Here is a 144,179-nt window from a genome sequence, read left to right as displayed (position 1 = left end):
CTCAAGTTCCTTTTCCAAGTAATCTCTGACACTAAAAAGTACCCCTCTTAACTTGTATTTAATGGGTATAGCACTATCTTCAGTTCTCATTTTAGGACTGAAGGCTTTTACTCTCCCAAGTTCACCTGAGAAAACATTAGGATACAGGTTCAGTAGTTCCTCAACTACCACCTGTTCTCTTACTCCAAGCATAATACCATACTGAATAGACCTTGGTAAAGCCACCCATGTATGTTTAACCTTTTCACTGCAACTTAGAACTTCCCTTGTACCTCCCAATAAACATTATGATGTCTTCAAATTACTCCTGTAGCTCAATGTTTCACCTCTCATAAGAAACTGGGAATCTGTCTGGTGTCAACAACAGTCAGTCCCAGGTTTGTTGAAAAAGCTCTTGTGTGATCATGGTGATACTACCACCAGAATCAACCAACAGTCTTAGCACTTTGTCCCCAATGTGAATATTAGCATAGGGATCTACACAGTCTTCCAGATCACCATGTCACACATCACACTCGCTTACAACAAGAACCGTGTCTTGAACTTCACTGATCAAATTATCCCCCTCATTTTTTTATCATTCCCTAAATTTGCTACATGGTCTACAGTGTACATTTTTTGCTGGGCATGGTTTTCCCTTTTTGTGTGAGACTGGCTCTCACATCAGAAACATATTTAAGGCTACTTAAAAACTATATTGTGTTGAGCAGAGTAATTTGTTGAAGAATACTTTTTTCCTTTTCAACCATCTTCCTTGCATTGGACAGGATTTATGTTTTCATTGGCTCTGTCATCCAGTTCTGTTGCACATTTGATGGATGTCTCAATGTTTTTGCAATATGGATAGTATAAGGAAGGATTACCCATGGAAAGAAGCTTCTGACTCATTGTACTGTTCTTCCAGTGACAATTGAACTGATCACATATCAGTTGTTCACTGAACTTTTTCAAATTGTCATTCCAGCACTAGCTTGCCTAACAGGGATATGTATGTGTCAACATCCTAATGTATTCTCTGAAGTCTCTTAAAAATGTTTTTGTCTCAAAACTACCAGAGTTGGAGGTAAATCAAACCTGTTAAGTTTTTTTACAGCCTACTGAAATTTGTCCAATTCCTCACCATCAATTATTTCAACTTCATGCAAGTGCCTAACATGGATCTTTCTTCGAACCAAAGAGGGTGAAGGAGTAAATGTTTTCCATTCTGCTCTGAACTTAGAAGTGCCAATAGTACCTAAATACATTTCAAAAGTGCAGAACCACTGTCTCAAAGGAATAGGTGGCTCTTCCAGAGTATCCAGGAAAGGTGCTGGCAGGTTATCCAACTGCATGTTGGAGTCCAATGCACAATTTAAGTAATAAATGAAAGAAAACTGATTCAGTTACAAAATGAACAGATTATGTTGATGATGAAAGAAACTATACATAACCTTGATAACATCTACAGAAGACACAACTTGGAACTCAAGACTGACAGCAATGGAATCAGTACCCCTTCAATGGTATGCCTGTGAGAAAAGCCAGTTAAGTTTTCAGAGAAACACAAAAGTGCACATGAAGGCATAATTACACAAGGAAGGAAGTTGCTTACAAATGGTTGCAGGTGTGCCTATCACTGTGAAAGACACACATTTGCTGAGAACAGACCCTTACTGGTGTGCTTGTTACTGGAGAATTACACTGAATAAGCTTGACTGAAAACAGTGGAAGCTGGTTAGGTGACACAATGTACACTATGCCAAATTGTAAAAAATACAGGCATCAGTGTGTAGTATGTGTGATGAAATCTGTGGGCAAAACCAAATGTAAAACACAAGACAATGCCTCAAATGGCCCACAAAGGGGTACCCAGCAAGGCAACTGTCAAACGTTTATAGAGAATTGTTTGTGGCACCCACAATCTGTCCCTTGTCAGTCAGGTGCCGGTGGTGCTTCAAACTTCAGCAGGCTCCGCACTTGCCCGAGCCACACAGTGTTGGCTGATCGCAGCAGGGAACTCCACAGGTCCACACCTGGGTTCTTGTTATACAGGGTGGTTCTGCTCCATTCGTCACCACTTATAATGATGAAGTAAGACAGTGGTGTGGAGTGAAAACATAGTTTATTTGGAAAATACAAAAGAAGCTGAACTACCCCAGGCTGCTCACAGGCACATTGTCACCAACTGTCTCAAGTCCCCTTGACACTCACCCTTGCCAACATACTAAAGAATGTCAGCACATCAGGAATCCAAACCAGGAACCCAATGTGCTGGCAACATGTTCTAGAGTGAACACTACAAAAATGCTCCCTCCTGAGGATGGTAAATTCATTGACTCCTTTATTCTCATGTGATTCCTTGCCACATAATTTCTAGTCATGTTGTACTAGTTAAAGTAACCAAATATTTGCTACACTCATCCTGCTTTTAGGGGTGGGTGTGTGAGGACATTTTTCACTTATCCTGTCCTTGATTTACATGTTCTCTTTGTGTGTATTGGGGCTCACACCAGTAGATCCTCTCCTCATTCAGCAGGCCAGGTGTGTGATATGGAAGTCTCCCTGGTCCCAATGGTTAGCACCTAATTCTTCCTGTGGGCCAGTTGCAGCTTACTTACAACAGTAGGGACATCAATGAAGCCATTCTAAAGGCATCCTGGAAAGGTATTACAAGAAAGATGACTTAAATGCCTTTACTTTGGACATTCAACTGTCTTCATGTTTCTCAATTGCTCTGGTATTTGTCCTCTTTTAAATACTAGTCTTGGAAAAAGTCACATCACTCGACATATAGAAATATTTCTGCATTTATTTCACTTCGATCCCACTCTACAAATTAAAACAACGACCCATTTATTTGTACACTTGTTCAACTTTTCATGCATTTACTCCTTCATCTTTCTATCCATGAATCACTCAGACACCCATTGATCTACCGATTAACTCCTTCTTGCATGGACCCACTAACCCCTTCCACATTAAAACGCACATGCACAAAATATTTTTTCCTGGATGAACTCAATCACGGGTCATTAACATGTTTAGAAGCTATTTATTAAAATAGGTTGACAAACCTTAGCTCCATTAAATATGTTTTTAATCTCAGAGATTACTGCAGTAGGCAAGGGTTTTGGTGTTAATCATCCCCAAGCAAACTTTGGTGGTTGAAGATTTTTACAGTGACCGTCTTTTTTGAGGGCCAGTTGATAGAATTAGTATTATTATTTGAGAAGTTGTGTCGGATGCCATAGGTCTGGTCTGTTTATTATAAAAAGTTTCAGTAGTAGCTCTGATCTATTCATTTTAAAATGCATATGTTAATGCCAATAGGCCTTTAAGGGTGGATTATTAATTCATCATGTTAAAGCTTGCAAACAAGTATTTTGGTACATGGAATCTTACAGATTACCTTTGTCAGCAAGGATTTTGTTTTTGATTACCCCTTTTGACAAACCCAAAACAGAAGATCTGCACTGTAATATTTCTTGCCAGAATCTTTTTTGAATGCCTCACACGATTAAGACTAAATTAAAATTTGGAGGATGAGTTACTCTGTAAGAAACATGATGGCTAGCTTGTTTGCCTTCTAACAAGCCCATTAAATCATTTGGCAAATGCAATAAGGAAGATAGGGTATCTGTCACATTAGTGATAGAGTATTTCATCTGCCTAATTGAAATCAGGCCATTGTTGTCTGCCAGGCTATGGCACATAAAAAATAAATTAAACAAATTGAGTAAACCATCTTCTGCCAATGGTACGGTATGTATGAGACACCTTAATGGGTCAGCTGATTTCAGCCATCAGCTTTATTGTCCTGTGGGTGACAGCATTTGTCTCATCCCCAAACCCTCCACCTGAAAATGAGTGCAATTCAGTGCCAGAGTGGGGGAACAGCCCTTTAGTTTTCTATTTTGTTATTTTATAGGTCTAATTAAACTTTTTCCTTCTCCTCCTTTAATTGTTTTTTGAGAGCCTGCCACTACTCCTCAGATGGTAATAGGCCATGTGTTTGGAATTTGTTTCTTCGGTAGTGTATTAACTTAAGCATGGCCACTGCATTTAAACCATGTGACCAGCATGGAATGGTACTGTTCACACTATTCCAAGATGGCCAATGCATTGATCTTAAATGCTGAGGCCATCCTGGAACTTTAAAACAAGAATGCACTATATTCAATACCATTGCTTAATGGATGTCCACTGCTATGTTTAATTTTATTTGTTACTGTAAGAATATATGCCCACAATTTTTAGGTGGCAGCATGTTTCACCCTACTTTTATTATTTTCATTTAGCTTGCATATGTTGTTGAGTGTGTGTGGTAAAAGAATGAGTGAGCAAGTGCATGTATGATGACTTATTCAGTGCCAAATATTATCAATTACTGAGGAGGCATTTCCATTTACAAGGCAGACCTAGTGACATTGTCAGCATTTCACCTTGGTAGCTATGGCATAGAACAGGCAGGTTTACCTTAAAAACATTGTAAAGCATGTAGACAAACCAAGCAGTTACAAATGTGAAAATACAACACAATAAAAATTGCACTCCGATTTATAACAGCAGACAATGATACAATGAACATAATTACACCAACAAAAAAAAAAAAATCTAATAAGAGGTCTTGGGTATAGTATTTTTTAAATGTAAGCCTGATCACGATGGTCCAAGGGTCAGATACAAAAAACAGGTTTGACCTAGTCAGAAATTTGACCTTCTTACTTATGGGCTCATTGCGAGTTTGGCAGTCCGACCGTAAGATCGCCAAACCCCTGGGTGTGAGGCTGCTGTCACACCATTGGCCTCTCTCCCATCATATTACGATGGTGGAAACATCGTATTATGACGGTTCCACTGATCAGCCTGGCGGAAACAGTGCCACAGCCTAGGCCTCAGCTCCCTTAAGGGAGCTGAGGCCAATGCTGTCACACAACAGCACCTTTGGGATGCACTCTGTCTGCAGACCAGGCAGTGCACATTCCGAGGGTGCTGGCAGGGGGACCCCTGCACTGCCCATGCCATGGACTCCCCTGTGACTCCCAGCACTGGCTTTCTGCCAGCCTTGTCATGGAAAGGCTGGTGAAATGTGGAACCGTGATCAGCACAGTGGTGCTGCCATGCGCACCGGCATGGCTGACCATGACTCTGAGTGCCACCACTCATTCGGGATCCTTGATCCTGGCAGAGGTCCCCTGGTGGTCCGACCACAATTGTTGTAATCTGGTGGATGAACCCCCAGGAGTGCAGCAGTCCAACCACCACCTCAAGTTATCTGGTCTTAAAACCGCCAAACTTGTAATGAGGCCCTTGAAGTAAAAAATCCTCAGAGGTGTAAGGTAGAAGGCTGTAGCTCAGAAGGGCTCCATGAGGCCGAATTGCTGCTGAATGACATCCTGATGAAGTATTTGAATTTGGTGGAAAAGCTTTCAGCAAAAGAAATTCAAAATTCACTTTTTGCATCTTCACGGGTCACATTTCTACATTCTTACTTAGTCACTTTTTAGGAACGTGTATTCCTTAGGCGGGACAAAGCTGACAGCTGCAGGTGAACATGGCTCTATTACGCTGAATACGTTCTCTGCGACATCATGCTGAAACTGTTTACTGCTGTGGAAAAGCCTTGAGTGGGAGCACCATGAAACTTTGGCCTAGCAGAAACACACCTTCATCGGATTGACTTTGCAGCCCTGCCCTGGTACTACAGAGGTCTTTTGAGCCAAAAAGTTTCAAAATTTCAGGTTTCTCAGGATATTAGGAGGAATAGACTTTGACACAGCCAAGGATTCTGGGACCGACTGGCATAGCACTTGGTGGTCAAGATTCATAATCTTTAACCCTCTTAACCAACAGTGAAAAAGTTCCAGAAGGAAACACTACCTACCTTTGCAGCTCTTGTGTGCCTGCTGCAAACAAACTCACAACACCCTTCCCTACCTAAAGCTAAGATAGCAGAACCTTTCCTCCCCTGTTCAGAGCTCCTGTGCCCACCACAGAGGTGTGGCCAGGGACATGAACATCCCCTCCTTAGTGATCACTTTAAACAAATTCTGCGGGCAGGTCCTCTACCACTGGTATTGGTGTCTGCCAGACTAGGTGTCAGCTAACATTTGACTGTGACTTTATAGGTCTCTTTGATGTTAATTAAATTCATGGGCACAGCCCAGATGGTCATCATGTCAGAATAACAGAACACGTCCAAGGCCTTTGTCTCTCTCTAGGAGCAAAATCACACCTCATCAAGTGGCCTATTCAGCCTTGAGGGACAGTTGAAAACTTATGCAAATGGGCTTCTGGAGTCTTTAGAAAGGGAAAACATAACTTTCTACAAGTACCTTTTCTAACATGTTTATTACACATCCAAATTTACTGGTGAATTAGACTTATAAAAATATTTTTAAAAGTCCGTGAATTATTTTTCTAGCTGTTTCTTAGCTAAAGATAACATTATTATGCGTAATGTTGTATCCCAGTGCCCTCCTATGGAATAACTAACACTGCTACAGGGAAAATAGCTTTTGTGACCTTGCCATGGTTAGGAGAAATGTTGACCATTAATCCTTCACAAGTCCTACTTTTAAATGCCATGCACCCTGCCTTATGGGCATTAAGGTTTACGTAGGTATAGATTTTTAATATTTAAAAGGAAGCTTTAGATCAGTCAAGAGGTATCATGACAGTTCAAATTTGCAGTTTTAAAACTGCCAAGACAGGTTACTGTTGCAGTCATGTTTGTACAGTCGCTGTAGTTGGTGGCACATTCGGTACTGCAGTCTTCTAGTGACATTTAACTTTAAGGCCCTGGTTTCACTTTGTACTATATAGTAAGTGTTAGACCTGGCCCTTTTACAGGGTCATTCCCCAGACCTTTTGCCTTTTTCCTCCTTATTTGTCTGACCTTTGTTGGCTGATGTTATGACTCTGAGAAAGTTTTCACTGCTAACCAGTGCTAAAGTGCATGTGCTCTCCCTTGTCAAATTGGTATGATTGGCTTACACCTAATTGGCATATTTAATTTACCTATAAGTCAATTGTAAAGTGGTATCCCTATACCCAGGGTCTGTAAATTAAGTGCTACTAGTGGGCCTGCAGCGCTGCTTGCGCCACCCACTGAAGTAGCCTCTCAAACCTATCTCAGGCCTGCTAGTGCAGGGCATGTGTGCACAGTTTTCTGACACAGGGACCTGACATCTAAATTTACTTGCCAGGCCCAGAACTCCCCTTTTACTTCATGTAAGTCACCCCTAAGGTACGCTGTAGCTAGCCTTGTGGGCAGGGTGCCATGTATGTAGAAGGCAGAACATGTGCCAGGGTGCGTGGCCTGTCCTGGTAGTGGCAAACTGCCTAACTTGGTGTCTCACTGCTGTGAGTGCTGCTTTCTTATAGGATTGCATTAGAAATGCCCTGCCTTATGTGTAAGGGGTATTGTCTGATTTATGAGGGGTAGCGTAGGCATGTTTGGTATGTTTGTAATGGTGGTGAGAAATGCTACTTACTGGTGTGGGTGTATTTTTTATTACTATTACAGAAATGCCACTTCCAGAAAGTGAGCATTTCTTTGTGCTTATGACTCTGGTGTTTTGCAGTTTGACTCCAATCCACGTCTGGGCAGACTGACAGTTGGGGCTTTGTGCATACTTTTCAGACAGCCTGTACACAGGGAGGGTGGAAGCGTCACAGAGGTGCATCTACATTTTGTATGGTCTTCCTGGGCTGAGAGAAGGGGTGAGGCGGGGCACACCTGTAAATGTAAAGGAGGTGCCCAGGCCTCGCACAATAGGATTGGTTACCCCCCTGATATTTGGAGCCTGTGCTGGAGGAGAGAAGGGGCACTCCCAGAACCAGTTGTAACTGGTTGAAACCCCCTCTCCTACTCATTGTAAGAGACACTGCAAACTGAGTATAAGTACAGGGGAATTTTCCCCACAATTTGGACATTCTTGAATCTTGAAGAGACTTACCTGAAAAGGGCAGAAGAGCGGCTTGCTTACCGTGTCGGGTGCGGCCACGGAGGAGCAGGAGAGAGGCCTCATTGGAGGCCCCTACTCCACCTTACCTTTGTTTGGGCAGCCGCACCAAGGACGCTTGCGGCTTCCTGCACGACGTAGGGTACGGGGGCGGAAAGGGAGTTCCTTTTGCCCCTGCCACTGCCTAAGAGGCGAGATCGCCCCAGTAACTTACTCTTGGCATTTTTGGTGGCCCCCTCCTTGGTGGTAGGGCCAATGGAGGCCCTGGAGGGCCCCGCAGAGATGGCGGGCCCCAGGAGGGCCATGTTAGGTGCAACAGCGAGGGTGCTGACCGCCTCTCTCCCCCAGGAGCCAAACATAGCCGCCGTTGAGCGCACAGGAGCACCGGGGGCCCTACCTTACTCTTCCAATCACTGGGAGTGCCTTTTTCTCAGGAACCAGGTACTTTTGGGGACACTGGGAGGGTGATATGCTCGAGGCTTATTTTGCTAATGCGATATATATTTGTTACATGTTCCTGTTATGGGCATGACATTCTGATATATGTTTTTCATGACTTGCCATATCATTTTATAAGGTTCCTGATATAGGCCTTTATTATATTTTTTATGACAAGTGCATTTATGTATTTACTGTGATTCCTGACTACTGCTTATGTTGCAGAATTCTGAGTGCTTACGTGTTCTAATGTGACAACTGCTTATTCTTGCAGAGTATTAGTAACTTGTGTAACATTCTGACAACTGCTACGGTAGAAGGATATTACCGACGTGCAATGTTTGGTCTAATTATGTTTTGTGCAATACAGTTTATTTTTACATAGCCTAGTGTTGTGTTTACTTTGTGGTGTACATGTTGCTTCACATGTGTTGTGTGTTGTGCAAACGCTTTACACATTGCTTCTGGTTTCGGCCTGACTTCTCGTGCCAAGCTACCAAGGGGGTGAGCAGGGGTCATCTTGGAGGTGTAACTCCCTTGCCCTGACTAGAGTGGGTGGGTTCTGCCTGGCTTAGGTGCACATCCTTGCCAACCAGAAACCCCATTTCTAACAATAGGTAATTTACGTTTGCCAATTTTGTGTAGGATATATCTTTAGTGACTATTGAACAATTTGATCACATTTGTCTCGCATTTTGTACTGTAACTTCACAAAAACACTGTGAGAACCTTTCACTATGCTCAATAAGTAGTTTTGTATGTCCAGTACTTTTTTCTACATTTTTTTATTTTCATGTTAAATTTCATATTACATTTAAAATGATATGGTCATTAAAGGTAGGCTATTTTCAAAAAATTTGCAATGTGCACCTTGTGGATAAAACCCAGGTAATGTGTCTTCTAATCTTTGGCATTTATTTCCCCATTGTTTTTATGGCCAATTTTCTATATTTTTACATAATCATTTGACTAAAGTTAGAAAAGAATATGTTGGTTCTCTGATTCAATGGCAAACTCAACACACATTAAAATTGCCATTAATGAGCCATCTTCTCAATATTGATGCCATTGGTATAGACATGAGCCATGGCTACTGCCTGTTTTATATTTGTTATTCTTCATTTTGCTTCCTTCTCTTTTCCATTACATTAATGTATAAATAAGGCATTCTGGCTCCCAGAAGGCTTATGAAGCCCCTCACTTCAGTTTTCCTTAGATCCCGTTCCTAAATGGATGGTATCCATCTTCGGCCCCTCCCATTCTGGAGTCTATGCTGTAGAAGAGGACTCACTCAGGAACATCCTTCAACATAGACAAGCCTTACCTGGCTCCTCTAGCGCCCAGTGTAGAAGGACAAGAACTCAGGAATTTAAAGAGTGAGAGATTAGAGAGTGTAATTGAGTAAAAAATGTAATCAAGTTATTGGAGTAAAAAATGTAATCAAGTTATTTCCCCCCTTCTTTTACTTGCTAAGTTCAAGAAAATTAGGATCTATCCAATCCTCCAACCTGAACAAGGACATGGAAGCAGAAGGAAGCACAGCACAAGAAGTAACAACACCATGAAGCACAGACCAACAAGGCAAAAGTGATAGAAAAAGGAACACCAATCTGCACATCACTCCATCAGAAAGGCAGCCCTAAATCAGCAATGAAAAATGAAAGAAATATAAATAAAGAAGAAAGGCCCATACAGCAAACCAAAACACAACTTGTATGAAACTTCACCATCTGAAACCAAGGAAGATGTCAAATCAGTCATTGGAATGACCGCCGTTAAAAAGAGCATTCAGCACACTGAAGAAGCAGAAGCAAAGAGAGACCAAAACCAGGGCACAGAGAGTGGAAAATGAACCTGAAGCACAAAACCAGTGGAATTGCAGGTTCTTAACATATCAACAATTGGTGAAAGTAGGAGGGAAGCAGCACCAATTGAAGAAGCAGCAAAAAAAAAAAAACACCTGCAAAGCAGGTATCAAAGAGTTCAAAGAAGGACACACTACAGGCTGGCCAACAAAGGAAGAAGCAAAGTACCACCATTTTTCTGCAAGGAGATCAGAACAGATATGAAGTCCAACCTATAATGCCAAGCTGCCTCTAGATAAATGGCTCATCAGAAACTTTCAGAGAATGCAGGCTGTAGGAGCCAGTGGTACCCCCTAATGCAGGCAAAAGAAATAAACAATGAGTCCAAAGACAAGGAGTTTAGGTGTCAGTAGGTAACACAGTAAAAACCAAAGTCAGACAGCTGAGGACACAGACATCAGATTCACCAGGCAGCAACATGTCCAAGTCATCAGAAATACCACAGGAATACATAGCAGAAAGGCTGAGAAGATCAGGGAACAGGACCAGCAAGAAGTTGAGAACCTGTAACTGACAGAACAAAAACTAAGACTTCAAATCCAGAATGCCACTTGAATGGAAGGGCCACCCTAGGAAGTCTGGAATAGCTATGGAGACCTACTGTGCTGAGCATGCAACCTGGGGTTCCTGCAACCCCAGAAATGCCCATAGAGAAATCACCAGTCAGGGATAGTACTCCAAATAGAAAGAGCACAACTGGATGAAAATCCTGAAAGAAGATTCCATAGACTGGACCACAACAAAAGGCCTGTCAGGACAGTGGAACGGCAACACTAGGCACAAGAGCTCTACAGCAAGCAGGTGACAGAGCCAAAGGAGGAAAGACATGTCCTAAAGGATAGGACAGAATACCAAACCCCCCTCCACATATGCTGAATGACCCTGAGAGCTGAGTCTCAAATTATCCCTCAAGCCCCCTTGAAAAAACAAAGACTGACAATTACCCGAGTCCCAGAGGGGTCCAGACACTCAAGAGGAAAATGTGAACCCTGCCCACAGTTCACAGTAGCGAACTGAGGGAACTCAGTGCCAAAACAGACTTCCAGAAATGACCCCAACTAATAGAAGGATAACTAGTCTATCCACTGCAGACCTCAGGCACAAAGAAACTCTCCAACTAACAACCCTGTGATGGACAACTGCACAGCACAGATGAGAAAAGAACCTGTGCCAAGACAAATATGAGAACGTAAGTAACTAGGAACACAAATCCCCAATCAGCCATACACAGGCACCCAAACTATCTGAGAGGAAGACACAAACCAAAAATATGCAACACAGTAACGACCTTTGCAGAAGGCTAGAAAGCGTAGCCCAAGATGTCAGATGGGAGGAACATGGGGTGAACCCAGCAAGCAAGACAGCCTTGAATCAGGGACAAGAACTGAAGCAAAATTCACCAACAGTCCACACACAAATGAGACAACAGGAAAAAACAATACAATGTTGTGACAAATTGGGTTGTTGGTCGAGGGGGGTGATAACCCAACTCAAGCATCAACTACAGTCCCTTGTCAGGGTGAACCACAGAAGTCACCAAATTAACCCGTACTTAACCCTCTGGTAGTTTGGCACAAAGTTGATCAGGTTCAACTTAGTTACAATGTGTAAAGTATATATGTAGCACACAAACCATAATAAAGTGAAAACACAACACAGGAAAAATCCCATACCAATTTAGAAAAAAAAGACTACATTTTAGTAATGTATTTGATACCAAGACAACAAAAATCCACTTACTGGAACCAGAGTTAATAATTTTTAAAGTTTAAGCTAAAATCTAGTACCTGGAAGATTAAAGCACGAACAGTGGACATCTAGTCACAAAATAAAGAAGAAAGACCCATACAGCAAGCCAAAACACAACTTGTATGGAACGTCATCATCTGAAACCAAGGGAACTGCCAAAACAGTTATTGGAATGAACTCTATTAAAAAAGGCAATCAACACAATGAAGAAGCACAACCAAAAAGAGCCCATATCCAGGGCACAGAAGATGGAAAAGGAACCTGAAGAACAAAACCAGTGTGAAATTGCAGGTTCTTAACCTATCAACAATTTGTGAAATTCAACTGGGTAGCTCTAGAGTGCGGCTTAAGCAGCACCAATTTTGGAAACAGCAAAAAAAAAACACACCTTCAACGTACAAGACTAGGTCAAAGTAGAAATATATGGCTGACCTTGATGGAGTGCAATTCTAATACAAGAAGTGGAGTGGACCCAATCGGCACTTACCTTTGGGTTTAGAAGAAATTTCAGCAAACATTTGCCTGAGAAGGTAAAGTTCAGGAGGGCAAGGTTTCAGGCGTTGTCCGAGGAGGAGGAAGTATCGTAATCGAACGTTCAGACTTAGGGCCATATTTAGATGTTAGCTGTAACAGTCCCGCTGTCGATTTTTTGACTGGAAACCCATTGGCTGCTGTGACTGTCTGCCCGCCATATTTAAATGTCAGCTGGAGCATAGGCAAGCCGCAGCCTGACTTCCTGAGAGGAATCAACGTGGTGCCTGCAATGCGGTAGAAATTTCCACGCAACGCCCACCGGATCTACGTAGCCCTTGTGACTTCATCCTGTCAGCACCGGAAATCCACACCCGGGGCATCCGAAAACTGCTTCAGGTGATACTTTCGAGATTTTGGGGAGATTATTGCACACACCTGAGGGGAAACATTTCTATTTGTGATTCTTGAGACTTTTTGTGTAGATGTCCATTTCCATGAAGGTAGTCTGTACCAGATTGGGGAGTGCTACTTATATCTCTAGGTCTGTTCTGATACATTTTTTTACTACAGCATTGCGCAGCATTATGGTGGTGCTTGCTCACATTATTGACATTTGCACAAGTACAGTATTATTGTGATTCTACAATACTGAGGGTAACAGGAAAACCCATGACTTACCTTCTGTTCCAGCAATGGCAGGGTTGATTTTCATCTTGGACCCACCCCAAGAGCAATGGGAGGAGGACTGGTAGCAGTGGGTTCATGGCAAGAGAATACGTAGAAAGTGTTAAAAAGGTGTGTTTTGTCCTTATGTAGCTCCCAATCCACCAACTCAGGTGTGGATGTTTGCATCGGCGGGACTGCACATCGTGATTAGCTCAGTAGTAAAAGGGGCTGTTGTCCTGCAACCAGCCACTTTTGTCTTAGGTGCCATCAACACAGGTGGAGATTCAGGTGGTGATGGTGGGCTTTGGATATGTGTCAACCTCAATGTTGACAGCATTCAAAATACCTGGAAAGTACAGAGGTCGAAACACAATAATTTCTACGGACAAAAACTTATGCCCTTGTTGCTGCTGTTGGCCCTCAACTGTCCATCAAGCTCAAGGGAAGCCACTGTAAGGATGTGGGCCATTAGAGGGGTCAGGTTGCAGCGCACCCACCTGGATCACTGGGAGGACTCCCCGACTTGGTTCTCCACATATTTGTTTGTAGAGTGATGCAGGTCCTCTCACCTCTTCCGACAGTGCGAACTACACCACTTGTGGACCTCCAGGGTCTGCACCTTCTTTGCGATGGCCTTCAAGATCTCCTTCTTCTGATGGACATTGACCTGTATGGATGCCAAAAAAAAACAAGAATAGAAAATACAGTGTTTCTGTTTGGAAGACCATTACATTTTGGATAGTCACAGGTACGTTCACCAAACAGTTACTAGATTATTTACCAGCAAAATGTTACACGAAATACTGATTTAAGGTGATCTCATGTGCACTATGAATACCTGCTAGCTTCTCATGTTACCTAATCAGGCCTACAATATCATCTTGGGCAGAGGTATGCAAGCTATCCTGTTGTGAGAGCGACCCCTGATTACCCACAATCATTGTAAACCATGAAAAGGCTGGCGGAAAGGGGAGTCGCGTGGCCCCCTGCCACAGTCCCATGGAGCTTTTCACTGTCTGCATAGAACACAGTGAAAAGCGCAACGGGTGCAACTGCACCCGTCGCACCACTGCAACACTGCGGCTCCATTTGGAGCCGGCTCCCGTGTTGCGTCTGCCATCCGCCCGCTGACCCAGCGGGGATCTTGTAATGGCCACCGCGGGTGTGCGGCGACATTGGCGGCCGCACGGCGGTTACAACTTGGCGGGCGGCAAATGTTGTAATGAGGGCCATGGTCTGCATCAAATATGGAGACTAAGGGCATGATAGAAGGGCTGCTATGTGTCAGTGAGAGCAGGGATTTGTAGGTTATATGAACAAGCATGTGTTGGAATGGGATCGACTGGGATGGATAATTGTGAGCCAGTGTAATCTGAACTTGCTCCACATAAACTAACTTTACCTATACAGTATGTGGCTCCATGACAAGTTTAAAGCATACAGAACAACATGCAACACATTATGTGCTGGAATCCCATGTCACAGTACAGCATCTGACAACTCCAGGAACTTTACATTTTGAACTCAGCATCAACATTATTCCAACATTGGATGCATGTTGTCAGTCATGCTACTGTTACACTGTCTACTGGCCATTGGTAGTCTTTTGTCTGCTGTTTGTGTGATAAAATAGGATTTCAGTGTTACAGGGACCACTTTACAGTTTCTACATTCAGGTGACTTAACATTGCCATGTACAGACATTTCAGACTGGCAAAAAGCAATCTGTCCTAGCTATGTCATTCTGTCAACTCTGATCACAACACTACCCCCAATACCAAAAATGAACAAAATAGCCTTTGTATCAGAAAGAAAGAGGTGACTCGGTCAGACATTCCCCGATCAGACATGTACCTGTTCCTCCGGGGTCCCATAGAGCTGGCTGTACAGGGACAGAGCTCCAGCTCCTCCATGCTGAAGCAGGGGCCTTTGTACCTGCTTTGCCCGGCATCCTGACTCCCCAAGGACAGTAACAGCAGCAAAAAATTGAGGAAGTCTTGATGGCTGCTATGTTAGGAGGCAAGTGAGTGTTTTTTCACAACACGGTGTACAAGTATACAGAGGATGCGATCAGTGAAAGAGACAGGCACAGCCATTGACTTTCCTGCATAGCAGTCACACATGTTAGCCTATGGCAGGACCCATCGTGGAGGCTACCACCTATTACATAGTCATCTTCTGCTGATGGCCATCGGGTAGCCAATATCCTGACAGCAAGGTCAGACAGCTACCATTTTAGGGTGTGAAGCTGCGCATTTTTCAATTGTTAGTGTGTCACCAGCACTCAAAATGAAGGCTAGTGTATTTCTAAATGTCATAGCCGAACAGCACCTTTCTTGGCAAGATATGACACAATAAAATGTGAACCTCCGGCTGGAGATGGAACGCGGCGCTGCTGCCTACAGCAGAGTCTGTTACCAAAACACCGCCAAGCCGTATCATGGAACATGATACGGTAGGTGGTGTTTTGCTGGTGTGGTGCTGCTGCTGGCAGCAGCACCTCCTTACCGCCGTCTGCAGCCATGACCATAGACGGAATTCTGCCAGCCTTCTGGCGGAATTCCATCTACGGTCATAATGACATGGACGGTCGGTAGCCAGGATGATGGTATGTTGGCGGCCGTCGCCGTGGCGGTAAGCTGCTTTTGCCGCCAAGGTCCTAATGAGGGCCTCAGTGTGATTTTTCATCAGAAGGCCATTGAGCCTTTCCCGTTTTTCTGAAGAGTGAGTTTTTATTTTGAAAACTTTTTGGGGTACTCACCCTTTGCTAATTCAGACCAAACATTTCTTTATTTTTGAGTAATGGTCAATTTTGGTTTGTTTAGAACTAGCGTGTATTTGAAAGTTTACCAACTCTTGATCATCTCCCAGTTCGATTTCTCAAATAAAAGGGGGTAAGTAGTATCCGGGCACTATTTATTTATTTTTGAGAGGTTTATTTTGTCTTGGAGATTGATTTACACTAATAATATATATGTTTCTATTTGAAAGAGGTAGTATATAGCTTCCCCTTGTGAGCACAAGTACATTTACTTTGTCCTGATGAGACCTCACATTAAATAGAGGGTTGAAACGTCGTTGACTAAGCCTCACTAAACTCAAATTGCCCTGCTTTTTCATGGCAAAAATGGACATTGCTGATTGCTTTTAGTGGAGTCGTTTATTGTCATTTGTCTGAAACCTTTTTTTTAGTTTTTTTTTTTTTAGGTGTCTTGGGTGGGACCCCGATGATGAAGCATGCCACCAACTTAGTTGGTGGGTGACGGGTCTTTTTAACATAACCTAAGTGCGTTTCTTTTCACAATTTTAGTGTTTGGAACATCACATAAGTATGTGGACACACCAAAATGATCTATTGCAAAACTACCTGTGTTTGGGTGGGGGGGCACCTATGTTTTTGGTCCCGGGCGCAACCTTCATCTAGGGAAACCTACCAAATCCAGACATGTTTTAAAAATAGACACCCCAAGGAGTCCAAGGAGGTGTGGCTTGCCTGGATCCCCAACATTTTCTTACCCAGACTCCTCGGCAAACCTCAAAATTTGCATAAGAAATCATATTTTCCTCACTTTTCTTTGTAGGATCACCGCTGTGGCACACATTTCCTACCACCTGGCGTTCCCCTCAGTCCCCCAAGTAAAATGATACCTCACTTGCATGGGTCCCCAAAGCAGAGTCAGCCTAAAAGATGTATAAAAGAAAAATATGTGTTTATCAACTTGCTGTGCTATCCCCTCAATTTCTACAAGTATTTGGACTTTTTCTGTTGCACCTGGCACCTGGCCCACCCACACAAGTGAGGTACCATTTTTATAGGGAGACTTGGGAGAACGCTGGGTGGAAGGAAATTTGTGGCTCCTCCCAGATTCCAGAACTTTCTGTCACCGAAATGAGAGGAAAAAGTGTTTTTTTGGCCACATTTTGAGGTTTGCACAGGATTCTGGGTAACAGAACCTGGTCAGAGCCCCACAAGTCACCCCATCTTGGATTCCCCTAGGTGTCTAGTTTAAAAAAATGCACAGGTTTGCTAGGTTTCCCTAGGTGCCGGCTGAGCTAGAGGCCAAAATCCACAGCTAGGCACTTTGCAAAAAACAGCTCTGTTTTCTTTGTGAAAATGTGATGTGTCCACATTGTGTTTTGGGGCTTTTCCTGTCACGGGCGCTAGGCCTATCCACGCAAGGGAGGTACCATTTTTATTGGGAGACATGGGGGAAGACAGAATAGCAAAACAAGTGTTATTGCCCCTTGTCTTTCTCTACATTTTTCCCTTCCAAACGTAAGACAATGTGTAAAAAACATGTCTATTTGAGAAATGCCCTCTAATTCACATGGCAGTATGGGCACCCCGGAATTCAGAGATGTGCAAATAACCAGTGCTTCTCAACACCTTATCCTGTGACCATTTTGGAAATACAAAGGCTTTCTTGATACCTATTTTTCACTTTTTATATTTCAGCCAATGAATTGCTGTATATCCGGTATAGAATGAAAATCCATTGCAAGGTGCAGCTCATTTATTGGCTCTGGGTACCTAAGATTCTTGATGAACCTACAAGCCCTATATATCCCCGCAACCAGAAGAGTCCAGCTGACCTAACGGTATATTGCTTTAAAAAATATGACATCGCAGGAAAAAGTTACACAGCAAAACGTGGAGAAAAATGGCTGTTTTATTTCACCTCAATTTCAATATTTTTTTATTTCAGCTGTTATTTTCTGTAGGAAACACTTGTAGGATATACACAAATGACCCCTTGATGAATTCGGAATTCTGTCTACCTTTCAGAAATGTTAAGCATTGGTTTCTCAGCCATTGTTGTCACTAACTGGAAGGAGGCTGAAAGCACAAAAAATAGTAAAAATGGGGCATGTCCCAGTAAAATATCAAAATTGTGTTGAAAAATGGGGTTTTCTAATTCAAGTCTGCCTGTTCCTGAAAGCTGGGAAGACGGTGATCTTACCATCGCAAACCCTTTGTTGATGCCATTTTCAGGGAAAAAAACATGATCCTTCTTCTGCAGCCCTTTTATCCCATTTAAAAAATAAAATTAAAAAATAATTCACAGTATTTTGGTCCTTCAGGAGAACCCACAAAGTCTGTGTACCACTAGAATCCCTAGGATGTTGGGAAAAAAAGGATGCAAATTGGTGTGGGTAGCTTATGTGAGCAAAACGTTATGAGGGCCTAAGCGCGAACTGCACAAAATAGCCAAAAAAAGGCTCGGCACAGGAGGGGAAAAGGCCTGGCAGCAAAGGGGTTAAGAACAAAGGAATTGTATCTCTCAACTGTGATGTAGACATTCCCTTTTTCATTGATTAATATTTGTATAATTGACTGTTGAGCATTTCATATGCATAATGGTTATTGTTCTACTTATTCTTTTTTTACTTACCTTTTCTCCTCCTCTTTTTTCTTTTTTCTCTCCTTTTTCTTTTCCTTCTTTTTTGTTTTTCTTTTTCTCTATTTTTCCTATATCTTTTTCCTTCTTTCCCCGTTGTTCTTATGTTTTTCCTTTTCTTCTTTGACTTTCGTTCCTTGTTTTCTTTTCTTTTTGGTTCCTTTTATTCTGTATTCTTAATTATTTTTTAAGAAATTCTTTGTCTTCATTTATTCTCTTTCTTGCTCCCTTTTCTCTCATTTTCTTTTCTCCTTTATTGGTTGGTATGGTACCATTTTAGTAATGCAAGTATGCAGTCTAGTTGTTGTATTGTTGGCTCATCTGGAGGAAATCAGCATTTAGATCCTTGCTCCAGTCCCATTGTGGATCCTGACATCTTTATCAGGGCGGGAATAGCGCCCCTTCCTCTGTTGAATGGTGAGAGCATCACTCTAGAGTGTTTCGTTAACCAGGCGGTTGTGGCCTATTGTATGATCCCGTAGATGTCAGGAATCCCCAAGGTGCCTCCTTCGTTATCTGTCAGCATCCCCAGGGATAGGGGTTAAATCATATCTCTGTTCTTGGTTAAACCTTCATGTTTCTAAGCAAACATAATGTGCTGTGTTACACAATTGGTTTTGTCAATGCTCATTTTACCAATGCTTGTTTGCTAATGTGAGCAGGTGTAGACATGTGCTTCTAATTGGGTGTGGTGTAGACATGTGCTTCTAATTGGGTGTGCTCACTCATCCACATGGGGAAACTCAACTGCTTTCCTGATTGGCTATAAATAGCAGAGTGAAGTACGCCTTCCTGCTTGGCTTTGTTTTGCTTCCTGATCTCAGCATCTGATTTGGCAGTCCAGCCCCTGCTGTCATCCTTCTATTCAGGACTTTTGAGGCAATTCGTTTCTTCATTCCTGTACCAGCTGACACCAGGCATTCCTTCAGCACTCTGGAAAAGACTGCAGCTAAGTGACTAGTATTCTCCACGGAGTTTGTTCTTTGTGTGCCGCGCTTTCCTAGAACAGCTGGTGTATTTCAGACCTTGTATTTTGGCAGAGTGCTTACCTTGAAGAGACAAATGCATTTCTGAATATTCTACATTATTATTGTAGTTACTTGCCTAAATGTGCTTCAGGAAATCTGCTTTAACTCAAGTACTACAAAAAGTGACAGTGCAATTTTAAAAGAGCATTTACATGACTTTTCTTTCTCTAGTAGCATAACTCTTGGATTTAAATTGTGTCATTCATGCCTGTGTTTCAGGTTTGAGGAATTTGCTATTGAAGGGTTTTTCACACACACAGTGAAACCCAACCAAACTGTGCCACCCTAACTGTTTAAACCCAGAGTGGACATTTGTATTTCTTGGATTGCTTTTGTTCCTTTAGTTTAACCCTACGCCTGCGGGAAAGTTATACGTGATATAATTAATGCCCTTGTTTGTCTTTCTTGTGCATGATAAGTGCAACCACAGTTCTAATTGTAGTGTGCAACAGTGAATCTCTGTGAAGCCAACCCTAGTGTTGCAGTACTTATTGTTATGGTACTCAGTTTGGGTTTTTTGTAATGCAGTGTTAGTAATTGTGCCAACAGTTAATATTATCCTAGAAAAGTGCCGGAGCATCCCGGTGTTCTTCTACCGCTCCCGTGCCCATATCAGAAAGAGAGATTCAGTTTCAAGGAAGTTGAGTGCACTAATTCTACTATCACTCTGTCAACAACGACCTGCCCCACGAAGATACAGGGTGCCTGGCTGGATCGGCAAGACGTGGCAGTGTTTTTTGTCTCTTTCTCTTCACTCCCCCTTTCCTTTTGGGACACCTGCCAGGGTTTCTGTGTCCACCAGGAAGTGCCGAGAGGTGTTCCAGGAGGTTGGGGGGCATAGCATCGCCCCTGCATACATCCTGCTTTTCAGGTGAGTGGCCCCATACCGACATGAACCGACAGTGGAAGTAGTGGGTCACGAATACCAACGTGGGGGTGTGACTGGACACTCAGGGCCTCATTCTGACTTCGGCGGTCTTCTGGTGAGACAGCCGAAGTTGTAGCTGCCAGAGGACCGCCAGTGCTGGTGGTCCTCCGACTGCCATATTCTGAGTACTGAAGGACTTCCACCACAATGTGGGCTGAAATCCTCCAGTATTAGTGGTGGCCCACTGCTGGCCCCACCCCACCAAAATGACTCCACCCGTTGTATTACGACCTGTAATACGGCCTGGCAGTGTCGTGATGGTGGTGAGGGGCCAGCGGTGGGAGAGCCGAGTCCCGTCCCCTCAGGGAGGAGCATCTCATCGGTCGATGTAAGTGTCCTCCGCAAGGGGAGAGGGAGGGTGTGTGAATGGGTGTGTGTGAGTGTGTGAATGCATGTAATGAATGGGGGGTGGGAGGGGAGTGTTTGTGTGTGCATGTTTGTGTGTCTGTGTGTAATTGTGGTGATGCGTGTGTGTGTGCGTGCGTTCTAAGGATTTTGTGAGTGTGTGTGTCAGGGTGTGCATGTGTGCTTTTGGGGGCGGGTGCAGTATTGGGATTAGGGGGTCTCTACTGGGGGGGCAGGAGCTGGGAGTGTCACTACTGGGATGGGGGAGTCATCTACCGGCAATAGGAATGCAAATTCCTGTTGCCAGTAGCCTTTCTGCCAGGGATTTCACTGCAGTGCTCCTGCCACGGAATCCCTTGCAAAACGGGGACTCGGAATACCGCCGGTGGTATTGGGTGGCCTGCCGGGTCAGAGATGGTCGTCTCCGGACCGGCAGGTCCAGCCGCTCTGGCAGTAGCAACGGGAATATGGCGGTTTGGCACGGGCCAAAATGCCACACTCGCTATTTGGTGGTCTGCAACTGCACCCTGGCGGTGGTTAAAAGACCGCCACCGGCATGGCCGTTCAGGTTCTGCCAAAGTCGAAATGAGGGCCTCAGTATGATTTTTCATTACAAGACCATTGAGCCTTTCCCTTTTCGCATGTCTTTTTGAAGTTTTTCTGAAGGGTGACTTTTTATTTTGAAAACTTTTTGGGGTACTCACGGTTTGCTAATTCACATTTAAATGTTCTTTATTTTTGAGTAACGGTCAATTTTAGTTTTGTTTAGAAATAGCATGTATTTGAAAGTTTACCAACTCTTGTTCATCTCCCACTTCAATTTTTTCAAACATTAGGGGGTAAGTAGTATCCAGGCACTATTTTTTTTTTTTTTGAGGTTTGTTTTGTCCTGGAGACTGATTTACACTAATAATATATATGTTTCTATTTAATAGAGGCAGTATATAGCTTCCCGTTGTGAGTACAATTACAATTATCAACCTTATTGACACTTTGGGATATGCACCTGGTGAATGTCCGTTTTCACTTTCGGAAAGGTGTCCCTGAACCAATCACTTTACCCTGATGAGACTCCACATTATATAGAGGGTCAAAACCTTGTTGACTAAGCCACAACAAACTCAAATTTCCCTTTGTTTCATGGCAAAAATGGACATGGCTTATTGCGTTTTGTGGAGTTGTTTATGGCCATTTGTCTAAAACCTGTTTTTTTGTTCTTTATATTGTTATATGGATGTCGCTATATGTTGCAGGTTCATGCTTGTAAGACTCCTTTTTGTTGTATTTAAATATGGGTTTGGATATGTATCTTATTAAATTATTCTGTGCGATTCAGTGAGAGAGAAGCCCCTCTATATGTAGATTCTGTTGTAATATTTTTCAATGCTATTGTGTGTTTTCTAATCATAATAATCAAATATTATAGAGAATAACCTATGTGTTGGATATAGCTAATAGGGCAGCCTTTGTGGTATTTTGCTAGTAATTGGTATGACACAATATATGTTGTGTAGTCAAAACTATCTATATCTGTTTTGCTAAGGTGTTGCAGCATTATAACTGTTTAAATTAAGGACATGACTACTTTAGCGATTAGTGAGACATATATTGGCGTAACTTACCAGTCTCCACTCTGTGAGGGATTCCTATCAAGCCCTCAGGATGGAAGATTTGCAAGATCTTTTCCTTCCAGGGAAAGAGTTGTAATGGGGACTGTAGAGCCACGACCATTCCACTGGGCCTCTAGGTGACACATGAAGACAAGTGAACAAACTTTCTCCCACATGTCATTCCACCTCTTCCTACTCTCCTCCTGTGTGTGCAGATTGTTAGCTACAACATTCATTCTGTAAATTTTTCTGGACCACATTTTCCTCTTTTAGGATATGAGAGTATTTTGGCTCCAAACAAATATCGCTCTACTCTAATGATTTCATCCACCATGACTGACAACTCCCCCTCTGAAAAATGGTGATTTCTCATTCCTGCCATTGTGAAAAAGTGAACATTTCAAGAGTGAGCAGATAGGGGTGGAAAAAAATAAGTGTACAAAAAAACAGAGGGAGAGCAACACAGAATGGAAAGAAACTGTGCCCTTGTTGTGAGACTCAGCTTCAAAATGCTGTGCTGTAGTGGAATGGCAAAGGATCATGGTCTGAAATTTAGTGTGCTTCATAGTGTGTTTTGCAGTTGTTTACAATTGTCCAATATAGAACAGGGGTGGTCTGCTAGCATCCAGCCATTGGCTACAGCAATATTGCTATGCTGAATGGGTTCCACAATGGACTCCAGCCATCATGGGCCCAGCACTGACACACCACCAGCACAACTGTGTGAACTAAATAGGCTTGGTAAGATGCTGCTGTCAAGACAGCGACGGAGGGCCTACTCTTTGGCAACAGAGTCTGCTGCATCGGCTGCTGGATGCAGCTAGCGTGACGGAGTACACACCATCATGGTGATCTTTGGCTTAGCTGCAATACTTCTAAATACAGCAGGTAGGAGACCGCCAACGTGACCGCCTTTTCAGGCCCACTGCTGATGCAGCTTGGTGGTAATAATGCCAAGATCTAAATCAGAACCTTACTCTCTTTTTTGGAAGTCGAAAATCTCCTGCGGTACAAGTCTGCAGTCGGTAACCAACAAGAGTTCCATGCTGAATAGGATTTGCTGCTGTGGAGAAGAAAAAAGTGGGAGCTGCTGTGAAATCAGGCCAACTGGCAATGAACTTTGGGCAGAAGTATAAGCAGGTTGGTCCCAGTCTCATCTCTGTTATCGAAACAGTTTTTAGCCAACAATTTTCTAAGTCCCAAGTTTGGGATTTTGGATATCTGGGCACCTTTAGCTCCATCTCCAAGGGTCCAGGGAACCACTTGGGGGTGGTGAAGGGTTAGGCCTCACTCAGGCTCGGTCCTAGTGTGGGCTGTAGATAGTTGGGGCGTTTTCTGTCCCTGAGGCTGTGATCAGTTGGCCAGCCAACTAGCCCTTAGTGTCACTCTGGTAGTGCTGAGTTCAAACAGTGGAACAGGGCTCAAGCAGGAGGGCAAGGTTCTGAGGGTTTAAGACAGGCTTCAGGGAGCAGAGCAAAGCAGTCCTCTGAAGTACACAGTAGGCCACAGCAGCAGGCGGTCCTCTGAGAGTCCTTCCACAGGCCCTGAAAGTGAAATGAAGAGTTAATCTGAGAGTCCCATTTAAATACCTGGTGTCTTCTTTGAGGTAGAAGAAGTTTCTAAAGAATTACCTTTGAAGTTGGAGTTTCCTATCTCCCCTGCCCTGGCTCCAGGCTCTCTGTATGAATAATGCAGGGGTGGGAAGTCCTTTGAGGCAGGCAGTGGGTTATTTCTACTGGGCAGGTTTGTGCTGCCATCCAGCATGTGCTTTGACCATGCTATTTGTTGCTTACCCATGGAATGTGACACAGGTCGTTTCTGCCTCACTATCACTGAATTTGAAAATGTCTTTGAATGAAAACACTGGTAGCCAGAAAGCTGGCTATCTCTAGTTCTCTAGGATTTCTGGCATAATCCTGTCATGCTGGACTTGTCAATCCATGAGTACGTCAACAGTCTCTGTACAAAGAAAAACTTTGTGAGGTAGTCTTGAGTTTGGGATTTTTGGGTTTGTTTCTCTAATTGATTCAGATCGCAGAGATGCTACTGCAGCCTTTCATCCTTCTATAGTAATTCACTCAGCTATTTCTCTTCATGTTTTCTGCTCCACACGAATATTAGGGCAATTGGACCATGAGTGACTGTCTTGGTCATGTTTTAGTTCTTCCAAGTCATGCTCCTTGCAAGGCTGTTATTATTATTATCTAATAGAAGGGTAGGGTGAAGTCAGAGCATCCTAATTCAAACAACTTCTCAAGAGTTGTGGAAGGGCATTCTAAAGCTAAGGGCCCAGGTAAGTGAAGGACCGGCCTCCCATGCAAGTATGTTTGACTCTCAAAACAGTGAATAAGGAAAGACCAATGGAACATAGGGAGCTAGCCGGCTGATAAGATCTCAACAATCCATGGGGGTTTTGGGGGCCAGCTCCTGATCTATCTCTGTGCACAAAGCAAGATGGCAGTATTACGTAGTACCAGAGCTGGAGTATAAACAGACAGCACCAGGAAGAAAAAGCCAAATGGGCCAATCAGCTAAATTGAGATCATAACTGTCCAAACAGTGGGGAGCCAACCAGGAGAAGCCACGGACAAAGCGAAAGATCACAGAGAGCAAATCAATGGACCATAAGACACAGCAGAAGGGAACAGTGCAGCAGTCCCATTCAGGGTATGAACCTCATGTATCTGTGGAGAACGGGTAGGGGACCAAGATTGACCAACACAGCCCTGTTTCCCCACTTTTGCAGACATGCAGATATTCTCAAATATGGCTGAGACCACAAAATGTATTGAACCAGAGATCGGATAAAGATGTACAGGAGACACAGTAGTTGCTTGCTACACCAGTTAAGATTTACCTTAGAGGAAGAGGCCTGAACACACGCATGCATAGATCCAGATACCCACAAAAAATATTAAGGCAACCGAACAGCTGTGCAAGGATACTTGCATTTCAGAATCGAAGAAATACTGCCCTTCTAACCAAGCACTGCAAAATAAGTCACTACTGGGTCCTTCCTAAGGTATGTAGACCTGACAAAATGTCCATAAACATCAAACAGATATCTTAGCCACATCTCTATTGCCTCTGAACCCTTGCTAGATCAGACTATCAGGAAAAGCCAGAACACCAGTGAACATCAACCTTGAAAGCCCCCAATGGGCAGTAGCAGAAATGGGAACTTTTTAAAGCTGCATCCTTGAGCCCGGCCACAGGAGAATGGACTTCCTGTAGGTAGTCTTAATGCTTAGTGAAAAACTTCCACGGACTGTCCACCAGACAACCAGAGTTACACACCATGGGGCCAGATGTAGCAAAACTTGGTTTTGCGACTCGGAAATTGCGACTCCGAGCGACTCGCAATTTCCGAGTCGCAAAACCATATGCAGAAAGGTGTCTCAGACACCTTCTGCGAGTCGCTATGGGGTCGCAAAGACCCACCTCATTAATATTAATGAGGTGGGTCGCAAATTGCGGCCCCATAGCGACTATGGGCACTCACTGATATGGAGGCCTGCTGTAGTCAGCAGAACTCCATGTCTGTGACTGCTTGTAAATAAAGCAGTTTTTTTTTTTCAAGTGTAGCCCGTTTTCCTTAAACGAAAACGAGCTGCACTTAAAAAAAAATCCGAAACCTTTTGTTTCACAATTTTTTCAGGGCAGGTAGTGGTCCCTTGGACCACTACCTGCCCTGAAAAAATAATATGGGGTCCAGTCACAAAGGGGAAGGGGTCCCATGGGGACCCCTTCCCATTTGCGAGTGGGTTACCATCCACTTCAAGTGGATGGTAACTGCGACTCCATTTGCGACCGCGTACGCGGTCGCAAATGGAGTTGCATACCACTGCGACTCGCAAATAGGAAGGGAACACCCCTTCCTATTTGCGACTCTGAAATGCATTTTGCGAGTCGGTCCCGACTCGCAAAATGCATTTCTGAATAGCAAACTCCGGTTTGCGACTCGCAAACGGCGATTTTTGCCGTTTGCGAGTCGCAAACTGGTTGCTACATCTGGCCCCATGTATTAGCAAGAGTCAACCTCTCTTAGGACCTCCAGTATGAGAGATGCATGAAGTGGGAGGCCACCCAGGCAGGAAGAGGACCAAGGGAAAACTAAAGAGAGCGTCTTCCTACATCTATCTGGAAGCAGAATGCCTCATTTAAATATGAATTGAATGAGGAAGAGGAGAGGCGTTATTTATCTTCCTGAGTCTCACCCAGTGATCCATCTTTCTTTGAGGAAAGAACCCCATACAAAAGTACACACATCATTGTCTGACTCTGTTCATTAACAATATTTCACTAGAGCCTCTCCTGCACCAACAGTATGGCTCTGAGCATACGTTTTATCACTTCTGTAAAGACTGTTATTTTTTCCTTGGCTTTTTAAAGATTTTTTCTACCCTAATGTTTCGTTCTCATTATTATGCTGCCTGGTCCTTTGTATATCACTGTGTTTTTTGAACTTTTTTAATTTGTGTATTCCCCTTGTTTTGGGCACTGCCTACGATGTCACTTTTACCAAGCAATCTTAAAAAAAAGACTGCCTTGTTTTCCAGATCCATTAACCTATAGTCTTTCTTTTACTTCGCAAACAAATCCCTTTGAGTTGGACGATGTCCCTTCATGTTGAAATGCGTCTGTTTTTGTACCCAGTAGAAGTCTCCGTTGAAACTCTAGGTGCATTCCTGCTACATAAATAATTACCGGAAACAGCTGGTCACCGATAGTATTAAACTGTCCTTATGGTTTCCCTCTAAACGCTATAGATGCTCCATTTGTGAAATTATCTTCCCGTTATAAATCTTCTTATGATAGACTCCTTACAGTTAAACTCTTCAAAATTTAGCAAGTTCGATGAGTACTTTTAATTTCTCAAAGGTAAGCTTTTACATTTACTTAATTAGCACTTGTCTGGGCATTCGACTGCAACGAAAACCTCTCAGCAGCTTTTGCAGCAAACTAGCCCGTAGTCCCGTAGTTACATTAAAGGAAATATAAACATATACAACCACATGGGGAGACCATCTTTATCGAAAAGCAGTTTCATAAATCGTATAAACTTCACATCCTGTGTGGAAGACATCTGTCTAATGTTGAATTTTTCTGAGCATGTTTGGTTAGAATGATACTTAAATCAAACAACACTAGATTTGAAGTCAGTGTAACACCAGCAGGCATTCTGCTTCACAACTCAAAAATAAACCTTATTTTTTCCTGCGTCAGATGTAGAGATATAAACTATTATTTTTTATAGTGTGTGGAAAAGTAGAAACTTCCATTATGACTTTCAATATTTTCAGTTTTACGTTTGAAAGCTTTAAGAGTTTGTCAGCCTACTTGTTTTAAAACATAGAACACTGCACCGCTTCCCACAAGCTCCAAGCCCCTAAATTGTGGCAGCAAACGGGTGTGAGAAAACCCTGAAAATCTCCAGAATACACTCCTTCCCACATAAAAGGAAAATATGTGCACCTCCTGGCTTGGCAGTTTGCGCTGGACTGTTCCCATGAGGAACAGGGTGAAGACTGATTTGCATATGTCTGGGTCCAACCTGGGGTGGAGTGGTGAGCAAAATAGCAATGGATTAAACCCAGATCTTTGTGACTGGGGGTGAATGTTTGATTTGCTCTGCATTCCATCCATCATGTGTTCTTTTTGCACTTGTCACCTGAAGTGCGAAGGGTATGCCAAGATGTGGCTCCCATGCTCACTGCTCCACTGGACTCAAGCTAGCCTAGCTGAGGAAGGGTGATACCCTGAAACCGGTCCTAGGATGCTTCTTTCCGGTCCGGGGAGGACCTGGCTTGGCAGTTCGGGCTGAACTGTTCCCATGAGGATCAGGGTCAAGACTTATTTGCTAATGGCTGGGTCCAACCTGGGGTGGAGTGGTGAGCAAAAAAACAATGGATTAAACCCAGATCTTTGTGACTGGGGGTGAATGTTTGATTTTCTCTGCATTCTGTCCATCATCTGTTCTTTTTGCATTTGTCGCCCCAAGTGGGAAGGGTATGCCCAGACGTGGGTCCCGTGCTCACTGCACCACTGGATTCAAGCTCGTCTAGCTTATGAAGGGTGATACCGTGAAACCAGTCCTGGATGCTTGTTTCCGGTCCAGAGTGGACCTGGCTTGGCAGTTCGGGCTGGACTGTTCCCCTGAGAAACAGGGTCAAGACTGATTTGCATATGGCTGGGTCCAACCTCGGGTGGCGTGGTGAGCAAAAAAACGATGGATTAAACCCAGATCTTTGTGACTGGGGACGAATGTTTGATTTGTTCAGCATTCTGCCCATCATCTGTTCTTTTTCCATTTGTCGCCCCAGGTGGGAAGGGTATGCCCAGACGTGGGTCCCGTGCTCACTGCACCACTGGATTCAAGCTAGCCTAGCTGAGGAAGTGTGATACTCTGATTCCGGTCCAGGGAGGACCTGGCTTGGCAGTTCTGGCTGGACTGTTCCAATGAGGAACAGGGTCAAGACTGATTTGCATATGGCTGTGTCCAACCTGGGGTGGCGTGGTGAGCAAATAAATGATGGATTAAACCCAGACCTTTGTGACTAGGGTAAATGTTCGATTTGCTCTGCATTCCATCGATCATATGTTCTTTTTGCATTTGTTGCCCCACAGGGGACGGGTATGCCCAGACGTGGGTCCTGTGCTCACTGTGCCACTGGATTCAAGCTAGGCTAGCTGACAAAGGGTGATACCCTGAAACTGGTCCTAGGATGCTTGATTCCAGTCCAGGGAGGACCTGGCTTGGCAGTTCGGGCTGTACTGTTCCCATGAGGAACAGGGTCAAGACTGATTTGCATATGGCTGGGTCCAACCTGGGGTGGCGTGGTGAGCAAAAAAACAATGGATTAAACCCAGATCTTTGTGACTGGGGGTGAATGTTTGATTTTCTCTGCATTCTGTCCATCACCTGTTCTTTTTGCATTTGTCACCCCAAGTGGGAAGGGTATGCCCAGACGTGGGTCCCATGCTCACTGAGCCACTAGATTCAAGCTAGTCTAGCTGACGAAGGGTGATACCTGAAAATGGTCCTAGGATGCTTGTTTCCAATCCAGGGAGAACCTGGCTTGGCAGTTCGGGCTCGACTGTTCCCATGAGGAACAGGGTCAAGACTGATTTGCATATGGCTGGGTACAACCTGGGGTGGTGTGGTGAGCAAAAAAACAATGGATTAAACCCAATTTTTTGTGATTGGGGTTGAATGTTTGATTTGCTCTGCATTCCGTCCATCTTCTGTTCTTTTTGCATTTATTGCTCCAAGTGGAAAGGGCATGTCCAGACATGGGTCCTGTGCTCACTGCGCCACTGGATTCAAGCTAGCCTAGCTGATGAAGGGTGATACTCTGAAACCAGTCCTAGGATGCTTGTTTCCGGTCCAGGGTGGACCTGGCTTGGCAGTTCAGGCTGGACTGTTCCCATGAGGATCAGGGTCAAGACTGATTTGCATATGGCTGTGTCCAACCTCGGGTGGTGTGGTGAGCACAAAAATGATTGATTAAACCCAGATCTTTGTGACTGGGGTGAATGTTTGATTTGCTCTGCATTCTGTCCATCATATGTCCTTTTTGCATTTGTCGCCCCATGGGGGACAGGTATGCTCAGAAGTGGGTCCTGTGCTCACTGTGCCACTGGATTCAAGCTAGGCTAGCTGATAAAGGGTGATACCCTGAAATCGGTCCTCGGATGATTGTTTCCAGTCCAGTGAGTACCTGGCGTGGCAGTTCTGGCTGGACTGTTCCCATGAGGAACAGGGTCAAGACTGATTTGCATATGGCTGGGTCCAACCTGGGGTGGCATGGTGAGCAAAACAATGATGGATTAAACCTGAATCTTTGTGACTGGGGGGTGAATGTTTGATTTTCTCTGCATTCTGTCCATCATCTGTTCTTTTTGCATTTGTCGCCCCAAGTGGGAAGGGTATGCCCAGACGTGGGTCCCATGCTCACTGAGCCACTAGATTCAAGCTAGTCTAGCTGACGAAGGGTGATACCTGAAAATGGTCCTAGGATGCTTGTTTCCAGTCCAGGGAGAACCTGGCTTGGCAGTTCGGGCTCGACTGTTCCCATGAGGAACAGGGTCAAGACTGATTTGCATATGGCTGGGTCCAACCTGGGGTGGTGTGGTGAGCAAATAAACAATGGATTAAACCCAATTTTTTGTGATTGGGGTTGAATGTTTGATTTGCTCTGCATTCCGTCCATCTTCTGTTCTTTTTGCATTTATTGCTCCAAGTGGAAAGGGCATGTCCAGACATGGGTCCTGTGCTCACTGCGCCACTGGATTCAAGCTAGCCTAGCTGATGAAGGGTGATACTCTGAAACCAGTCCTAGGATGCTTGTTTCCGGTCCAGGGTGGACCTGGCTTGGCAGTTCGGGCTGGACTGTTCCCATGAGGATCAGGGTCAAGACTGATTTGCATATGGCTGTGTCCAACCTCGGGTGGTGTGGTGAGCACAAAAATGATTGATTAAACCCAGATCTTTGTGACTGGGGTGAATGTTTGATTTGCCCTGCATTCTGTCCATCATATGTCCTTTTTGCATTTGTCGCCCCACGGGGGACAGGTATGCTCAGAAGTGGGTCCCGTGCTCACTGTGCCACTGGATTCAAGCTAGGCTAGCTGATAAAGGGTGATACCCTGAAATCGGTCCTCGGATGATTGTTTCCAGTCCAGTGAGTACCTGGCGTGGCAGTTCTGGCTGGACTGTTCCCATGAGGAACAGGGTCAAGACTGATTTGCATATGGCTGGGTCCATCCTGGGGTGGCATGGTGAGCAAAACAATGATGGATTAAACCTGAATCTTTGTGACTGGGGGGTGAATATTTGATTTGCTCTGCATTCCGTCCATCATCTGTTCTTCATACATATATACAACACAATGTAACAACACCATTGTATCAAGACATACAATCACAGAGCCATGCAACGAGGCACATGTTTGTTACACACACACACACACACACACACACACGCACTCCAAATCACAACAGCCAATAAAATCAATCCACACAAAGCAATCTAATTGTATGTCCCACACACATACATGCACAGCACACCATACCCAGCCATCATTGCGGGAGAAATGCAAAGTACACACCCACACATGCAGCTCAGACACAACAGGCAGCACAACCTCCACCCATACATGACACACTCACACACAATATGAAGTAGGCAGAACCATAACAGCCATGAGGAGTGAAAGGCAGTACAAAGATGTTAACGTTGGAACCAACAACTGGCTGGCCCAGATGTATGTATAATTAAGGTTAAAAAAAATTAGATGGCATTATTTACAAATGTAAAGGCCATAGGCCAGTCCTGAAGTCCAAAAAGCAACATGCACAGCTGACATGCCAGACTGCCCCAACTTGACTCCTGACTGCTAAATTACCTCCACTGGTAGGGGCATGAAGGGGGCAGGCAGTTACCTCGGGGATTGGCGGTGGGGTAGTGGTGGGGGTTTGGGCCTAGGTTTGGGAGGGGGGATCTTTGGGCTTGGGCTTGGGAGCTGGGTGCTTTGGATGTGGCTTAGGGGAGGGCTGAAAACACTTAGGAGGGGTCGACTTCTTGGAAGGGGCATGGGAACTTGCAGGGGGCAGGGGAGGACTTGGAGGTGGTAGGGCTAGACTTGGGGAGGGAAAAGGATCTTTTGTGGGTCACATGGGGTGGGAGAGGAGTAGGGAAAAGGTTTAACTCAGAGAGAAAAAACGTCTTAGACCCACGGGGATGGTCATATCAAAAAGATTTGGGAGTGCAGGGAGAGGAAGTGCCTGTGGGTGCAGGTGTGTGTGCGAGGAATGTTTGTGTGTGTTGGGTGTCTGTTGGGTGGGTAAGTGTGGCTATTTATGTGTCTTGGTAGGAGTGGGGTGGACAAGCTGAGAGATACCATGCTGCATGGGTGACTATCTGTTGGGGTGGTAACTGCAGGTATAGTGGATGTGCTGCATGTGGGTGTGTTGGTGGTTGTGGTGGCTGCATATGTGGTGACTGGGGTAGATGTCTGAGGGTCTGCTATTGTGCTGACTGTGGGTAGGGTTTATGTTGTGGTTGGATCTGTGAATGTTGGTGTGGTGTCTGCTGGTGTGTCAGCTGTAGTGTCTGTGAAGGTGGAGGTGGTGGGGGAGTCTGTGCAGGTAGTGGCTGTTGGAGTGTCTGCAGATGGGTGTTGTCTATGTGCATGCCGGTGGTATGTCTTGTGGTGCTTGTGTTTGACTGTGCTATCCTTGTCTGTTGAGGTAGCTGCATGCTTGTCTGTCTGTGTGCTCTGGCTGATCAGAGAAGAGGGGTGTGGGATGGGGTAGAGGAAGATGGAGGGGGGACAGAAGACAATGGTGACTGGCTTCCCCCATTGCAGAGGCCAGAGCCTGAAAGGATCTCCGTAGGCCAGCCAGTGCACTGTGAATGCCCTCCAAGAACACATTGCTCTGTTGGACTTGAGCTGCAAGGCCCTTGATGGCATTTACGCTGGTCGACTGACCCACAGAGATTGACCTCAGGAGGTCAATAGCACCTCACTGAGGGCAGCAGGGCTGACTGGGGCAGGTGCAGAGGTCCCTGCAGCGAAGGAAATGCCCGCCCTCCTGAGTTAGTGGGCACGGACAACTCGATGGGGGGCTACAGGGAGGGCAAGGTAGTAAGAGGAGTGGTGGACAAAGATGGTGCTGGGGTGGTCCCAGATGGGTCCTCCACCACAAGGGAATGTCCACTGGGGAGGATTTCGAGGATGATGATGTTCCAGTCACCTCCGTGGCACTCTCCTTGCCCTGTGGGCCACGGGGTCCCTCGCTGTCGCTAGTCGCAGCACTCCAGGTCCCTTGGCCAGCAGCATTCCCACTCGCATGTGCCCCATCTTCATCACCTGCCAATGCTGATGCACACAAATAGAGAGAGAGAGAGAGAGAGAGAGAGAGAGGGAGGGAGAGACAGAGAGGGAGAGAAAGGGTTATCATACTCATTACATACACACATATATACAGGCACAATTTTAGGTAAACATCTTTAGGCTAGGCTATCTCTGTTGGCATTACACTTATCCTACATCATGGCACATCATGTTAATACTATCCAACCCTTCAGGTCATCCCTCTCACCCACATCAAATTTTGAGTAAGTTAACACAACTGGATTATTTGATCTGTACACCTGTAGGGCCATGTCTACATGCTACTCATGCCCTTGCAGAAGTAGATATATCATGCATATTCCAGAACCTGTCTCCCCTTACTCCTGTCATCAATTGAATGAGCAGGTGAGTGATCCCAACACATCATGCATGTCCAGAAACTACACCTGACCAGTCCATCTCAAATACTAATGTTCCTTGAAAGTGTATACTACCCAAGTCACATCCCATACAGCACATGCCATACATATCACATTGCTGACTGACCCCAGTACATGTATGCCAACAGGGGTACCTGAACTAATCAAGCCACAACACGTGGCATTCCCATTAATGTGACAAAGGATTTGTAGAAAACATGTCTGGAGAACAGCCATGGCATGACATTTACACAAGCACAGAGGAATATCAGCACACACCAAACACAGATACACCACATCTCTTCATTATTGTTTGTCCAGCTACAATGGACTACATATCACCCTTTACACATTCATTGCCAATCACAGAGTGTAGTGTACAAAAACTACACAACAGGCAGCCACTATAGACATCATAGGCCATATACCATTCCACCTGGCAAGCAGTGAAAGTTCCTGGACTTGGCAACATGACATGTGATTATGTGTACCTAACTCCATACTGCACAAATGTCACATGAAATTGACATGTGCACATGATATACACATGGCCCATCTCGACTGCCAGTGCATTAAATACGTTTTCCATTACAACACTGTTAGACTTGGCATCCTTGGCGTGGTCTCCTCTAACTTTTTGCCTCTGCTTTCAAGGTTGTTGATGTGTGCTGGACTCTAAATGCATGTGTAATCCCTTCGCTGCCAGGCCTTTTCCCCTTCCTGTGCCAAACATTTTTTTGGCTATTTGGGGCAGTTCGCACTTAGGCCCTCATAACTTTTTGTTCACATAAGCTACCCACGCCACATTTGTGTCCTTTTTTTTCAACATCCTAGGGATTCTAGAGGTACCCAGACTTTGTGGGTTCCCCTGAAGGAGACCAAGAAATTAGCCAAAATACAGTGAAAATGTTGTTTTTTAAAACAAAATAGGAAAAAAGGGCTGTAGAAGGCAGCTCGTGTTTTTTCCCTGAAAATGGCATCAACAAAGGGTTTGCGGTGGCAAGATCACCATCTTCCCAGCTTTCAGGAACAAGCAGACTTGAATTGGAAAACCCAATTTTTCAATACAATTTTAACATTTTACTGGGACATACCCCATTTTTACTATTTTTTGTGCTTTGAGCCTCCTTCCAGTTAGTGACCAAAATGGGTGAGAAACCAATGCTGGATCTAATGGATCTAAAGCTAAACATTTCTGAAAAGTAGACAAAAATTCAGAATTTAGCAAGGGGTAATTTGTGTACATTCTACAAGTGTTTTCTACAGAAAATAACAGCTGGAATAAAAAAATATTGAAATTGAGGTGAGAAAACAGCCATTTTTCTCCACATTTTACTCTGTAACGTTTTCCTGCGATGCCAGATTTTTTAAAGCAATATACCGTTACATCAGCTGGACTCTTCTGGTTGCGGGGATATATAGGGCTTGTAGGTTCATCAAGAACTCTAGGTACCCAGGGCCAATATATGGGCTGCACCTTGCAATGGGTTTTTATTCCATACCGGGTACACAGCAATTAATTTGCTGAAATATAAAAAGTGAAAAACAGGTAGCAAGAAAACCTTTGTATTTCCAAAATGGCCACAAGATAAGGTGTTGAGAAGCAGTGGTTATTTACACATCTGTGAATTCCGGGGTGCCCATACTAGCATGTGATTTACAGGGCATTTCTCAAATAGACGTATTTTTACACACTGCCTTACATTTGGAAGGAAAAAATGTAGAGAAAGACAAGGGGCAATAACACTTGTTTTGCTGTGCTGTGTTCCCCCAAGTCTCCCGTTAAATATGGTACCTCACTTGTGTGGGTAGGCCTAGCGCCCACGAAAGGAAATGGCTCCAAACAAAACGTGGACACATCCCATTTTTTCACAGAAAACAGAGGTGTTTTTTGCAAAGTGCCTACCTGTGGATTTTGGCCTCTAGCTCAGCCGGCACCTGGGGAAACCTAGCAAACCAGCGCATTTTGAAAACTAGACACCTGGGGAATCCAAGATGGGGTGACTTGTGGGGCTCTGACCAGTTTCTGATACCCAGAATCCTTGGAAACCTCAACATTTTACAAAAAAAACACTTTTTCCTCACATTTCGGTGGCAGAAAGTTCTGGAATCTGAGAGGAGCCACAAATTTCCTTCCACCCAGCGTCCCCCCAAGTCTCCCGATAAAAATGGTACCTCACTGGTGTGGGTAGGCCTAGCTCCCACAAAAGGAAATGGCCCAAAACACAACGTGGACACATCACATTTTTTCACAGAAAACAGAGATGTTTTTTACAAAGTGCCTACTTGTGGATTTTGGCCTCTAGCTCAGCCAGCACCTGGGGAAACCTAGCAAACCAGTGCATTTTTGAAAACTAGACACCTAGGGGAATCCAAGATGGGGTGACTTGTGGGGCTCTGACCAGGTTCTGTTACCCAGAATCCTTTGCAAACCTCAAAATTTGACCAAAAAAACACTTTTTCCTCTCATTTCGGTGACAGAAAGTTCTGGAATCTAAGAGGAGCCACAAATGTCCTTCCACCCAGCGTTCCCCCAAGTCTCCTGATAAAAATGATACCTCACTTGTGTGGTAGGCCTAGTGCCCACAAAAGGAAATGGCCCAAAACACAACGTGGACACATCACATTTTTTCACAGAAAACAGAGGTGTTTTTTGCAAAGTGCCTACCTGTGAATTTTGGCTTCTAGCTCAGCCGGCCCCAGGGGGGCAGAAATGGCCTAAAATAAATTTGCACCCCAACCCCCCCTGGGGAGCGACCCTTGCCTACGGGGTCGCTCCCTCGACGTGACATTGGCGAAATAAAAAGATCCCCGGTGCCTAGTTGTTTCTGCCCCCCTTGGGGGCAGATTGTCCTAAAATCGGCCGATCAGCCCCCAAGGGGGGCAAAAATTGTCTAAATACAATTTGCCCCGCAGGGGAGCGACCCTTGCCTAATGGGTCGCTCCCCATCTAAAAAAAAATAAAAAACAAAGAAAAAAAAAACACATAAAAAAATTAGCACTGGCGCCTAGAGGTTTCTGCCTCCCCTGGGGGCAGATTGGCCAAATAACAATAGGCCGATATGCCCCCAGTGGGGGAAGAAATGGCCTAAAATAAATTCCCCCCCCACCACCCCCAAATCCCCCGGGGAACGACCTTTGCCTACGGGGTCGCTCCCCTTGCGTGACATTGGCGCAAAAAAAAAGATCCCCAGTGCCTACTTGTTCCTGCCCCCGTGGGGGCAGATTGACCTAAAATCGGCTGATCTGCCCCCAAGGGGGGCAGAAATGGTCTAAATACAATTTGCCCCCCAGTGGAGCGACCCTTGCCTAATGGGTCGCTCCCCATCTCTAAAAAAATAAACAAACAAATAAAAAAACACAAAAAAAAAAATCTCCCTGTCGCCTAGAGGTTTTTGCCCCCCTGGGGGCAGATCGGCTTAATAACAATAGTCCGATCTACCCCCAGGGGAGGCAGAAATGGCCTAAAATAAATTTGCCCCCCCAAACCCCCAGGGCGCGACCCTTGCCTACGGGGTCGCTCCCCTTGCGTGACATTGGCGCAAAAAAAAAGATCCCTGGTGCCTAGTTGTTGGGGCAGATTGACCTAAAATCAGCCGATAAGCCCCCAAGGGGGGCAGAAATGGTCTAAATACAATTTGCCCCCCAGGTGAGCGACCCTTGCCTAATGGGTCGCTCCCCATCTCTAAAAAAACAAACAAACAAAAAAAAAACACACAAAAAAATGTGCCCTGGCTCCTAGAGGTTTCCGCCCCCCTTGGGGGCAGATCCGCCTAATAACAATAGGCTGATCTGCCCCCAGGGGGGGTAGAAATGGCCTAAAATAAATTTGACCGGCCCCCGCCCCCCCCAGCCCCCTGGGAGAGCGACCTTGCCTACGGGGTCACTCCCCTTGCGTGACATTGGCGCAAAAAAAAAAGATCCCCGGTGCCTAGTGGTTTCTGCCCCCCTTGGGGGCAGATTGACCTAAAATCGGCCGATCTGCCCCCAAAGGGGGCAGAAATGGCCTAAATACAATTTGCCCCTCCAGGGGAGCGGCCCTTGCCTAAGGGGTAACTCCCCATCTGTAAAACAACAACAACAACAAAAAATCCCCGGTGCCTAGTGGTTTCTGCCCCCTTGGGGGTCGATCTGCCTATTTAAAATAGGGACAGAAATGGCCTAAATATAATTTGCCCCCTATGGGAGTGACCCTTGCCTAAGGGGTCGCTCCCCACCTCTGAAAACAAAAACAAAACAAACCAATTTTTTTTTTATCCCTGGTGCCTAGAGGTTTCTGCCCCCCCTGGGGGCAGTCCGGCATAATAATAGGCCCCCCCTGGGAGTGACCCTTACCCAAGGGGTCACTCCCCTCATGCCAGTTTCCTTTTGGAAAAGAAATCCCTGGTGTCTAGTGGCCATTTCAAAAGCCGGATTGCTTTACAATCTCGCTTTTGAAATGCTCAGAGAGACTTCAAAGGGAAGGAAATTCATTTCCTTCCCTTTGAAGCCTCTCCGGCCTCCTCCACATGATTGGGAGAGAAATGCAAAGCATTTCTTTTCCGATCGCACTGGAAGCTGAGCTTCCAGCGCGATGGGAGGAAGCCTCTGTGACAATAAGCGTGCGCTCGCACGCTGACGTCACAGGGGCGTTCGGGGTGGAAGGGGAAGGGCTTCCCTTTCCATCCCTGCCTTGGGGGGAGTGGTGGGGGAACCCCACAGAGGGAGCACTAGCACTCCCTCTGTGCCCAGGACGTAATGGTTACATCCTGGGCACACGAGCACTGTGCCTCAGGACGTAACCATTACGTCCTGGGCGCAGAAGGGGGTAATTGGCTTTCCATGATTTGCATATTTAATTTAATAGTAAGTCCCTAGTACAGTGCACTAGAGGTGCCCAGGGCCTGTAAATCAAATGGCATCCATGGGCCTGAAGCACTGGTTGTGCCACACACTTTAGTGGCCCTGTAAACATGGCTCTGACCTGCCACTGCAGGGTCCGTGTGTGCAGTTTTAAACTGCCAATTCGACTTGGTAAGTGTACCCACTTGCCAGGCCCAAACCTTCCCTTTTTATTTATGTAAGGCACCCCTAAGGTAGGCCCAAGGTAGCCCCATGGGCAGGGTGCAGTGTATGTTAAAGGTGGAACATGTACCTCTGTGGTTTACATGTCCTGACAGTGAAATATTGCAAAATTCGTTTTTCACTGTTGCAAGGCCTATCTCTTTCCTAGGTTAGCATGGGGGCTTCCCTTAAAGTGCAGTTCCCCTTTGACAGCAGATATACATTTGGAGTTTGGGGTCTCTGAACTCACAATTTAAAAATACATCTGTTAGTGAGGTTGGGTTTTTAATTGATAGTTTGAAAATACCACTTTTAGAAAGTAGACATTTTCTTGCCTGAACCATTCTGTGACTCTGCCTGTTTGTGGAATCCCTGTATGGGTCAGTTTGACAAATGGGCTGTTTGTGCATGTCCTCTAGACAGTGAAACAAAGGCTGCTGGGATGTAGCCTGCATATCCTGATGGGTCATCTGTGGTAGAGTGGAGGGAGGAGTGGTCACTTACACCTGCATGGGCTGTGCCTGCTCTCTCACAATGCAGTCTTGTGTCTGGGGCCTGGCCTGGGCAAGGCAGGATCTTGCAAACAAGAAAGACTTTCCTTTGACGTTTTTAAACTTAAAAGGCGGAAAGGGGTATAAGTATTGGACCCAAAATCCCTGAAAATTAGATCACTTCTGGATTCAAGTGGAATCTTTGCCAAGGAGAAGAGCTGAGGATAAGTGCTGCCCATGCCTGTGACTGTGCTTTGTTGGGCTATCGTGCAGTTGTTGCTTCTGCCTGTGAAAGGGGAGAAAGACTGTACTCTATGGTATGTATATTTCTGCTTGTGAACAATCTCCAAGGGCTTGAACTGAGCTTGCCTCCTCTTTTGAAATCTCAGGGCCATCAAAGACTTCCTCTCCCAACACCTGGACTCTGCCGAGACTCCTGTCCTGCCAAATGGTGCCCTATCCCACCCCTGGGACCTTGAAAGGTGAAGTTGGCAGAACAAGAGCTGAAATCCACGCACAGAACGTTGTGTCAGGAAAAGTTCGATGCACCATCTGCAATGTGGCTGATAATTGATGCGCCGCTGGCTTTGCGGCTGAAATCGATGCTCCACCTGCATTGCCGCTGGGAGATCGATGCATTGCGGCTGTACAAATTATGCGCAACACCCGCTTGCACGGTTTTCTAACACCGGATTTCCACGCATCGTCCCTGGACGTCAAAGTCATCCTGACTCTGCGCTGATCCGAGGTGCCCTGTCACGAAATCGACACATTGCGAGGGAGAAAAACTACCCATCGTCGACCTGACTGGACAGGAAACCACGCACGACCTCCCTTGCGAGGAAGGAATCAACGCATCGCTATCTTTTCTGATGCACACTCGCCCTTGTGGCTTTATTTTTGACGCAAACCAGGTACTTTGTATAAAATCAACGTTTCCATTGTTTTCTATGGAGTAAGACTCTTAGGTCCATATTTATACTTTTTTAGCGCCGCATATGCGCCACTTTTTGATGCAAAAACAGCTCAAACTTCCAAAATTCTATTGCATTTTGCAAGTTTGTGCCGTTTTTGCATAAAAAAATGATGCAAATGCGGCGCTAGAAAAGTATAAATATGGGCCATATTCTTTGGAAAATTCATATTTTAACTTGTGTATGTTGGATTTTTGTTGTTTTGATCTTGTTTGATTTAGATAAATATAACCTATTTTTCTAAACTGGTGTGATGCCCATTTTATAATGTTTTCACTGTATTACTATATGTCTTGGTACAAATACTTTACACATTGCTTCTGATTTCAGCCTACCTGTTTGTGCCAACCTACCAAGGGGGTGAGTGGGGGTTAACCAGATGTGTTTCTCCTTTAGCCCGACTAGAGTGAGGGTCCTTGCTTGGATAGGAGGTAATGTGACTGCCAACCAAAAACCCCATTTCTAACAAATACATACCTGCTTTCTTCATAGTGGTACAAACAGACCATCACTTCATGATCAAATAGGTGATGCAATACATTTTCCTCACCTGACTGGACACATCAGCTAGGCCAAGGGTAACATAGATTGTCCTCCAACACAAGGCGTGCCCTCAATTAACCACTGAGACATGATGCAGGCAGCATATTACCAAGCTTACAAAGGAATTGGTAGGCCATTCCACACATACCATTGACATCACGTAATGTATAAGGCTGGCAAACCACTGATATTCTCTTTTACGTACCAATTGGGACAAAGATGAAATGCCCACACGTCAATGACATGGAAAAGTGATTGTATTACAGATATCCAAAGCATACCCCCAAAGTGGAATGTCCCTTAGTTGCTAAATTTACATACCCCATTGAATATAGATAAATGGACAATGGATTTACCACTTCAAACACAGATATGTACTGGACTAGATATGCCATATCAGTGTTGTATATAATATGGCAGCCTCACATGGAGTCCAGACCTTTAGCAGTAAAAGGTAATGTTCGGAGCCTGTACCAAATAAGTGACTCAACCTGTTACTACAACAGATGATCAGCACAGACGGGAGTGGTCAGACACCCTAGAGCCACTGGCGGACACATGTAGGGGGATGGTCCGGGATAGGCTTAAAGGGTATGGTGAAACACCAGCTCATCTGAATAGGAAGGGCAGGATGTGAAACACATGTGTCATTGGCATTTCCACATGCAGTCAGAATGATGTCATGATACCAAAATTCACACATAGCAAACCATGATGGCTGCTCCACATCTCATACACTGGCAAGGTGGTACCAACTGATTACCACTAGTCTAGAAACATTTGTCAGCTAATACATTATCACTGAAGGTACAGTGAGAGCAAACAGTATTCAACCAGAGACAAGTAACAGGTAACTTTCAGTACCTACCACCTTGAGGCTGCTGTGCTGCCCTAAAATGCCCATCCACCTCAGGGTGAGGGCCATTAGGAGGTCAGGGTCCGATGGGCACCCCTCCCTCACTGGGAGGACATCCCCAGCTGGGCCTCTGTGATCTCCTGGGCACAGCATCTTAGGTCCTCCCACCGCATTCAACAATGGGTGCTCCGCCGGCTGTGGACCCCCAAGGTCCGCACTTGCTTGGCGATGGCAAACCAGATCCCTTTCTTCTGATGGATGTTCACCTGCATGGACATAGATAAAAGGAGAAAGTCAAGTACACATGCACCATACCAACAGTAGTTGACACAACACAACTGTGATAGCGAGTAGACACACATATCCACCCTCCCTGCCCATACGCCTGTACAGTATGCCACATACATGCATCTATACCAATAATAGTTCACATGGCTAACTCACCGTCACACACAGCACCAATCACACATGGCTGGGGCATTGGACACACCTCTTCCTCTGGTGCCCATATACCTGTCCATACAGGGCTAGGACCTCCTCCTCCAGCTTTTCCAGCTCTTCCTGTGTGAAGGCAGGGGCCCTATCACCTGCAGGATGTGGCATGATGGCTCCCAGAGGCAGTACACAGCATCTCACGTAGGGTAGGTCTTGTTAGCAACAGTGACAGGAGTCAAGTGAACAAGACTGCAGAAAATGGCAGTCACAGCCACCACTTACACGACCATCACAGCCGGCGGTCATTGCCATTGGCCCAAGTCTGCCATAGGCAGCAATGTTAACCTATGACAAGTTACACTGCAGTTGCGACCACCCTCCGCTATGATAACTTCCAACTGTCTAGAACAGTAGCTCAGGTGCCTGCCATTTTGGGCACATGTACTCAATGCATTCTCTTAATGATCGACCAGAAATCTATGTCACCTAATGCAGTGAGTTCATAATAGTGCTACATAATGGGCAGAACATGAAAAAATTACTTGTTGAGCCTGTATATATATGGATAGATCTGTGTAGCTACTCTGAGGTACATAGGCTTCTGATAGGAATAGGTTAAATTAGAAACATATGTGTCATCAGGGCAGGACTGCACAATGACCCACACATGTCCACATACATATGTATCACATCTCCTGTCCGAGTGACATTCCTGCCAATGTGCTGCAATTATGGTGTCTGATGTGCATTTCTATGGTCTGTGATGTTTATGTCAGCACTGCTCCGCATCCCCTACACATGTGTAGGCGTCTGCAGGTATGCAATGTACTGCTGCTGTGTGCCAACTGCATGACTTATTGTACATTTTCTCCTCTCTAAATAGATGTCCTGCCATGAGGGAAATGAGACAACCACCAGTGTACCGTCCACTGGAAGACCTGGTAACCATGCAGGACAGGCATGTCATCCAGACCTACCTTCTGAATCTCCAGACCATCATGGATCTATGTAGACAGTTGGAGCCAGATCTGATGCCAGGCAATCTCAATCCCTGTTCCATACCACCCATCGTACAAGTATTGTCAATGTTACGCTACCTGGCCACTGGCTCATTCAAGCATACTGTCGCCTTAACAGCAAGGATGTCTCAGCCCATGTTCATTCAGGTTTTGAGGGATGTACTGTGTGCTTTCTTGCAACACCTGGACAGCTACATCAGAATTCCCCAAAGAGCTGGTATTGCCAATGTGAATGGTGACTTTTATCAGATGGGACTGATTCCTCATGTGGTAGGGGCCATTGATGGCACCGATGTATCCCTGGTCCCTCCCACTGTCAATAACAGGAGTACAGGAACAGAAAGAACTACCACTCAATCAATGTGCAGGTGATGTGTCTGGCAGACCAGTATATCCCCCAAGTAACTGTCAAGTTTCCTGGATCAGTGCATGGCTCTTACATTATGCAGAACAGCAATGTTACTGCATGATGGCAGGACTACACATCGGGAGGGCCTGGCTGGTTGGTGAGTATGCATTGTTATGTTTCTAAATGTTATGTGACCTATCATCACAATCTGCACAATCGCAGTAGCTCAATTGGTTTTGTTCTACCATTGTGTTCACAGGTGACTCTGAATATCCAAACCTTCCTTGGCTGTTGACACCTGTAAGGTACCCAGCCACGCCAGGGAAACTCCATTTCAATAAGGGAGGACAACTAGAGCTTACTTTCGGCCTCCTCATGGCAAGATTCAGGTGCCTGGACATATCTGGAGGTGCCCTCCTCTACTCGCCCCACAAGGTTTGCCAAATCATTGCTGCCTGCTGCATGCTTTACAATCTAGCCCGAGGTGTCAGATACATTGCCAGCTGATGAGAGTGAGGCAGAGCTGCCTGCGCCTGCAAACGGTGATACGATGACGAGCCAGAGGACGAAGGAGATGCTGACTGTAGGACTGTGCTTATCAATCAGTGACAGACAGGTATGTGAGGTGGACCATTCATGTCTTGTCAGTGCCCAATCAGAAGTGAATAGCTGCCATTACACCTCCTGAAGCTTGGTCAATGTGATGGTTTTATGATGTTCAGTGCCTGTGTGTGCGTTGTTGTAGCACACAGAAGGAATGTTGGTAAAACAGTATTAGTGGTTCTGACATGTGTTGTAGGAACTGATTCACACATTCACTTCTCTCATGGACTGACCAGTTTTGAGCTGAATTTCATGTATTCTCCTATTGCCAGTTCATCCCACCCACAGGATATGGATATCATCTGTGGGTCTGCTACCTAGGGCTTGGGTAGACATAATCAGTGGTCAATGGATATAGAGTACAGTTCTGAGAGGAGTGCAGGACAGATAGCTTGTTCAGATATTAGGTAGGCCCTGAACTTTGTACTGTACAGGTCTTATCTAGATGCCCATGATTTCGAGTCGTTCTACAATAGGCACACAGTTGACTACCTGTACATGTGCTTATTATGTACATGTGCCTTCCATCCTGATGGTACTCTCTGTCTTGCTCTAATTGCAGATGCCTCAATGCTCTGTACTCTGCTGTTACTGTGGATTTCTTTCAAAATCATACTGTGACATCTGTCCAGTGACATTACTGTTGTCATGTGTATCTTGCTGAGGGGGCCTTCGTCTGATGCCCATTACATTGCCAGTTGGAATCAGTGGGCCATTACTAGACCACATTTGTGTTGGAGGACATATATTGTTGTACTATTTAACATGCATGTACAGTAGCTGTGTCCATAAGTTGATTTAGAGCCAGATGTAGCAAAATCCAATTTTGCGAATCGGAAATTGCGAGTCAGTGCAACTTGCAATTTCTGATTCACAAATCGGATGCAGAACGGTGTCTCAGACACCGTCTGCGAATCTCAATGGGGTCGCAAAGACCCACTTCATTAATATTAATGAGGTGGGTTGCATTTTGCGACCCCATAGCAAGTCCCTGCACTCACAGGGATGGTGGCCTGCTGAAGTCAGCAGACCTCCATGTCTGTTACTGCTTTTTAAATAAAGCTGTTTTTTTTGTTTTTTTTGGAGCCCGTTTTCCTTAAAGGAAAACGAGTTGCAAAATAAAAAAAATAACAAAACCATTTGGTTTCGGTTTTTCAGAGTAGGCAGTGGTCCATTGGACCACTTCCTGCTCTGAAAACCCCTTTTTGGCAACATTCACAAAGGGGAAGGGGTCCCAGGGGGACCCCTTCCCTTTTCGAATGGGTTACCAACAGTGTGACACTGGTGGTAACTGCGAATTGCTTTGCGACCGCATTCGCGGTCACAAAGCAATTCAGCATAGTGATGCGAGTCGCAAATAGGAAGGGAACACCCCTTCCTATTTGCGAGTCGCATTCACAATTTGCGAGTCGGTACCGACTCGCAAATTGTGAATGTACATTGCAAAATGCTTTCTACATCTGGCCCTTATTGTGCATATCAGTTATGTGAGTAGTCAAATCAAAGTGTACAACATAATAAATAGGTGATGAGTGGAGTCATTGGAGATGGACTGATCAGAGTAGCTGCTACAACATTTGGTCGCACAGGTCTTGTGTCCTTGTTCCATGGGAAAATAGAGTTACAATTCAGAACAGTCAACAGGGTGTCTCAGAGGCACACACGGGTGACAAATCAGGAGAGGTTCACTTCCTGGCAGTGGGTTTGGTCTTGGCATCTGCTTCAGTCAGATGTCTGGGTAGATGTCCACGTTTGCAGGAGGGGGTTCTTCTGCTACAGAGAGAGGGATGTCTGTGGCTTAGGGCTCCCCTTGCAGGCCCTCCATTCCACTAGCTGCCGCTGATGTAGAAGGGGCAGATATAACATTGCTAGTGGAAGGGGCCTGATGGTGGGTAGCTATATCACGCAGGGTGGTGTGTCCCTCAGCACCCCTGCTATGGAGGCCATGGTGGCATTGTGCACCTGCCACTGCTGCATGCCCTCCTGTGGTATTCTCTCTGCAGCCTTTGATTTTCCACCAACATAGTGATGATCTGGCCCATCCTGTCCTGGGAAGATTAGTATGCTCCCAGGACTTGGGAGATGGTATCCAGGTCAGGGGAGTTCGTTGGGTGTCCCATTTTCCATCCCACATCATCCCTCCCACGCCCCCTACCCCCAGGTGCCTGTGCCCCTGTCATGGTGTGCCTACTCCCAGTGTTAAGAGGGCCATCATTGTCTGGGGTGTCAAGGACAGACTCAGGACCCTGGCTGTGGGGCGCTCAATAGTTTGAACAGTCCTTACTACACAGGTTTGGGGGTGCTTGCTTGGCTGTAATGTCTGAGGAACTATGGTGGGGAGGACTGCTGTGGGCACGATGAGGCTGGGAGTCGTTGACTGACCAGATGTTCTGGATGGGCCAGGTAGGTCATCACTGTCGAGACATTCAGGCATGTTGTCCTCACTGGGGGCTTCATCCTGAGGAGAGCTGGCAGTGTCTGGTATCCTCCCAATGGTGGCAATGGCAGGGTTACCTATGGATGGAGTGAGACACAGAGTACAGTTAAGAAAGTATGTTTGGTACCCTCTTCTCTTTGTGTGTTGCAGACAATGACTGAGCATGATTCCCAGCAATGACAATGACAGTTGTTGCACAGCATAGCTTGATGTTACATAGGAGTCTGTGATAGGAGTTCCATACTCCAGGTTGTGTGCTGTCATCAATATTTGGTACATATGGCACTGCAGATAGATTTATGTAACTATCTGAAGCTTGACATGACAAATAGACTCTGGTACCTGGTGTGTCATCAGGCTTGGTAGTAGTGTCACATAATAGCTGAAATTTGCCCTATGATGTTCCATAGGGAAGTGTGTGTGTGGGTATGCAAGGCTCACACTCCTGTCTCTGGATATTGTTTGTGTGCATGGAGTATGGCATCTTACTTTCCAACCATGGCCAGTCCTTTACAGGCTTGGGGATATCCATCAGTGTCTATTTTGAATAGTTACTGTTCTGTTGCTGTCTTTTGCCTTACTTTCCATTGTGGTGTGCCTTTGCATTGCTGTCATTGCCATGTACTGGTCCTCAGTCGTACATTCTAGATGGTGTAGGTTGTAAAATATTCATACATGCATGAAATGTGACCTGATGTGTACATTGCAGGTCTTAGCATTAATTGTTTGGTGCATTGTGGGAATCGCAGTGATGGGATTAGGCTGTGTTGTCCCTGCCCTTTCCAGGGGCTGTGTGGGCTGCAGGGCTGTGTGGGAAGGTGGCATGCAGGAGAGGGGCATTGGGTGATTGGAAGAAAAGTGCAGTGGGTGAATCAGAGGATTATGGGGTATTTGGGTGGTGAGGAAGCATGCAGGACATGACAATTGTGTTACATTGATGTTGTGGGTACTTACCAGACTCCAGTCCCCCAGGTATTCCAGTCAGGCCCTCAGGATGCAGTATCTCCAAATCCTTCTCCTCCCAAGATGTGAAGTGTGGGGGAAAAGTGTGCCTACAGTGCCAGGGTGCTCTCTCTCTGTATGTGCCAGCTCTCAGTGTCTCTATATGGTGTTTTTGTTGCAAAGAATTGTGGGTTGTGTGGGTGTGTGTTATGTAGTGCAGTGTGTAGGTGTGTTGGGTGTGTATGTGTGTCACATGTGTGGTATTCAAACTGTGTAATGTGGAGTTGTGTACTATCAGTAGTGTTTTTTGCCTGCGGCGGCTCACACCGCCAATGTTTTTCCTCCATGGAAATACTGCTGAGCTGATTTGTGGATCATAATCTGATGGGTGGATTTGTGTTGTGCTGGCGGTGCTGGTGGTGGGACCGCCTCTTTTCCGGCCTCCTGTGTCCTGTGGGTTTCAGAAATTTTGCTGTTTTATGTCGGTCTTCATGGTGTGGGTCGTAATACAGCGGTCAGATGACCGCCAACATGGTGGTCTTTAGTCGGCCGCCACCGCAGCAGTCTTGCCTAAAGACCATCAAGATCATAATGAGGCCCATGGTGTCTTGGTCATGAGTGAATAAGCAAAAGAAAAGACAGAAATTATATACAGTGAAAACTGCAAAAATAAATAACTGACTGCTGTTCCACTGATTAAGCAACTTCAGCTTATAGTGTTTTTTTCCCATTATTGATATGTGACACAATATTACTGTGAATAATTAGCTAATATTACCATCAAAAATCAATTCCAATATGTAAGCCTGATCCCAATATATTGGTTCATTAATATGACAGAACAACACAATTGCCTTTATAGTTGCAATGATTCTGTCTGTATAGTTTGATTATGATGTGCACAAAAGCACAAGAAAAAATATTTTTTCCTGCAAAATCATTTACAAATTGTTTGCAGCTCTAATGGGCCAACTCTTTGTGAAATTAGTCAAATATTTGAGTAAACAGCCCAAGTGAGCATCAGTTAACAAGTGACTATGTTACTGCTAGCACACAAAATTATAAGAATGATTTATGTCCGAATCATCACAACAAAATGTTTCCAAAATTATGCTCCAATCCTATTGGAACATGGACATGTATAACAAGTACTTACAAAACAAACACAAAAGAAAAAATTACTTAGTTTAAGCAGTCTTGAAAAACACCTCCGTGGTGATCACTGAATCAGCCATGTAAAGAATGATGAACAAGAGTTAAAAAACATTTTTTTCAAAGGACAAGCAGCATAAAGTTAATACAGTGCTCTAGATATTCAGTATAGCACATTCTAAAAACAGTAAACACAAACAGAATGAACCCTATTGCATGGCCAGTTCTTCATCCAAATTAAGCTCTGAAATTCATTAAACCCAATAATGTATCTGGATTCTAGCCTATGCAAAGTTGTCACCCTGTCACCACCCCCCTGATGTTGGGGGGGGGGGGGCTGATCCAGTACAAAAAACCTGAGCAGTAAGCTGTTTCTTGAGTGGAAATCCCTAAAATATCTTGCCACTGGGTATTGTTTATCCTGATTGTTTATGGCATCCAAGTGCTCCAAAATTAGCTTTTTTGTCCATATAGCTTTTAACAAGGGCATCGTAATGCAAACACTCAAAATTCAGAGGTGCATGAAATCCCTTGAGGGTCTTAAATTCTTGGTTTGTCTCAGATATGTACACGCTTTACAGTTTCTGCATGGCGTGAAGTCTGAGGTTCCTATTGTGGCCAGGGTTCCTTTGTGTTTGGTAATCACTTTCCTGTACAGAATGTCCTTGAGATTCCTATTCCTACAAAAAGTGATGCTAAGTGGATTAGGTAAATATTTAATCAGAGACTCCTCTAAAAAAACCAAAGGTTACAGGGACATTATAGTTATTTCAAGTAACTATAACTTGTGCCCTAAGTTACTTATAACTTGCACCCTGCCATGCACAGTATTCTCATCAATAATTTTACTGCAAATGTTACAGTGGTATCATTAATGATGTCATAGAAGACATCATGAATGATGTAATATCTGGGGTAATTAGAAGTGCATGGAGAAGGTGAGAGTTACAGTTACTTTAGGGCACAAGTTATATTCTATGGTTTTGTGTGTGTAAAATCTGAACCAAACTATAACATCCATATAACCTTTGTTTTTTAGTGATTTTTTAAGGTTTTTGTATTCTATTTACCAACAATAGCATCCCTGTAACTTTTTTTTTCTGCAGTGAATTTCTAGGGTTTTCTTGAACGTTAAATAGGATGCCCATCGCAATGCATGGTGGGGAAGGGGGATTAGACGCAGGGCCGGGCGTGGCATCGTGCTGCCTCCACCCAAGCTTACAGCTCCTGCCCCCTCCTCCTTACTATCCATTGTCCAAGTTCATGCCCCTGCTCCCTCATTACAGCCATGTGTGGCCATTGTTCTGCCACTGCCCTTTCTGTCTGCCCTGAACAGTTAGGTTGCTGCCCAATCTATCTCATCCCTACCCTCTGTTGTCCGAGTACGTGCACCAGCCCCTTTCCTCATGCCCTGTTTTTTTAAGTGAATTTCTATGGTATTTTTTATTCTATTTCTGAACTATAAGGTCCCTGTAACCTTTGCTTTTTTCATTGAATATATGTATAAAGGGTTACAGGGATGTTATAGTTAGGAAATATAATTTAAACAAAAACCTAAAAAACAAAGGTTTTAGAGATGTCATAGTTATCTGAAGTAACCATAACTTGTGCCCTAAGGTAACTATAACTCACGCCCCCACCATGAACAGTTTTTTCTAAAAAGGTTTACTGCATATATTATATTGATATTATCAATAATGTTATCACAGATGTCATGAGCATTATGATCTAAGATTATATTTTTTTCTTTAAAATTACACTAAAACTATTAAAATTGGGTTAGGGGAACAGGAGATATTAGTTTTTAAAGAAGAAATGTTTTTTAGCGCATAGAAACTAAAATTGCTGATCTGGTCATCTGGTTGCACTCGACCACGGCAAAGTCAAAATTTAAGGCTGACCACGAGGGAGCCCTGCTTAGCCACAGCAAGTGGGAGGCCTTGGTCAAAGTTTACCTTCAGACTTAGGCCTCTATCTATGGAAAGTTAGTGTCAGCTTAGTTTTATGCTTAAACAGCGTTAAATTAACCTCTTAGCTGCTGGGCCTTTTCCCCCCCAGTGCTGAGCCCTTTTTTGGCTATTTGGGGTAGTTCGCACTTAGGGCTTCATAACTTTTTGTCCACATAAGCTAACCACGCCAAATTTGCGTCCTTTTTTTCCAACATCCTAGGGATTCTAATGGTACCCAGAGTTTGTGGTTTCCCCTGGAGGAGACCAAGAAAATAGCCAAAATACAGTGAAAATTTCGTTTTTTTCCAAAAAAATGGGAAAAAAGGGCAGCCGAAGAAGGCTTGTGGTTTTTTCCCTGAAAATGCCATCAACAAAGGGTTTCTGGTGCTGAAATCACTATCTTCCCACCTTTCAGGAACGGGCAGACTTGAATCGGAAAACCACATTTTCCAACACAAATTTGGCATTTTACTGGGACATACCCCATTTTTACTATTTTTGGTGCTTTCAACCTCCTTCCAGTTAGTGACAGGAATGGGTGTGAAACCAATGCTGGATCCCGGAAAGCTAAACATTTCTGAAAACTAGACAAAATTCTGAATTCAGCAAGGGGTCATTTGTGTAGATCCTACAAGGTTTTCCTACAGAAAATAACAGCTGAAATAAAAAAATATTGAAATTGAGCTGAAAACAACAGCCATTTTTCTTTATGTTTTACTCTGTAACTTTTTCCTGCGATGTCAGATTTCTGAAAGCAATATACCGTTTTGTCTGCTGGACTCTTCTGGTTGCGGGGATATAAAGGGCTTATAGGTTCATCAAGAACCCTAGGTACCCAGAGCCAATAAATGAGGTGCACCCTGCAGTTGGTTTTCATTCTATACTGGGTATACAGCAATTCATTTGCTGAAATATCAAGAGTGAAAAAGAGGTATCAAGAAAACCTTTGCATTTCCAAAATGGGATCAAGATAAGGTTTTGAGGAGCAGTGGTTATTTGCACATCTCTGAATTCCGAGGTGCCCATACTAGCATGTGAATTGCAGGGCATTTCTCAAATAGACGTCTTTTTTACACACTCTCTTATATTTGGAAGGAAAAAATGTAGAGAAAGATAAGGGGCAATAACACTTGTTTTGCTATTCTATGTTCCCCCAAGTCTCCCGATAAAAATGATACCTCACTTGTGTGGGTAGGCCTAGCGCCCGCGACAGGAAATGCCCCAAAACACAACGTGGACACATCCCATTTTTTGACAAAATACAGAGCTGTTTTTTGCAAAGGGCCTACCTGTAGATTATGGCCTCTAGCTCAGCCGGAACATAGGGAAACCTACCAAACCTGTACATTTTTGAAAACTAGAGACCTAGGGGAATCCAAGATGGGGTGACTCGCGGGGCTCTGACCAGGTTCTGTTACCCAGAATCCTTTGCAAACCTCAAAAAGTGGCTAAAAAAACAAGTTTTCCTCACATTTCGATGACAGAAAGTTCTGGAATCTGAGAGGAGCCTCAAATTTCCTTCCACCCAGCGTCCCCCCAAGTCTCCCGATAAAAATGATACCTCACTTGTGTGGGTAGGCCTAGCGCCCGCGACAGGAAATGCCCCAAAACACAACGTGGACACATCACAGAAAACAGAGCTGTTTTTTGCAAAGTGCCTACATGTAGATTTTGGCCTCTAGCTCAGCCGGCACCTAGGGAAACCTACCAAACCTGTACATTTTTGAAAACTAGAGACCTAGGGGAATCCAAGATGGGGTGACTCGCGGGGCTCTGACCAGGTTCTGTTACCCAGAATCCTTTGCAAACCTCAAAAAGTGGCTAAAAAAACAAGTTTTCCTCACATTTCGATGACAGAAAGTTCTGGAATCTGAGAGGAGCCTCAAATTTCCTTCCACCCAGCGTCCCCCCAAGTCTCCCGATAAAAATGATACCTCACTTGTGTGGGTAGGCCTAGCGCCCGCAACAGGAATTGCCCCAAAACACAACGTGGACACATCACAGAAAACAGAGCTGTTTTTTGCAAAGTGCCTACCTGTAGATTTTGGCCTCTAGCTCAGCCGGCACCTAGGGAAACCTACCAAACCTGTACATTTCTGAAAACTAGAGACCTAGGGGAATCCAAGATGGGGTGACTCGCGGGGCTCTGACCAGGTTCTGTTACCCAGAATCCTTTGCAAACCTCAAAAAGTGGCTAAAAAAACAAGTTTTCCTCACATTTCGGTGACAGAAAGTTCTGGAATCTGAGAGGAGCCTCATATTTCCTTCCACCCAGCGTCCCCCCAAGTCTCCCGATAAAAATGATACCTCACTTGTGTGGGTAGGCCTAGCGCCCGCGACAGGAAATGCCCCAAAACACAACGTGGACACATCACAGAAAACAGAGCTGTTTTTTGCAAAGTGCCTACCTGTAGATTATGGCCTCTAGCTCAGCCGGCACATAGGGAAACCTACCAAACCTGTACATTTTTGAAAACTAGAGACCTAGGGGAATCCAAGATGGGGTGACTCGCGGGGCTCTGACCAGGTTCTGTTACCCAGAATCCTTTGCAAACCTCAAAAAGTGGCTAAAAAAACAAGTTTTCCTCACATTTCGGTGACAGAAAGTTCTGGAATCTGAGAGGAGCCTCAAATTTCCTTCCACCCAGCGTCCCCCCAAGTCTTCCGATAAAAATGATACCTCACTTGTGTGGGTAGGCCTAGCGCCCGCGACAGGAAATGCCCCAAAACACAACGTGGACACATCACAGAAAACAGAGCTGTTTTTTGCAAAGTGCCTACCTGTAGATTTTGGCCTCTAGCTCAGCCGGCACCTAGGGAAACCTACCAAACCTGTACATTTTTGAAAACTAGAGACCTAGGGGAATCCAAGATGGGGTGACTCGCGGGGCTCTGACCAGGTTCTGTTACCCTGAATCCTTTGCAAACCTCAAAAAGTGGCTAAAAAAACAAGTTTTCCTCACATTTCGGTGACAGAAAGTTCTGGAATCTGAGAGGAGCCTCAAATTTCCTTCCACCCAGCGTCCCCCCAAGTCTCCCGATAAAAATGATACCTCACTTGTGTGGGTAGGCCTAGCGCCCGCGACAGGAAATGCCCCAAAACACAACGTGGACACATCACAGAAAACAGAGCTGTTTTTTGCAAAGTGCCTACATGTAGATTTTGGCCTCTAGCTCAGCCGGCACCTAGGGAAACCTACCAAACCTGTACATTTTTGAAAACTAGAGACCTAGGGGAATCCAAGATGGGGTGACTCGCGGGGCTCTGACCAGGTTCTGTTACCCAGAATCCTTTGCAAACCTCAAAAAGTGGCTAAAAAAACAAGTTTTCCTCACATTTCGATGACAGAAAGTTCTGGAATCTGAGAGGAGCCTCAAATTTCCTTCCACCCAGCGTCCCCCCAAGTCTCCCGATAAAAATGATACCTCACTTGTGTGGGTAGGCCTAGCGCCCGCAACAGGAATTGCCCCAAAACACAACGTGGACACATCACAGAAAACAGAGCTGTTTTTTGCAAAGTGCCTACCTGTAGATTTTGGCCTCTAGCTCAGCCGGCACCTAGGGAAACCTACCAAACCTGTACATTTCTGAAAACTAGAGACCTAGGGGAATCTAAGATGGGGTGACTCGCGGGGCTCTGACCAGGTTCTGTTACCCAGAATCCTTTGCAAACCTCAAAAAGTGGCTAAAAAAACAAGTTTTCCTCACATTTCGGTGACAGAAAGTTCTGGAATCTGAGAGGAGCCTCATATTTCCTTCCACCCAGCGTCCCCCAAAGTCTCCCGATAAAAATGATACCTCACTTGTGTGGGTAGGCCTAGCGCCCGCGACAGGAAATGCCCCAAAACACAACGTGGACACATCACAGAAAACAGAGCTGTTTTTTGCAAAGTGCCTACCTGTAGATTATGGCCTCTAGCTCAGCCGGCACATAGGGAAACCTACCAAACCTGTACATTTTTGAAAACTAGAGACCTAGGGGAATCCAAGATGGGGTGACTCGCGGGGCTCTGACCAGGTTCTGTTACCCAGAATCCTTTGCAAACCTCAAAAAGTGGCTAAAAAAACAAGTTTTCCTCACATTTCGGTGACAGAAAGTTCTGGAATCTGAGAGGAGCCTCAAATTTCCTTCCACCCAGCGTCCCCCCAAGTCTTCCGATAAAAATGATACCTCACTTGTGTGGGTAGGCCTAGCGCCCGCGACAGGAAATGCCCCAAAACACAACGTGGACACATCACAGAAAACAGAGCTGTTTTTTGCAAAGTGCCTACCTGTAGATTTTGGCCTCTAGCTCAGCCGGCACCTAGGGAAACCTACCAAACCTGTACATTTTTGAAAACTAGAGACCTAGGGGAATCCAAGATGGGGTGACTCGCGGGGCTCTGACCAGGTTCTGTTACCCAGAATCCTTTGCAAACCTCAAAAAGTGGCTAAAAAAACAAGTTTTCCTCACATTTCGGTGACAGAAAGTTCTGGAATCTGAGAGGAGTCTCAAATTTCCTTCCACCCAGCGTCCCCCCAAGTCTCCCGATAAAAATGATACCTCACTTGTGTGGGTAGGCCTAGCGCCCGCGACAGGAAATGCCCCAAAACACAACGTGGACACATCACAGAAAACAGAGCTGTTTTTTGCAAAGTGCCTACCTGTAGATTTTGGCCTCTAGCTCAGCCGGCACCTAGGGAAACCTACCAAACCTGTACATTTCTGAAAACTAGAGACCTAGGGGAATCCAAGATGGGGTGACTCGCGGGGCTCTGACCAGGTTCTGTTACCCAGAATCCTTTGCAAACCTCAAAAAGTGGCTAAAAAAACAAGTTTTCCTCACATTTCGGTGACAGAAAGTTCTGGAATCTGAGAGGAGCCTCATATTTCCTTCCACCCAGCGTCCCCCAAAGTCTCCCGATAAAAATGATACCTCACTTGTGTGGGTAGGCCTAGCGCCCGCGACAGGAAATGCCCCAAAACACAACGTGGACACATCACAGAAAACAGAGCTGTTTTTTGCAAAGTGCCTACCTGTAGATTATGGCCTCTAGCTCAGCCGGCACATAGGGAAACCTACCAAACCTGTACATTTTTGAAAACTAGAGACCTAGGGGAATCCAAGATGGGGTGACTCGCGGGGCTCTGACCAGGTTCTGTTACCCAGAATCCTTTGCAAACCTCAAAAAGTGGCTAAAAAAACAAGTTTTCCTCACATTTCGGTGACAGAAAGTTCTGGAATCTGAGAGGAGCCTCAAATTTCCTTCCACCCAGCGTCCCCCCAAGTCTTCCGATAAAAATGATACCTCACTTGTGTGGGTAGGCCTAGCGCCCGCGACAGGAAATGCCCCAAAACACAACGTGGACACATCACAGAAAACAGAGCTGTTTTTTGCAAAGTGCCTACCTGTAGATTTTGGCCTCTAGCTCAGCCGGCACCTAGGGAAACCTACCAAACCTGTACATTTTTGAAAACTAGAGACCTAGGGGAATCCAAGATGGGGTGACTCGCGGGGCTCTGACCAGGTTCTGTTACCCAGAATCCTTTGCAAACCTCAAAAAGTGGCTAAAAAAACAAGTTTTCCTCACATTTCGGTGACAGAAAGTTCTGGAATCTGAGAGGAGTCTCAAATTTCCTTCCACCCAGCGTCCCCCCAAGTCTCCCGATAAAAATGATACCTCACTTGTGTGGGTAGGCCTAGCGCCCGCGACAGGAAATGCCCCAAAACACAACGTGGACACATCACAGAAAACAGAGCTGTTTTTTGCAAAGTGCCTACATGTAGATTTTGGCCTCTAGCTCAGCCGGCACCTAGGGAAACCTACCAAACCTGTACATTTTTGAAAACTAGAGACCTAGGGGAATCCAAGATGGGGTGACTCGTGGGGCTCTGACCAGGTTCTGTTACCCAGAATCCTTTGCAAACCTCAAAAAATGGCTAAAAAAACAAGTTTTCCTCACATTTCGGTGACAGAAAGTTCTGGAATCTGAGAGGAGCCTCAAATTTCCTTCCACCCAGCGTCCCCCCAAGTCTCCCGATAAAAATGATACCTCACTTGTGTGGGTAGGCCTAGCGCCCGCGACAGGAAATGCCCCAAAACACAACGTGGACACATCACAGAAAACAGAGCTGTTTTTTGCAAAGTGCCTACCTGTAGATTTTGGCCTCTAGCTCAGCCGGCACCTAGGGAAACCTACCAAACCTGTACATTTTTAAAAACTAGAGACCTAGGGGAATCCAAGATGGGGTGACTCGCGGGGCTCTGACCAGGTTCTGTTACCCAGAATCCTTTGCAAACCTCAAAAAGTGGCTAAAAAAACAAGTTTTCCTCACATTTCGATGACAGAAAGTTCTGGAATCTGAGAGGAGCCTCAAATTTCCTTCCACCCAGCGTCCCCCCAAGTCTCCCGATAAAAATGATACCTCACTTGTGTGGGTAGGCCTAGCGCCCGCGACAGGAAATGCCCCAAAACACAACGTGGACACATCACAGAAAACAGAGCTGTTTTTTGCAAAGTGCCTACCTGTAGATTTTGGCCTCTAGCTCAGCCGGCACCTAGGGAAACCTACCAAACCTGTACATTTTTGAAAACTAGAGACCTAGGGGAATCCAAGATGGGGTGACTCGCGGGGCTCTGACCAGGTTCTGTTACCCAGAATCCTTTGCAAACCTCAAAAAGTGGCTAAAAAAACAAGTTTTCCTCACATTTCGATGACAGAAAATTCTGGAATCTGAGAGGAGCCTCAAATTTCCTTCCACCCAGCGTCCCCCCAAGTCTCCCGATAAAAATGATACCTCACTTGTGTGGGTAGGCCTAGCGCCCGCGACAGGAAATGCCCCAAAACACAACGTGGACACATCACAGAAAACAGAGCTGTTTTTTGCAAAGTGCCTACCTGTAGATTTTGGCCTCTAGCTCAGCCGGCACCTAGGGAAACCTACCAAACCTGTACATTTTTGAAAACTAGAGACCTAGGGGAATCCAAGATGGGGTGACTCGCGGGGCTCTGACCAGGTTCTGTTACCCAGAATCCTTTGCAAACCTCAAAAAGTGGCTAAAAAAACAAGTTTTCCTCACATTTCGCTGACAGAAAGTTCTGGAATCTGAGAGGAGCCTCAAATTTCCTTCCACCCAGCGTCCCCCCAAGTCTCCCGATAAAAATGATACCTCACTTGTGTGGGTAGGCCTAGCGCCCGCGACAGGAAATGCCCCAAAACACAACGTGGACACATCACAGAAAACAGAGCTGTTTTTTGCAAAGTGCCTACCTGTAGATTTTGGCCTCTAGCTCAGCCGGCACCTAGGGAAACCTACCAAACCTGTACATTTTTGAAAACTAGAGACCTAGGGGAATCCAAGATGGGGTGACTCGCGGGGCTCTGACCAGGTTCTGTTACCCAGAATCCTTTGCAAACCTCAAAAAGTGGCTAAAAAAACAAGTTTTCCTCACATTTCGATGACAGAAAGTTCTGGAATCTGAGAGGAGCCTCAAATTTCCTTCCACCCAGCGTCCCCCCAAGTCTCCCGATAAAAACGATACCTCACTTGTGTGGGTAGGCCTAGCGCCCGCGACAGGAATGGATCACACAAGGGTCAATGGTAGTCCTTGCTTGAGGTCTACTGTTAACCCTGGAGTGATTCATTCCTGAAGCAGGCACTAGGCGCAGGCACACAAGCGGGGTTGTGTTTTTATCAGGACAAGTGGGGAAACACTGGGTGGTAGGAATTTTGAGGATCCCTGCAGATCCCTGGACTTCTGCTCATTGGAATGCAAGGAAAATGTGTTTTTTAAGCACATAATGTAATTTCAAGGGGATTCTGGGTGAAGGAAAACTGGTGAAAGCCATGCAAGTCCTGCACCCTTGGTCTCCCCTGGTACTAGTTTGTTAAAGTTAACCCACCACTCACACTGGTTGGTTTTAGCACCTCCAGAAATTATGGTTTTAAAGCATGATTACTTATCAAAGTATCTGAATGTTGAAACCAAGCCTTCTGAAGGTGGGCCATAAAGCCGCGTCCAGGCACCAACCTCTTTATGGTCCATTCACACGCCATTCACGCACAACAAACAACCCTTTCATATCGCCAGCCACGGGCCCAATCCAATCAATCACTCCACTCACATTAACTTACCGCTGCCAGACAAGGGCCCATCACATTCACACGCCACAGAACGGATTAAGTTTGACTACATTTTACCACCTGTCAAGTAACTGCCTCCTTCTTCCTTAACATTACCAAATGCATGCGTAACAAACCTTTACTAATGACTCCTGTGACAGCCACCTGAGGCTCAGGAAGACATGTTTTTCATGCGCCTTTAGCGCACTCTCTGTGCTAAATCCAACTCCTTCCAGTTTGTGGATGCAAGTTGGGGGTGTCCGAGTATGCCGTACAAAGCGATTCCTCGAACTGAGTGAGCATATCTACCTTTGAAACTAAGGGAGACATGCTGGGGATTTCTCATGCTGTTACCTAAAGAGAAGGTCATAGGCTACCTGCCTCCTTCTTCCTTAACATTACCAAATGCATGCGTAACAAACCTTTACTAATGACTCCTGTGACAGCCACCTGAGGCTCAGGAAGACATGTTTTTCATGCGCCTTTAGCGCAATCTCTGTGCTAAATCCAACTCCTTCCAGTTTGTGGATGCAAGTTGGGGGTGTCCGAGTATGCCGTACAAAGCGATTCCTCGAACTGAGTGAGCATATCTACCTTTGAAACTAAGGGAGACATGCTGGGGATTTCTCATGATGTTCCCTAAAGAGAAGGTCATAGGCTATGGAAAAGGGTAGTGTTTGGTACATAGGGGAGTCCATGAGAACGTAGCATATGTCCCAGCCAACATTATGTGCAGTGATGTGACTATAATGCACTTATACAGCAAACTGAACATCTACTAAGTTCTGATGGAGGATGAACATGAAAAGCAGGTCAAACACTGACCTATACAAGTCATTCTCCTTTAGTGCTGGGATGGCACCAATGGGTTTGAATCCATAGGTGTAGATGATGTACATCTGTACTACCTTTACTATCTGCCTTCTACCTGTGCAATAACCCTGTGAAGGCACTCCTACCATAAGCTTTCCTTACCCATCCATGTCTCTGTTCTCATCAGAGTCCTGGCTAATCCTGTATAATAGCCAAGTGAACCTATACTAGTTTGTGGAAGCAAGTTGGGGGCTTCCAAGTATGCCCTACAAAGTGATTTCTCGAACTGAGAGAGCATATCTACCGTTGAAAGTAAGGAAGACATGCAGGTGAAGAAAGGGTACTCCGTGGCAATGTGGCATATGTTCTGTCTACTAGTATATGCAGTAGGGGGAAGAAAATGCATGTTAATTGAACAGAACACCGACCACGCCAAAAGGAAGTCCATGATGAAGTAAAATTCTGTGGCTCCTTGCCTAACGAAGCAGTGGCCCATGGACGTTCGGTATCCATGCACTGCCACTGAAAGGATTACCCAACAGCAGCTCAACCTCAGTCGATTTCCCAGAACTTTGCTTTAGTATGATACAACGTAAAGCAAGTAGGGATACAGAGGCCTGGTTGTGATGGACACTGGGGACAGTAATACCGACTCTCCTGCCGCTTTCCATGCTTTGAGCACACTTTACAGCGACGACATGGGCGATCCTTTTTGGGTGTTTTAGGTATGCGATCAGCAAAGTGTCGCTCCTGCAGCCTTGCCACATCCTCCAGAACATATGAGGTGGAGGCTGCTGCTTCTTCAGTAACAGCAGTGAGGCTTTCAATTACAGACAACTGGAAGTCAAGGAAAGTCATGAGTCTTCCTGTTGTTGTCTGACGGTAAACAACATACGCATTATATGTTGCCATCTGAATCAGGTGGGTAAACAGTTTCTTGTACCAAGTGCGAGTTTTACGGCACGCATTGTATGGTTGAAGAACCTGGTCGTTCTTGTCCACTCCACCCATGTACTTATTGTAATCAAGTATACAGATGGGCTTGTGGACTTCGGCCATCTGACCCCAAACCGTGATGGGAGAAGTGCTCTCATCATGAATTGTAGTGAGCACGTATACATCACGTCTATCTAGGAACTTGACTGTGAGCAGTTCGTTAGAACGCAATGCAGTACTCTGTGATTTCTGGAGCTTCTTGCAAACAAGCTCCCGCGGGAATCCTTTGCGGTTACAACGAACTGTACCGCAGGCCACAGTGCCAGCTTTGTAGAGCTCACTGAACAGCTCTACTCCTGTATAGAAATTGTCCACATAAAGGTTATAACCTTTGTGAAGAAGTGGATGGACAAGTTCCCATACAATCTTACCTGTGACCCCTAACGTGGGAGGGCAACCTACAGGGTTTAGGGTAGAATCCTTCCCTGTATACACTCTCAGGCTGTACACATAGCCAGTAGAGCTCTCACACAGCATGTACAGCTTTATGCCATAGCGAGCTCTTTTGCTCGCAATGTACTGTCTGAAAAGCAGCCGTCCTTTGTACAGGATCAAGGACTCATCGACTGCTATATTCTTTCCAGGAGTATAGATCTCTGGAAACCTGGCAGACAAATGTTCCACGACAGGCCGAATTTTGAACAACCTGTCATGATCTGGATGGTCCCGGGGCAATGCAGCAGAATTGTCATTGAAATGCAGCATGCGCTGCAGTAGCAAAAAACGATCTCTGCTCATGTATGGTGCGAAGATGGGAGTTACCCAAACCGTGCGAGTCGTCCAGTAGGACTGCAAGGTGGGTTTCTGTACTAACCCCATTTTGAGGGTAAGGCCCAAAAATATCTTCAACTCCGCCAGCGAAGTGGGAGTCCACTGGCGTGCCCTAGAACGGGGCCCTAGAGTGCCTCCGCGCTCCCTCAGAAATTGGTCTGCACGCAAATTTGTTTGCTGCACAACTTTCTGAAGAAAGTCAACATCCAAAAACAGATAGATGTAGTCGACTGGCAAAAAGTTAGCTGTATCGACTTTACATCCAGCGTCACCAGTAAAAGGTGGAATTTGGGGCTGAACCAAACAGGGGGGCTGCCAAGAGAGCACTCGTTCTGTGCTTGCGGCAGCAAGCACGTGCTCTCTGGGTTCGGCTAACCCAATGTGGTCCCGCTGCCCAGAATGTGCTTGCGAAGGGACAGCACGGATGTCGTCATTGTCTCCTTCAGACTCACTGGAAGAGGTGTCGTCAGATGGGACTCCGCCGACTGAAAAATCACTCCCAGAATCTGCCCCATTGTCCTCTCCCTCAGATGCTGTCTCAGTGTCTGCTGTCTCAGTCTCTGAGCCTACATCAGAACTGTCCTCCATAACCCGAGCTAGGGCTTGATCAGCAGTCATCCAACGAGACGCCATCTCTGCAACTGGCTAAACTGTCCCTCTAAATTACTATCCTACGTAGAAGGCAGATAGTCACAAAATTGCTTGTTGGTATGTTTGTTGTGTACAACAGGAAATGTCGTCACCTTACCTTCGCTTCTTCTCCAATTCAGCAGATTCTCTGAAAACACTGAAAAAAACAAAAAAGAATGTATTACTTCACCTTACCACACACCCTGTGCAACAGTCATTTTTGGTGCTCTGCCTCCCATTACCTCTTCTTCTAATTCCCTCAGTACTATCCAGCAAAACTGCCACTACAGAAAAGACATGCATGCATGCATATTGTGTGTATATATATATATATATATATATATATATATATATATAATAATATATATATATTTATATGTTTAGAAACAAAGTGGTTGAAGGGTTGCTGGGCGGCACACTTCACTGCCGGTGCCCAGTGACAGGGAAGACCAATCTAGAAATTATCTAATGCCGAAAAATTTCACCGCACTCCATGAAGTACAAATAAACGTGTATTTTATTGCAGTCAATAACCACCAACGTGTTTCAACTCACCAAGGAGTCTTGATCACGGTCCTCGTGGAGTGCGGTGAAATTGTTCACCATTATAAAACAACACACACAAGAATAACAAGCATTTACAATGCAATGGGTCTCGCATCTGCTCGAGTTAGAGCTATTAGCGTTATAAACTCCTAACCCAACTTTTCTTGCCACATAAATTGATAATTTAAAGTTAAACTCTTTCACATAAGAGAGCCGATTCACAGCGCCATGGCCACCATGAGCATCATGTGAAGAGTTACACAAAAGGAAAAGAAGTTCGCTCGCAGTTAAACGTAACAGCAAAAGTGCAATTAGCCATGTACCAGGGGCGATGGCCAAGGCGGTAGCAAAACCTCCCCAAGGAAGGACAAAGGTAAATCATTTTCCAATGCCATCAAAGGAGTGGTAGTGATGGGCGTGAGGTGGGCGTTGTTAGAAGCCCAGATACACACCAACAAGTCAGAAAAGCAGCACATGGACGCTGCAATGCTTGTCCTGAAAAAAATATATATATCTATCTATATAGATATATATATATATCTATATAGATAGATATATATATATATCTATATAGATATATATATCTATATAGATATATATATGTGTATACATATATACACATATATATGAGACTCATGTCACAAATCTTTTTCTTTTTATACGTGTGCTTGCCCTCGGCAAAGCACACATGTATAAAAAAAAAAATGGCCCCATTGATGGTCACCCTAAGGGCTGACCACCAACAATTTGTTTTTTTTTGTTTTTTTTTACCCTGGGGGGGGCGATCGGCCTCCCCAGGCAAAACTACGTTTTTTTTTTTTCCCCTGGGGTCGGCCCGTGTTCCAAGGGCCGACCCCGCCATTTTTTTTTTCTTTTTTTTATTTCTTTTTTTTGTGGGGGGCGCGATCGCCCCCCAAAACAGTATAAATAATTAAAATATTGCCGGGGGGGGGGGTGGCCCTTTTACGAGGGGGCCGACCCCCCCAAAGAAGATCCCTGGTGCCTAGTGGCGTTTCCTGGCCGTGGATCGCAGCCGCGCTGCGATCCACGGCCAGGAAACGGTGCCAGGGAGGCATCGATGGAAAGGGGAGAGCCTCCCCTTTCCATCGATGCCTCCCTGGCATCTGGGGAGGCCGTTTTGGCCTTTTTTTCCCCACCGGAGAAGGAAAGAACGCTTACCTCCGTCTCTCCTTCTCCGGTGGGGAAAAAATGTGACGTCAGCGCGCCTCGCGGCGCGCTGACGTCATAAGGGGGCGGGAGGGGGGTGGGATGGAGACGCGGAAGCTCTTCCGCGTCTCCTACGGTGAAAAAAATAAATAAATAAATCCTCCGGTGCATTGCACCGGAGGATTTTTAACCCCCTCCCTGGTGTCGGCCACTGGTCGTGACCCGCACCAGGGAGGGAGTGTGGGCGTCGGCCAGTGGCCGACGCCCGCATTTAACGGGTTAACTCCATATTTATATTTTGATGCTAGGCTTGTCTAGCGTCAAAATATAGGAGTTAGCGCCGTTTTCTGGAAGCGCCAAACCGCAATGAGTTGCAAGGTAGGCGTTCCTATCCAAAAAATTACGCTAGTCCTCCAGCGCCAAATTTACCTCCCAATGAAAACATGACGCACACCAAGGAAACGGACCACAAAAATGATGCTATGTCAGATTGACGTCAAAAGTTAACACCTGGTCAGACCAGGTGTTAAAACAAGGCTCACGCAACACCACTGAAGGAAAACACACAGAAGGAGCATTTGCAACCTTCAGGACATATGGAAGTGGTACTGCTCCAGCTTGGCACACACCACAGATGTCAACGGAGACAGCAGGTCCCTCCACCGCCACTAGAGCAACCTCAAACGCCACGACAGCAGCCACAAAGGCAGTGCAGAAGGTGGGAGAGGATCTTCAGACAGCAGACAACCATCCTTGGGCTCAGGGAACAAGATGCCATCAGGATGTACTGACTGAACTGGGAGTCCATTGAACGCCTGCTGCACCACATTGAGCCACACACAACAGCAAAGGTGGAAACTCCTACAACTATTCCACCCAAGACAAAACTCCTCACTGTCCTTCATATTCTGGCGTCTGGATCTTTTCAGATAACAGGCGCACAAGTGGCTGGTATGTCCCAGTCATCCTTCTTTGTCTCCCTACCTAGGTTCCTGGATGCAATCAGACGCCTCACACCCCACCACATATGCTTCCCAAACACCTATCAACTGCAGAAGGAGAGCAAGCAAGGTTTATACCAAATTGCTGTGTTCCTGCATGTGCTTCGTGCAATGGACTGTACCCATGTCCAACTGGTGCCAACTGAAGCAACCGAACATCCGTATAGGAACCGCAAGCACACCCATTCGATCAATGTTCAGGCCATTGTGGACCAACGTGGGCTCTTCACTAACATCTTAGCAAAATATCCCGGCAGCGCTGATGATGCCTGCATATTCTGCCATTCCACTATCAACGAGTGGTTCCAGGATGGGCAATATTGCAATGGGCTACTCGTAGGTAAGCCACCATACCAATCCTTACACACACAACACACCAACCACGTAGTACAAACACCCACACTAAATACACATGGGCAGGTGTATAGGCAACAATACACATGCAACATACCACACTACACCACAATCATTGCATATCACAAACACGTACACCCACATGTACATAACACAGGCACAACCTGACTGGCACACCACGAGAGGACAGGTGGAGCTGTGTCCCCTTTGCATACAGAAGCTGCTTACAAACCACTACAAGTGGCCACTTGTTGACAGCTAAATGCAGATCCCACACACATTGAACCAAACAAAGAATAGCTCAGCTATGTCAATGACATAGGCCATGGCCATGTAATGAAAGTCACACATAGGCACTGCCCCACGTAAATCATGGTGTGCAAGCCTCTGTCAGCACTTATATCAAAGGCCACCCAAGTGGTGCCATTACCAACTACATATCATCTACACATACCTGACATACCTGTAGTTTGCACAAACACCTGTCTGCTGCATTGTGTTGCACACAGAAATACAAATTAACCCCCCATGAAAGACCATGTGGCAGAATCATGAAAAATGGTGCAGCACCTACTCCAGTGCCACCTCACATGCGCCCCTTTGCTCCCCCTAACACCACCATGTCTGTTTCATATACTAGAAACTGTTCACCATGGTGCAGAGTTTGTGCAAAACTGTAAAGATCATGGATGCCATAGTGGGACTCGGTAGGAGTATAGAGGACATACCTGACCTTTCATGCACCGTACATAGGGACCCAAGTGAAAAATAGGTGTGCCCCCTCCCAAAGCCTACACTGTGCATGTGTTGAAAGTGTCTGTGATAAATCATATATTGGAAGCTAGGAGATTCTACTGCACCAAATTAGATCATCCTACAAATGTGAGATTCACACCCTCATACACTTGATGGTTTGCACAACCATCATCTGCCACAAAGGGTCACTAAGTGTCACACTGCATGCGTAGTGCCACATGGTAACATGGAGGGCATAGTTTGGCTTTGTAGAGCAACCATGGTATTTCTACACTGTGGAGCAAGGAGGTGGTAGGTTTCATCCAACAATAGGACACTGCCTCAAATATGGACTACCAACACATCTTTGCAATTGTTTAACCATCCGTGTGGAATTAATATGACGATTCCCAGGTCCCTGAGCCACAACCCAAGATTGTGATGTCCATCAACACAGACCTATGAAACCATTTCACAAAAACAGCAACATACACTATACCACAAGCAAGTCTGAGTCACCACTCCACCTGCAACTAACAACTGCCATGGTATATTCCAAACCACTATCAAGCTCTATCAATACATCTTCTCTCATTCCTTTGTAGCCGACCAAGGTTATGGCATATAGCCATGGGTCATGATTCTATTTGGCAATCCCACAACGGTGGAAGAGGGTGCATATGACAAAGGGCACAGAAGAACACAAAGGTTCAGGTTCCTGGCCCCCTGGCCCTGACAGGAAGAAGCCTCTTGTATGCTCCACCACTGGTATGTAAAATCATACTGGCATGTGCAATCCTCCATAGTAAACGTATAAGAACAAATGTTCCCTGGGATGAACAGATTGACATCCCCAAAGAGTAGAAGGATAATAATCGTGCAGCTAATTTGGAGGGGGAACAACAGAACGCCGCTGTAGGAGTTTGCAGGAGACTCCATATAATACAGAACTTTTTAACATAGTGGCTGGACTATCATCATCACATTGTAAATAGCACAAATACAATACTTTGCACCTGAATCTCCTTGGTGTACTCATTCCCCACTCCATATACCATTGGAATGCAAATCAAACCTCAGGGAGTAGGTAAGAAACACAATAGTTACAAGTATTGTAGCAACATCATTTGTGATGTAAGAGGGTCTACTGCCTCAATTTCCCATATCAGTGACAAGTAACTCACGGGCATGTGACTCCTGAAGGCCTAGATCTATGCACCACAACATATATTGTGCTGTCAAGTGGGCAAGGTGGTAATTCTTAACACTTTCCCTACATCATCACCAAGCCTACCTGGATGTCTGCAAAGGGGGCACACATAAGGTAGGGGCTGTGATCAAATGCTGATTAAGTAATGTAGGGACTGAACATTGTCACAACTCAGGGTAATTGCTGCTTTGCCTGCACGGTGCATGTGTGACAAGGGGGGGGGGGGCATTGGTAACTATGGACCTTCAGTAACTGTACAGGGATTGTGACCAATGTTAGAGACAGAGCCTGCGCTGTGTATCCATGGATCCAAGGATTGTGTCCTGGCACTGCCATTGGGCGCAACCCTAGCACATGGTGGATTGTACCTCACTTATGGCACACACACATTGGCTGTGGAGTGTGCTATGGGCTGCCAGACAAATGACGCAGCTATGGGTGCTGAATCACTTTCCAAACATATGACCCATTGTTAGGATCTAAGAATTAAATGGGACAATGCACCACCAAATAATTGTCTGGGTGGAATGTAGGCAGAGTATGTTACACTCCCTATGTACATAAGATGCACACTTTTCACACAACTGTACTGTATTGACAAATGCCTACAACAATTCCAGATAAACACATGAAGACTGATGTACGGGTGTATGTCCTAGGTAGCAAAGGGTTTGCTAGTTGGCATGTTTCAGCATGGTTACCTAGAATGCTCTCTATAACAACAGCACATAGCAATATACACCACTCATTGTTACTCACATGCCAGAACAGGAGCAAGATAGCAACTGTTACAAATTATCCCATACAGGTTTTGGGCTCCAACATGGCAATCAGGTGTAGGATGTGCAACTATATCCAGCAATGTCCAAATATATCAAAACGCCATTCAAATGAATTGGAGTGGAAGTAGCCATATATATGTTGCATTTGGCTAATAGAAAAAGCAGCACTGAGATGATTTCACACATTAACATCATTCTGCATGGTAATAGTAACCTAGGAATAAATGCATACCCATGTTCAACGGAGGATATGGATGGACAGCTGAGGGATACCCACAGATACTTGCAAATACAACATGGGAGGTCACTTGGAGACAACACATGTGCTGTGGCAGGTGTAATGTCATGTGCGTGTGGCACTCATTACATCTCACAAATACCAGCAATGAGACGGTAACTATCATGTAGCAAGTAGTAGATGTGTATGTCTACAATGTACCCATGTCACATGTTGCATCCTGTCCATGTATGACCAGACGATGTTGCTACAGAAGATGTGTACAAAGTGCAAGCAGCCTAAAGAATGAGAGCATTGTAGGAGAGAATATATACCTTACAAGTAATGTGGTGAAATGTGGAGAAGGAACACACATAGACCAATACTAACTGTACAACACATCAATGTCTACATGGGAACATCCAACATATGTACAGAGAGTGCGGTCTGGGCAGTACATCACCTAGTCATGTTTGCCAAAACCATAACCGGTAGTTGTCCACAGCATGCCAACATGACAGGAGGCAGTGACAGATAACACCATCTGTCCTCTGGCATGTTCCCAAAATAGAAGTCACAACAGAGATGCAACCCCTAACCAAGCTGCCCATGGAAATTACTAAAGACATCAAATGATGAGACATGTCCACCATGTGCAAGAACCCAGCCCTCTGTACATGGGGAGAAGGCTGACATCAAGTAGTACAGAGAAAAATGTGATATCTCAGTCTGTTTGATCACAAGTGTACATATGTCTGTCTGCAGGGGAGTGTGCATTGCTCTGCTGATTAGCATCATGAAGAGGCTAGATCACTGCTAAAAATACCCTAATACCACTACTCTGGCTACATAAACTTATGGCATTGTCAGAGGCCTGATGCATATGCACAGTGGCCTGAGTAATCTGGAGCTCCGTAAACCTGCCCCTTTACATGCAACCATGGGTTTGTATTGCCTTACAAACTCCCACAATAGTGATGAAGAGTAGGCTGCCATCTATGCCAGACTGCAATACTGCTACACAGTGGTATGTCATTGTATGTGACAGTCATAACAAACATGATGTGGATGAATGTGAGTGCCTACTTGGTGGCATGCACACATATCCCACACATCTCAGCACACATGTACCACCTAAATGGCTCAGGCATGGTAATGTGTAAAGGATTCTGAACAGAAGGCAACTTATGACATATATAAGGGCATATGTATCACAAGATCACTGACTGAAATAAATGACCTTCACATGTGTTACAACATACAGAAGCATAGGTAGCACTGAGAAGCATAGGTGGCACTTATATAACTACATAGGAATTTATCAAAGTCCAACATGTGTCCATACAGGAAGATTGATATGTGAGGTTTCACATCCCATGAACACACCACTGTGGTCATATGCAACTGAAATGACACTACACATGTCTTTACACACACACAACATATAGCAACCTTCAGTGACACATGTGTTCATACCCTCTCCTGAAACTAAGATGCATGGGGAATTATATGTCACACGTGAAGCAGAGCATCATGAAGGCAAAACCAACAACATACCACAGAGTGGACACACGTGCACACACAAATTGCTTGGGGTAACTTGATGTCAACCCAGCCCTAGTCCACTGCATCCTCTGAGTACAACTTGTCATGGCTGTCACATGCCTTACCATGTTTTGGACATAGGCCATCATATATTTTGTGTTGTTGGTATGTGTACATTTGTATATCAGACATAACAATGTAGTAATCCTACAAATAAGTGTTTAAACACATATGTACACTCATAGTACACATGTGCTAACATGCATGTGGACACAGTGTAGCTACACATGCATATGTGCACAAGGTATAAGTAATTGAATGCAGAAGACACATAAACAAACCTAAAGGTTCAACATACCAATGTCACCGTAAAGATATGACTGGATAGTTACACACATGTAGCCATACCATAATCACAACATTGTTGCATAGCCCATGTGACATGATAAGTGAATCTGGGTTCACTTAAGACCTACATTGCAAAATTCCACCCATTTCCATCATGCCTAAAAAATTAATGATGTAAACAGCTCAAATCTATACTCTGCAATTCCAGAAAAATGACACCTGGCCCCTGAGCGTCTATCACATGTCCACAGGCCTTTTCACACATATTGAGGAAAAATCGATGCATGACCGCTATGCATCAAAAATATGGATGCAAATGCCTACACCTCATACTTTTCTCCTCAGCTAAAAGAGGCCTGGACCCTGAGCGTCAATCGCACGTCCACAGGCCTTTACACGCACACTGGGAAAAAAAACGACACATGACCGTCATGTGTCAAAAATGTAGATGTATACGCCTATACCATACTTTTCTCTTCAGCAAAAAGACTCCTAGCCCCTGAGCATCTACCGCACGTCCACAGGCTTTTACAGGCCTTTTCACGCACAATTGGAAAAAGTCAACGCATGACCCTTGTGCGTTAAAAAAAACAACACATGACTGGAAAAGTGACACACAGGCCCAGGAAGTGATGAACCAGGTCATTCTTTCTGCATACATGGTACAGTGAGTCCACTTTCACTTCACAGTCTTATTGGCTGTACCTGTGTGAGGGAGTGTGGAGCTTGTGCCTGTTGGTGATTTGGAGTATTTGAAGTGCTTTTGTGCTGTGTCCTGTAGCTGTAGCGTATTTTTTGTCTTTTAATCTGTGTTTTGTATTGTAATTGTTCTCTATCTATCACTGTATTGTGAGGTGTTTGTATGGGGTAGAATAGCTTGTTGGGTATTTAGGGTAGCTGGAGTACTGTTAGGGCATTTTTTTTCTGCCAACTGCATTTGCAGTGCATGATGTTGGGGAAAGGAAGGATGACCAAGATGTCAGCCGATGAGCTGGGGGGCTTCATTTGGCTGGTAAAACATCACCTCCCCATGATGCTGGTACTGGGTGGCTGTGTAATTTAGGGCTACCCCACAGAGGCCAGGAAGCTGCAGTGGGGCAAGGTGCTCCACCACCTGACTAGAGTTTTTGGCACCGAATGGAATGACCCCCAACTGAAACACCGTTGGCTTGACCTTATCACAAGGAAGCACGATGTGCTGGATCATCTGGACATAGAGATTGGTGGAGCAGTTGGTAAGTATCCCATATCCATACCAAGTCCATTATTTGCTTGTGCATGACAGGTGCCGATACGGTTGAGTGCAGCATATCATGTTTAAGGATCTGGACATGTTGTATGCTGCTTGTATGAAGAGCCCCAGCCCCACCTAAGGGCTGCCATTCTAATATACAATAATGAAGCTGAGGCAGGGCAGATGTGCCATCTTCCCTCCACAACCATTACAAAGTGTTGTGATGCATGCATAGGGCAACTCTGTTTTGAGCAGCACTATGTGAGGCGGGTGCCATGCATCATGTATGGGAAGGAGGCCCAACACCTGTTTGGGGGGAAAATGTATAAGCCTCTGGGAAAAATGAGAAATACCTAAATCACATTTTTCATGCACTTTGAATGGGTGCTGAGAGCAGGTGTTATATGGGGGCATATAAATGTATCTCATGAGCCCCTGTGTACTCAGCAGAAATCGTGATGATCTGTTTTGTTGCAACTCCTGCCGAGTACATCATTTTCCTCCACATAAATAGATGCAGTTGGACACTACCTGCATCATGCTGTGCCTTAGTTCTCATTAGGCACATACATAGAGGGGGTAAGGAGTGCACTGAGGGCCACAAGGACTGTAGTGATGCACTTGGTGCTGCACCACTTTTGTTCATTCTGCCCCTTTGTGTCATTGGCTAAGGCCATGTAAGGGAGCCTGATTATGCACTGGTTCCAGACTATTAGCACTTTCCTCTTCCTGTACATTGTGTATCACATACACCCTAAACTATGGCCCTCTTTTTGACCCTAGCGGTCTTTTGACTGCCAGGGTTAATGTGGTGGTACCACCGCCAACAGGCTAGCGGTATATACCGCCACATTATGAGTGTGGCTGGTTGGCTGCTGCCAACCCGCCACATTTCCACTCATACCGCATCTCCGACCCGGCGGTCCACACAAGACCGACGGTGGTATAGTGAGCTGTTCTGCCACCATGGTTTCCGCAGCAGTAGCACCGCCATGAAAACCATGGCGGTAGGGCTACCAATGACAGGGAATTCCTTCCCTGTCACCGGTAGACGGCTCCCCCACCCCCAGCAATAACCTGATCCTCCCATCCCCTGCTCCCCAACCCCTAAAGTCACAGTACCCCTCATCCCCTAAAGGCACAGCGCACCACAACCCCCACACCTCTCCCCGCATACTTGCACATACACACCAACAAGTACCACGCAAACACCCATTCACCTCCACTTCCATACACGCATTCACTCACACTCATCTGTACATGCATTCACTCACACATACTCATACGCATTCCCTTACACATACTCGCATGCATTCAGAGACACATCCACACTAACATGCTCACATGCATACACACTGACATGCAGACACTCACTCACTGAAACATTCATACACGCATTCACTCACATGAATACCCCACAACACTCACAGATGCAGTCACACACACACGCACACACACATTCATACACACACACAGACACCACACGCTCACACACAACACCCCCCACCCTCCCACTCCCGTCCCCTGTCAGACAACTGACTTACCTGGTCTGGCGAGGTGGTCGTCCGGCAGGGAACGGGAAGGGGCTCTGCTTCTGCTGGAAGTACCCCACCAGCAGGACACCGCCAGGCAGTATTAATGGTTTTAATATGGCTGGCGGTGTCATTCTGGCGGGTGGTGCAGGTGGTAGCACTGCCCAGGTGCCTCTGACCTCCAGCATAGCTACTGTCGGATTTCCTCCCAAAGTGTGGCAGAAATCCGGCATTATCCATGATATGGCGGTCGGGAGACCACCAGCACTGATGGGCTCCTGGTGCCTATGACTTTGGCGGTCTCGCTTTGATGGCACACACATGTTAGTAACTACAAACAAAGATGTATCAAAGCATTCCTCAACACTTTGGAATACTCGCCCAACCCCTGGGCAGTTATTTGTTATTTTGCGGTGACAATGAGATGGATGTCTTCAACATCTGGGGCAGGCTCAAATGCTATGGGTGCCACAATGGAATGGCCATTGCAACAACCACTGCATGCCCATCAGATGCACTATACAGTGTCATGCAGTCCCATATGGTCATGGAGGTGTAAACTAACTAACACCTGCATGACAATGCCATGTAAATATTGTGCAGTGAAAATCACCACAGTAGTGTCTGGGAAAGTGATGGTTTGTAGGTGCCTGGGTCTCCATTATCTGAGACTATGGTGGTCATTACAACCCTGGCGGACGGTGTTAAAGCAGCGGTAAGACCGCCAACAGGCCGGCGGTAAAAAAATTGCAATTACGACTGTGGCGGAAACCGCCAACAAAGACAGCCACTTTAACACTTCGACCGCCACGGCGGTACAAACAAACAGCACGCCGGTCACCGCCAACAGACAGGCGGGAGACAATGTACCGCCCACACTATTATGACAGGCCAATCCGCCACCTTTTCCAGGGCGGATTCACCGCGGATAAAAACATGGCGGAAAAAGGAATTTCGAAGGGAAAACGCTCACCTCTACACACTCCACGAGGAACGAGGACACCATGGAACCGGAACTCCAAATTCTACCTGCAATAGTCTTCCTGCTCCTCTACCAGGAGCACGAACGCGGGCGGAAAAGACCACGGTGAGTACAGCACCTACGACACAGGGGACGGGGGAGGCAAAAAACAGGGACACACACACGCAACACCCCCACCCTCACCCACCACAACACACACACTAATACATATCAATACATCACAGTTACACCCCCCCCGAAGAATGCAAAGACCAAAGGAAATGAGTGTAACCATCGGACTATATTAACAAGTAGGCAGAAATATATATATACACCATGTAAAAAATAAATACCAGGCATAGTAGTACAGGTACTGCACAAAGAAAGTCCGTGGAACACTAGGACCACACGGGATGGGTGAGGCCTACACAAGATCCCCGACCTTGACGGAGAGAACACTGCAGGGGCATCAGACAGCAAGAAAACAGGCACCTCAGGGGGAGGGAAAGGGGGGCACCTCAGCCGCTTGAGTGCACGACGCCAAATCCACGAGGGGGCCACATGCCCACTGTTAAATCCTGGGGAGTGCAAAGCCACAGTCTCTCAAGTCTCTACAGTGGGTGGGTTGCCCACTGTTCAATCCTGGGGAGTGCAAAGCCACAGTCTCTCAAGTCTCTACAGTGGGTGGGTTGCCCACTGTTCAATCCTGGGGAGTGCAATGCCACAGTCTCTCAAGTCTCACAAGTGGGTGGCTTGCCCACTGTTCAATCCTGGAGAGTGCAAAGCCACAGTCTCTCAAGTCTCTACAGTGGGTGGGTTGCCCACTTTTCAATCCTGGGGAGTGCAAAGCCACAGTCTCTCAAGTGGATGACAGACTCCATTGGTTCTGGAGGGGGACTGGTGCCCAGAGTGCTTCATCCTGTGAAGGAAAGAGGTAGTGGATGGATCTATCCACTGGTTCTGGAGGGGGACTGGTGCCCAGGGTGCTTCATCCTGTTAAGGATAGAGGTAGTGGATGACAGTCTCCACTGGTTCTGGAGGGGGACTGGTGCCCAGAGTGCTTCATCCTGTGAAGGACAGAGGTTGTGGATGGATCTCTCCACTGGTTCTGGAGGGGGAATGGTGCCCAGAGTGCTTCATCCTGTTAAGGACAGAGGTAGTGGATGACAGTCTCCACTGGAGGGGGACTGGCGCCCAGAGTGCTTCATCCTGTGAAGGACAGAGGTAGTGGATGGATCTCTCCACTGATTGTGGAGGGGGACTGGTGCCCAGAGTGCTTCATCCTGTTAAGGACAGAGGTAGTGGATGACACAGCTGACTTCACTGGGAGCGGCTTTGGTGGCTGGAGTCTTCCCCCTCTCCTGCCAGGCACTGGCCAACTTCTGATGCTTCACAGGTGGGGGACTGTCTGTGATGTGGCTCCGTGCCAAACTGGCTGTCCTGGTGGCCGGTGCACTCCACATACCGGTGACTACAGGCACCACTGGTCCCGGAGATGTTGTAGCTGAGGTGCAACTTCGGGACCTATGAGATGGTCGGGGTGGGGGAGGTGTGGGAAAAAGGTCAAGGGTGGACAGGAAAGGTTATTTGGACACACTGGGACGGGTAGCTGGAGGGGGTTTGGGAGTGGAGGAAGAGGTGGTGGTAGTAGGAGGTGTTCGTTTGGTGACTTTGGTTGAAGGTGCATGCGCTGGAGGCTGTCGTGAGGTGGATGGCTGTTGAGTGGGTGTGTGCCTGCGTTTGTGTATCTTGAGAGGGGGCGTCACAGACACACTGGGAGAGGACACAGGGGACGTGCGAATGGTAGTGGGGGTGGTGACTGCACGTGAGAGGGGTGTGCTGGTGGGTGTGCTGGTGAGGGACGTAGTGGCTGTAGAGGTAGTGCATGCAGGTGTGAGTGTACACAAGACTGGGTGGGAGGAGGGAGATGACGAGGAGGGGGACACAGTGGAGGCAGTAGATGTTGGTGTGTCTGCATGTGTGTGTTACTTGCGTGAGTGCCTGTGGGATGTGTGTTGCTTATGTTTGCCTGAGCTTCCCTTGTGTGTTGAGGTGTATTCAGGCTGGTCTGATGGTGTGCTTGGGATAGGCAGAGGTACAGGGGATTAGGTCTGGGTGGAGGAAGTTGGAAGGGGGAGGCTAAAGACGGGGACAATGGCTGCCATTAGTGCTGAGGCCAGAGTCTGAAAAGCTTGGTGAAGGGCCGCCTGACCAGAATGAATGCACTCCAGGAATGCATTTGTTTGTTGCAACTGCCTTTCTACACCCTGGATGGCATTCAAAATGGTAGACTGCCCAAAAATGAGGGACCTGAGGAGGTCAATGGCCTCCTCACTGAGGGCAGCAGGGGTGACTGGGGCAGGGCCTGAAGTGCCTGGGGCGAAGGTGATACCCACCCTCCTGGGTGAGTGGGCACGGGGCTAAGGCTGAGGGGCTGCTGGGAGGGTGGTGCAGATGGGGGGGTGGTGGCTGTACCTGTAGATATGGGGGGCACAGATGTTGTCGCCACCACAAGGGAGCTCCCATCAGAGGACGAGTCTGTGTCGCTGGTGTCAGCTCCTGTCCCCGCCGTGGAACTCCCCTCGCCCTCCGTCACACTGGTGAATTCCGAGTCCGTAGTCTCGCCCTCCAGGGCCATGTGGGATGCAGCTCCCTCGTGCTCCGGTGCCACTGCTCCTCCACCCGATGATGCTAATGCACACAAGAACAGGGAGACCACAAAAAGGGGGGGGAACGACAGAAGAAAGACATGTTGAGTGCATGGATTACTGCTACCGTTGGTGGACACGACAGACACAGAAGCCCCCTGCACTACGCCGCACTGTTGGACTCCACTGATCAATTCCTGGGAAATGGCCTACAAGGCTATGGACAACATCTGCACACATAGATGACACAGGGGCATGAATAGCTGTACTTGGCACTCTACAGAGGTGGGGTGGGGTGCCACTTGGCCTGCCTTACGGAGGGGCCTTGCCTACGGAACTCACCCTGGCCTAGGGAGACCCACAGCCTTCCTCCCCCACCCAGACACTTCCACTGCGCGCAAAGTCAGAAGAATGAGAGTGTACCCACCCCCTTGTGTCTGCTGTGATGCCCTCAAGCGCCCATCCAACTCCGGGTAGGCCACCGCCAGGATCCTGAACATCAGGGGGGTCATGGTGCGACAGGCACCCCTCCCACGTTGGGAGGCCATCCCCAGCTGAGCCTCCGTCGTCTTCTTGCTCCAGCGGCGAATGTCCTCCCATCTTTTCCGGCAGTGGATGCTCCATCTGTGGTAGACCCCCAGGGTTCGGACGTCCTTGGCAATGGCACGCCAAATATCTTTCTTCTGGTGGGCGCTGACCTACATGAAATGTACAGCGGAAAAAGAGAAGTCATTACCAACTGCACCGTCAAAGTGATTGGCCCCCATCCCTACCCTTGCCATGTGGCACATGCATTCACCGTCTTTCATGTACGCAGCACTCTGCCCCCTTCCTTCTTACATCCAGCCCTCTCCACACAGGCATAGCCCATACAACATGCTCCCTGTGTACTTACCTGTTTGTCTGGAGGACCGTAGAGTAGGTTGTACTGGGGGAGGACCCCGTCCATGAGCTTCTCCAACTCCTCCGATGTGAAGGCAGGGGCCCTTTCCCCAAACACACGAGCCATTGTCTCTTCCAGACCGAGGTCAAAGCAGCACTTGCAGTGTGGGTCCTCTCCAGAACAGATAGAAAATGGCGGTCACGTCCGCGGATGTGCATACCGTCACTGCCGGCGTACATCGTCATTGGCTCCTGGGACCCATATGGTCCAATGTTAACCAATGCAGCATTGCGCCGCGGTCTTTGACCGCCTACTGCGACGGTGTACAACGCCAGCGCAGTTACCTCACATTCCATTGTCCCACTTTAGAGGACAGGCAGCTGCCATTTCAGAGGCCCACATGGCTTTATTTTCAACTGCGTCACACATACCTAGGCCTAGTCTCAACACACATACAGGCCACCTTTTGTGTGTGGATGGTGTTCTGTGTAAACTGTGGGTACGTACTAATGAGTTGGTTGACTCTGAGCTCGCTGTTGTCCTTCATAGGCACCGTCCGCTGGTACATGTGAGGAGATGGCGACATCCTCCGCTGTACCGACCGTTGGTGGACCAGTCGACAATGGAGGAGCGACATTTGATAATCACCTACAGGCTTGACCGTGCCACAATCCAGGAACTGTGTTCCCAGTTGGAGCCAGACCTGATGTCAACAATCCGCCATCCCACAGGAATCCCCCCTCAAGTGCAGGTGCTGTCAATGCTCCATTTCCTTGCAAGTGGCTCTTTTCAAACAACTGTGGCCTTGGCATCAGGGATGTCCCAGCCTATGTTTGCCAACGTATTGTCCAGAGTGTTGTCTGCCCTTCTGAAACACATGCGGAGCTACATCGTTTTCCCTCCAGTGGAGGATTTGCCTACAGTGAAAAGTGATTTCTATGCCCAGGGACATATCCCCAACATCATGGGTGCCACTGATGGGACCCATGTGGCTTTGGTCCCCCCCCCACAGGAGTGAACAGGTGTACAGAAACCGGAAGAGTTATCATTCTATGAATGTACAGATGGTATGTTTGGCAGACCAGTACATCTCCCATGTGAATGCCATGTTCCCTGGCTCAGTGCATGACGCCTACATCCGGCGGAATAGCAGCATCTCTTATGTGATGGGTCATCTCCAGAGGCACCGTGTGTGGCTATTAGGTGAGCACCTGGAAGCAAGTCATTGGGAATGGTTGTCTGGGTCTGGGGTTATCCCTACAGGTTAGTGTGTGTCTAACAGTTGTCCCTCGCCATTTGCAGGTGACTCTGGTTACACCAACCTGTCATGGCTACTGACCCCAGTGAGGAATCCCAGGACCAGGGCAGAGGAACGCTACAATGAGGCCCATGGGCGAACTAGGAGGGTGATCGAGCAGACCTTCGGCCTCCTGAAGGCCAGGTTCAGGTGCCTCCATATGACAGGTGGATCCCTATTCTACTCACCAAAGAAGGTGTGCCAGATCATCGTGGCCTGCTGTATGCTTCACAACTTGGCTTTGCGATGCCAGGTGCCATTTCTGCAGGAGGATGGTCCATATGGCGGTGTTGTGGCAGCTGTGGAGCCTGTGGACAGTGATGAGGAGGAAGCAGAGGAAGAATACATGCACAACTGGGACTCAGTGATCCTGCAATATTTCCAGTGAGACACAGGTAGGAATCCAAACCTGCCTACTACATGTACTTTGACACTACTACCTGTCTCCTGTCTGTCGTTTTCACCCAGTGTATGGTCACTGAGTTGTCACTTTCCCTTACGAGTTCACAGATGTGGGTCCCACTGTGTGACATCTGCTTAGATTCCTCATGGACTAGAGCTCTGTGACATAGGTATGTTGACATTACTATTTAAAAAACATTTTAGCACTGTAATTGCTAATACACTATTTCGAAATCACAGACAGACTCCAGATCGTTTTGTGCTTTAGGTGTGTTTATTTAAATGCTCAATATTGGAGGGGGTAGTGAAATGGTGAGGGGTGATGGCGGAGGAGTGTCCATGGCAGAGTCCAGTCTATTAGTCTCACAGGTGCATTGCCTATATGGGCATAGGAAGTGGAGCTGGGGCAGTTTAATTATGGACAGGGGACAAAGTGGGACAGTAGGATGACAATCAGGGTGGTCTCATTTCTTGGCGGGGTCTTGGCATCGTGCTCTTTCTTTGTGCTGGATCTCAGGGACCGTTTGCGGGGTGGTTCTCCGTCTGCAGGGGGTGGGGTGCTGGTGCGGTGGTCCTGTAGCGGGGCGTCCTGTCCACTACCGCCGGCGGAGGTGGTGGGCAGTTCATCATCCATGCTAGTGTCAGGGGCCCCTTGTAGTGCCACAGTGTCCCTCCTGGTGTTGAGTAGTTCCTTCAGCACCCCTACGATGGTGCCCAGGGTGGAGCTGATGGTTCTGAGTTCCTCCCTGAAGCCCATATACTGTTCCTCCTGCATGCGCTGGGTCTCCTGAAACTTGGCCAGTACTGTTGCCATCGTCTCCTGGGAGTGGTGGTAGGCTCCCATGATGGAGGAGAGGGCCTCGTGGAGAGTGGGTTCCCTGGGCCTGTCCGCCACCTGTCGCACAGCAGCCCTCCCAGTTCCCCTGTGTTCCTGGGCCTCCGTCCCCTGGACCGTGGGCCCACTACCACTGCCCCCAGGTCCCTGTTGTTGTTGGGGTGGTGGGTTAGCCTGGGTTCCCTGTAGTGGTGGACACACTGCTGATTGACTTGTCCTGGGGACGGAGGTATTGGCCCGCTGGGTGGGTGCTGTGCTGGTGTTTCCAGAGGGGGGAAGGTCTGTGGTGGCCTGTGCCTGTGTGAGGGGAACCGACTGTCCAGAGGTCCCCGATGGTCCGGGCTGGTCATCTAGATCCAGTTGGACAGAGGAGCTGTCATCACTGTGGGCCTCTTCTGTTGGTGGTGTGGACATGTATGGACCCTCCTGTCCGGTGACGTTGGGTAGGGGTCCTGCAGGGGTATAAAAGGATGTTTATTAAATCTGTGTGTTGCATGGTGTGCAATGGGTGTGTGACCGTGTACCCCAGTGCTAGCATCCCTGTGTGGGAGCTTGTGTGGTGATGGTTTAGGGGGGTGCATGGGTATGTGCAGTGGGCATGCTTTGGTGATGGGTGTCCATGCTTTGTTGGTGCATGCAGGGCCTGGTGTTGGGATGTGTGGTTTGTGATGTTGGGACATATGTGAGGAGTTGGGGTGCTGAGGGTCAGGGTGAGGGTGGGGGTATGTGATAGCATACAGGTAGGGTAGAGGATGTAATAGTAAAGCTTTGACTTACCAGAGTCCATTCCTCCACCTACTCCTGCGAGGCCCTCAGGATGCAGAATCGCCAAGACCTGCTCCTCCCATGTTGTTAGTTGTGGGGGAGAAGGTGGGGGTCTGTTGCCAGTCTGCTGAACCACCAGGTGGTGTCTTGAGACAACGGAACGCACCTTCCCCCGTAGGTCGTTCCACTTCTTCCTGATGTCCTCCCGATTTCTTGGGTGCTGTCCCACTGTGTTGACCCTGTCCACTATTCTCCACCATAGCTCCATCTTCCTAGCTATGGAGGTGTGCTGCACCTGTGATCCGAATAGCTGTGGCTCTACCCGGACGATTTCCTCCACCATGACTCTGAGCTCCTCCTCCGAGAACCTGGGGTGTCTTTGACGTGCCATGGGGTGGTGTGGGTGATGTGTGGGGTGGAGTGTGTGGTGATAAGTGTGGTGATATGTAGTGGTGTGTTGTGTGAGGTGCGTGGAAGTTGTGTGGGTGATGGTGTTGTGTGCCTGTGGATGCTGTTGTTCTTGCTGGTGGTGTCTCTCTCTGGCCTTCTTTCGAAATTTATTGTCGTGGGGGTTTGTGGGTGATGTGGGTGTGTGTTTTATATTGTAATGGGTGTGTGGGAATGGTGTGTGTATGTGTATCAGGTGTGTGTATTTTGAATTGTCCAATGTGGCTCTGTTTTGTAAGAGTGTGTGTATTTTGAGCACGGCGGTGTGTACCGCCAATGGAATATCGCGGATGAAAGACCGCCACGTGGATTCGTGTGTCGTGATAGTGTGGGCGTATTTCTGTTGGCGTGACGGTGGAGGTTTTGTTTTCGCCAGTTTATCACTGACATTTGGTGTGGCGGACTTGTGTGGGTGTCTGACTTTTGGCAGATTCCGAGATGTGGGTCATAATAGCTGTGGTGGATTTCCACGGCCGTGGCGGTGTGTTGGCGGTCTTCTGCACGGCGGTAAGCGGCTTTTACCGCCAATGTTGTAATTACCACCTATGTGTGATTGACTCATCATAGATGTTTGTCAGTTGCTGTGATCTACCACTAGGTTGACTTGCTCACTCAGCCTAACAAGTCAATAGTAAACAATGTCATCCATTAACTGATATATACAAATATCACTAAGCAATGTTTTCCATTCATGTCTTGCAAGTGGACCTCCGACCTACACTGTTGGTGAGGTCGCCAGATTCGAAGACCCTGATGCAGCCAGTAAGTGTCATCTTGTGTGTCATGTGTGCCAATCCAGGGTTTTGTGTGAGTCAGTTTGATGTGTGGAATGCTATGAATAATGGTTTTGCCTGACCACTGATATGATATCATTGGAGTTAGGATGGTGACATCTCACCTGTTGGAATGTTGAGCATTGAGAATGGCTTGGTTGCAGCACAAGGGGCAACGTGTGCTGGCATGGAATTGTGGGTATTAGGAAATGGAATGCCTGACCACATATTTATTGTTGTCTATCATGATAGGTGTCACAGCAGCTATTTATGTAAATAGCACACCTGCTCACAACAACTTTGTCACAGCACTAATGACAGCACTGTGTGTCACACATAGCTTAAACTTACTAACAAGATGGTACAGACATAGGTTATATATAGAGGCCTCTAGGGGGCTTATGTAGGAGACTCTTGCACCACAGGTGCCCCAGTACCCTTCAGATATATACTGAGGCTGTAGTACTGCAAGAACCCATATTGTGCTGGACAACAATCAGTAGTGCACACAATAAGAAGACAACTCAGCTTCAGATGGTTGCGGAAAAAGTCTATGAATTTCCCCAAGCTAGATCTCAGCAAAATTCCCAACATGGTCCTGCCACCATGATATTTGTGAGTGATGTAGGTCATATCACATGTGCATATGATGTGAATGTTGAGTGCGTAACTGGTATATGATGATGTCTGACATGCATGTGCACATGATGTTCAGTATATATGAATACTGCTGCAGCACCAAGTGCAGTGCCAACTCACAAACGGGCCTAAGAGCACACATACAGCCACTACAGTATGTGTGTGCCGTTTTACACATGTAGAACAACATAGCACAGTGTAGGGGGCATTAGTTCTTTAATGTGTAGACAACTTTATTGTGCAGGTGAGGCTTTTCACAAACTTTCTGGGGAAATTGCGTTATTTGTACATGTGGGCACATCATGAGCAATGGTGTGGGCCCCTTTTGACTGATGCTCAGGCCATGTCTTAAACAAGGATGATTGAATGAAAATTTACCAGAACTTTGAATAGCCGGTGGGAAGTTTCCAGACCCCCTATCAGATGGCCCAAAACCTTGGATCCATGATGGCTGGGCAAGCCTTGATGTTTCACCAGGGTTGTTAAAGTGGTGGATTGCATGCTAAGCCCCCCTTATGGACAAGGACATAGGAAATCCACACTCACAAGTTTGATAACACAAATGTTGATCAAGGACAAATTAGTCCACTCACCTCTGGGCCCTGATGGTCAACAATGGATTCCCATCATCCCAGTGACATGCACATGATACCGTAGACGGCTGGTAGGAAATAGTCATAGATGAGGACTAAGTCATTGTTGAGGAATGTGTGGTGGACTGCATGTGTCATCTGCAGATGTAGTGTACCTTATATGTCTGTTCAACCTCCATCCAATGCTGTATGTGATGCTTGATTCTTCTAGTTTTTCAGCTGCCAATATGACACCTGAGCAACAGCATGCAAACCACAAAAGGGCTGAAAGGTACAGGCACATTTTGGAAGTGGATACCGGATAACACAGGATGGGAAGGAGGTTCCACAAGGAAAAGGCCACTGGGGAATGGCGTACATTCAAACATGGGGGACCTCCACAGCAGCCGCAGAAAAAGAAGGACAATTTGGGCAAAACATCAGGGGTGCAGGGAGCCTCTGCAGGTCCAAGTCCCTCCAATTCAGCTGCACCTGTAAGAAGCCAGGCACCTGTGCAGCCACCTGGTGCGGTCATGAGCAGCCAATTTGAAAGGGACATGAGACAGGACATGGCCAACATAATGGCCAGACTGGACAGATTGGAGAAGGAGAGTGCCGACAACAACAAGATGCTAAAGTTCAGGAAAAAAAAACTGAAAAAAATGCAAAAAGCTTGTTACACAGCCTCCCAGTTCCGTCCCCTCCCTTTTACTGCTGTAAATAATATTTTAGATTGGGTTTTAGATGGGTAGTATTAGGTTAGTGTAGTAGTGTAGGGTAGGCATAGGTTAGATTAAGTATAGTAGGGAGGGTGGGTTTTAGTACATTTATTTATTGGGGGTTGGGTGGAGGGTCATGTTGGGGTATTCGTGTACAACAAATATATATATATCAAGACCGGGAAGGTCGAAACGCATTGGTGTCAGTTTGTTTGGGGTCCTGTTATGGAATAAAAGAAGTCTGATTTAATCCTGTGAGTGCCGCATTTTTGACTTAATTGTCAAATTGGTGTGAAGATTATTGATGGGAGTAGGTCCCTCCCTGTTGCAGGCACCGACATGAGTTGAGCGCGCCTCTTTGGACCTGTTGGAGTTGATATATATATATATATATATATACATATATATATATATATATATATATACATAAAACAAAAAATATATATTTGTTTAGGCATTAGTTTAGGTTAGTAGTCATAGTTTATGTTGTCGTACTTGTGTCTTGTCTCTTAAGGTTGGTGAGGGTACAATGTTTAGAGTGTGGTGTTAGGTGTGTAGGATACGTTTAGAATAGGTTAGATATGTGTAGTTGTAAGTTAAGTTAAGTTAGTTTAGGTCAGTTTAGTGTAGTTTTTAGGATAGTAATATGTATATGGTTATTAATATTTTATAATAAATCCTGTTTCCATAAGTCTATTTTTTTTCAAAGTGGATTTAGTGTCTGGGGGTTCTCATGTGTGCACTGGCCAAGTTGGAAGAATGGCCAAGTTGGAAGAGTGGCCTGCTTACTGTCTTGATTTCCAAGGATTACCATATGCAACCCCTATGACCAAGCAGCTGATTGGCTGCTAAATAACATCAACTAGTCCATACATTTGCCATCCACTGGTCCAGCCATTCACAATGTGTATGTATACTTTATCTTGGGCAGGTAAGTATGGAACTTCAACTGTCATTGGTGTGGTCTTGCAGTTTCATTGTTGGCAAGTGTGGAACATCTGAAAACAGCCAAAATTGAAACTGTATCCTGCAAACTGACAGGTGCCCATCACTGATAAGGTTAGCCTCTTCCGTACCACACACATTAGTTGTGCTGGTACTCCCATCTGGGTAAATAACCATTGGGTTGGTTCTGAACCATACATGCCATATGTCAACTTCAAAGGATACCTGTTCAATGTTTGTATAGAATACTCAGTAAGTTGGTTGTAGCCGACAACACCATCATTCACCTTTCTCATGTTAGGATCCTAGTGTGTGGCTTTATGTCTGACAGTAATGCACTCATGTACTGATGTTCTGTACTCATTGAAATAGATTCACACAATGTAATCATTTAGCTGAGTACATGTGCAAATGTTTTTTCAAATGCTATATAATGTCCAGATCACAGACCCCATGAGTGAACGTTAGCCATATGTAGCACAATCAGAGTCCAGGGTTGAGGGACATGTCATGAGACATGTTTAGGAGGTGTGCATTAGTGAGGAGGTTAAAAATTGCCAATTGATAAGAATGGAGACAATGACAGTACATAGCAGATAACTCAACAGTGGTTGGGTGAAGAGAGCACATTTCTTACTGTCACAACACTGGCATGATCTTAAGCCCAGAACTAACTGGATACTATCCATGTAGCACAGAATAAGGCTACCAGGTGCTTTTCCTTGTGAATGTTATTCCTTCCACAGCTTCATCCTCTGATGTGTGTGGTGCCTCCTGTGCCATGGCTGGTGCTGTTGCAGAGGTAGAGGGGGCTACACACACTTCAGGGGATAGAGATGTGGAGTCAAAGGTCCCGGCAGCTGTCATTTATGAGAACACATACGGCATCACTGCAGCAAGGAGGAACTGCAGATTTGTCAACACCGCAACAACATAACAGTAGTAGGCAGCCATGTTTTCCCTGAAGGACGCCACTTCCACTGTCCGGATTCCAGGGTATTCTGCATAGCAGCCTGTTGTCTGTTACGCTTCTGTCAGTTTGGGAGGGTAACTGTTGTAGCCTCTTCCTCATGACAACCAGGGACTGCTGGAGTCCATGTAGCAGGGATTGGGTGCCTCTGATTGCAGCTGAGTTGTCCTTATTTGTACTGAGGCACCTTAGCACTCCCTCTAGGCTGCCTGCCATGGTCTCCATCCCCACCCGTACCTGCTTGGCCGGCTCCCACTGTACTCCTACCACTGCTCTCTGAAAAGTGATCTCTGGGTCCTTGGAGTCCAGGGCTGTGTCAGTAATGGCTGGTGGTGTGTGTTGGTAGCTGGGTGGTTCATGTGAAGACCCCGCAAGGCTGTGTGTCCTGCCTGTGACTGGAGGTAGTGTCTGGAGGGATCCTAGCACATCCTGGAGAGTCTGTTCATTGATGGTTTGCAGCTGGTCATCCATGTCATCTGTAAAATACAGGGCTGGCAGCTCGGCAAGAGGTAAGTCATCATCCTCTGCAATGAGATAGTGTAAAATCAATCTTAGATTGTTGTGGCTGTTGACATGGCACATCATTTATTTGCTACTGGAGGCTCAGTGACATGTACTGACCCAAGGTTGTAAAATGGCCCTCATTTTGACTTTGGTCTTCTGCCCACCATATTACGAGTACTGCTGGATTTCTGCCACATTTTGCAGGGAAATCAAGCAATGGTCATGCTGGTGGGCGACAAAGGGACTCCACCAGCCATATTACGACTTGTAATATGGCCTGCAGTATCCTGATGGTGGGGACCTGCCGGCGGTGGAAGTGCCCATTATCGTTCCCTGCCAGATGACCTCCTTGCTGGATAAGGTAAGTCAGGCGTCCGACCGGGGAGGCGGTGTTGTGTGTGTATGTGTGTCAGTGGGTGTTTGTCTGCGTGTGTGTATGCATGTGTATGCACGTTTATCTGTGTGTTTGTATGCATGTGCATATGCATGTTTGTCTGCATGTATGTATGCTTGTGTGCTTTGTGGTTGTGTGTGTGTATGCATGTGTTTATGCGAGTATCAATGTTGAAGTGAATGCGTGTGTGAGTGCTGTAGTGTATGCATGTATGGATGCATGTGAGTCAGTGTTGGTAAATGAGTCTATGCAGGGTGCTTGTGGGTGTCTGTGTGCGTGTGCATGCATGCAGGGAGAGGGGCGCTGTAACTGGAGGGGGAGGGGAGCACTGTACCTATAGGGAGGGTGTGGGGTGGTGGGGGAGGGTGTGTGGGGGGGTGTATTGTGCTTGCTGGGGTGGATGGTGGAGTTGTCTGCCAGTGGCAGGGAAGAAATTCCCAGTCACCGGTAGCCTTTCCGCCAGGGTCTTCTGTGGACCACTGGGTCAGAGATGCTCATCTCCGGCCAGGCGGGTGCAACTGCGCTGGCGGTATGAGTGGGGATGTGGCGGATTGGCAGAGGCCAACCCGCCACACTCATAATGTGGCGGTCTTCACCGCCAGCCTCTTGGTAGTGAAACCGCCACCGTGGCCATGGCGATCAGAAGACCACCAGGGTCATAATGAGGGCCTATGTGTTGCATTGTGCATCACACATAGGCCAAGCTCCCAAGTTATTTTGGGGCCTATTTAGGTGCCCCACTTGCTACCTGAGTGACACTTTTGACCCTGCACTGCATTTACAAGGTGACGTAAAGCCACTTTTTGTGGCTTAAAGCCACCTTGTAAATACGGCCCCTTCATGCAGCACTTTGCATGGAAGGTACGTGCAATGGGTGTTGGCATGCCACAGCAACACCTATTGCACTTTGACACTGCCTCAGATTTATGAGTTTATGTAAACCGGAAGCAGTGCCAAAATCTAACGTCGCCAATGGTTGGCGTTAGCATGGCAAAAGAAGGAGAAATGCTTTATTTCCTCCTCTTTTTTTGCTTTTTCTGTGTGCTGCATTTTGCAGCACACATAGAAAGAGAAAATTGTCATCTAAGTTTGTTGTTGTGCAGGAAGATGTTCCTTCCGGCACAAAAACATTCTCCCCCTCAACGCAGCCATCCTTGCATTATGGTGCAAGGGTGGGTGCGTTAGTGCACAACAGCTAATTTACCGCTGTCGCAGGGGGGAACATAGGGGTGTGCTGTATTCTTTAAAATATGGTGCATCCCTGCGTTTTGAAAATGACAGTACCTGATGCTGCCAAATTTGGCGTAGCGCCACACACTGTCATTTTCTGTTAAATCTGGGCCTCAATCTTGTCAGATGGTGAGATTGCAGCTACTTGTACAGCTGCACACATGATGTTCTCAGACATGCTCCATGTGTTGTATGTATTTTATATTGTGGCCATTTCCATATGGCACATATGTTTGTCTCCTAGTTGCTGTGGGTTCACCCTGTGTGGGTTGTGTTCCACAAGTTGCAAGCTTTAGGGCAGATTTTTTCTCAAGTGGCACTGCTCAGGGCAGCAGCAATATTTGTTGCATGACACTGCACCAGTTTAGATATACAGGGATGTGACATGTTTACCTGAGTATGGTACAGCCCTGCAATTTACCCGGAGCCTGCACAAATTTGTTGTCCCTGCACCAACACAGGCATTGTTGCAGCATGATGAAGGGGTGCCTACCTTGAGGGGATGATTTGTTTATGTGCAGGGCGGTGCCCTTTCCTACACATGTACAAGCTATTTTTGCTAAGGTGGCAACTCAATGCGTGCTGCAAGATGCAGCACACATGAGAAGGGCAATGCGACAAGGAGGAAGGGAAGCATTTTGGACAGATACACCACCCTGACACCACCCCTGGAGTGGTATTGACTTCCGTCCTAGTCTCTGATTTCTAAGTTGTGTAGGGACACGGGCTTTGACAATGTGTAATGGGTGTTGTCGTGGCACAATCCCAGCCACATTATTTGCACATCCCTTCCAGGCAATGTACTGCATATTGACATGGTGGAGTATAGCCATAGTGAGTGGTCTATGTCCATGGTGTGTATATGTTGGAGTGCATAGCACAACCAAAGCGTCAGTACATGTGTGGCTTGGGTGGGGTTAGCACATCTTGAATCAGGGCCTATGTGTCCCAATGCAACCCTTTAGCATGAATTGAGTATGTCCTATGTGCCTCCCCCTTCTGCCATTTGTGGAATTCCAGATATTCCCCCCTGCAATTTACCCTGCTTTTTTGGTGGTTCTTGATAGTCTGCGCTGTGCTGTCCTGCGATTCCAGTGACTAGCTCTTCAGGGATGACTGCTGCAACCATCTCCTCCAGCTAATACAGGACCTTCTGTGGTGCAGGACTTCCACCTCCAGTATGCAGAGCTGCCTTTCGGTTCCTGGCCACTTTCTCCTTAGTCCTGTGCTTGCAATTGTTCCCATGCTTCATGCACTCGGTGACAGTCCTCTTCACCTTTGCCACGCTGTTGACTTTGTCTACTGTTGCCTGCCCTATTGCATCTCTCCTATCAACTGGCAATTTGGAGCTGGGGAAATGCTGGTGTAGGTGCTCCATCCCCTCACTGACCAGGACGTCATGCTCCTCCTCACCAAAGTGACACTTGCGCTTTCTCTTCTCCTAGGTCTTTTCTGGACCCACCTTGCTGGTACTTGGATGATTGGGGTCTCTCCTGGCCTGCAAACTCCATCATCTCTTCAAATTGCAATTTTTCCTGCTTGTGCATTTTGTTTTGACTCTAATGCAGTAAAAAATGGTGCTAACCCATTTTGCGACATATATATGTGCCATCAAACGGCCTAATACCAATTTTGTAGCATTAGTGTCATAATGCCTTATGGCATGTTGCAATGGTTAATGTCATTTTTTTTGTTACGCTAACCATTCCTTAGCACCATCGTGCGTCATTTCTTAAATATAGCGCATGGAGGTTGCTAGGGAATGACGTTAGCAAGCGTTAACAAAAATAAAGCACAACAGCGTTAGGTATTAGTCTTTTTCTTGAAAATTTTTCTCACCAGAACAAAGTCATCAATCTAATCTGACCTCCCTGGAGCCCTCTTCGGATACATGTCACAAGAGACCTCAGTGAAGAATTATACCTTCGGACGTAGATGACTTTTCGGGATGAAAATCTTCATCCAGGCCAAAGTTGAATTTGGATCCGACGTCCTTTGAGCCATCCGTGGATATGCTACACAGGAGGTCCAGGTCAGCTCTTTCTATGTGGACTTTGTCACATTTTGGAGCTTTTTCTCTCCAACATCAGACGACCCTCCACAGCAAGCTGATTTTGAGTCAACGTCATCAGATTGCCTTTCTAGGACTACCAGGTGAAATCCTGGAAGTCGGGGGCTCCGGAGCTTTTCAGCGGGACGAGCCTGCAAGTCAGACCATGTCGCAGTCGTCGTATGCCGGCTTGACTCACAACTTCGGGTCATTGGACAGTGGTCAGCTGGTCGGTTTCTTTAGAATTTGATGTAGGTTACTCTGGTTAGCTATTATTTGCCTGGAGCAAACAGGGAGACCCTTCTTGAACCAGTTGAAGCCAGGCAAAGCCCTTTTTGTGTAGAAGCCCAAGTGCACTCCTTCAAAGTGCAATGTCCAGGTGCAGGTTAGGGGTCCAGCAGGGTGGCCCTTCTTCTTGTTTTGTTCCTGGTGGGGATATGAGATGTGGGTACAGCTCTGCCATATTTAACCTTGCTCCTAGGGTGGAAAGCCGGGGGTTGAACTGTCCAATCACAGTCAGGACACTGCCTTCTTGGATTACCACTTCCTGGAGGTGTGGCAAAAATCATTCAATTTTGAAGGTTAGGTCTGGCTGAATGTACCCACTGGTGCGGCTAAAATTCCTTAACAGGGTGCCAGAGGCTGGCCAATCAGAGAAGGGCACTACAGAGCTAAAGTCGGCAGCTTTCAGGTAGTGTTATAAAGTACTTTCCCTGAACTAGTTATATTAAATTCAACAATGGCACATTTTTGGATTTATTATAACAATATGTTTGATACCAAACTTGACATATCTAGCTCCTTTGAGACATTATTAATTAAAAATAAAGTTTCCCCATGTTAGCCTAGGGAGAACATTCACTATAGTGAGGGAAAACAAATTTGGCTATGTTTCCAACACCAGGGCTTATAAAACATATTTTATTAAGTTCCTGCTTATAGTTACACAGCACCCAGCCCTAGGGGCACTTAGGGCACACCTTAGGGGTGACTTATATGTAAAAATAAGGTAGTTGAAGACTTTGGAAGTACTTTTAATTCCAAAGTCGAATGTGAAGGTAACTTTAAATTAAAAACAGCCAGCAAGGCAGACCTGCCTTTAAAATGACACTGGGTATCTCAGCACTGCACCTATGGGTGCACCACCTATGCTGGGGTCCCTAAACCTACATGCCCTGCTATATACTATGGAATTATAGGTAGGATGATATAGCCAAATATAATTAGTATAATTGCATAGTCATTTTACACAGTGCACACACCCTGGGACTGGTTAGCTGTGCCCACAGCATCATCACAGTCATAAAAACACCAGCAAAAAGTGAAAAATGGGAGCAAATGTTTAGGGGCTTCTGTAATCGGCCCAGTTTTCCCACAGTCTAGTAGGTTTAAAATGGGAGCCTAACTATAACACCGCTGTAATATTAGTTTTTTTTGTGAATTTCTATGGTTTTTCTAAAGTATAGTAATTTTCATTACTATACGTTAATCCAACCACCGCTGTGGACAGCCTTTGGCCGTGCGCAGCTGGGGTTGGCCGTGAGGAATGGCTTGTGGCCGGACCCTGCAGCTAACCTCTATGACAACTCAACTCTGTGCTCCTCATGACCTTTGGCTGTGCGCAGCTGGGGCTTGGCTGCGAGGAATGGCTTGTGGCCAGACCCTTCAGCCAACCTCTATAACAACCCAACTCTGCGCACCTCGTAATCTTTGGCCATGTGCAGCCGGGGTGGCTGTGAGGAATGGCTTGTGGCCAGACCCTGCAGCCAAGCTCTGTAACAACCCAACCCTGCGCTCCTCATGGCCTTTGGCTATGCACAGCAGGAGTTGTCCTCAGGTGTGGCCTGCAGTCAGTCCCTTCGGCCAACCCCTATAACCACCCTACCCCATGCTGCGCATGGCTTTTTGCCATGCACAGCAGGGTTGACTGCAGGGCCTGGCCTGTGGCCAGTCCCTGCAGCCAACCCCTATAACAACCCAACCCTGATTGTCCCCCCTTCCTCAGGCCAATATCAGCCCCAGGGACCCTATCCCCCAGGGCCCAGCACAAATTTAGAATTGTTTGGAGAGAGAGGCGGCTGTGTGGCACCTCCCAGGCCAATCTCGGCCCAGAGGATCCCATCCCCAGGGATCTGGCCTAAACATTTGGTTTTTTTTTGGGGGGTAACACGGCCCACCTCTCCAAACTGGACCCACTACGGGGACCCCATCCCCTGGAGCCTGGCTTAAACATTTAAGTTTTTTTAGGACGTGGGTGTGCGGCCTCACTCCCCAGGCCGATCTTTCCCCCGGGGATCCCATCCTGGACTAAGATTTTGTTGTTGTTGTGGGAACCTCATCACCTGGGGCCAGGCCATGTGACCTTGGAGCCGCCCAGGACACTTAGGCCCTCATTACGACATTGGCGGTAAGTCCCGCTTACCGCCACGCTGACAGCTGTCAACTTACCGCGGCGGCTGATATCCGTTCACCATATTATGACACACACATACCAATCTGACAGAATTCACCCACATACACAAATCCGCCAGTCCAAAGGTCACTGATAAAGTGGAAGTATCAAAACCCACACCGTTACGCCAACAGAACAACACCCACCACATTATGACCCACGAATCACCACGGCGGACATTCAACGGCAGTAAACCATTGGCAGAACATACTGCGCGCTCACAATGGACACCCACAAACAAAACAACACCACATTGAACAATTCAAACACACACCTCACATCCATAAACACGCCACACCCACACACCCACACCACTATAAAACACACACCCACATTAACCACAACCCTTTATGAATACAAATCATTGTCACCAGAAAGAAACCAAGACCACTCAGACAACTACATACACATACCACTCACGCCCATACACCACTCACGCACTCCACATCACACACCCTAACACATTACCCAAAACACCATCACCAACACATCTCACATAACACCCATTGCACCACAAAGACACTCCTGTTTCACAGAGGAGGAGCCAAGGATCATGGTGGAGGAAACTGACAGCTATTTGGAGCACAGGTGCAGCAAATATCTATAGCTAGGAAGATGGAGCTATGGCGGAGAATCATGGACAGGGTCAACACCGTAGGATAGCACCTCAGAACAAGGGATGACATCAGGAAGAGGTGGAATGACCTATGGGGGAAGGTACGTTCCATAGCAGCAAGACACCAGCTCACTATACAGGGGACTGGCAGTGGACCCCCACCTCCTCTCCCACAACTCACAGTATTGGGAGGAGCAAGTCTTGGCAATACTGCATCCTAAGGGCCTGGCCGGAGTTTGAGGAGGACTTGACTCTGGTAAGTCAACTTTTAACAATTATCATCCCCCCTACCTGCATGCCATTACATACTCTCACCCGCACTCCCATCACTCCACTACATCCCATACACTCCACCATCACATCTCACTGATCGCAATGCCAAGCCCTGCATGCTGTACCAAGGCATGGACACCCCTCACAGCCCTGCATGGACATCCATCACTAGAACATGTACAGCACACAGAACTAACAATCCCACCATACATTAACATACAAAAGTGAAAGCTAGCAGGGCAAAAGCAACCATAGAGGGGAAGCAAGGTATGTACAATATGTCATACCCATCAACCATAACACATTATTTACATCCTCACAGGTACCCCAGCCAATGTCACCGGAGAGGAGGTGCCAGCACTATCCAGTCCCCCAACTGAAGAGGCCCACAGTGATGACAGTAACTGTACTTCAGAATCTGGATGACCTATCTGGCCCATCAAGGACCACTGGACAGCCGGTTGCCCAAACCCAGTCACAGACCACCACAGAGCCTCCCCCTTCAGGAAACATCCCCACAGCACCCACCCAGCATACCCACATCTCTGACCCCAGGAAACGTCAATCAGCAGTGTATTCACCTGTACATGGACCCCAGGCCACACATCGCACACAAGAAAATCAGGGACCTGGGGTCAGTGGCCACACAGTTTAGGGGACAGTTCCACAGGCCAACAGGGAAACTGGGAGGAGTGCTGTGCACCTGGGGGAGGACAGGCCCAGAGAACCGACTTTCCAGGAGGCACTCTCTGAGATCCTGGGAGCCTACCAACATTCCCAAGACACGATGGGCCAGATCCTGGACAACGTGCACGAGACCAGGCGGCTGCAGGAGGGACAGTACCAGGGGATCATGGAGGACTTGCAGGCCATCAACAACACCCTGATTTCCATAGCAGGGGTGCTGGCAGACATGGCCAACATTATGAGGGAGGCAGTCTCATACCAGCGGGCCCCTGCCACTAGCTAGTCATCTGAACAGCCATCCACTTCCGCTGCCGCTAGTGGTCAGGAGGCTCTGCCATAGGACTCAAAGGCCACCAGCACCCCTCCCCCTGCAGAAGGTGAACCACCCCGAAAACGTTCCCTGCGATCCAGACAGAAGCCAGAGACATTTGCCAAGATCCCTGCTAGGAAATGAGATTCTCCTGATTGTCCCCCTTGTGTCCCACTCAGTCACCCTGTCCACCTTGAACTGCAATTGCTCCCCTTCCTATGTCCCCTTGGACTATGCACCTGTGCTACAAACAGACTGGAACAATACCATGGACTTTCCTCTATCATCACCTCATCCCATTGCACTTTCCCCCATATGTTAGCATTTCAATAAACACCCTTTGACAAAAATCGATTTTGAGTATGTCAAGTATATCAAATATGTATTGTTTGAAACAGGTACGACCATTGCCAATGAACTGTACGTAGAATGAGCATAGAATTAATGACTTGTAGCTGGCTGTAGTGATCACACCAGAAGTATTTGTCATATCACCAACATCTGCAAAATGAATATCCAGAGGGATCAGTAAGTGGGCATTGAACTGGGAATTACCAGCATGCCAATGCCACACAGAACACAACCAAAGTCATTGAAATGTAAAGTTACACTGTCTTACCTGTGTGCCATTGGAAGAACTGATGGATTACAGCGTTTCTGTTGTCCTCATCTTCATCCTCTGCCTCCTCACTGTCCACAGAGTCCCCTGCAGTCACAGGGGCATCTCCAGTCTCATCCTCCTGCAGAAAAGGTACATGGAGTCTGAGGGCCAGGTTGTGCAACATGCAGCATGCCACCATTATCTGGCAGACCTTCTTGGGTGAGTAGAACAGAGATCCACCTGTTAGATGGAGGCACCGAAACCTAGCCTTCAGGAGGCCTAAGGTTCTCTCAATTATCCTTCTGGTTTGCCTATGTGCCACATTATAACGTTCTTCTGCCCTTGTCCTGGCATTCCTCACAGGGGTCAGCAGCCACAATAGGTTTGGGTAACCAGAGTCACCTGCAAATATTGAGGGACAACATTTAGCCACACACTATCCTATATGGCCCACGCCATGCCCATACACCAACATATACTGGGGGGAACCAGACATCACCTATAAACCACACCCTGTGCATCTGTAGTTGGGCCATCACATTTGGGATGCTGCTATTCCATTGGACAAAGGCATCATGCACCAACCTAGGATATTTAGCATTTATGTGGGAGATGTACTGGTCCTCAAAGCACACCATCTGCACATTCATGGAGTGCAAACTCTTACGATTCCTGAACACCTGTTCATTCTGGTGGGGGGGACAAATGCAATATGTGTACCATCAATCACCCCAATTATATTGGGGATATGTCCCATTGCATAAAACTCTGCCTTCACAGTGGCCAAATCCTCAACCTGGGAGAATGCAATGTAGCTGCACGATCAGGGCAGACAACACTCTTGTCAGCACTATTGAGAACATTGGCTGTGACATTCCTGCTGCAAAGCCCACTGTCACTTGGAAAGAACCAGTTGCCAGGAAATGGAGTACTGATAGTACTTGCACAAGAGGGGGATCCCAGTGGGGTGACGGATAGCAGATATCAGGTCAGGCTCCAATTGGGCACACAGCTCTATGATTGTGGTCCTGTCCAGTCTATAGGTGAATATTATGTGTCTGTCCTCCAGTGTAGCTAAGTCCACCAGGGGTCTGTACACAGGGGTATGTCTCCATCTCCTATTCATCCACAGCAGTAGGAATCTATGGGACAAAAGAGTGAGGAGCCTGTCACAAACTGAACAATGGAACCACAACAGTAGTTTGCGTTCTGTGAACATGTAATGGGTCAGTGTGATTTGTCCAGTATGTGCCTATTTCTCCTGTGATGCAGCATTATTCCATAGGGCTGCCCCCCCTGAAATGGCGTCTGCCTGTCCTGTGTGGAGGGCCAGGTGGAAGTGAGGTCATTCCTCTGACGTTGTGCGCCATGGTGGGAGGCTTTCGGAAACCTGAAATGGTGTCTGCCTGTCCTGTGTGGAGGGACAGGTGGAAGTGAGGTAATTCCTCTGACGTTGTGCGGCGTGGTGGGAGGCGGTCGGAAACCGCTGTGCAACTCCTCATTGGTTAATAATGGGCCCTATTGTTTACAGTGGCCAGAGGTGATCTACGCCGGCGATGACGGAATGCACTGCCACGGACATGACTGCCATTTTCTATCATAACCCTCACTTGTTACCTAACCTTCCATAGGAGAAGACCTATACTGCATGTGCTGCTGTGACCTGAGTCTGGAACCTACCATGGCCCGTGTGACTTGGGAAAGGGCCCCAGCCCTCACTTCGGAGGAGTTGAAGTGACTGGTGGATGGAGTCCTACCCCTATCCGGCTGCTGTCTGGGCCTCCAGACCAACAGGTGAGTACACTGTGGGCACGATGCATGTGGTATGGATGCATGGAGATGTGTGTGAAGGCATTGTGTAAGGGGGATTATCTATTGGAGGAGTACATGTTGTGAGCTGGGCTATGTATGTGCCAATGGTGATGGAAAGGGGTATGGTGAGCCATGTGTGTGACTAGCTGGACTGTTTGTCTAATGGCGTTCTCCTATCTGTATTGCCTCTGCAGGTCAGCGCCCATCAAAAGAGGCGTATATGCCTTGCCATCGCCAAGGAGTTGCCGACCCTGAGGGTCTATGGCAGGCGCAGCACCCACTGTCGCAAACGGTGGGAGGACCTGAGACGCTGGGCACGGAAGACCGCAAAGGCCCAGCTGGGGATAGCATCCCAATGAGGAAGGGTTGCGCGTCGAACCCTGACTCTCCCTGATGGTCCACATACTGGCGGTGGCCTATCTAGAGCTGGATGGGCGCTTGAGGGCAACACAGCAGCCACAAGGGGGCTGAGTACAGTGGCTATCATTACAGCTTCCTCCTGGTGGGTGGTATCCGGGTGGTGGGTGTGTGTCATTAGGTGCCCCTAGGCCAGGGCAGACATAGCAGCATAAGTCCTCTGGTTGATAGGGGTCTGAATGGAAAATGATGGCTACCTAGCTTGTTAGAATCCACTACTGGCCAGGGCTGCGTGGGTCCCAGGTGTGCTACAGTTGGCGGTTTGTGCCCCTCCCCATGCCTTGGTGGCTTGCAATATCACTGGTAGTGCAATGCATAGTGTGTAGACCTGTTCCCTGTGTGTGAGGGTGCTGTGTACGCCAATGGTGGTGTTGGTGCAGTCATTACCCAGTGTATTCCTTGACTCTCTCCCCCCTTTCTTGTTTTGTCATCCTGTCCTTATGTGCATTAGCATCATCTGGCAGAGGAGCAGAGGCACCGGCGATGGAGGGAGCTGCATCCCACAGGATCCAGGAGGCAGAGTCCACTGACTCTGAGGGCACCAGTGGGACGGAGGGCGAGGAAAGCACCACGGCAGAGACTGGAGGGGATAAAAAAAAAACTGCTTCCGATACCTCCCCCGATGGGAGCTCCCTGGTGGTGGGGGACACCTCTATGACCACCCCAGCTACAGGTACATCCACCACCCCCTGTACCCACACTGCCCTCCGGGCAGCCCCTCAGCGAGTTGCCCGTGCCCGCTCACCCATGAGAGTGGGCATCCCCTTCACCCCAGGCACCTCAGGCCCTGCCTCTGTGAGCCCTGCTGCCCTGAGAGAGGAGGCTATTGACCTCCTGAGATCCATCTCTGTAGGGCAGTCAACCATTGTGAATGCCATCCAGGGCATTCACAACGGATTGGCAGCCCAACAGAGATCGATTCAGGCTCTGGCCTCCTCTCTGATGGCAGCCATTCTCCCAGTTTCTACCGTCCCCCCTCCAACTTCCACTTCACAGTCCCATTCTCCTTAACCCTAACCCATCCCAAGCACACAGCCTGAGTAACATGTACACAGGCCAACACCCAAGAGTGTCACAGGCAAACACAAGCACCACACTTCATCCCACAGGCACACACACAAACACCATCCAGTTGCAGACACAACAACATCCACTATTTCCACTGTCTCCCCCTCTTCTTCCTCCTCCACCTCCCACCCAGTTACGTCCACACTCACACCTGCATGCACTACATCATCATCCACTACCTGCATCATCACCACACCAAGCAGAACATACACCTCGCTGGCAGACACCTCCACAACATCCATGCACACGTCCCCTGTGTCCTCTCCCACTGTGTCTGTCCCCCCTCCTAAGGTACACAAACGCAAGCACTCAGACACCCAACAGCCATCCACCTCACAACAGCATACAGCCCATGCACCTGCACCCAAATCCATCAGACAAACACCTCCAACTACCACTCCCTCATCCTCCACTCCCACTACTTCTCCCTCTTCCTGCCCCAATGTCCCTAAAAAGTTTTTCCTTTCCACCATTGACCTCTTCTCTACCCCTCCCCCACCTTGCTGCACATATGGCCAGGGTATCAAGAACCCAGCCAAGCACCTCAGCCATCCATTCCACAGGCCCACTTCCATCCGCACCTACTCGTGGTGGAAAGGATTCCAGGCCACAAATACTGAAGGGGAAGGAGCCTGCACTAGCCAGTGGAAAGGGGAAGGAGCTTGCACCAGCCAGCAGAAAGGGGAAAGAGCCTGCACCAGCCAGCAGAAAGGGGAAATAGCCTCCACCATCAAGCAAGAAGGGGAAGGAGCCTGAACCAGCAGCTGTCACAGAGCCCCCACCACCAACCATGGTTGTTCAGATTTCAGTGAGTGCAGGGGCTGATCAGGAGCCACCCATTTCCACCACCACCACCACAGTACAGCCATCACAGGGTGCAGGGGCGGAGCAGGAACCATTCACTACCTCCTATACCACCACAGTGCAGCCATTGCAGGGTGCAGGGGCTGAGCAGGAGCCCTCCAATACCTCCACCACCACCATAGTACAGCCATCGCAGGGTGCAGTGTCTGAGCCGGAGTCACCCACTACCTCCACCACCACCACAGTGCAGCCATCACAGGGTGCAGGGGCTGAGTAGGATCCTCCCACTACCTCCATCACCACCACAGTGCAGCCATTGCAGGGTGCAGGGGCTGAGCAGGAGCCACCCACTACCTCCACCACCATCACAGTGCAGCCATCGCAGGGTACAGGGGCTGAGCAGGAGCCTCCCACTACCTCTACCACCACCACAATGCAGCCATCGGAGGGTGCAGGGGTTGAGCAGGAGCCTCCCACTACCACCACCACAGTGCAGCCGTCACTGGCAGCAGACGCAATGTGAGCCAGCCTCCATGGGCTACTGTGCGGCCTGCCCCTCCAGAAACAGTGGAGAAGACACCCACTTGAGAGACTGTGGCCTTGTTCTCCCCAGGACCAAGCACAGCGCATGTTGCCCCCTCCAGAATCAGTGGGCAAATCACCCACTTGAGACACTGTGCCCTTGCACTCCCCAGTACCAAGCACAGGGCATGTTGCCCCCTCCAGAACCAGTGGTCTTGTTTCCGCATCCGACTGAGGTGCCCCCCCTGAGGTGCCTGCCTATTTGCCAACTGATGCCCCTGCAGTGTTCTCTCCATATTGATGCAGGTAACGAGTGGGGCCTTGGACTTTGCCCTGTGGCCATGTTGCCCACGCGAACTGAGGACTGGGCAGTGTCCCTTTTTTGTACATTTGTACATATTTGTTGCCTTGGCAAAATTATTATTTATACTGTTACAGTCACTTTAGTCAATTCCTGTTGTCCTTGCATTATTCAGCCAATTTACGGGGATTAACTTGTTTTCTTAGGCAGCTGGTTGTGTGTATGGTGTATGTGTCTGAGGTGTGAATGGTGCCTGTGTGTCACTCTTGTTTTCCTCCCTCCTTCCATGTGTGCTAAGTGGCTGTACTCACCGTCATCGTCTTCACCGATGTTGGTGTTCATGGTGGAGCATGACATATAATATCATCGGGAACACTTGCAGTTCTGGTCCCATGGTGCCGTGGTTCTTCCCTGTGTCTCCAATGGTGAGTCATTTTACTTCTGTGCAGTGTTTCCACCAGGCTTTTGATGACATTGGTACTGCCCCAGAAAAGGTGGAGGATTTTCTTGTCATAATATTGTAGGCGGAACTTTGATGTCCACCTGGCTGTAGGAGGCTACCGACATGGTGCCTGTTGTTTCTGCCCTGGTGGTCGGTGTCCCACATTGGTTGTCTTTCGGAGATATTTCCGCCATGGTAATAATTTAGTGGTGGCTACCGACAGCCTGTTAGTGGTATTAACACCACTTTACCACCGCCCGCCAGGGTCGTAATGAGGGCCTTAGTCACAATGTTGGGGACTGAGGGCACCCACAGTCCCAGCTGGCTCCCCCACATCCTGTGGGAGTCAGTATTGTTATCACAGAGACTCTGTGTGAGCAGTTTCCTCTGTATGCCTGCCTGCCTCTCTGCAAGCAGGCAGACAGAGGAAACCGTTTGACAGCTCTCCCTTCACTGGATCAAAGAATTTGCTGGCCGCTGTTAAGCTGCAACCAAGCCACAGCAAAAAGCTGGACCTGGGGGCTGGTGGTACCTAGGGCCATCAGTGACTTCTGGAGGGGGGGCACATGGCCCCTCTCCAACAAGAATAGCCCTGGGGAGGTGGTGGTCCCTGGGGACTGGGGGTCAAAACAGACCCCCTTTCTATTTTTTATAGTTTGTCCCATGGAGGTGGTGGTCCCTGGGGCTGTGGGGAAGGGGCAGCAGTGCAGTCCCCCACATTGAATTAGAACAATGCTTCGGGGGTGACAGTCCTCTGGGCATGGGGAGGCCACTCCCCACATTCAATTAGAATAATGCATTGGGGGTGGTGGCCCCAAGGGCTTTGGGGGGTCGCACAGCCCCCCACATTCAATTAGAATAATCCTCCAGGGAGGTGGAAGACCCTGGGGCTGTGCGGGGTGCAGCCCCCAGATTAAATTAAAATAATGTCCCTGGGGTGGCGGCCACTGGGGCTGCAGGGTGCCACGTGGCCCCCCACACTGAATAAGACAAATGCCATGGGGAGGTGATGGTCCACTGCGTTCCGAGGGGCCACGTGCCCCCCTGCGTGAAATGGACATATGAGGCTCTGGGGATGTGGTGGTCCAAGGGTCTGCGGGGGCCACTTTGACGCTTAAGGTCCCGACAAGTAACTTGTGGCTTCCACAAACAGACAGGAAAAAGAGGGATTTATAGTAAAACGTGAATTGACAGATAAAGATAAGAAAAACACCGGAGAAAAGAAGGAAGAAAGATCTAAAAAAAAAGTGAACAGAGTCAAAGGAAAGGGAAAATAAAAAAGACAAAGAAAGAAGGAAGGGAAAAGAAAAAATAGTGAAAGAATGAACGGCTGATGAAGTAAAAAGAGAGAAACGAAACAAGAAAAGAAATAACCAAGTTTTTGCAGGTTTGAAAGAGGAGATAGCAAGAGGAAGAGGGAAATAAAAAAGGAGAGGAGTAGAAATAAATAGTTGAAAGAAAGAGCTAAGCTGTTAACGTGTGTATTTTCTCTGGCAAGAGAAAAAAGGAGGAGAAAGAAAACATTGAGAGTAAACAGGGTAAAGGAACGAACAGAGTGAGAAAGGTGAAACAGACCCTCCAAAATAAAGTAGGCAGCTAAGAGTAGATTTAATTGCCCCCCCCATGTCCTCAAACAGAAGTCAGAGTGTGGAACTGCTGGGGGCACTGCAGTACAGCAGGAGGTACATTTGCAGAGTTGTATGTGAACCCCAATGCAGCAATAATGGGGCACTGGCAGATAGCGCGTGTGGGGTTCGGGCACAGGTATGGCTGAGGGGCTTGGAGTGTGTGAACTGTGGTGCACTGATGGAGCTGCGAGTGGGATCCCAGTATGGAGTAGAAGTAGGCACTGTCTCTAAGGATTGCAGATCCCTGGTAGAGCTGGATGAGGGGTCCTGGCACTGGTATAGAAGTCGGCACTGAGTGCTTGGAAGGAGGTGCTTTGGCTGAGCTGCTTGTGGGTACCAGAGATGAAAGAGCAGGGAGGCTTCACAAAGGTTTCCTAGGTAGCATCAGGTTACATCAGGGTCAAGGCCTCTGGATGGGAGACTGTTCCTGTATGCTTGTTGGGGCAAAAGTGGAGGTAGCAGGTTAATTTAATGCCACTGAATTACTTAATTAGGAAAGGTCAGGCACATCTGACTAAGAAAGCAGGAAATGTCAAGAAGCCAAGGTTTAATTCAATACACATGAAAACAATTTTGTGTTGGTTTGATAATACTGCTAATGTTGTTGCAGACCCTGATGCAAGAAGCCCTGGGCGGCCACGCTATAAGCAATTCCAAACCATCCTCCCTTGCTCTCAGCACGTGGACCACAGGCAGGTAGACCAAATTTGACCAAGATAACAGCCTGGTTTATACCCTTGTTTATAGCTAAGCTCAGAAACCGAGGTGCTCTGGCAGAAAGTGTGTTTGGGGTTCTGGCAAGGGCACAGCTGAGGGCTTGGATTGTGTGAACTGAGGTGCTCTGATGGAGCTATGCCCGAGGTCCCAGTGCTAGAGCAGCAGAGTGTACTGACTGCAAAAATTGAGGTGCTCTGGCAGACATGTGTAGGGTTCCTGGCACGGCTGAGGGCTTGGAGTGTGTGAATTTAGGGTCACTGATTGAGCTGCACATGAGGTCCCAGTACTGAAACAGCAGTGTGTACTGACTGTAAGAACTGAGGTGCTCTGTCAGACAGTGTGTGTGATGTTCCTGGCGCTGGCATGGCTGAGGGCTTGGAGTGTGTGAACTGAGATGTGTTGATGGAGCTGTGCACAAGGTCCCAGTACTGGAACAGCAGAATGTACTGCTTGTAAGAACTGAGGTGCTCTGGCAGACAGCGTGTGGGGTACTGTCACAGCAGAGGGCTTAGAGTGTGTGAACTGAGGTGCATTGATGGAGCTGTGTCTTGGGTCCCAGTACTGGAGCAGCAGAGTGTACTGACTACAAGAACTAAGGTGCTCTGGAAGATAGTGTGTGTGGGGTTCCTGGCACTGGCAGAGCTGAGCGCTTGGAGTGTGTGAACTGTGGTGCACTGATGGAGCTGCGCACAAGGTCCCAGTACTGGAACAGCAGAGTGTACTGGCTGTAAGAACTGAGATGCTCTGGCAGACAGCATGTGGGGTACTGGCACTGGCACAGCTGAGGGCTTGGAGTGTGTGAGCTGCAGTGCACTGATGGAGCTGCGAGTGGGATTCCAGTATGCACCAGAAGTGGCCACTGTCTCTAAGGATTATGATTTCCTGGTAGAGCTGGGTGCCTAAGCGATAAGCAATTACAAGGGATCCTCCAGAGGAAAGCTATGGAGCTAAAGAGATATGAATGGGATTATCAGAATGGTAGGGTATTCACATTTGCGAGGAAGTATGAATATCTAGTTAAGGGGTCAATGACACAAGCACCCTCAACATCATCAATATGTTCGGGTCCAACGAGTGAAAGTGACATGGAGGGGGGAGAATCAATAAGGCAGAGAGGAGTGTCCACCAATGACAGTACCTTTTAACAAGAAATGTGGAAAATAAAACAGGGGAACCGGTAGCAAAGAAGAGACTTCACAGGAAAACCCGCCGGGGGCAGAGAGGAAGAGATTCACCAAGCCAGGGGGGGTGAGAACAAGGTCTTGGGACGAAAGGGTCTAAGGATACCAGCTGACCAAGGGCTAAATGTGACAAATATGTCTGAAAAAAACCTATCTACAGAGATGGTATCATTACTAAGCAAGGGGTTGGGTTTTTGCCCAACAAGTAAAGGTGATATCTGCAGATACAAAATTGATTTATTTAAATTTATTAGAAGGCTAAAACTAAAGAGATTTTTCAAATTGAGGCAACAAGTTGGACGAGAGGTAGAGACAACAAGGGAGAGATTGGTGAAAAGCTTTCTATACAAGACATACATGACACTGCAGCTCTGTTATCGATCTCGGACTATGAGGATCTTCCGACCATGACAACAAAGGTGCTCAATGATTTAAATATTATACCAGACATATATGAAACAAGTGCTCTGAAAACTAAATCTAATTGGACACCGAGGATGGGGAGTGATACCAATATTGAGGTATTCCACGGATTAGTGAGCAATGACTTAGACAAACAGATGTACAAAAAGACAGGCATAAAGACAAGGAGTAACCTGAACAATGGTGAATGGCAGGCATTGTAAATGTTACAGGAGGATGAAAGTATCATCATAAAACAAGCCGACAAGGGTGGTAATATTGTGGTAATGAATAAAGTAGACTATGACAATGAAGTGTATAGACAATTAAGGGATGAGGATTGTTATGAGAGCCTTAAATGGAATCCTATTATGAGTCTAATGAATAAGATTAATAATCTATTAAAAGTTTGGCACCAACAAAGCCTGTTGGATGACGATGAATACACATATCTGAGAGTGGATCAACCAAGATTCCCATGCCTATATACACTTCCAGTAATGCACAAAAACCTTGATTTTCCCCCTGGCAGACCAATAGTATCTGAGATTGGAGGACCAACGGAAACGCTACCAGAATTTGTAGACACTTTCTTACAACCTTTAGTGATTAATTTGCCATCATATATCAAAGACACTAATACATTTTGAGTTTGTTGACGGATATAGAATGTGAATGTGGTATGATTTTGGTTACCTTGGATGTAGTAGCTTTATACACAAGTATAAAACACAAAGTGGGCATGCGAGCATTAAAACACATGATCTACAGGAGGTCGGCGAGCCTATTTTTGAATCAGAATGTCTTTCTATTTAATAACAAATGGTATAGACAGAAGCAGGAAGCATCCATGGGTTCCAGGTTCTCTCCCTCATACATGAATCTCTTTATGGGATGGTTCAAGGAAAAGTGGATCTGGGGACCAGGGGCAGCAACATGGCAGACGTACATTTTGTATTGGAGAAGATATATAGACGACTGCCTCATGATATGGGCAGGGACTATGGCACAATTGGTGGAATTCTGTAACTACCTTAATGCAAATGAGGCCAATATAAAATTTACTTACCAACATAGTATGGAAAAAATAGAATTCCTGGATGTGGAACTGTTCATTCTAGATAACAAAATCCACACCACACTGTATAGGAAACCAACCTCGTGCAATGCTATACTAAATGCCCCGAGTGCACATCCCAAACGACAGATACATGCAATACCCTGTGGGGAGATGATAAGAACAAGACAAAACTGTAGCAGAACTGAGGACTTTGATATTTGTATACAAGATATGGGACAACGTTATGCACAAAGAGGCTATCAAACTCAGGTGATTGAGAGTGCAAAACAAAAGGCCAGGCAAATAACTAAGGATGAGACTTTACTCTCTTGGAAAACTAAGGATAGACATCAGGATAGAATCAGAATGGTTATGGATTACACAGAGTCCTCAAATATGTTGAGGAGAATAATGAGCCGCCATTGGAACATTTTAAGACGGGATGAGACATTAGCAGATTGTATAACAAGTACACTGGAAATAACATACCGAAGAGGAATATCATTAACTAATTTCCCTTGTGCTAGTTACCCAAAGCATGAAAGGAGAGACAATTGGTTAACAGAACGGAGTAGGGGATTTTTTAAATGTAGACAATGTGGGGTTTGCAAATGGGCCTGGCATTAAAAAAAGGATTTCATGGATCATGATGGTCACCAATTCAGAATACAATCCAATATCACATGTGGGACTGTCTTTGTGGTCTATGTAATACTATGCAATGTGAGCGCATGTATGTGGGAAGCACTATTCGTCCCCTGAAAGTCAGAATTGGGGAACATATGAGGGCTCTTAAACAGGGAGACGAAAGGTACCCTATTGTGCAACATTTGAAAGTGTGTGAAACACAAAATGCGAATCAAAACCTACAATTGTATTGAACATATACGTGTGGACCCTAGGGGAGGCAATAGAGAACTTCACCTAAGGAGGAGAGAATCTCTGTGGATTATGAGACTGCGGGCGGTAGAAGAGGGTCTCAACACTGACTCAGAACTTGAATATTTTCTGGGAACGTAACGATAACCTGTCGTACATGATGTATATGTATAGCGTGTATTTATGTTACCTACCTTAAGAATTGAGGAGGCTGTTTCTTAAGTACAGTACTTATTAACGTAATGTAGTTGTCGAATATTCATGTCATATATAAGTTATATTAAGGAGCTACTCAAAGGGGTACGTTATGGCAAACATATATTAGTTGGATACAGAAAATTGAGAAAAACTGAATTTAAAATGCAAATAGTGTGCATGCATACACATGTGGACTTTTGTAGATATATCGCCCCATTTACTTCTAAGAATGGGGCAATATTATGGGGAAATATTATGCTATATTAGTAGCATATAAGGACAGGGATAACAAAAGCACCAACACTGGAATCATGCGTTTCTTTGAGCGTAACATAGTCCTATTTTGATATCCATGAAAGGCTGACTACATATAGAGGCAAGAGAGAAAACGGACTAGACAATATCACAGGGAGCATACTCGCGGCAGTGGAAAGACGCTGAATCAGGTGAGGAAACTCCCTCTTCGATGTTGAAACTTGGCGCTCCGTTACTTGCTATTAAAACACTTACTGGGGCCCACAGGGAGGGACTGGAGGTAAAGATTCAACAGATAGAGAAATGTACTAGATCTGGGGAAATACGGCACTCGAGCATATGCTAACCGTTAGCGAGATGGAGGATTGCCGACATGCCATATATTTGGGCATGCAGCGGTTTTTGATATATTCACAACACGGTACGCTTAACACAAGGAGTGAGGGACTGGGGGAGCCCACGTGAGCATAACGGCACTCGAGCCAATACTTATCGGTAATTAGAAGGTTTATTACGGATATGAAATATATTTGGGCACACGCTGTTATTCAATATATTGATAGCGCATTACGCGTATACGCTGGGTGAAACAGATTCATGGTGAAAATTTACATGTTAAATAAAATATATATTGAAATCTAATAGGGGGAGTTTGTGAATATGGTTTTATTCACAGACTACCAGGCTACACACCACACTATTATCAAAATAAACGATGGAAGTTCATATCTGATCGAACTAGAAGAGCTAATATAACAAGATATTAAAGAGGATAAGAAAAGAATGGTACAGCCATGAATGTCAAGGATTAAGAGGAAATAAACAGAAGGATATAGAAAAGGAATCTACAGGTATTTTAATTGGGTGAAGGGTTGATCTTTTGAGCTTTACACTCATTATGTATAAGATTATTGACAAAACCGCACTTGTGTACACTTGCACTTTAGGGTATTCATGGGCAAAAAATTGAATTAAATATAAGCACTATAAGACTATAATGAGACAAATCAAGTCTGAGAAAATTATGTCTTATGGGTGCACTGTAGCACTGCTATTGCACATAGCTTTTTATTGTTTATTTTTACTGTGTTAGATGGTATTGATCATTAACCATATCAGCATCCCACTCTTTGCACAAGAGGTGTAATTCATTTTATGTTAACAATGTCACAATGATTTGAAAATGAATAAACAATTTGTCATATATATGTAATTGCAGCCCTGACAAAGTCACAGGGTACACCCCTGACGAAACACGTGTTGGCGGCAAGCGATGATTGGGACATACAGCTGAAACTCAGGATTTAAAGAATAAAAGACAGAAAGTTGACTTCAAGTGGGCATTTGTTGGATGTGTGCCTTATATATATTAATGTTGTCATCAGTGATTTTAGATCTCTGAGTTGAAGGAGTTAGGGGTGATCTTCCTTTAAGTGCACCATCTGGATTACTGGACAAAAAATATTAATAGATCTTTAGTGAAGAACTGGCAGGCAGCGCCACACACTCCTCACAATCACCCACCGACACAATAAGTGATCCTCCGCCCTAGCTCTCAGCAAAGAGGCAGGCACACTTGGTAAAGAAAATCCAAACCAAGGAAGAGTGGGAGCCAGGCACCTGAGAGAGCCCACAAAAAACAAAAGTGACCAATAAAACAGCCTGATTTATAGCCTTGTTTACAGCTAACCTCAGAGGAAGAATGTAAAGTAAAACAAAGTCCCCCACAGACCAGATAAACAGGACAAAGCATAATTATAGAGTAGTTGGTCCCAGAATTACACCAAACATTGGCAGAAGGGTAGCTCTTTTTAGGTCGAGTGTAAGCGTACGACCTCTTGTATACTTTTAAGTATACTTCTTCTGTGGGCTTTCAGCTACTACATTTTGTTAGTTTCAGTGTCATTTAAAAAGGCTTGCTTGCTGGGGGTCAATCATGATTCTTTGTCACTCCTTCTTCTGTGTGGGAGCAGAAGAATGGTGGTCACGACTTTCTAGTCAGGTTGCGGTCAGCCAATTTCAAGCTTCTTTTCACAGGCGTATTCACGAAAATTTGTTGAGAATTATTCATTGCCAGAGATATACACATTTATTTGCCCTTAAATATTTCACAAACTACTGAATGGATTTACACCAAATAACAAAAAGCACACCCTGCATACCACCAGCTAGCTTTCTGCCAAACTTGGTGTAATTTTGTCCAGTTGTTCAAGCTGTAAACATAATGACAGGTCCTATGGGAATTATCATGGCAAATGCAATGTTTCATGAAGATTCGTCAAACGGTGCCAAAGATATAGGCAAATCAATAAATGTTTTTACTGTGGAAACATGGTCCTAACTATAACTACCTCCACCGGTAGGAAGGGTACATATATATATTTATATATATATATATATATATATATATATATATATATATATATATATTCACTGAAAAATCCAAAGGTTACAGGTTGGTTATAATTCGGCTCACATTTTAAATGTATAAAACCTTAACAATTCACCAGTTATAGTTAGAGTTATTTCAACTAACTATAACTTGTGCCCTAAGGTAATAATTTGCAGGAGGTGGTGGTCCCCAGGCAGCGGGGGGATGCGGCCCCCCTGCATATACAGTATAAGCCCCAGGGAGGTGGCGGTCCCCGGACAAGGAGCCCCCCACCCCCATTTAAAAAAAATACTCCAAGGACTTGTCCCACCAGGGGCTTCAAAATAACGAAGCGTTGGAGATTTATGGTGGAGCCATGGATCTGCCGCTGATCTGACCGCAAAATAAAATAAAAATGCTTTTTAGCCCTGTGAGGGTCAAGAGCTACCTTTCTGCTGAATTTTGTGTAATTCTGTCACGTGGTTTTTGCTCTTTCACTGTTCAATTTTTCCTACAGGAATTAACATTGTAAAAGCTCTAAATTTCATAACCCCTTTATCTCAGCCTCCAATTAACAGATCACCCCAAATTTTGTTAGACAGCAGGTAACTTGACTGTTGAATTGTTTGGGATCATTTTGTGAAGATTTATCAAGCGGCACCAAACCAAGCAAAAAATGTTTCTATAGAAACTAGATCCTAACTATAACTACCTACTGGCAAACGCCAGTAGATTTTATATATATATATATATATATATGTATATATATATATATATATATATATATTGAAAAACAGAGGTTGCAGGGTCGTTATAGATATCACTTTGTACTGTGGGAAGGAATGTAGATGGAGTGTAAAATTCACTAGGGCAACTCTTGTCTATTTCTAATCAAAATTGTAACAAATTAAAAAAAGAATCTTCATGAAAATCAGACCACTCATTCAAAGATGACATTGCATGCAATAAATCCACATCATCAATGAGTAGCTCATTGTCCCCTAGTGTTGATACCCCTCATCCTGTAAGTTTCAAACATCTCTTATTATAGAACCATTTCTTCAGTTTAAATTTTATAGTGAAACAAAACAGATAACTCCTGCTTTGGACAGAGTACAAATTGGCCAATGGGCAAAAGGATAATCCTAAAGATAAAACACCAATTTCATCCTATGTATGTTCACATTCTGATAACTTTACCCCATTCATGGTGCTTGTGACTTGCCCGTTGTTGTCACGCCCAGCTCCACCGTAAAGGCTCCCTCATATCAATATTGTGGTAGGGAGCACTGAGCTGGATGGGAACATGATTGATGTGAACCTCGTACAGGAAGAGAAATGAGAGGCTGCTGGCGGAGTGAAGATCTGCATCCCTGGAATGAGCGGCCAGTTGTGAATCTCACTCAGGAGTAGTGACGTGAGACTTCTGGCAGCATACCAGTCCTTGAATGATACAAAATGACCCTTGCATATCAACCAGTACAGGCTGACTTGTATCTCAGTGGTCTACAGAGCCCCAAAGAGTTATTTACACTCTTACTATAGCGAGCTGTTGGCGGAAGCCGCTAAAACATGGCGCATCACTGGGAAGGTGGCTATTTTCTTCCTTTTGACTGTTATAAGAAGTCTAGCATTTATAGGCACTGTCAGCATAGCTGCTTAAACCAGTAAGTAGCACCAATGTTGCTCTAACCGGTGTATTGACATCACTGTATTGGGATTATAAGTATCATGGCCTCCAATATTGAGACAATGAGGAAGGAGACATTGAGCAGACTATTTTTCACACAAGTTGCAACAGCTACCAAATCAAGTTCAAAATCGGGTGGGTCCATAACTGTACAAGTTAAACTTGGATACATTGGAGAAACTTTGCAAAATGGACTCAGCAAAATGGTGGGAGGCAGAATCCCTTCAAAAGTACATTGAAGCAGATCATGTACCAAGAGGTTTGTGTTTTTTTACTATTCACACATACAAGTACCCCAATCCGGATATGCTGGAAGAATGGGCAAATAATTCAAAGGACTGCTCTAGCACTTAGATAAACATGCTCATTAAATATGCCATCAAAGATTGAGCTAAACTGCTGGAAGAAAGAGAGAGACTTAGGTGGTCATTACAACCCTGGCGGACGGTGTTAAAGGTGCGGTAATACCTCAAACAGGCCGGCGGACAAAAAAAGGGAATCATGACCCTGGCGGAAACTGCCAATAAAGACAGCCACTTTAACACACCGCCCACCACGGCGGTACAGACAAGCAGCACGGCGGATACCACCAACAGACAGGCAGGAGACAATGTACCGCCCACACTATTACAACCCGCCAATCCGCCACCTTTTCCGGGGCGGATGCACCGCGGATAAAAACACGGCGGAAACAGCTTTTGCAATGGGAAAACGCTCACCTCAACACATCCCACGAGGAAGGGGGACACCATGGAGCCCGAATTACAAATCCTACCTGTCCTTGTTTTTCTCCTCCTTTATGACCAACAGCTACGTAGGCGCAGAAGATACCGGTGAGTACTGCACCTACGACACAGGGAGGGGGGAGGCAAAAGTTAGGGGGACACCCACCAAACACCCCCACCCTCGCATATCACAACATACACACCAATGCAGTCACAAAAATCACAGTAACAACCCACAATCCCCCCGGAAGTATGCAAAGACAATGCGAAAATCGGGCAAACATTGTAATGTGCCAATATACATGTCATACAAAAATATACAGTTATACATATCTCAAAATCACTCTTATTTACACATACAATCCGAGAAGTAGTGCAGATATGTACACAACAATATCCGTGCACCAACAGTCCAAAAAAGCATGGGCGAGGCCCACAATAGATACCTGAACACTGCTGGGGCATCAGATAGAAACACTACAGGCACTTCAGGGGGAAGGGGGGGCACCTCAGCCAGATGAATGTGAAGCCAGATCCACGACGGGGCTCCATGCCCATTGATGTATCCTGGGGAGTGCGAAGCCACAGTCTCACAAGTCACTACAGTGGGTGGTTTGCCCACTGTGCCATCCTGGGGAGTGCAAAGCCACAGTCTCTCAAGTCACTACAGTGGGTGGTTTGCCCACTGTGCCATCCTGGGGAGTGCTAAGCCACAGTCTCACAAGTCACTACAGTGGGTGGTTTGCCCACTGTGCCATCCTGGGGAGTGCAAAGCCACAGTCTCTCAAGTCACTACAGTGGGTGGTTTGCCCACTGTGCCAACCTGGGGAGTGCAAAGCCACAGTCTCTCAAGTAGATGCAGGTGTCCACTGGTTCTGGAGGGGGACTGGTGCCCAGACTGGATGAGTCTCCACGTGAAAGTACCTGTCCTGTCACTGTCCCAGCTGCACATGGGATAAGGATGCCTGATGTGGCGGTCCATTCATTCCTAGACGGTGCATGCCCTGTTCAGCGGTGCTTTGCCATGGCGGTCTTTGCCCTGTTCAGCGGTGCTTTGCCATGGCGGTCTTTGCCCTGTTCAGCAGTGCTTTGCCATGGCGTTTCAGGACTGTTCAGCGGTGCTTTGACATGGCGGTCTTTGCCCTGTTCAGCGGTGCTTTGCCATGGCGTTTCAGGACTGTTCAGCGGTGCTTTGACATGGCGTTTCAGGACTGTTCAGCAGTGCTTTGACATGGCGGTCTTTGCCCTGTTCAGCGGTGCTTTGCCATGGTGATCTTTGCCCTGTTCAGCGGTGCTTTGCCATGGCGGTCTTTGCCCTGTTCAGCGGTGCTTTGCCATGGCGGTCTTTGCCCTGTTCAGTGGTGCTTTGCCATGGCGGTCTTTGCCCTGTTCAGCAGTGCTTTGCCATGGCGGTCTTTGCCCTGTTCAGCCGTGCTTTGCCATGGCGTTTCAGGACTGTTCAGCGGTGCTTTGACATGGCGGTCTTTGCCCTGTTCAGCCGTGCTTTGCCATGGCGGTCTTTGCTATGTTCAGCGGTGCTTTGCCATAGCGGTCTTTGCCCTGTTCAGTGGTGCTTTGACATGGCGGTCTTTGCCCTGTTCAGCGGTGCTTTGCCATGGCGTTTCAGGACTGTTTAGCGGTGCTTTTACATGGCGTTTCAGGACTGTTCAGCGGTGCTTTGACATGGCGGTCTTTGCCCTGTTCAGCGGTGCTTTGCCATGGCGGTTCTGATACGGACATTGGTGTGTGGCATGACGATCTCTACACTGGGCATTGGTGTGTGGCATGACGATCTCTACAATGGGCATTGGTGTGTGGCATGACGTTCCATCATTGCCCAGCGGGGCTGTGGCATCCTGGCACCTCATGGGCTGTGACTCCGGCGGTGGTCTCCTGACCTGTGTCGATACTTGTGCCCTCCTGGGCAATGACTCCGGTGGTGGTCTCCTGACCTGTGACGATACTTGTGCCCTCCTGGGCAATGACTCCGGCGGTGGTCTCCTGACCAGTGACGATACTTGTGTCCTCCTGGGCAGTGACTCCGGCAGTGGTCTCCTGACCTGTGACGATTCTTGTGCCCTCCTGGGCTGTGACTCTGGCGGTGGTCTCTGGACCAGTGACGATACTTGTGCCCTCCTGGGCTGTGACTCTGGCGGTGGTCTCTGGACCAGTGACGATACTTGTGCCCTCCTGGGCACTGACTCCGGCGGTGGTCTACTGACCTGTGACAATACTTGTGCCCTCCTGGGCTGTGACTCTGGCGGTGGTCTATGGACCAGTGACGATACTTGTTCCCTTCTGGGCTGTGACTCTGGCGGTGGTCTCTGGACCAGTGACGATACTTGTGCCCTCCTGGGCAGTGACTCCGGCGGTGGTCTCCTGACCTGTGACGATACTTGTGCCCTCCTGGGCTGTGACTCCGGCGGTGGTCTCTGGACCAGTGACGATACTTGTGCCCTCCTGGGCTGTGACTCCGGCGGTGGTCTCTGGACCAGTGACGATACTTGTGCCCTCCTGGGCTGTGACTCCGGCGGTGGTCTCTGGACCAGTGACGATACTTGTGCCCTCCTGGGCTGTGACTCTGGCGGTGGTCTCTGGACCAGTGACGACAGTGCTGGCGGTTGTGTCTGGACCGCCAGATATGATTGCGCACTTCTCCGCCGTGACACTCACAACAGGCTTGGCAGACTTCCTCTGGACCTTCCACACCTGTGTTGGAGTTACAGCTGACTCACCAATCGCCTGTCACTTGTTGTCCCACCAGGAGTCTTAAGATGGTCCCGTCGTCCACTCTCCATTTTCAGAGCCTTTACAGGGGGTGGGCTGCCACTGCCTTGGCTCCGGGTCCTACTGCCTGCCCTGGTGGCCAGGTGCACTCCAAAAACCTGGAACACGCACCACTGGTACTGGAGGCTTTTTGGCTGAGGCGCTACGACGGGACTGATGAATTGGAGGGGGGGGGCAAAAAGGTCAATTTGACAGAGGGACAGTTTCTGACGAACACTGGGATGGGTAGCTGGAGGGGGTCTGAGAGCGAAGGAAGAGGAGGTGGTTGTAGGAGGTGTCACTTTAGGTGTTTTGGGTGCAGGTGCAGGTACTGGAGGCTGTCGTGAGGTGGATGGATGTTGGGTAAGTGATTGCCGGCATTTGGGTACTTTGGGAGGGGGCGTCACAGACACATTGGGAGAGGACACAGGGGACGTGTAAATGGCAGTGGAGGTGGTGAGTGCAGGTGAGCGGCTTGTGGTGCTGGGTGTCCTGGTGCGAGTCCTAGTGCCTGTAGATGTGGTTCATGCAGGTGTGTGTGTAGACGAGACTGGGAGGGAGGACGGAGAAGAGGAGGAGGGGGACACAGTGGAGACAGTGGATGTTGCTGTGTCTGTATGTGGGTGAGGCTTGCGTGAGTGCCTGTGGTGTGCGTGGTGCCTATGTTTGCTTGAGCTACTTGTGTGTGTTGACTTGTGTGCATGCTGGTCTGTAGGTGTGCTTGGGATGGGCTGGGGTACAGGAGATTGGGTCTGGGTGGAGGAAGTTGGAGGGGGGAGGCTGGACACAGGGACAATGGCTGCCATCAGTGGTGAGGCCAGAGATTGCAGGGTTCGCTGAAGGACAGCCTGACCAGAATGAATGCCCTCCAGGAATGCATTACCGTGTTGCAACTCCCTTTCTACACCCTGGATGGCATTCACAATGGTAGACTGCCCAACAGTGAGTGACCTGAGGAGGTCAATGGCCTCCTCACTGAGGGCAGCAGGGGTGACTGGGGCAGGGCCTGAGGTGCCTGGGGCGAAGGTGATGCCCACCCTCCTGGGTGAGCGGGCACGGGGCGAACGCTGAGGGGCTGCTGGGAGGGCGGTGCTGGTAGGGGGGGTGGCGGCTGTACCTGTAGAAGTGGGGTGCACAGGTGGTGCCGCCACCACAGGGGAGCTCCCATCGGCGGACGAGTCTGTGTCGCTGGTTGGTGATCCGGTGGCCGACGTGAAGCTCCCCTCGCCCTCCGTCCCACTGGTGCATTCAGTCTGTGGTGTGGCCCTCCATGGCCATGTGGGATGCAGCTCCCTCGTGCTCCGGTGCCACTGTACCTCCGCCCGATGATGCTGATGTACAAAAGGACAGGGAAAGCAGGAAAAGGGGGGGAGACCGAACAAAGAGAGTTTTAGTGCATTGCATACCGCTACTGTTGGCAGACAAGGCAGACGCAGCAGCCCCCTGCATTACGCCGTTCTCCTGACCTCTGCACATGCAATTTCTGGGACATGGCCTACATGGCAATGGTGGGAATCTGCGCACATTGATGCCACAGGGGCAACTATACCTCAACTTGGCACTCTGCTGAGGTGGGGTTGAGTGCCACATGGCCTACATAACGGAGGGGCCTTGCCTACCTAACTCGCCCTGGCCTAGGGACACCCACAGCCCACCTCCCCCACCACTGCACGGAAACTCCGCTGAATGAGGTTGTACTCACCCCCTTTTGTCTGCTGTGATGTCCTCCAGCGCCCATCCAACTCCGGGTAGGCCACCGCCAGGATCCGGAACATCAGGGGGGTCATGGTGTGACGGGCACCCCTCCCACATTGGGAGGCCATCCCCAGCTGAGCCTCCGCCGTCTTCTTGCTGCAGCAGCGGATGTCCTCCCATCTCTTACGGCAGTGGGTGCCCCGTCTCTGGTGGGCCCCCAGGGTCCAGACCTCCTTGGCGATGGCACGCCAAATGTCCCTCTTCTGGTGGGCGCTGACCTACATGACATGCACAAGTAAAGAGGAACAGTCATTACCAACTGCACCGTCAATGTGAGTGGCCCCCTCCCTACTCTGGCCATGTGGCCCATTCATTCCCATGCATAACTGTTCTATGTACTCTGCCCCCTTCCCTCTTCCACCCAGCCCTCTCCACCCAGGCCTAGCCCATACAACGTGCTCCCTGTGTACTAACCTGTTGGTCTGGAGGACCGTAGAGTAGCGTGTACTGGGGGATGAGCCCATCCACAAGTTTCTCCAACTCCTGTGCAGTGAAGGCAGGGGCCCTTTCCCCAGACGCAGCAGCCATCGTCGTTTCCAGACCGAGGTCACAGCAGCACTAGCAGTGTAGGTCCTCTCCTATCGAAGGGCAGGTATCTAGTGAGTAAACAGATAGAAAATGGCGGTGACGTCCGCGGCGGTGTGCATCATCACCGCCGGCGCACCTGTTCATTGGCTCCTGGGACCTATAGGGTCCAATATTAACCAATGCAGCATTGCGCCGCGGTCTACGACCGCCTACCGCGACCGTGTGCAACGCCAGCGCAGTTACCCCACAATCCCATTGTCCCAGTTTAGAGGTCAGGCAGCCGCCATTTCAGGGGCCCACATGGCTTCATTTACTACTGCATCACGCATAGCTAGGCCTATACTCAACACACATACAGGAAGGCTTTTTTGTCATGTGTAGTCTTGTGTGTAACTGTGGGTACATACCTGGAGGAATAGTGACTGGTTCTTCGCTGTTGTCCTTCCTAGGCACCGTCAGCTGGGACATATGAGAAGATGGCGGAATCCTCCAGTGTACCAACCGCTGGTGGACCTGTTGACAATGGAAGAAAGACATATCATCGTCACCTACCGGTTTGACCGTGCCACAATCCAGGAACTATGTACCCAGTTGGAGCCAGACCTGATGTCACCAATCCGCCATCCGACTGGAATCCACCCTGACGTGCAGGTGCTGTCAGTGCTCCATTTCCTTGCAAGTGGGTCATTTCAGACAACAGTGGCCATGGCATCAGGGATGTCCCAGCCTATGTTTTCCAACGTGCTGTCCAGAGTGTTGTCTGCTCTGCTGAAACACGTAAGGCGATACATCATTTTCCCTGAGGTTGAGGATTTGCCTACAGTGAAAGGTGACTTCTATGCCCTTGGCCATATCCCCAACGTCATAGGTGCCATTGATGGGACCCATGTAGCTCTGGTCCCCCCCCGCAGGAGTGAACAGGTGTACAGAAACCGGAAGAGTTATCATTCCATGAATGTCCAGATGGTCTGTTTGGCAGACCAGTACATCTTGCAGGTAAATTCAATGTTCCCTGGCTCTGTGCATGAAGCATACATCCTGCGGAATAGCAGCATCCCTGATATGATGGGTCAACTCCAGAGGCACCGTGTATGGCTATTGGGGGACTCTGGTTACCCCAACCTTTCGTGGCTATTGACCCCAGTGAGGAATCCCAGGACCAGGGCAGAGGAACGCTACAATGATGCCCATGGGCGGACTAGGAGGGTAATCGAATGCACCTTCGGCCTTCTTAAGGCCAGGTTCAGGTGCCTCCATATGACAGGTGGATCCCTATTCTACTCACCGAAGAAGGTGTGCGGCATCATCATCGCCTGCTCCATGCTCCATAATTTGGCATTGCGACGCCGGGTGCCTTTTCTGCAGGAGGATGATCCAGATGACGGTGTTGTGGCAGCTGTGGAGCCTGTGGAGCCAGTGGACAGTGATAAGGATGAAGCTGAGGATGAAGAAAACGACAACAGGGAGTCAGTCATACAGCAATATTTCCAGTGACACACAGGTGAGAACATTTTCTGGTTTAAAATTACATTAACTTTCATACGTCTACCTCTATCCTGAACCTACATTTCACTCACTATTTGTTAATTGAGTTGTACCCTTCCATTTCAGTTTCACAAGTGTGGTAACCTACGTGTCAACTGCTTGCATCCTTCAAGGGCTTGTGATGTGTGACATTGGTATGTTAGCCTTACAATGGGTAACCCATTATGACACTGTAATTTATATTACAAAGTTCCAAATCATAGACTGACTCAAATTTTTTTGGGCTTTCAAGGGTGTTTATTTAAGTGCTAAAAAAATCAAGGAAGGTTGTAAAATGGTGATGGGTGATGGTGGAGGAATGTCCATGGCAGAGTCCAGTCTATTCGTCTCACAGGTGCACTGCCCATCTGGACATTGGATGTGGAGCTGGGGCAGTTCCAATCTGGACAGGGTGACAAAGTGGGACAGTGGGGGGACAATCAGGGTGGTCTTATTTCCTGGCAGGGGTCTTGCCATCTTGCTCTGTCCTGTTCCTGGATCTCAGGCACCGCTTGCGTGGTGGTTGTCCGTCTGCAGGGGATGGGGTGCTGGTGTGTTGGTCCTGTGGCGGGGCGTCCTGTCCACTAGCGCCGGCGGAGGTGGTCGGCAGTTCATCGTCCTGGCTAGTGTCAGGGGCCCCTTGGAGTGCCACGGTGTCCCTCAAGGTCTTTTGAATGTCCGTCAGCACCCCTACGATGGTGCCCAGGGTGGAGCTGATGGTCCTGAGCTCCTCCCTGAACCCCAAATACAGTTCGTCCTGCAGACGCAGGGTCTCCTGCAACTTGTCCAGGACCGTGGCCATCGTCTCCTGGGAGTGGTGGTATGCTCCCATGATGGAGGATAGGGCCTCGTGGAGAGTTGGTTCCCTTGGCCTGTCCTCCCTCTGTTGCACAGCAGCCCTCCCAGTTCCCCGGTGTTCCTGTGCCTCCGTCCCCTGGACCGTGTGCCCATTACCACTGCCCCCAGGTCCCTGTTGTTGTTGGGGTGGTGAGTTAGCCTGGGTTCCCTGTAGTGGTGGACACACCGCTGATTTACCTGTCCTGGGTAGGGAGGTTTGGGCCCGTGGGTGGGTGCTGTGCTGGTGTTATCAGAGGGTGGCAGCTCGGTGTTGGGCTGTGGCTGGGTAAGGGGAACCGACTGTCCTGAGGCCCACGATGGTCCGGGCTGGTCATCAGGATCCAGTGGGGCAGAGCTGCTGTCGTCACTGTGGGCCTCTTCCGGGGGTGGAGTGGTGTTGTCTGGACCCTCTAGTGTGGTGACGTTCCTTCGGGTTCCTGCAGGGGTATAAGCACATGATTATTGCATCTGTGTGTGTAATGGTGTGCAATGGTTGGGTGTGCATGATCCCCAGTGCAGGCATTCCTGTGTGGGGGCTTGTGTGGTGATGGTTGGGGGGGTGTTCTGGGTATGTGCAGTGGCCATGCTTTGGTGAGGGGTGCCCATGCTTAGTTGTGTCATGCAGGGCTTGGTGTTGGGATGTGTGCTTGGTGTCATGGGTAGATTGGTGAGGATTTGGGGTGATAGGGGAGGGTGTGAGGGTGGGGGTGTGTGATAGCATGCAGGTAGGGTGGGGGATGTGATAGTTAAGATTTGACTTACCAGTGTACCATCCTCCACCGACTCCACCGAGGCCCTCAGGATGCAAGATGGTCAGGACTTGCCCCTCCAATGTTGTTAGTTGTGGGGGAGGAGGTGGGGGTCTGCCGCCAGTCCGCTGCACCGCAATGTTGTGCCTGGAGACCGTTGAACACACCTTCCCCCGTAGGTCGTTCCACCTCTTCCTGATGTACTCCCTATTTCTTGGGTGCTGTCCCACGGCGTTGACCCTCTCCACTATTCTGCGCCATAGCTCCATCTTCCTGGCCATTGATGTGTTCTGTACCTGTGAGCCAAATAGCTGTGGCTCTACCCGTACGATTTCCTCCACCATGACCCTGAGCTCCTCCTCGGAGAAGCGGGGGTGTCTTTGGCGTGACATGGGGTGTTATGTGTGATGTGTGGGGTGGTGTATGTGTTGATGAGTGTAGTGAGTGTAGTGGTATGTGGTGTTTTGTGCGTGGATGTTGTGTGGGTGATGGTGTTGTGTGCCTCTGTGTGATGGGGTTGTCAATAGCTGTGCTGTCTCTCTGGCCTTCTCTCATAATTTCTGGTTGTAGGGGTTTGTGTGTGATGTGGGTGTGTATTTTATATTGTGTTGGGTGTGTGGGAGTGGTGTGTGTATGTGTATCAGGTGTGTGTATTTTGAATTGTCCAATGTGGCGGTGTTTTGGAGATGTGTGTGTATTTTGAGCGCGGCGGTGTGTACCGCCAATGGAATACCGCAGTTGAAAGACCGCCGCATGGATTTGTGGGTCGTAATAGCATGGGCGTGTTTCTGTTGGCGTGGAGGTGGAGGATTTGTTTCCGCCAGTTTATCGCTGACCTTTGGTGTGGCGGTGTTGTGTGGGTGTCTGAATTTCGGAGGATTCCGTGATGTGTGTCATAATAGCTGTGGCGGTCTACCGCGGCCGCGGCGGTGTATTGGCGGTCTTCTGCACGGCGGTAAGCGCCTTATACCGCCAATGTTGTAATGACCTCCTTAGTCATGAGATTCAAAATCTGATGTCAAACAACTTTATGAGGAATTTATGAAAGCACTTCATGTGAGGCTAGGAACAATGGAAGAAGAAATTACAAGAAAAACCAAAGGAAGTTCATTAGAGGCTTTAAAGAGTATCTGATGGGACGGATTCTAACATTTCATAGGAAATATGACCGTCCGTATAAGGAGGAATCTACACCCACCAATCTGACAGTTGATTTTTGTGATTTTCAGGTAGTGCAAGAGAGTGATGTTTCGGATGGTAACTAATCAGTTGTTTCTGAAGGAACTCTGGCACGTGGCCAAGATGTGAGTTCAAGAAATATTTTTTTCAACCAGTTACAACTTTTAAATCACAGCAGGGCAGAACAGGGAATGAACTAGGATTATCAAGGAGGCAGAGGATTATGAGGAAGAAGAGGAGGAAACAGGCAAAGCAGGAGTCAGAAAAGAAAATGCCGCCCCCTTGGGAGTGACAACAAGGGGCAAGTCACAAGCACAATGAATGTGGTAAATTTATGAGAATGTGAACTTACACAGGATGCAATTGATGTTTTATCTTTAGGTTTATCCTTTTGCCCATTGGCCAATTTGAACTATATCCAAAGCACGATTGATCTGTTTTGTTTCACTAGAAAATTGAAAATGAAGAAATAGATCTACAATACCTCATGTTTGAAACCTACAGGATGAGGGGTATCAACACTAAGGGAGAATAAGTTACTCATTGGTGATGTGAATTTATTGTATATACTGTCTGAGAATGCCATAAATTCATGAGTGGGTGAGTGGTCTGATTTTCATGAAGATCCTTATTTGAATTTATTACAATTTGGTATAGAAATAGACAAGAGTTGCCCTAGTAAATTTAAACCTCTATCTACATTCATTCCTAGAGTGAAATGTTATACTATTAAAGAGTTATCAAAGAACCTAAAAACCTAAGGGTCAACAAATGGTGGGATGTTAACAACAATTTGAGGAATGAACAGATTGAAACTTAAGAGAAATTGAGATCTGACTCCACTATTGTAATAAGGAAATCTGATAAGGGGGGTATGTGATTGTATTATCAAAACAAATGTATTTGGAAGACAGACTCAGACAACTGGCTAATATAGAATGCTATGCAGCTTGAACAAGAAATAAGTGATAAAAGCCAACAATGAGTATTGGGGAAAATTGTCTGAGTTGTCTGAGTGGAGAGACAAGGGCCTTATTTTATAGGACGAGTATTTATTTTTGAAATGTGATAAACCTAGGATCCCTGTTTTATATCTGCTGTCCAAACTGCACACAGATTCTAGAAATCCACCTAGTAAACCCCTAGTATCCTCTATTGGGTGATTATTAGAAAACACTTCCAAGTATGTAGACCATTATTTATGCCCTTTTGTGACTGCCTTACTAGCATACGTGAAAGATACGACTCATTTTCTCACTATAATACAGGGTATACATTGGGAAGAGGATTTTACATTGATGGCGTTGGGTGTCAGAGGCCTGTACACTGATATTCTGCATGAAGCAGGTATCAAAGCTTGCAGACATTTCATGAGTGTCACACACTAACCTGTTTGTCCCACGGAGAAAATGTTGACCAAGATGCTTGTTCCCAATTTCAGCTCAACGTTGCGTGCCTGCCACTTAAATACACATGATCAGCACCACAACGTCCCGGGGGAAAGGGGATGGATGAGCAAAGAAGAGAAACACTGGAGTCACAGGGATGGATCCAGACGCCTATTGATGGTTCTTGAGGAGCTGGTCTTTCCTATGATAAATTACACATCAATCAAATACCCATGCATACTCTACTGTTAAACTATGATGTACAAGCTAGATATACCTGTTGGGGTGTCCTTTCCCGCTTTTGATGACTCTCCCTCTCTCTAAGAATTTTCAGAAATGATATGAATTACCTGTAACTAAATAGGAGCCTTGAACTCCCACTGTGATCCCAGGTTAGTTCCTTGTCACCTGAATTATCCCTACCTAGATGTTTCTTGACATTGAGTGGATATCGGGCGTGTTTCACCTTGACAAGATTTGCCAAGGTGCTGACTCACTCAACTCACAGACATTTGCAGAAGCAAATAAGAAAAAATTCTCAGGGAATTAGATTCTCCAGATATTCATGAGTTTTTTACTGGGGCATATCTGGGTGTGCATGTCTGACAGTACAACCCTTCCAATGCCCTCCCAATTGGTTTCGATTTGTCAGGGTTATCGATGGTGGAACTGAGAAACCCACTGGGGAGCATGTATGTCTCCTGCCGGTTCCCATGAACGATCTTCCAGCCCATAACCTTTCGAGTCCAAAAAATAATAAAGCTTGTTACGTGTTCGTTTAGAGTCTAGTATGGCCCTGACCTCGTATTCTGGTTGATTATCCACTAGGATTGTAAGAGGTCTTTGTGGGCACTGCATAGAGTCTGCTACCGGTTTTAGTAAGGAGAAGTGGAACAATGGATGAATTGATAGAGAAGTGGGAAGTTCTAGTTTCACTGCCACCTCGCTAATCCTTTTGATGATGGTCAAAGGGCTCACAAACCTTGGATATATGGATTACATTGCTATACACAAATTTGGCTTCCCACGTGCACTCAGCCCAATCCACTTCTGAGCTTTGGAGATAAAAATGTAAATATTGTTCCATACATTGGTTAACTCTTTCAGTTTGTCCTTCTGATTGTGGATGATGACTTGATGATAGGTGGACATCTACATCCAATTCCTGACAAAGAAATTTCAAACATTTTGACATGAATTGTGTTTCTCGGTCAGACATGAATACCGAAGGAAGGCCATGTGAACAGCCTACTGATTGTAGGAATACATGGGCTAATTGTATAGCCAAAGGTAAGGCTTTTAGAAGAATAAATTGCGCCATCTTGGTCAAATGATCTACCACAACTAGAACGGTGGTGAACCCAGCTTGAGATTTTGGTAATTCTACTACGAAGTCTAAAGATACTGTCTGCCACAGTACAGGTGGTATAGGTAAGGGCTGCAAAAGACCAGCGGGGCTTGATGAGAACTCTTCCCTTGGGCACAGGTCATACAAATTGCTACAAAGGTCTTTGCTTCTTTGGATATGGATGGTCACTAAAAGTGTGGCTGAAGGATTTCTAGAGTCTGGGTGTTGTAAAATGGGGTGGTACTAAACTTGTCTTTCAATTAATGAAAAGCCTCATCTGACTCTTCTCTCAACTGAAACTTTATTACTTTACTAAGTGACTTTGTAATCGGAGCTACAAGGGTAGAAAAGTGATCAATAAAAGGTCTATAGAAGTTGGCAAACCCTAGGAAACTTTGTTCTTCTTTGACACTTTGTGGAGCCTTCCACAAAGCAATGGCTTCAACCTTCCCAGGATCCATTTGTACCCTGTTTGGAGTTAAGATATACCAGAGGAATTCTACTTCTTGAACGTGGAAACTACACTTTTCTAGTTTTGCGTAGAGATAATTTTGTTGCAAGGCTTGTAAAACGGCCTTGATATGAGCCACATATTCTTCATAGGAGATGGAATAGATCAAAATGTCATCAATATAGACAACAGCACACTGATCAATAAAACCACGTATTGCCTCCTTGATGAAATGTTGGAAGGCAGCAGGGGCTTTGCAGAGTCTGAAAGGCATGACAAGGTACTCATTTGAACAAAACTGGACTCTCACAAGATGGTATGCCCATCGCAAATCTAATTTCATGTGTATGCGTGTAGTTTTTACCTGATCTGTAAGGGTTGAAATTCAAAGTAACAGATGTCTGTTTCTGATCGTAATCTTGTTTAGGGCTGTATAATCAATACATGGCCTAAGTTCCCCTCCGTTCCTGGGCATGAAAAATAGTGGCAATGAAGCTGGAAACCTAGAGGGTCTTATAAAGCCTATGGCAAGCATCTCATCTAAGTATTGTCACAAATGAAAATTTTCCCTTTCTGTTAGTATGTAAATTCTACTACAAGAATATTGCGAACCTGGCTGCCTGTCATTGCTGTCAGTCTTCTTTAGTTAGTGGGACCCTAACAGTACTGATTGGAATGGTTCACCTTCATTAGTGCCTTTGTTGGTGTCTTGTTTCTTATCTCTAATCCCAAAGAACCTGTGGTCGGTGCGACCACTGTCACTACATTTCTCTGACAACTGGTGATCCAATTTGACCATTAAATCAATTAGCTCTTTGCAAGAGTCGGGTGGAATAACTACTTGAGTTCAAAGATTCTTAAGGTCATCTTTTAACTTCTGTAACACAAGGACCCTCTCTTTTCTGTTGGCCGATCAGCCTCAGCCAACAATCTATTAAAAGCAGTTAGGTATGTCAGCATATCCCTATTACCTTGCTTTAAATGAGCGAGGTTACTGCTTGAATAAATGTATGCTCATGGATGCTCATCAAACATTTTTTTCAATTCTGTTTTAAAGGCCTGATAGTCACACAATAATGGATCTTCCTGTTCCACTAACGGAATAGACCAAGAGGCAGCATGCCTGCCAAATATGAGAGAACAAATGGCACCTTAGACTGGTCATCAGTAAAAGAGATTGGTCAACATAAAAAAATGAAGGTGACATGGATTTCAAAATATAGTGAACTTAGCAGGATCCTCTATATAGAATTTGGGGGGGGGAGATAATGGCACCAGAAATGGTGTACTGACCTGAATTACTGATGCAATATTTGGTAATTGTTCTTGTGCAGCCCCCACCTGAAGCGGTTGAGGCCTTGCTAAAAAGAACGCAGGTTTACTTAAAGGAGGTGGTTCGCCTGCAATTGTGGGCTGAAGAGCATCTTACCGCTGTCACAATACCTGGGTTTTGCATTTCAAACTCCCTATCATGTGTGCCAATCCAGCTAGGGAAACCTCTTGAGCCTCCATTGCATCTTGGTGGAAATATAAATGTGGGCTTGCTGTACTGCCAAGCACTAACCCTTTCGGCCCACAGAGACACAATGTTAACCAATCTGCTTGGTCCAAATTCCACCTCAACGTTGCGTGCCTAACACTTAAATACACATGATTGGCACTGCAACATTCCAGGGGAAAGGGAATGGATGACAGAAGAAAAGAGACACTGGAGTCGCAGGGCTAGATCCAGATGCCTAGTGATGGTTCTTGAAGAGCCGGTCTTTCCTATGATAAATTGCACATCAGTCAAATAACTAATATCTCATAACCCATGTTTAATTTACTATTAAATTATGATGTGCAAGCTAGATGTACCTGTTGGGGTCCCCTTTCCTGCTTTTGATGACTCTCCCTCTCTCTAGAAATTCTTACAAATGATGTACATTACCTGTAATTAAATAAGATCCTTGAACCTCCTATACTGTCTATCACTACTCCCACTGTGATCCCAAGTTAGTCCTCGTCACCTCAATTAAGCGTATCTAGATGTTCCTTGACATTGAGTGGATATATTGTGTGTTTCACCTTGATGAGATTTCCAAAGTTTCTGACTAAATCGACTCATACACCTTTACATAGGCAACAGTAATAAGAACAAACTCTCAGGGAATTAGATTCCCCAGATAATCATGGGCTAATCATTGTACTCCTAGTATTGTGGGGAACACAAATTAGTGTTTAAATCACACTGAAAACATCATGTTAATATCAAGGATTATGGTTCACGATGTATTACTGTGAAAACATAGGGTTATTCAATAGCATTCAACTTCATGAGCAACCGTCTTATCAATGTTTCATCATAGTGTAATTTTGAGCATGCAAAGATGAGCTTCAACTTTGCTTAAGCACCAAACACCTAGGGCCTGATTCTGACCCCGGCGGTAAGGAACCGCCGGGGCCAGGGTCGGCGGGAGCACTGCCAACAGGCTGGCGGTGCCCCGCAGGGCATTCTGACCGCGGCGGTTTTGCCGCGGTCAGAAGTGGAAAACCGGCGGTCTCCCGCCGGTTTTCCGCTGCCCATTAGAATCCTCCATGGCGGCAAAGCTCGCTGCGCCGCCATGGGGATTCTGACAGCCCATACCGCCATCCTGTTCCTGGCGGTTCTCCCGCCAGGAACAGGATGGAGGTATGGGTTGTCGTGGGGCCCCCGTAAGAGGGCCCCACAAAGAATTTCTCTGTCTGCATTGCAGACAGTGAAATTCGTGACGGGTGCAACTGCACCCGTCGCACCTTACCACTCCGCCGGCTCAATTCTGAGCCGGCGTCCTCGTGGGAAGGGAGTTTTACACTGTGCTGGCGGGCGGCCTTTTGGCGGTCGCCCGCCAGCCCAGTGTAAAACACAGAATAGCCGCAGCGGTCTTCCGACCGCGGTGCGGTATTCTGGAGGGGGGAAGTCTGGCGGGCGGCCTCCGCCGCCCGGCAGACTTAGAATGAGGCCCCTAATGTTCTGCATCACCAGGAATAATTTGAAATAATGCAAATGCCACTTTGAACTCAGCGATAATAACCATATTCACAGTATATTGTTTTCATAATAATTGTTCAATAGAAACTCCTTTCTGTGCTATAATGCTAGCAACTGCAATAAGCGTTATAGAATGACAAGCAGCAAACATCCCAATGACCTTAAAGCCCAAAGATGTGCCCTTTTAGGTGCATCGCACCCTGGAACATTTGCTTATCAAGCTTCAATTCAGCAAGTATCACATTTTAGCAGGAAATGTTCTTAAATCATGCACAGCGCGTTACCGCCTTTTTAAGGGTTAATTCCCTCAGTCTCTCCTTCCAGAAGCAGCCTCCAAGGTGCTGGACAGAATAGAACGTGAAGATCAAAAAGCAGAGGAGCAGAGATTCCTTATCTGCTGTCAGTGACCTTTCCAGGAAGCAATTCACTCAGGCTGGGTGTGGTTTAAATACCTGCTGCATCCAGCCACACTCAGTCTGAATCAGAGGGGGCCACGCCCAGTCTGAGTGACAGGGATGTTGGAGGCTTGTGCAACACATGTTCCCTTCATGTTCTATCAAGCATTAGTTCCAACAAACATTGGTCTCTGCAAACAAGCAATGATCTCTGTAAATAAGCATTGGTCCCTGCAAAAGCAAATTATTAACTCAGAAGTTTTTTACTGGGGCATATCTGGGTTTTCAGGCCCAGCAGGCACACCATTATGCTATTTGCTGCACACATAAATGATTTTGGAAATGGTATAGTTTTGTCTCACTAATATTTTCTTCATAGTTTATGACAAGATTTGTAGTCAGACATGTGGGCCGGTGATGGCAACCTGCTTCACACTCAGCTATGCAACTTTATTTGTTGGCTGGTGGGAGGAGCAGGTGGCTAGTAACCTTCCTGAATTTGAAGAACATGTGGTTTTCTGGGTCCGATTTATTTACAATGTTTTGCCATTGGAAAAGGAGATGTGATGTTCGCAGAAATGTTTGTGGAGACTTTGAACAAAATTGAGTTAAATTCAAAGTTTACAGGACAGACCAGTAGGACTTAGATTGAATTTCTTGATGTTGTGGTGGAGGTGGAGGCAGATAAACTTGAGTCTAAATTGTACAGAAAACCCATGGCAGGCAACAATCTTTTATTTGCTACTAGTGCCCATCCTAGAGGCCTTATGCGAAGGATCCCCTATGGAGAACTACTAAGAGCAAAGTGGAATTGTAGTACTCTGGGGAGTTTTGAGCAAGAAGGCAAAACTATGATTGAAATGTTTAAGGAAAGGGGGTTTTACACTAAAACCTTCATTCAGGCCAAAGCAAGAGTGTTTATGATATACAGAGAGAACTTATTACATCCACAGGTAGAATCAGAAAAAGGAGATCAAGAAACAGTAAGATTAATTACAACACGCTCTAAGCAGGTACATAATAAACGTTAAATACTTAAGAATCATTGGCATGTTTTGGCAAACTCTGACGTGTTGAGTTGGTATGTGGGCTCAGATCCGTAGATACAATTTAGGTGAACCTAGTCATTAAAGGGTAAATTCTGTATTAATCACATTACCAGCTAGGAAGGGGTTACCTCACAAAAGAGTTTTTTTTTTTTACTGTAGAAGTTGCAAGGCATGCAGTAAGAGTGTAGATGTGACCCACCTTACTATCCCTAACACAACTTTGAGATTCACACATTTGTTACTTGGAACACCGATTTTGGTCTCTTCAGTCTATTCTGCCCGTGCAATCTAATACATATTGGAAGCATGGTGCACAATGTTAAGAAATGGATACTTGAACATAAGAGAGTTATCAGGCACAATAATCACCAATGTCCGGTTGCTCAGCATTTTGGTGAGCAACAATATGGTAATGAGCAATTACTCAGTTTTGGAATCTTAGATACCATTACACTGAGCGTCAGAGGGGAAGACTCTGAGAAGGCACTTTACAAATTAGAATCCAGATATATGCTGGATTTTGACACTCTTACCCCTTTAGGCTTCAATTCTGATGACAAAAAAGGCAGTTTATTTGATTTACATTGCTGTCAATTAATCTGTTTTGTGTTCCTTATATCCTCCCCTTTTGAATTAAAATTTTTTCTTTTGGGTTCATTCTTTGTTGGAGTGGTTTCCGCCTAACATGAACATCATGGGGCGGGGTCTTGTACTAATTATAACCCTCTAGTGTATAACCTTATTTGCAGTAAGCTCACAGAACTGCCTTAGATATACAATGTCAATAATGTTAACAATTTGTGTTAAACAGCATGATGACTACATGAATCAGGCAAATATAGGGGTCACCAATCAATGTAGCCACTTGTTTTTTAGATGTGGTTTTCCCAATCACAGCCAAAGGGTTGGTCTTCAATATTGGATTTATCAGATGCAGTTAGCCCACATGCGGAGTACTGTAGGAAATTGCTCTAACCAATATTTTATTATTACTACAAGTGACTATTCATCAAAGGGGCCACCCATTTAGTGTGATTTATTTTAATTTGCTGTTTACTCATAATACGGTGGATGGGATATCTGTCATGTTTGTGACTGAGTAATACCCTCCACCAAGGTTGCAACAAGGCCCTATGTCCTGCTATTAAGTTTCAGGCATTCAGATTTCAAATGTGTATTATGCAAGAAATTTAATATTTGTAAAAATAGGTATTAATGGTTAAATTTACCTATTTGACAGAGTATATGTGGTATTTTGATAAAGAGATATTCATGACTGAGGAAAGTATTGTCAGAAGGATGTTACAATTTTTCTTGGACATGTATAACTTACAAGGAGGCGTTGTAATAATGAGTCAATTTTCACTTTCTATGTATGTTTTGGAGTATAACACTAACGGAGTTGCTTCTCTTGGCAAATCCGTGAGAAAGGCAGTGTGTTGAGATGCGTTGTGGGAAGCTGTGATTTGAATAAATGATTACTGCTTGCAGCTCTGGATAATCTGGGCATATCCTTCTTTATCATTACAGAATACTATTTAAAAAATACATATGCATAAAAATATCTCCAAAAACATATATGTATGTATATATATATATATATATCTACCTGTATGTATATATAGGTAGGTTGATGTTTTACTCATATATAGATATATAAATACATGTATATATATATATATATATATATATATATATATATACATCTATATACACATATAAGTGCATACATATAGAGAGCAAAATAGAGAGAGAGAGAGAGAGAGAGAGAGAGGAAGTCACTGAAAAAAACAAAGGTTACGGAGATGTTATAGTTAGGTTGACGTTTTACCCATACAAAAACCATAGAAATTCAGCATTTATAGTTATGCTACCCACATTAGCAGCTCTGTAAACATGGCTCAGACCTGCCACTGCAGTGTCTGTGTGTGCAGTGTTAAACTGTAAATTCGACTTGGCAAGTGTACCCACTTGCCAGGCCTAAACCTTCCTTTTTCTTACATGTAAGACACCCCTAAGGTAGGCCCTAGGTAGCCCCAAGGGCAAGGTGCAGTGTGTGGTTAAGGTAGGACATATAGTAATGTGTTTTATATGTCCTGACAGTCAAATACTGCTAAATTAGTTTTTCATTGATGCAAGGCCTGTCCCTCTCATAGGTTAACATGGGGGCTACCTTTAATACTGATTAAAGTGTAGATTCCCTTTGGGGGCAGATAGATATATGGAGTTTGGGGTCTCTGAGCTTACAATTTAAAAATACATCTTTTAGTAAAGTTGATTTTAAGATTGTGTGTTTGAAAATGCCACTTTTAGAAAGTGGGAATTTCTTGCTTCAACCATTTCTGTGACTCTGCCTGTTTGTGGATTCCCTGTCTGGGTCAGTTTGACAGTTGGGCTGTTTGCACCTTTCTCTAGACAATGACACCAAGGGAGCTGGGGTGTAGTCTGTATTTCCTGATGAACCATCTGTGCTAGGAGAGAGGGGAGGAGTGGTCACTTACACCTGAAAGGGCTGTGCTTGCCCTCTCACAATGCAGTCTCCAACACCCTGGTGTGTGTCTGGGGCCAGGCCTGGGCAAGGCATGATTTCACAAACAAAAGAGACTTTTCTTTGCAGTAAGCCTACTTTAAAGGTCAAAATGGGTATGAGAAGGGCACCCAAAACCACAGACTGTAGAATACTTCTGGAAACCAAGAGGAACCACTGCCTGGAGAAGAGCTGAAAGCTGAGGAAGAAGAGCTGCACTGCCTGTGATTGTGCTTTGTGGAGCTATCCTGCAGTAGCTGCTTCTGCCTGTGCTAGAGGACAAAGACTGCACTTTGTGTGCCTTCCTTCTTGTGACTTGATTTAGAGCTTGCCTCCTGTTGTTTGAAGTCTCAGGGACAACAAAGACTTCTCTCTGCCAGCACCTGGAGCCACTCCTGAGACTCCTATTCTGCCAAGTGGTGCCCATCCAGTTCCTGGGACCCTGAAAGGAGAAACTGGCAGAACAAGAGTGAGAAAATCCACGCACAGGCTGCTGTGCGGGGAAAAGATCGACGCAACTCCAAGACACGACTGAAAAATTGACGCGCCACCGGCTTCACAACTGAAAACCGATGCTCGTCTGCAACGCAGCTGAAAGATTGACGCACACAGCTGGAGAAACAATGCGCAGCATCGCTGATGGAGGCTGGTGAGATTGCAAACGACGCTGCGTGGTTTTCGGATCATCGTGCAGCAGGATTTCTGACGCAAACATCACTGGGCGTGTAAAAATAACACAAGGCCTGCCCGGACCCGAGAGTGCGGTTCGAATCAACACATCACTCTCCTGCGGAGAGAATAAAAGACGCACGCCGACTCGACTGAAGGAGGAACGACGCACGGTCTTGCTCGTGAGTGATATTGATGCATTGCAAGCCCTTTTTGATGCGCACTCGCCCGTGCGGGTTATTTGATGCGACTCAGATACATTTTGTCGCTAACAGCGTTAGTGTAGTGTTTAAAAGAACATGAAGACTCTTTTTGCATTTTTATTAATAACTTGATTTGTATATGGGGGACTTTTGTCGTTTTGGTCTTGTTTTGTTTAGATAAATATTTTCTATTTTTCTAAACCTGTGTTGTGTCATTTTGTAGTGTTTTCATTAAGTTACTGGTTGTGTTGGTACAAATACTTTACACCTAGCACTCTGAAGTTAAGCCTGCCTGCTCTTGCCAAGCTACCAAGAGGGTGAGCAGGGGTTAGCTGTGGCTGATTCTCTTTTACCCTGACCAGAGTGAGGGTCCTTGCTTGGACAGGGGGTAACCTGATTGCCAACCAAAGACCCCATTTCTAACAGTCACCTTAAGGCACAATTTATAGTTTTTGAGATAACTGTAAAGACACACAAAAAATGGGGAGTGATTCAAGGAGAAAGCAATGAAAATTAGGAAATAGCAATGACAAGGCACAAAGAAAATAGGGGGAAAACAATGAGAAAGCAGTGAAAATGAAGGGAAAGCGAGGAGAGGGCACACATAAAACGGAAAAAGCCAGGAGAAAGCACTGAGAGTGAGGGAAAAGCAATTTAAAGAGTATACAAAATGGAGGAAAAGGCAAGGAGAAAGCAGTGAGAATGAGAAAAAAGCAATGAGAAGGCACTGAAAAACGGGGGGGGGCGGGAGTAAGGAAAAAGCTGTGAGAACGAGGGTAAAGCAAGGGGAAGGCACAAAAAGTGAGAGAAAAACCAAAGAAGAAGTAAAAATGAAAGGAATGCTAGGAGAAACCTTACAAAAACAGAGGAAAAAAACAGGAGAAACAAGTGAAATTGAGAGAAAAGCGAATAGAAGGCATTAAAAAAAACAGGGGGAAATGCAAGGAGAAAGCAGTAGAAACTAGGGAAAATCAAGGAGAGGGCACATAACAAATGGGGGAAAAAGCAAGGAGAAAGCATTGATAATGAGGGAAAAGAAAGTAGCGGCCACACAAGAAATGGGGAAAAAAGCAAGGAAAAAGCTGTAAGAATGAGGAAAATCAAGGAAAAGATACTTAAAAAACAGGGCAAAAGCATGAAGACAGGAGTGAAAATGGGGAAAAGCAAGGAGAAGGCACTCAAAACTGGGGGACAAGAAAGGAGAAGGCATGTGCAAGAGCGATGCAGCAGTACAGGGAGAGTTGGGCTTTAAAAAAAATGTTTTGCCATAGATACGTGAATCCACCACGATTTGGTAGCAAAACTTTTAAAAGGACAATTGTAGCCCCCAACTGGGTTCCTGTGGGACCCCACCACCAGGCCTAGGGGTCAGGATATTCCTACCGAACCCCCTTCTGTTTTTTTTAAAACATTTTTCTTGGGGCTCAGTTGAGTCTGAGTCTCAAGATGGCTGCCAGCACTTCCTGGTTGAAGTTCTGGGGTGTCATCCCTCATCAGCTAGATTAGCTTGAATCCAGTAGCACAATGAGCACAGGACCCACATTGGGGCATACCTGGAGTACTTAGGGCAGCAAATGTTAAAAACCGTTAAGGTGATGGATGAAATGCTTGAATTAATCTCAGCCATTGGCAATCACTCAGGCCGCATCCAAATCCATCATTTTGTTTGCCCACCATGTGACCTCAGTTAAGACCCAGCCATATGCAATCAGTCCTAACCCTGCTCCCCATTGAAACAGACCAGCCCAAAATGCCAGGTCAGGTACTCCTTGGAACAAAGACAAGCATCCTGGGACCAGTTTCGGGGTATAACCCCTCATCAACCACGCTGGCTTGAATCTAGTGGCACAGTTAGCCCGGGACTCAGGAGGGATCACAAAACTGATGCAAAATGAGATTACCTACACATAGAAAAATATCTCTCTGCTTCCCATGGAAGTTCTTTATAAATCACTGCTGTACCTTAAAGTAAAAGAATTTAATTTTCCAAGCAGGCAAAACAAAATTATGTTGCCTAGAATTTGGGAGAGGCTTCTTGCTAGTCTACCAGTCTGTCTCAGGTACTAACTTTGTAATAGCCACCAAAGAACTCACTTCTTTCTCCAAAGACATTCTGCTCTGAAGGTTCAGAGTACCAAATAATCTTTATGTACTTAGCTGAGAAGCACCAGATAATAAAATTGATCCTACCTCCAGGGTGTGGTGACATAATATCGCTCACAGAATGTTTTCTGATATAAATATCATGTTGTGAATATTATTTGCGAAATTGTAACACCATTGGATTGATTCATAGAAAAGCTACACCCAGTGGACCAATATTATTGTAGAAACAATTAGGACACAATATTTATGTCAGGCTTCTATATTCTGGTATACAACCAGAGAACGCCAATCCATCAATGTAACCCACCAGTAGATCAAAGGGATCATGTTATCACAATATCCAGCTTCTGGGCAATGGACTGTCAAGGTCCGAAGAAACACAATCAACATTACTCACTTCTGTCCAGAGTATGATTGACTCACAATCTAAGGAGTAGACACTAAGGCCCAGACTTATACTTTTTTTGCGCCGCATTTGCGTCATTTTTTGACGCAAAAGCGGCGCAAACTTACGAAATATAATTATATTTTGTGTTTGCACTGCTTTTGCATTGAAAAATGACGCAAATGTGGCGCATACACTCTCACTTACATAAAGTAAGAACTGCAAAACTCGCAAGCACTTCATTAATCAAACCGGGTGTACCCCGGATCACTTAGTTACTTGCAGCCATATTGAGAGAAGGGAGGGCCCCAAAGTCCTCCATCTACTTTCAGAATCTCTCAACCACAGCAGCAGAAGACATCACTCGTTCTACTCACTTTTACATGCAAAGATAGTCTGAGCAGGCAACCTAAACACACTGGATGGTGCTCAGGTGTGGCTAACAGAATAGATAAGAATCATTACCCTTTTGAAACATAACTACCGGAGCCTTGTTGAATATGGAAAATATTTTAAAAAGTTATAACTGTCTGAACAGGCATTTATTTATACATTGTGTAAATGGGAAAAACACGTACACTCATTCTCCCTGAATAAAACAGGATACCTCTCAGGCTACGTCAAAACATGTGTTTCATCATAGTAGGTCTTAAGAGATAATTTGGTAGTGGAAGGGCAGGCAGATAAAGTGGTCTTCTACTTGAAGGAACAGGAATATTTGTCTCTAGAACCCAGGCATCTATATTAACACAAGAAAGCAAGTACAACATTCCGAATCGAACAAATGTATGATATTATACTGTTTATTATTATCCTCTACAATATTGTTTGTCATAAAGGGACCTTGGGAAAAGTTTAACATCTTGCCAATCTATTTATTATACCCCTGAAAATTTTCAGAATTTCTGAATTCAGGGTTATTCTGCGTGCCTTTTTGGAATGCTCGCAAGCTTCTCAAGTGACTAGGTCGTATTCTTTGAGGGTACTCTACATTAAGCACGGACCTAAAAAAGCGATATCTACTACAAAGATGCAGTCATTGCAAATGGTCACGTTCTTCTCTTCTCAAGACTTTAAAGTTGATAAAATCGTCATTTCATTCAGTGGACACATATATATAGTCTGAATGGGGTGAACATTTACTATACTTCAAAGTACTAAAAGTTAAGTTAATTGATTAGAAATTTGCCAGTCAAAGAAACCTATTGATTTTCCAGCAATATGTTGCTCATATTTATTGCTCCTTTAGACATTTGTAGTCCCTCAAAGGGATGTTAAATACTTCCAACACCGATTCTCACAGCTCGTAAAACAAATTAAAATCCAATTTTGAATTAAAATCCTATGCTGCCATATTTGAAGCTGATAGATACTCATTTACAACTTTATTCAGCTCATGTTTTAAACTGTCAAAATAATACAATGATTTGATTTGTGTACCCACGTTCACTTACAAAGTTACAATAATGAGCATTCTCAAGGCATATTTCAATTCGTTTCTTGCAATCATAAGTGTGAAACCGGCCTGGAAGGTCATACCCAGGATTACACAATATTTTGTAATATAAGAAAAGACAGTGTAACTAATTCATCAGAAGGACAGCCTTCTTTATCCCTTGACCCCAGTGAATCTGCTAACAGATACCCAAACAAGTGTGGCCTTTCATTCGACCAGGATTTCTGAAACAAACTATTGTATGAGTCTCCAAGTTTTCCTGCAAGGGTTTCCTAGCCTAGCTAAATATGCTGATTATAGACCACAATCTCACATAGTGAACCTACCAGAGACACTAGGATTAATCACTGAAACCTCTTATTTATGGGTAATCTTGTTTCCTATTAGGGGTGCAAGTCAATCTGGAAATCCAATGGTGAATGTCTCTGTAACAGCATTGTTTTCTCACCATTACATTACATACCAGCACTCTTCACCCGCTTTTGGCCTCTGCTTGAGTTTATAATAAATAAATCCTCCTTATCTCTCGATGCTCTTCTTCTTTACTGGAACAAATCCTGCATGCATGCTCAAAGCAGGTTGCCCTAAGAGAACGTGCGCTGTTACTTCTGATACACCAATGAGTCCTATTCACAGATTCTTACGATGACCTAAAGTCGATAAACCTAAGTTGGCACCAAAAAGGTGTGCCTACCTGACCTTGGTATAGCGAGGAGAAATATCTTTATTTCTGCTTGAAACTTCTTCTTTCCACAGATGATGCAATCTGCAGCAAATATACAAAGAGGAATGCACCTCTAAGGATTGTTTTTGTGCAGGGAGATATCCTTTCCTACACAAACCCAATCCTGACCATAACGGAGACACCATTGCACCATGAGGCAAGGGTGCCAGGGTTGGTGCTAGGCAGCCACAAGACCAAGGCCCTGATTTATACTTTTACAAGCAAAACTGCGTAAGAGCAGTTTTGCGTGTAAACGTATAGCACTGGCTAGGGCCATTCCTGGACGGGCACCATACGTAAGGAATAGCGCTAGCTGGCACTAATGCCCGGTTAGCATCATTGTAAATGACACTAACCGGGTGGGGAAGGCGTAAGGGGAACCTGAGGTTGTGCACCGAATAATGGCGCTACACTGTTGAGAGGCAAAAAATTGCCTCAAGGCAGAGTAACGCCATTTCCTGGCGCACAACCCCCATGGACATGGCTCCTTTCTTATTAAAGACAGAAGCCATGCCAACCACCAACAATGGCCATGCCCAGGGGACAAATTTCCCCTGGGTATGGCATCTGGGGCCAGTACCATGCCGGGGGACTAAGGTTAGGGCCCCGAGAGGGAAAAAAAATAAAAAATATGTACTTACCGGGACCTACCTGGTATGGGTCTCCCATCCTGCGGTGTCCCTCTGGTGTGGGTGGGGGTGTCCATGGGGCCAGGGAAGGGCACCTGTGGGTTCTTTCCATGGTCTCTGACCATAGAAACATGCCCACAGGTCCCCTAACACCGGCCCTGATCCAGCAAGCTTTGCACCATTATTTGACCCCTCCTCCCCCCTGTGCGTGATTTTAGCAGAGGGGTATAAATATGGCGCTAAGGCCATAGAGTCATTTGTTGCACAGGAACGCCTGCCTTGCATCTCATTGGCACAAGGTAGGTTTCCACGTCCCAAAAATTACTTTAACTCCATAACTTTGGCTCTAGACGGGTATAGCACCAAAGTATAAATATGGAGTTAGTGTTGCACCGAACTTGCGTAAAAAAAAAGCTAATTTAGCGCAAAACAAGTATAAATATGCCTCAAGTGTGCCAACAAGGAGAGAGAGAGCTGAACATCACCCTCATAAGTGGGGCACAGTTAAGATCACTCCCCTTCACACAACGCGAACTGACAAAATGCCTTGCTGTGTTGTGTGGCATGAAAGAATAGTAAATCGAGGCCTTAGTTACATAGAGGGAGTAGATGGTATATTTACATCTCTGCTGGATGTGTCATGTACAGATCCAAATTTGTTTGATGCCTGTGGACAAACTCTAGTTTAGAAGGGGCACTCTGCTGAAAATAGAAAGAATTAGATGTCAGTAAATGGTCCTTAACATTCTTTCCTTCTTTCTGCTGTTAACTCTATCCAAATACTTCTCTGCATTATTGACATGACCAAGAGCTATGCCCAATTTCTTCATCTTGGGCAGCTCTTTGGAAAGTTTATTGGTTCTCTCGGAATTAATACTATTCTTCTGGCAAGTAGGTGACTATTTTGCTTCACTTTGCATTTTCTCCCATTAAATTTGATATCATAACCTGTTAATTCTGTTATTATTAGCATTCCCCTTTACAACTTGTGTTGATTTTATCTTATGTTTTGAATATTTATTTGGGTCACTGGCCAATTTTCTCACCACAAACGTTTATTAATTCTGTACCAAGTGGGTCGCAGTCTGCGGGTAGAACTTTGGTTAGTTGGAATACTTAAAGCAAACACTTCTCCATGACTGCTGAGAGGTATGAAAGTTAGCCTCCACTCTGATAGAAACAGCAAACTGTTCCTCCAAGAAACCTTGGGCAATACAAGAGTGTGGATGGGCCTTTCTTTATTACAAGTCACATTTTTATTTACCTTTAAAAATCTTCCTGCAATTTTCGAAACCACTGTATGGTGGGTCAGTTGCTTTGTAACCAAGAACACATCTCCAATATGTGCTGCATCATAGGGCTAATTGGGGCTAAGCCCTGAGTTTGTTTTTTACTTCAGAGAAAAATAAGGCATGCAATTCATGTTAACAAGTGAAGCAACACATCGGCAGGCTGGTCAGGGAAGGAATTCCTTGGACAGGTGGCCAATCGGGAAGGGGAAAATATATTCAAGAAGGAATAAAAGCCCACAAAGGCACCTTTGGAGTCCTGTTCAATGTGTTATGTGTTTATTGAAACCAAGTACTTGAATTAGTAGAAAAGAGTTAAAAAATAAAGTTCACAGTTGTAGCTTCAGGCAGAGATCAGAAATGAAATAACTTATGTAAAATTGGGACAGAGTATTGTATGTACTTTTTCAGCATGGCACTTAACTTCTTAGTTACCTCGTAAAAAAATACCACACGTCAGGATATTTAGAGAAGTAATGCATTCAAATCAACCCTCTCCGATTTAGTTTACTCAAAAAATCAAATCACTAAATGAGCATTATTAGATTGATGAAGGTGTATGTGAGAAAGTAGCCTCTTTCTAGACTTGTTACCCCCACTTTTGGCCTGTTTGTGAGTATATGTCAGGGTGTTTTCACTGTCTCACTGGGATCCTGCTAGCCAGGGCCCAGTGCTCATAGTGAAAACCCTATGTTGTCCGTATGTTTGTTATGTGTCACTGGGACCCTGCTAGCCAGGACCCCAGTGCTCATAAGTTTGTGGCCTATATGTATGTGCCCCCTGTGTGATGCCTAACTGTCTCATTGGGGCTCTGCTAACCAGAACTCCAGTGGTTATGCTTTCTCTGCTTTCCAAATTTGTCACTAACAGGCTAGTGACTAAATTTACCAATTCACATTGGCATACTGGTACACCCATATAATTCCCTAGTATATGGTAGTGAGGTACCCAGGGAATTGGGGTTCCAGGAGACCACTATGGGCTGCAGCATTTCTTTTGCCACCCACAGGGAGCTCTGACAATTCTTACACAGGCCTGCCACTGCAGCCTGCGTGAAATAACGTACACCTTATTTCGCAGCCATTTACCACTGCACTTAAGTAACTTATAAGTCACCTATATATCTAACCTTCACCTGGTGAAGGTTGGGTGCAAAGTTACTTAGTGTGTGGGCACCCTGGCACTAGCCAAGGTGCCCCCACATCGTTCACGGCAAATTCCCCGGACTTTGTGAGTGCGGGACACCATTACACTCGTGCACTGTACATAGGTCACTACCTATGTACAGCGTCACAATGGTAACTCCGAACATGGCCATGTAACATGTCTAAGATCATGGAATTATCACCCCAATGCCATTCTGGCATTGGGGGGGACAATTCCATGATCCCCCGGGTCTCTAGCACAGAACCCGGGTACTGCCAAACTGTCTTCCCTGGGTCTCCACTGCAGCTGCTGCCAACCCCTCAGACAGGTTTCTGCCCTCCTGGGGTCCAGGCAGCCCTGGCCCAGGATGGCAGAACAAAGGAATTCCTCTGAGAGAGGGTGTAACACCCTCTCCCTTTGGAAATAGGTGTGAGGGCTGGGGAGGAGTAGCCTCCCCCAGCCTCTGGAAATGCTTTGATGGGCACAGATGGTGCCCATCTCTGCATAAGCCAGTCTACACCAGTTCAGGGATCCCCTAGCCCTGCTCTGGCGCGAAACTGGACAAAGGAAAGGGGAGTGACCACTCCCCTGACCTGCACCTCCTGGGGAGGTGCCCAGAGCTCCTCCAGTGTATCCCAGACCTCTGCCATCTTGGAAACAGAGGTGTTTGTGGCACACTGGACTGCTCTGAGTGGCCAGTGCCAGCAGGTGACGTCAGAGGCTCCTTCTGATAGGCTCTTACCTCTCTTGGTAGCCAATCCTCCTTCTAGGGAGCCAAACCTCCTTTTCTGGCTATTTAGGGTCTCTGCTTTGGGGATCTCACCAGATAATGAATGCAAGAGCTCATCAGAGTTCCTCTGCATCTCCCTCTTCACCTTCTGCCAAAGGATCGATCGCTGACTGCTCAGGACGCCTGCGAAACCGCAACAAAGTAGCAAGACGACTGCTAGCAACCTTGTATCGCTTCATCCTGCCAGCTTTCTCGACTGTTTCGAGGTGGTGCATGCTCTGGGGGTAGCCTGCTTTCTCTCTGCACCAGGAGCTCTCAAGAAATCTCCTGTGGGTCAACGGAATCTTCCCCCTTCAACCGCAGACACAAAAAGACTGCATCACTGGTCCTCTGGGTCCCCTCTCAGCAAGACGAGAGTGGTCCCTGGAACTCAGCAACTCTGTCTAAGTGCCGCCCACAGTCCAGTGACTCTTCAGTCCAAGTTTGGTGGAGGTAAGTCCTTGCCTCCCCACGCTAGACTGAATTGCTGGGTGCTGCGTGATTTGCAGCTGCTCCGGCTCCTGTGCACTCTTCCAGAATTTCCTTCATGCACAGCCAAGCCTGGGTCCCCGACACTCCTTCCTGCAGTGCACAACCTTCTGAGTTGTCCTCCGGCGTCGTGGGACTCCCTTTTGTGACTTCGGGTGGACTCTGGTTCACTTTACTTCTAAGTGCCTGTTCAGGTACTTCGGCGGGTACTGCCTGTTTCTGTGAGGGCTCCCTACGTTGCTGGGTGCCCCCTCTGTCTCCTCATTCAAGTGGCGACATCCAGGTCCCTCCTGGGCCACAGCAGCACCCAAAAACCCTAACTGTGACCCTTGCAGGTCTCAAGGCTTGTTTGTGGTCTTTCTGCGTGGGAACACCTCTGCAAGCTTCATCGCGACGTGGGACATCCATCCTCCAAAGGGGAAGTTCTAGTCCTCTTCTTCCTTGCAGAACTCCAAGCTTCTTCCAACCGGTGGCAGCTTCCTTGCTCCCTCAGCTGGCATTTCCTGGGCTCCTGCCCACTCTCGACACTGTCGCGACTATTGGACTTGGTCCCCTTGTCTTACAGGTACTCAGGTCTGGAAATCCACTGTTGTTGCATTGGTGGTGTTTGTTCTTCCTGCAGAATCCCCCTATCACGACTTCTGTGCTCTCTGGGGGTAGTAGGTGCACTTTACACCTACCTTTCAGGGTCTTGGGGTGGGCTATTTTTCTAACCCTCACTGTTTTCTTACAGTCCCAGCGACCCTCTACAAGCTCACCTAGGCTTGGGGTCCATTTGTGGTTCACATTCCACTTTTGGAGCATATGGTTTGTGTTGCCCCTATACCTATGTGTTCCTTTTGCAATCTATTGTAACTTTACACTGCTTGCATTACTTTTCTTGCTATTACCTGCATAATTTTGGTTTGTGTACATATATCTTGTGTATATATCTTATCCTCATACTGAGGGTACTCACTTAGATACTTTTGGCATATTGTCATAAAAATAAAGTACCTTTATTTTTAGTATTTCTGTGTATTGTGTTTTCTTATGATATTGTGCATATGACACCAGTGGTATAGTAGGAGCTTTACATGTCTCCTAGTTCAGCCTAAGCTGCTTTGCCATAGCTACCTTCTATCAGCCTAAGCTGCTAGAAACACCTCTTCTACACTAACTAGGAATAACTAGACCTGGCACAAGGTGTAAGTACCTCTGGTACCCACTACAAGCCATGCCAGCCTCCTACAGTTTATGCATGTATTTGAGCATAATAGGGCTACCTCATATGCGTTTGTCATTCATATTGCCAGTGCTTTCTGATTACATGTGGATGCAGCCATTCTGTCCCTTTTGTTAATAGCCTTTTTGTAAGTAGGTTGCAGAACAAAAATTATTATTAAAATGAAAATGTTTTATGACCGGTGTAAGTATTATGTATAACTTTAAAGTAACTGCTAAAATGTGAATAAAAATGTATGAACAGCCGTACTGCATCTATCATGCAGTTCTAATAATATATGAACAGTCAACTGATTTAGAAAAGCTACTTTATGCAAACATTATATAAAAATAATCTATGTTAAATATTTAGGCCCATATTTGTGAATGTTGCCGCAACACTGCGCTAACGCAGTTTTGCGTCAAAATCCATAGCGCCACCTAGCCCCATTCCATTGCGCCAGACGGGTGCCATATTTATGGAATGCCACACGGTGGTGCAAAGGACAGGTAGCGTCTACAGAAAAGATGCTAGCCGAGGGGGGGATGGCAGGAGGGGAAAAGGCGTTAGTGGGTCAGAAATGAAACTAGGCTGGTTAGTGGCAATAAATATGATGCAAACTAGCCTAGAGTCATTTTCCAATGCACGACCACCCAAAAGCGACTCCTATCTTCGTAAAGACAGGAGTCATACCCACCACCCCAATGGCCAGCCCAGTGTCCCCTGTGCAAGACCATAATACCCAGTGCCAGGCAGAGGGCCCCATGTAAGGGGCTCGTTGGCACAGAATTTTTTTTTTATACTGCCCTATATTACCTAGAATGGGGTCCCCATCCCATGGCATCCCTCTGATGTTGATGGGTTATTCCTGGGGTTTGGGCGGGGCATAAGTGGGCCCATTCCATGGTGTTTAGCCACGGGAATGGGTCCACAGGTCCCCTGACCAGGCTTTAAATATTAGCGCTAAGCGAGCAGAGCACCATTATTGGGGTCCGCCTACTCCGTGTGCGTAATTTTTGCACTGGAGTATAAATAAGGGGGTAGGGAGTTAGCGTGATATTGTGGACAGGAACGCCTACCTTTGCATCTTATTAGTGCAAGTTAGTTTGCTGCACCTACAATATGACGCTACCTCTTATATTTTGACGCTAGACGGGTCTACCGTAAAAATATAAATATGGAGTTAAGTTTGCCCTGTTTTAGCATCAAAATATATGACATTAAATGGCACAAACAAAGTATGAATATGCCCCTTAGGGTCTTCCTCAAATTTCTTATTTTGCGGTATTGGATGGCCACAAACATTTCACAGACTTTATTTACCATGCCATTTTCAGATCTGGCCTATAGACGGCTTTCACTAGCTCACCAGCCTCATGTTTTCTAAACAAAAACATAGTGAAAATACATACATGTATACATGCACATAATTAGGACTTCTAGTCAGTCCTTTTCATTGCTTGGTCTGCTCAAGTGCCATTCACATTTTGCATCTGCCACTAGAGCATATAGCATAAGGAAATTGGTCAACTCAGTTTATCCACTGGCTGCCTTGCACCGTGAGTGATGACATTTTGTCTGATCACGTGCACAGCTTCCTGAAAAGGAGCTCAGTTCAGCACCAGAGTTGGTGTGTATCTTCTATACTGCTCCTTTCATTCAGAATTTATTATATGTTTGTCAACTTTCAATGAAGGTACTGAAATTGAACGGTAAACAATGGGTCATGTCTCAGAGCAGTGGATGTATCCGAATCCAGAGATTAAACAATGTCATGCTCCTGGGTGAAATAATACACCACCATTATTTTCCTAGTATTGTAATACCTATTAAAGTCCTTAAAAAGGCTCCAGCATATTAGTGATTACTTGTTTTTAAATAGCACTTCTTACTGCCCTTCTGCAATTTCTAAACAGTGAAAATAACAGATGCTATTACTTGTATTATGTTATTCAATGTTCTTACCTCACAAGGAAAGGAGACTATGGGGGTCATTACAACCCTGGCGGACGGTGTTAAAGTGGCGGTAAGACCGCCAACAGGCTGGCGGTCTTTTTTTGAGTATTATGACAATGGCGGGTACCGCCATGGTCATCCGCCGCTTCTCCGTTCCGCCCGCCAGGGCGGAGACGACCGCTGGGCTGGAGACTTGGGTCTCCAGCCCGGCGGCCGTGACAATACCGCCGCCGGTATTTTGACCTGGCTTACCGCTGTGGATTTCCAGCGGTAGGAACCGCCATGAAATCCATGGCGGTAAGCACAATCAGTGCCAGGGAATTCCTTCCCTGGCACTGATAGGGGTCCCGACCACCCCCCACCCGACCCGACTCCCTCCCCTACACCCCCCACCCCTGCCACCCCCCAAAGGTGGCAGGACCCCCCTCCCCACCCCAACCCCGACATTAACTTACACATACACACCCGACATGCACGCACAGCCACATTCAAACATACACGCACAAATCCATACACACATACCTACAGACATACACGCACTCATTCCCAAAACACGCAACACCCCCGCAAGCATACACGCACTCACACACCCCATCTACATACACAGACGCACACCCCCATGCACCCACACAACACACAACATCCTCCCACCCCCTCCCCTAACGGACGATCGACTTACCTGTTCCGTCGATC

The sequence above is a fragment of the Pleurodeles waltl genome, chromosome 9 (assembly GCF_031143425.1).
Source record: "Pleurodeles waltl isolate 20211129_DDA chromosome 9, aPleWal1.hap1.20221129, whole genome shotgun sequence".
Taxonomy (NCBI): Eukaryota; Metazoa; Chordata; class Amphibia; order Caudata; family Salamandridae; genus Pleurodeles; species Pleurodeles waltl.
Note: the sequence above shows the minus strand (reverse complement) of the source record.